The sequence below is a fragment of the Homo sapiens genome, chromosome 16 (assembly GCF_000001405.40).
Source record: "Homo sapiens chromosome 16, GRCh38.p14 Primary Assembly".
Classification (NCBI taxonomy): Eukaryota; Metazoa; Chordata; class Mammalia; order Primates; family Hominidae; genus Homo; species Homo sapiens.
The window spans coordinates 61,330,020-61,474,198 of NC_000016.10; the positions used below are offsets into that span (position 1 = coordinate 61,330,020).

Consider the following 144,179-nt stretch of genomic DNA (forward strand, 5'->3'; position numbering starts at 1 on the left):
ATTGATATATCTTCCTGAACAATTGACTGTTTTATCATTACATAGTGACCTACTTTGTCTTTTTTGACAGTGTTTTTCAAAGTTTATTTTGTCTCATATAAGTAAAGTCATCTCTGCTCTCTTTTGGTTACAACTTGCACAGAATGTGTTTTTCCATCCATTCACTTTCAGCCTGTAAGTGATCTTAAATCTAAAGTGAGTTTCCTTTACAAAGTTTAAAATCGAATCTTTCTTTTTCTTTCTTTTAATCCATTCAGAATTCAGCCACTCTAGTCTTTTGACTAGGGAGTCTAATCTATTTACATTTAAAATAATGATCACAAAGGATTAACATTTGTTACTTGTTTTCAATGTGTCTTGTAAGTTATTTAAAATAACTTAAGTTGATATATCATATCCAGTTTTCCTTTGATGTATGGTTAAGTTTTAGTTTAAGTGAAATTCATCACATAAATAATGGAGTTTATTTATTAAATGCACAGTTATTTTATTTCTTCTTATGAAACTCAAAATACTAGATGTTCAATAATTATGAAATATACCATTTATAATAAGAAGTCATATTTTGGGACTATAGCAAAGATATGTAACCCATTATGATCTCATAATTTACCTTGAGATTCCTAGTAGCAAAAGAGGAAAGAGAAATGCATTTGTATAAACAGGTCTTGTTATCAGTGGGAAGGAAACATATCATTAATTTAGGTTAAGCATTTTTTTTCTTGACTAAGTTTCTCCTATATGATTTCAATTAAAACCTTATTTTTATGGACCATTTGATAAAAATTCTTCCAAAAAGTAATATATTGTTGGTTTCTTACTGAATAAGTGCTGTAGTTTCAGTTGAGTTTAAATTTATATATAGATACAGAGGCAGATGTCTGTCTACCTACATACATAGATACACAATTAGAACAACTTTTAGCTTTTAAAATAAATATTGTATGCTACAAATAAATTACTTTGGAAAAATACAGATCATTTAGTTGACCCTATACACACTGGATTTCACTGCATATATTTGTTTTCAGGGTAAGTTTTAAAGGTTTAGAATTCTTAGAGCTCCTTTTATGTGCAATTCATGTCTTCAACCTTTATATATTCCTGCTTTTAAGAAATCAAGTCAACATAAACTGATCTTTTCTGAGCTGTTTTATTCTGGTATAAAGTTTAAATGAGAATAACTCAACATAAAGTTATGTGCAAAGAGCTGGTACCAGTCTTAAATTTTATATATATGCATATACACACATACATGCATACACACACACACACACACACACACACAGATACACACACACATATATCTCACACGCACACACATATGCATATATACACACAGTGATAACCAGGAGCTTTACAATTTTTGTTTAAATTCAGCTGAAATAAAGTATTTAGAAGGCCATTAATTATGCCAAAATAAAATGTAAGACAATAAATATCTATAAAGAGAAAAATAATCAAAATATTTTAAAAAAAGCTGGGAGAACTAATGAAAAATAGTGGTTTAAAATTGCTAGAAAAAAAATCAAAGGGGCAGTGTTTGAAAGCCTTGATTATTTTCCCCAAGAACAAGAGTTTTTCAAAAGCCACTGATCAAATAATGTCTGTGTTCACTATCATGAAACCATTTTCTATGATTTTTTGAAAAGAAGAAAAGATTTGAAAATTCTTACCAAATAAAATTGAAATCCATGATGAAATTTACGAAGATATTTTAGTAGAAATGTCCAACTGGAAAGATATTTGAAAGTAACAAGAATCAACTCTGTAAGAAAAAGTCATGGATAGTACTGCAATTTTTGCGGTTTATGATGAAATGGAAAGTGTTCTTGATGAATTAACATAGCTTAACAAATTTAACATCTATTAAACAGATATTTTAAAAGGATAATTTTGGCATGCCAGGTGCGGTGGCTCATACCTGTAATCCAGCACTTTGGGAGGCTGAAGCAGGTGGATTGCTTGACCCCAGGAGTTTAAGAACAGCCTGGGCAACATGGTGAAACTCCATCTTTCTAAAAAAAAAAAATACAAAAATTAGCCAGGCATGGTGGCTCATGCCTGTAGTCCCAGTCCCAGCTACTCGGGAGGTTGAGGTGGGAGGATCGCTTGAGCCCTGGAGATTGAGGTTACAGTGAGCCATGATCACACCACTGCACTCCAGCCTAGGCTGCCTCAAAAAAAAAAAAAAAAAAAAAGATAAATTTGCAAAAATTAACACTAGAAAATAAGAAAAGTAGTATTATTTCTGTAATAGACATATATGCATATTTGTATACCTTGTTTAGAAAATGTTAATGTTATTAAAGGGCATTAATGCATGACTCTTCTTTCCTGTGCTGTAATACTCATTTCTACATTTTATTCATTTTATGTATGTTTTATTTATGTGTTCTATCTGGCAATTATTTATTTCATAAATATGTGTGCAAATAACTTTGTCATATAAAAGAAGGTGTGATTAAAAGGGATCTCCTCCAGGTGTGAAATATTCTAAGAGTCCCACTACATTTTAAAACAATTGCATAGCTTTTCATACACACACACGTGCAGGCAGGATCCACATAACAGTATTACTGAGTTCCCTGATCCTTTTATGATCTTGAACTCTATAATGTCATTGCACAATATCAGTTCTTGTTTCCACTCTGGTGCTAGTTTGCATGACGCTTTCACATTGACTGAATATTTCATGTCATCTTGGGAAAAATCATATTTGTCTGAAAATGAATGAGAATATTTTCAGCCATGGACAAAGTGAAAGGATTCTATTGGTCTTAATCCACATGAAGGAAAGACAGAAAAGAATACAATTACATTTGGGTCAAGTAAAGAGGAACAAGAATAGTTACTCAGAAAAAAGGTACTGCAGAGTGCACGTGTGAAGATGTAAGGGAGCAAGGAAAAATTGATGAGGAACTGTAGGAATACAAGCAGCTTTTGCACTCTTTGACTTCTTTTAGTGAGCTATATGATTTATGAGAACAGAGATTATGCCTGTCTTTTCCCCCATATAATCTTCAGTGAATGTTCTATTGCTTGTCTGTATGTATTCAACATACAAACTTCTCTAGTGATCTACTCCTCCCCATATTCTAAACAAGTCTGGTCAGGTGTCCTGTTCACCCTGTTCCCGCAGCCTCAGCATCTGGGGAGTGCACACATGCACCAAAGCAAGTTGGCTAGAGTCTCACTCTGAGGATCAGACCACTGACACTCATTTTAGGATATTGCATTCCCCAAAAGTCTCTCCTACTTAATTTTCTAGCTCCTATCTTTTCTGGTACTGTTATTTTAATCTGTGAAATGTTCATAATGTTTCAGATCTTTTTTCCTTTTTTAAAATGAATGTCGCAGTGTTGATTTCTATTGCTTATAAATTGAAGACTGCGGTTATTATACACATCAACTAGCCCAGTGCCTGAAACATGGGATATACTCACTAACTATTTTGTGGATGAATCAATGAATGAATGTCTTAGTTAGAACTGCTATAACAAAAACATCATAGCTATGTGGCTTAAAGAAAGAAATGTATTTCTCAAAACTCTGAAGTCTGAGAAGTTTACAGTCAAGATGTACCTCAGTTTGGTTTCTGGTGAGGACCTTTAGAAAAAGAGAGAGAGAGACAGAGAGACAGACAGAGAGAGAGAGAAAGCTTGTCTTTTTTTTTTTTTTTTAAGTAAGGAGATTAATCCCATCATTGTGTCTCCATTCTCTTGACCTCAGCTAAATCTAATTATCCAAAGGTTCCCCCTCCTAATACCGCCTACTAACATCCCACTGAAAGTTACAGTTTCAACGTATGAATTTGAGGAAAACAAAAATGTACAGCCAATAGTGATGAATAAACAATGACCTTTATCTTCTCAGTTAGCATACTGTCCTGGGAAAGACCGTGACTGCTAACAAACTTAATTGTGAAAACTCAAACTACTCTGTATCATGTCCAAGGGGAAGAGAGTTTCTGGTACAAAAACCAGTATTAAATTTCTGTCTGCATGGACCTAACATGAACAAAATAACATGAAATAATCACTAGATGGATGCTTATAATTAGGATGTAAGAAAGATCTTACATAAATGAATTCAATCTAGCAGCAGTATACACAACTATCCATAATTATTTTCCATATCAAGCTCACTAAGAACACTGAGTTTATTTTATGCCAAGACATTTCCAGTTACTATTGTGAGCTGCGTAGAAGTCCTGGTTATGTGGAAATATGTTGCGAGCTCAGCACCACCTCCTTTTCCAATATGCTGTTTTGTAATTTTCAGGGAAGTTGCAGCATTTTGTACCTGGAACTATGACAGCAGCATTATAGTCCACATTGTATACCCCTTATGTTCTTTAAAGGGCTTGTTCTATCCAAATTACTCTCGACTTGATTATTAGCAATATTGCCGAGGTGAAATAAATATCACTTCCCTTATAAATGAATGCTCCTCCAATAAAAGCATGTTTTAATATGCTTAATAGTCAATGAAAATATCTGAAGAATTTTTATTTCATGGCCCTTTTGAGAAAATGTATTTAAAATTCGCATTTTATTGTTTCTTCAAGTAATGACCCCATTTTGACATCACAGCAATATATCTGTGAAGAATATACGTATTCACTGTTCAATGACTGTGTGACAAAAAGCATAAATACGAGCTTATCTTAGTGCAGCAATTAGCATAAATATGGTTCACTAGTATGCATTGGGGGAAAAATAAACATATAAAGAAGTAAATTTACATTGATTGACTCAGAGGTACCTCTTGTGTTAACAATTTAAAAGCGTTTCCTGTCTAATTCAAAGTCTCAGAATGTGGTTGGGGGAAATTCAATTAATGTAATATACATGGCATTTTAGTTTCATTTCAAAGTGTCAATACATATTATCAAACTGCCACTAAAAGAATCAGTATCATATTTTTATAATGTTCTTTGGTAGTAGATTCTGAAAAGTTTTAATATTACTGAATCTTTAGCCATTAAATTCCTGTTCCCAAATTATGGCTTGGAAAAAATGAAAAAAAAAAAAAAACAGATAAAAAATAAAAGCTAGTGCAAATTCATGCAGATTAGTGAAATTTTGTGCTTTGGTGCAAGTCAAGAAACCCAAGAGATTATAAGCAAATATTTACCTCTGTTGAATAAAATGTGAGCCAAAGATTAGGCTCTGCCAAAGATTAGAGACAAAGAAGCATTTTGCAGACAATTTGCATGCATTCATTCCATCTGCAAATTTGGTGGTTGGAAATGAAACAAGTGGACATTAACAAGACTTGATTGTATATTTTATCTGGAATGGGCAAAGCCCTGACAATGCGTCTTACCTCTGACTAAAGAGCATTATCTCCAAAAGTATTACAGCAGTTCTCTTCTTCCTCTCCCCTTTCTTCCTACCTTACTTCATTTTCTGTCTATTCTTCTTTCTTCTCTCTTGCAATTCTTCACCCCGCCCCATCCCCCCCACCATGAGAATTTGTGTTAGAGAATAGAGTAGGCTACTCTGGAATATGTTCACTATGAAGTCTCAGCAGATTAACTGAGTAGTTTTTTGTTTGTTTGTTTGTTTGGTGTTTTGATTTGCTTTCCTTGCTTTTTTTACATGATTGATGTCGTCTAAGGCTTTACTCAGTCCTTGGGATTTTACTTATACCAAAAGAGGTACCACCATCCTGAACTTTGCTAATTCTTACAGAAAGGCCAGAACAGAAGGGAGGGCAGAGTATCAGCTCTTAAATGCCAGGAAAGTTCAGAAACAACACACATCACCTCCACTTATATAATGTTGTCCACTGTTAACAATCTTACTAAGCATTTTGTGTGCCTTATGGTATGAAGTTTCTAACGTCAGTCCCATGTGGCTATTTTACGTTATATATTTTGTTACATTTTAATTAAATTCCAATTATATTGCATAGACACTGGAAAATGTGATGCATGATATCAGATTTTTAGATTTGTTGAGACTGTTTTATGTCCTTGTACGTGGTCAGAACTTATAACAATTTTAAGTCCTTAAAATCCACGTGCAATTTTGAATCATTGGCAAAGAGTTCCATTGAAGTCCTTGAAGATCAAGCTTGATGATTGTTTTATTTGATTTTTTTTTTTTTTACTGAGAAAGGTGAGTTATCATCTTTCACTTGAACTAAAAGTGCCCCATCTTCCACTCTGACTGAAAATGAATAATTGCCTTTCACTTTAATTCCAAATAATACTATTTAGCACATTGACCAAGACCACTATAAAATTAAACATTAACATGCACTAATCTTAAATTCCTTGATGATGGAAGTATTTTCTTAAATTTATAAGTGAGAAAAACTTAGTCTCTGTAAGGTAAATGTGTTGTATAATTTGAAGGTAGGTCTATTTGACTCTAAACCTCTGTACTAACAATAAATATAAAGTAATAAATCAGAAAATATATTTATTAAATTTCTCTGAAACTTCCAACTTAGAGTAAAATTAATACTGGTTTTTATTTAGCAACCCTTTAATATATGTCCCAATTTGAGTATGCATATTTCCCTTAGCCAATTTAACTTCAAGGTTTATTTCTTTTTAATTCAGTAATAAACATGATTAAATTTACCATACTATATGGATTGTCATAAAACATGCAATCTAGTCAAATTAGCATGACAAGGATGAAAAAGAGACTAGTAAATAAAATCAAAATATACCATAATATTTTATCATGTTCTAAATATTACATGATGCAAGCGTATTAGCACAAGGATTTAATATTTCAACATCACTGTCATATACTATATTTCTTTGTATTTCTTCATTGAATCTAGGACAGAAATAAAATCGCATAATCTGAAAGCATTTTAATTATGGAAAACTAAAGGTTACTAATAAATTCAAATGATTTCTGTATTTCTGGCAACTTGTTAACAGGGAAATAAATTTGCAAAGGGTTATGATTACATAATTTATGACAATTCAATATTATTTAGGAAATAGATCTTTCCTTATCTACACACAAACACACACATACATTACACACATGTACACACACACTTACATTTTTAATGTTTAAACTTCTGTAATGAAATGTTTTTTTCTTTAGATGATTTATATCTGGTACAGTTAGATTTCATCAAAATCATTTTGCTCCTAATTTCACATATCTTTAAAAATGCATGCTTTGAAACAGTAAAGTCTAAAAATTATGAAATTACTTTTGTTATAAATAAGTAATATGGAAGCCTAGCCAAAATGATCAATCAGGAGAAAGAAATAAAAGGCACCTAAATAAGAAAAGAAGAAGTAAAACTATCTATCTTCACTGATGATGTGATTCTATACATAGAAAACCCTACAGATTCTGCCAAAAGACTGCTAGAACTAATAAACAATTTTAGTAAGGTTTCAGGATACAAAATCAATGTACAAAAATCAGTCACATTTCTATACACCAATAATGTCCAGACTGAGAGTCTAATCAAGATCAAAATGCCATTTACAATAGACACAAACAGAATAAAATAACTAGGGATGCATTTCACCAAAGAGGTGAAAGATCTCTACAAGGAGAGGTACAAAGCACTACTGAAAAAAATCAAAGATAAATAAGTGGAAAAACATTCTGCACTTATGAATTGGAAGAATTAATATCATTGAAATGTCCATACTGCCCAAAGCAATTTACAGGTTCAACACTCTTTTCTATTAAACTACCAACACTATTCGTTGCAGCATTAGAAAGAAAAAACTATTCTAAAATTCACATGGAATCAAAAAAGAGCCCAAATAGCCAGAGCAATCCTAAACAGAAAAAACAAAGCTGGAGGTATCACACTACTCAACCTCAAACTATACTATAAGGCTTTAGCAACCAAAACAGCATGGTATTGATACAAAACCAGATACTAGACCAGTGGAACAGACTGGGAAACAAATAAAGCCATACACTTAAAACCATCTGATCTTCAACAAGGCTGACAAAAACAAACAATGGGAAAATGACTCCCCATTCAATAAACGGCACTGAGATAATTGGCTAACCATATGCAGAAGAATGAAACTGGATGCTTACCTTTCACTATATACAAAAATTAACCTTAAATGAATTAAATATGAATTATAAAACCTCAAATTATAAAAACCCTAAAATAAAACCTAGGAAATGCCATTCTGGACATTGATCTTGGCAAATAATTTATGTCTTAGTCCTCAGAAGCAATTGCAAAAACAAACAAAAAAAAATTGACAAGTGGGACATAAGAAAACAAAGGATCTTCTGCCCAGCAAATGAAACTATTAACACAGAACACAGACAGTATACATAATGGGAGGAAATATTTGCAAACTATGCATCCAACAAAGGTCTAATATCCAAAATCTATAAGGGACTTAAATCAGCAAGCAAAAAACAATTAATTCAATTTTTGAAAAAGGGAGAAAGCATGAACAGACACTTCTCAAAAGAAAACATGAATACAGATGAAAAATATATTAAAAATGCTCATCATCACTAATCATGAGAGAAATGCAAATAAAAACCACAATGAGATATCATGTCACAACAGGCAGAATGGCCATTACTAAAAACTCAAAAAACAACAGATGCTAGTGAGGTTGTGGAGGAAAGTCACAACTGTCAGTGGGAATGTAAATTAGTTCAGCCACTGTGGAAAGCCATGTGAAGATTTCTTAATCTTAAAACACGACTACCATTTGATTCAGCAATCCCACTATTGGGTATACACCCAAAAGAAAATAGATCATTCTACCAAAATGACACATGTACTCGTATATTTATTACAGCACTATTCACAAAAGCAAATACATGGAATCAACCAAGATGCCCATCAGAAGGGACGAGATGAAGAAACTATGTTACATACATACCATGGAATATGCACAGTCATAAAAATGGATGAAATCATGCCCTTTGCGGGAGCATGGATGCAGCTGGAGGCCATTATCCTAAGAAAACTAATGCAGAAACTGAAAATCTAATATCTCTCATTTTCACTTCTAAGCTAAAGCTAAACAATGAATACACATAAACACAAATATGGGAACAATAAACACTGGGGAATTCTTGAGGAGAAAATGAAGAAGAAGGGTGTGAGCTGGGAGACTATCTATTGGGTACTATGCTCACTAGCTTTGTAATGGGCTCACACATACACCAAGCATGAGTGACACCCAATTTACCCATATAGAAAACCTCTGTTTGTGACCCCTGAACCTAATATAAAAGTAGAAAAAAAATACACAAGGGGATAAAAAAGCAACTTTTAATTTGTTGATCCTTTGTATTTTTGTTTAGTTTTGCTCTGATCTTTATTATTTCTTTCTTAATTTGGGGTTTTGTTAATTTCTTTGCCTTTTTAATTTGTACTTATTGGCTGTATGCTCAAGGCTCAACTTTGTACTTATTGGCTGTATGCTCTAAGCCTGAGTGTCTGGGACCAGGTCCTCAAGTTTGTCATCTGGTCCCTTTGCCTTTTTTTCTTTTTCTTTTCTTTTTTTTTTTTTTTTCTTTTTGAGACAGAGTCTTGCTCTGTTGCCCAGGCTGGAGTGCAGTGGCATGACCTTGGCTCACTGCAACCTCCACCTCCTGGGTTCAAGCAATTCTCTTGCCTCAGCCTCCTGAGTAGCTGGGACTACAGACACGTGCCACCATGCCCAGCTAATTTTTTGTATTTTTATAGAGATGGGTTTTCACTGTGTTAGCCAGGATGGTCTCAATCTCCTGACCTTGTGATCTGCCTGCCTCGGCCTCCCAAAATGCTGGGATTATAGGTGTGAGCCACCGCTCCCAGCCAATTCTTTCTTTTTAAGTTCCTTAAGGTGCATCATTAGATTGTTTATTTGAAATATTTTTACTTTTTTGATGTAGCCACTTATTGTTATCAATTTTCCTTCTAGCACTATTTTTGCTGTATTCCCAAGGTTTTGGTTTGTTTTATCCCCAGTTTCATTTTTTTTTCAATTTTTAAAATATTTAATCTTAAATATTTCCTTGATGCAATGGTAATTGAGAACCATGTCATTTTATTTTCGTGTACTTGTATTGTTTCTGTGTTCCTCTTGTTAGTGATTTATAGTTTTATTTCATTTTGGTCTGAGAGATACTTGATATTATTTTAGCTAAAAAAATTGCTGAGACTTGTTTTGTGTCCTAACATATAGTCTCTCCTGGAGAATGTTTTGTGTATTGATCAGAAGAATGTATATTCTGTAACTATTGAATAAAATGTTCTGTAAATATTTTAGGTTCATTTGTTTTAAAGTGCAGTTTAAAATTTTTGTGTCTTAATGATAAATCTAATGCTAAGAGTGGGATGTTGAAGTCTGCAATATTATTGTATTGGAGTCTACTATCTCTCCCTTTACACCTAATTATATTTGCTTTATATATCTGCTTGCTCTGGTGTTGTGTGCATATATGTTTAGAATTGTTATATCCTCTTGTTGAATTGATCCATTTATCATTACATAACGGCCTTCTTCGCCTTTTTTAAACTGTTTTATATTTTAAAAGACATAAACTTTTGTATTTATAATCTTTATTTCCCCTAAGGGTTTGAGGGTGGCACAAGTTGGGTATAGTTGAATGGTTTTATTTCTGGGTGTTTTCAGAGGCCCAAGGCTCAACTTTATACTTATTGGCTGTATGCTCTAATCCTAGGTGTCTGGGACTGGGTGCTCAAGTTTGTCCTCTGGTCCCTTGAAGCTGAGCTCTGGTTGGAGGGGCTGAGTTGCTCCAGGACCACTGGCAATAGCATTCCATAGTGGATGATGGGGATGAGGGGGAGCTATGGGCATAAGTGCTCTGGTGGGAGTGGCAGGGGCATAATGGGCAAACATGTTTCAGAGGGAAGCTGTCAATAAAAGTGCTCCAGGGGAGCAATGGAGGCCTCAGGTGAAAGCACCATGGCAGTAGCTGCTGGCAAAAGTTCTCTGGCAGCATAACTGAGGCTTCACTGTGTGCAGGCATGACCAGGTTGGAACTCTGGGGGGCACTGGTGGACATCAGGGTGTGCAGATTAGACTCCAGTACCACAGGAACGACAGCCTTGCTCTCCCTGGATCTGACAGACTACACAGGTCAGAGCTACTAATTCCTTAGGAACCATTCAGGGCCATGAATGTGTCCCAACACTCAGCAAACTCAGCTTCCTCCCTTCAGTCCTGGCATCTGGGTTGTCTCTCTACCCTCTGTCAATGTGTTCTCTCAGATGACATTGTTCAGAGTATGCTGGTATACTCAATATTCCAGTCTGTCTCATTAAGAGTTCCTGGCTGCATCTAGTCAGCCACCTTGTCTCCTGGTGGTTTTTTGAAAAGAGAAACAAAATCAACTTATCACTAGACAAACTAATCAAGAATAAAAAGGAGAATGCCACAAAAAATAAAATGAGAAATTAAAAAGGAGATACCACAACAGATACCACAGAAATGCAAAAGATCATTAGAGACTATTATGAATAACTATACAGCAACAAATTGGAAAACCTAGAGAAAAATGAATAACTGGACACATGCAACCTACCAAAATTGAATCAGGAAGAAATATAAAATCTGAACGGACTAATAATGAATAATGATATTGTATCAGTAATAAAAAGTCTCCTATTCAAGAAAAGTTTGGGACTGAATGGTTTACTGCTAATCCTAGCCAACTTACAAAGAGAAACTATACTAATTGTCCTCAAAATATTACAAACAATTGAATAGGAGGAAATTCTCCACACCTCATTTTACAAACCAGCATTATTCTGATACCAAAACCAGACAAGGATACAACCAAAAAAGAAAACTACAGCCAATATCCTTGATGAACATAGATGCAAAATCTTCAACAAAATACTGGCAAATCAAATCCAACAGCACATAAAATGGTAATATACCATGATCAGTTGGGATGTACCCCAGGGATGCAAAGATGGTTCAACATATGTAAAGCAATAAATATAATACATAACATTAACAGAATGAATAACAGAAACTTTGTGATTATCTGAATAGACATAGAAAGGACATTTGATAAAATTTGACATCCCTTTATGAGAAAACTCTCAACAAACTAGGCACATATGGAATATACCTCAACATAATAAAGGCTATATGAAACAAACCCACAGCTGACATCATCATAAATGAAGAAGAGTTCAAAGCCTTTCCTCTAAGAACTGGAACAAGACAATAGTGCTCACTTAGACTTCTGTTCAACAAAATATTGGAAGTCGTACCCAAAGCCATCAGGAAGAGAAAGAGAAAAAACAAAGGAATCCAAATTGAAATAATGAAACTCAAATTGTCTCTCTTTGCAGGTGACATGAACTTATATAAAGATATCTCTAAATTCTTTATCAAGAAATTCTTAGATCTGATAAATAAATTCAGTGAAGTTGCAGAATACACATTCAAAAATAACACAACACATAAAAATAAGTAGCATGTATAAGTGCCAATAATGAATTTGCTGACAAAAAAAATCAAGAAGACAATTTCATTTTCAGTAGCTACCAAACAAACAAACAAAAATCAACCACACATATACATAAAACCACCTAGGAATATATTTAACCAAGGAGTTAAAAGATTTCTGCAAAGAAAATTACAAAACTCTGATGAAAGAAATTGAAGAGAACACAAAGAAGTGGAAAGACATCTCATGCTCATGAATTGGTAGAATTAATATTGTTAATATGACCATATAACCCAAAGCAATCTGTAGATTCAATGCAATGCCTATCAAAATGCCAATGTATTTTTTCACAGGCATAGAAAGAATAATTCTATAATTTGCGTGCAACAACAACAGAAAAGTCCCAATAGTCAAAGTAATATTTATCAAACAGAACAAGTACGGTGCTATCACACTCACTGACTTCAAGACATATAAAAAGACTATAATAGCCAAAACAGCATGATGTTTGTATAAAATCAGACACACAGGCCAATGGAACAAAATAGAGAACACAGAAATAAATCCATATATTTACAGCAAACTGATTTTTGATAAAGTCACTAAGAACATCCATTGAGGAAAGGACAGTCTCTCTAATAAATGGTGCTGGAAAAATTAGATATCCATCTGCAGAAGAATGAGGATATCCAAATTTCTCCCCATATAAAAATATCCACTCAAGATAGTGGATAGTGGATAGTGGTCTTAAACGTAAGACCCATACTGTAAAACTACTAAAAGAAAACATAGGAAAAACACATCAGGGCATTGGTCTAAGCAAATAATTTATGGCTAAGACCAAGAAAGGAAAGGCAACTAAACAAAAAATAGACACGTGGGATTATTTTAAACTAAAATGCTTCTGTATAGCAAAGGAAAGATTCAACAGAGTGAAGAAACAACCTCCTGAATGGAAGAAAATATTTACAAACTATTCACCTGACATGTAAGTAATATCTAAAATATATAAGGACCCCAAACATATAAAAGTAATATATAATCAGTGTGATGGATACACTAAATACCCTGACTTCATCATTACACATTCTATGGCAGTAACAAAATATTACATGTACCCCATAAATATGTACAAATATATTCATCAATAATAAAATAAAATGAAGAAATCACAAGGGAAATTATAAAATACCTTAATACATATGAAAATAAAACCATGACATATCAAAACATGTCAAAGGCAGTGCTCAGAGGGTAATGCATAGCTGTAAATGCCTAAATTTTAAAAAAAATGAAAGATCTCAAATTATTAACCCAACTTTACATCTTAAAGAGGTATAAAAACAAGAGTGATATGAAATGAAAACTAGCAGAAGGTAAGAAATAATGAAGATAAGAGCAGATAGCAATGAAATAGAGGATAGAAAAACAACAGAAAAATTCAATGAAACCAAAAGTTCTTTGAAAAGGTCAGTTACTTTGACAAACCTTTAGTTAGGCTAACAAAGTAAAAAAAAAAGGGAGAAGATTCAAATAACTAAAATCAGAAATTAAAATGGTGATAATACTAATGCCCTTAAAGCAATAAAATTCATTGTAAGAGAATATTATGAACAACTACAAACCAACAAGTTAGATAACCTAGATGAAATCACAGAAATTCCTGGAAACATGTAATTTGTTTAAACTGACCAAAGATGAAATAGAAAATCCCAGAATACCTATAACAAGTAAAGAGATAAATCAGTTATTAAAACCTCTTAAAACAGAAATATTTGGATCTAAATGGCTACACTGGTGTATTCTACAAACACTTAAAGAAAAATCAACACCATTATTCTCAAAGTCTTCCAAAAAACTGAAGAGGAAGGAAGGCCTTATAATTTATACTATCAGGCCAGTGTTACCTTGACACCAAAACCAGATAAAGACATTACAAAAAAGGAAAATTACAGTTTATTAGTCTCTATGGATATATCTAAAACACCTTCAATAAAATATTTACAAATCAAATTTAATTTTAAATTAAAAGATTTATATACCATGGCCAGCTGGGACTAATCCTCGGAATGCAAGGGTAGGTCAGCATAAGAAAATAATTAGATGTAATACATCACATTAGTAGATGAAGAAATAAAAACTATATGATCATCTTAATTGATTAAGAAAAGACATTTGACAAAATCCAATACCCTTTTCATGATAGAAACACATATAAATCTAGGAAAATAAGAGAAATTCCTCAATATGATAGAGAGCTTTTATAGAAAACCCACAGCTAATATGCTTAATGATGAAAGATTAAAAGTTTTTTCACAAAGATTAGGAACAAAATAAGGATGTTTATTTTCATTACTGTGATTCAAGACCTGTTTAAATACATTGATGATGTTTACAAGGAAATTGTGAATTCAATATGGAAATGATTTTGTATCTTGGACCTTAAGTATTGATGCTACTCTGATTTTAATGGATGTAGAATAAAATAAAGAGACAGATAAATGGCCTCGTGTTATCTTGTTCTACATCCATTCGCAAAATAACTGATTGCAATAAATGGCTTTGAGCATAAAGTTAAAACATGTCTGCAATCTGGCACAACCTTCCTGGCTTTCTTTATCTTTTTCCTCGTGGGGCCAACTAATTGAATAGCTTTTTCTCTCAGTTATGTAGTTAGGCTCATAGTTGTATTTGTAAAGCATGCTTTTAGTAGGGCAAAGGCACAGCTTTGTAAATGGTTATCTATGTATCATACATATTGAATTCTCAAAAATGTCAGAAATAAGTGAAGTGCCCACTATAAATATACCAACATAAATATATTTATACCCATGGCCTTATATACGGGTTTGTTAAATGAAAATAAAAGATTTTTTAGAACAAAACTTGGACGTGCAATAAGAATAAATTAAGCTGTCAATTTCCTGGATTGTGTATTAATTATGGCTTTATTCATCTATTTATTCATTCCTTCAATAACTCATCTCTCAGTCAATTATGTATGTTGCTTTTTTTTCACTGTCTACCAAAGACTGTGCTTAACTGTGAAAAACATAGATATAACCACTTGCCTTAGAATTTTCAGTCTAATTAGTCACTATGTTTAACCTCATTCGTCAATCTTTTTATTAAATTATAAAAGAATGTCTAAGATATTAACTGTCAAGGAACTATAATGTAACATATGTCCTTTCAATATCTAGGATGAAGTCAATACAAAGTACTTAAGAAAGCTCAGCTATGTTGTAAATATTATGTCAAACTTTTTATGTGTAATCATTTAATTCTCACAACAGACTTACAAGATTTTACTGATCCTTTTAAACTACACTTATTTGCCATTTGCTAATAAAATGAACCCATTGCTATTACAGAGAAAGGGAATTGAAAAAAAAATCTCCCCTCTACTTCAGAACCTGATCTTCCTAAGCCAAAACCAGGTCCAATTTCATATCTAAATGAATTCTGAAGCTATCACTTGAGCCACTATTGAGTCCTGCATTTTTCTCATAACCATATTCAACTATTGGCATAGCATGACCCCTTTTAACCCTTAAGTATCATTATCTTAAATATCTAGGCAATGTGATTTACTCACCAGTAGAATTTCAACTTCAGTAGTTGAGGACCTCGTCATACCCTTCATGGACAATGGCAGTATATTTCTAACTATACCAATGAATGACCTTTAAGAGGTGCAAGTAAGAACCTGTCTATATTCAATTAAAAATTCTTCACTAATTCCTTATTACCTTCACGATGGAATCTCACTCCATAGGATGCCATTTACTTGTTGTTACAATCTAGATCCTGCCCAGCTTGTCATATTCATGTCTTACCACTCTCCTGCCTGAACTTTATATTACTAAAATATGAATTCCCTATGGTGTACACTTTCACTCAAGCTTCTAATATCTTTGAACAGGACATTTTTATTCCTGAACTGTCTTATCCCTTTTTTCCCCCACGATCCTTTAAGATTCTATTCATGCTACTTCTCAAAAGAACCTTCTTTGAACAACTCTCTGTCCCCATTCCACACCAGTATGGGTTAAGTAAACTTTCCATCTTCTTCTAATCGAAGTCTATGATCATATTTACCACAGGATTTATTGCACAGTATAATTTTTGACTTGCTTGTTGGGGGATTAATTTATAACTGGCAGCCTGAGACAGTGGTGGAATCAGGATTTTCAAAATTTGACATCCAAACGGGTGATTTTTTTCTATTGTAGACTACCTTCGAAGATGCTAATTAAATATGCACATAATATAATTTATGGCGGCTGCAACAATGATCAGCGAATCATTTTGCCTTTTTAGCAGAAAGTTGATTCCCTGACCTAACAAAACAGAATGCAGTTAAACCATAGGACAATTTTCACATTATAGTAGTTAAGAGAAGTAGTCACCATCTTTATTAGCTTTAATGGGGAGCATTTTATTGAGTTAGGTCCAGAAAAGTTGATTTAGATTGGTGAGGGAATTCTATGGCCATATTAACACATTCCTCAGTATAATATAAAGCCTAAGGTTTTCTAGACAGATGTCTTCTGAAAACAATAAGAATTTCATTTAGTTTTGTTAGTTCTAAGTAGCAAAATACAGACTTGGCTGGTTCAAGCACTAAATAAATTCCTTAAATGATACTGATAGTTCTCAAAATTGTAGGAAAGGCTGTCTCCTAAAATCGCTCCTCTACTTCAGAACCAGATTTTCCTAAGCCAAAACCTGATCCAAATTCAGATCTGAATAAATTTTAAAACTATCACTTGAGTCATAATTGAATCCTTCACTTTCCTCATGTGTCCCAGACTTAAGATTATATAGTTAGTACCTCAGCCCACATCATATACCTTCCTGGTATGTGGTGGCACTTGATATGATAATGTGCCTTATCAACACTGCTGAAGATTGGGTGCCACCATAAACCGTTTTCTGCCATTCAGCTTTCCTAGATCCTGTCTCAAGTTCTGGCCAAATGGCACTGAACAGTTGAGTCTAGGTTTCAGACTTCTGTTCTAACTGCAATGAAACCAGAAGAAATGAGGATCTAGAGTTTTCAGCTTTAATTTTGGGAGGTGAACTCTGTCTCCACTGAGATTCATATTTAAAATTTTACAAACACAAAGTGAAATTTGAGTTGTTGAGTGGTCTAAAATAAAAAATATCTACTACATATTTTTTCTATGTAGTGAAGGGACAAAACAAATCAGTCAATCTATTATTCACTAAAATGTATTTATATACCAACCCTCGTGATATAAAATTTAGGCTCTTTATCACTTTATTCCTAAAGAACTCTACAATGTGGGCAGTATTATATTCACTATAACCATTTTATAGATGAAGATTCTGAGACTCGACTACATTAAGTTTGTCCAAAACCATAATACTTGTAAGTGATCGAGGCTGGTATTTATTTCACCAGAACTAGTGTTTGGTCCACTATATTACTTGTTCCCTGAAGCAGTAGATTTCTCAGAAATATAACCAGTATTTGAATTATTTCTTTCATGATTTGAAAGGCAAAAGACTAGTCATAATAAAACAAAATTTTGGGGACAGGGGAATAACATAGCTCTGATGATGTGTGCTGTCACCTGTGTTTTGAAGGCAACATTAGCCACATATACAAAATAATTTTCTCAAAGAAGATATAAGTAAGCTGTTGTTGAAGTAAAAAGAGAAAGAAATTTAGTGGTAACACTTGAACTTAACTCTATTTCTCTCTTGATTATATTATGAACTATAATACTATTTACATTTTAAAATTATTTTTAATTAATATATAATATTTTTACATACTTAGGGGTCCATGTGATATTTGATACATACATACAATGTGTAATAATCAAATCAGGGTGTTTAGAATATCCATCACCTCAAGAACTTATCATTTATTTGTGCTGGGATATTTCAAATGTTCTCTTTTGGCTATTTTTAAATGTACAATGTATTATTGTTAACTATAGTCACCTTACTGTGCTATTGATCACTATAACTTATTCCTTTTATCTAACTGTATGTTTGTACCCATTAACAAACATCTTTTCATCCCCCCACCACAATACCCTTCCCAACCTCTGGTATGTGTTTATATATTTACATGAAATGAGAATTACTCTATCCTTTTTGCAAGGAGTTTTGTGGCAAATACTTGAAAATGTCTTTCTCATTATTCCACTCTTTCCAAGTCAGCTCTCTTTCCTTGCTTTTTTCCTTATGAAGAAAAATACCTGCTTTCTAACAAAATCAGAGAAGAGTATAAAACAATTATATACTTTTTTCTCTCTCTAATAACATATAGCATTGTGTTTCTATTAAACATAACAAAAGGTAGATGAAATAGGTATTAGTTGCTCTTACCAAAAATCTTGGAGTCACTCTACGCTGATGTTTTCCTCTCACCTTGACCATCCAGTCTATTACAAATCTTGCCACATTTTCCTTCAGAGTATATCCAGATTTTGACCACTTGTCATTACTCCATCTGTCATCAATCTGGTTCAAACTCACCATCGCCTGCCTGAATTATTCTATGAGCTCCTTCCATGGCTTCTCCATTTCTTTCTCTGTACATGCTGAACACAGCAGTGAGAATAATGCCAATAAACCATAAAAAATATTGTGCCACTTATCTGCTAAAAACCCTTTAATGGCTTTTCATCTCACCTAGAATAAAAGACAAAATCTTTTCTCTGACAAAAGAAGTCTTATCGCTTCAGCTACCCTGATATCTATGACCTTTTCTGCTATGGAAGCTGCTCACATAGTTCCTTCCAGCTCTGCTGGTCATCTTGCTCCAGCGCAGCACCCTCTCAACTCAGGGCCTTGGTGCTTGCTTACTCCTCTTCTCCAGAGTCCTCTTCCCCAAAGATATTCTTGCCTGGCTCCTTCATTTATTTCAGTGCCTTACTCAAAAGTTACTGTATGAGTCAGGGTTCTCTAAAGGGACAGAACTAATAGGATATATGTATATATGAAAAGGAGTTTATTAGGAAAATTGACTCACACGATCACAAAGTGAAGTCCCGCAATAGACTGTCTGCAAGCTGAGAAGCGAGGAAGCCAGTCAGAGTCCCCAAACCTCAAAAGTAGTGCAGCCTTCAGTCTGTGGCCAAAGGCCCGAGAGCCCCTGGCAAACCACTGGTGTAAGTCCAAGAGTCCAAAAGCTGAAAAACTTGGAGTCTGATGTTCTAGGGCAGGAAGCATCCAGCATGGGAGAAAGATGAAGGCCCAAACACTCAACAAGTCTGCTCTTCCATCTTCTCTTATCTGCTTTATTCTAGTCGCACTAGCAGCTGATTAGTTGGTGCCCACCCAGTTTGAGGGTGGGTCTGTCTCTCCCAGTCCACTGACTCGAATGTTAATCTCCTTTGGCAGAACCCTCACAGATACACCCAAGAACAGTACTTCATATCCTTCAATCCAATCAAGTTGACACTCAATATTAACCATCACAGTTACCTTCTGAGAAAAAAAGAGTCCTTGCAATTTTTTTAAAATTAATTCTTAGTAGGGTTGCTAGATTTAGGAAATAAAAAAAGGATGCCAAATTAAATTTTAATCTCAGATAAACAATGAATAATATATTAGTATGTCATGATACTCTGTGGGAAATATTGCATCAGGCACACACTTTTAAAAGATGATTTATCTAAAACTTAAATTTAATTGTCATTGTGTATTTTATTTAGTTTCTACCCTCAAATTTAATATTGCCTTTCCCTATTTTGTGTGTTTTCCTCTTATTCCTTATCACTAATACACTATATATTTTTATATATTAATTATGGTTTGTCTTCTGTCTAAAATGGAAGCTCTTTAATAACAGAATTTTAACTGCTGTCTTAACAGTATCCTCAGTGTCTCTAGCAGTGCCTGTTCATGGTAGACATGACAAGTATTTTTAGAATGAATGAATGAATGTTCAAATGATTAAATTAACATAACAGAGTGCCTTTTCTCTGTGCAAGTCACTAAAGTGTTTAACATATATTATCAAATTTCATTCTTGCCACTGTCTTTTGAAATAGCAACTATCAAATTCCCATTTCTAAACTTAGGATCCTGAGTTTCAGAGAGGATAGTATTATTTTTTATTTCCCTTCAAATTTTAATGTTAAAGCTTAGATTTAAAACACATTATGTTTCATACTAGATTCCATATTTTGTTTTACAATTTAATATGAAAATTAAGCATTTCAAAATATGTATATAACTGACTTGAAATAATTTAGTCTTTTTTCTTTTGAGGTAGGTAATAAAAGACTTCATGGTATTTTCTTAAATACTTTGTGATATTTTGAGAACATCGTCTGATAATGATGTCTAATAAATCCCTCTGTATATTTAATCCTGCTAATTAAGAGTTTCACAACCTAATCAAATTTTTTAAAAAAAGATTACAACTTAACACATCTTTAGAATATATTTTGAACTAATTTCATAAACTTGCTAACATCCAGAAGTCATACCAATAAGAATTGTATGTCTAAATGAAATCACTATTTGATTTACAATTTAATAGGCAAATTATTTAAAAATCTCTTCTTTCTTATGTAGATTTCTAAATAAATTAATTTTTACCCCAAAGCCCCAAATTCCAAATTTTGAAGCTTAAGGTAGGGCCATATTTTTAAATATTATGAAATATCAAAAGCAGCAAGCAATGAATATAAATTATTCATTAAAATTAAAATTAAATTATTCATTTAAATCAATTTGAAAATATACTCCAAAGCTAGAGATAACTTTATGTGGTGGAAAGAGGAAAAGCTTTGGAGTACTCTAGGCCAAGTAAGGATTCTATTATTTACCTGAATTATTGTCTAAACCAACTAGAGTGTCTATCATTTATCTACATTAACTTGAATATTTAGGAATTTTATCATTTTCTTTCATTGTTGCCTTGGACAAATTCCTTCATTTCTTCTTTAGAGAAACACTAAGTCATTATTTCTAACAGATCACCAGTGATGGACCAGAATACCAGAACTGAAGCAGGGAGTTACATGTTATATGAATTTCATAAAATGGCAGAAAAAGACATGCAAGCTAAATTGCCAAAATCAAGTGAGAGGCTTTAAAATTGCATGTTTAATCAGGGCTGAAGTTCCCTAACGTTATTCTTATTCAGGATTTTTCCTATGTATTAGTGTCTATAGATGGAGCAGACTGGGCCAAAGCTTTAAAATCTTAGTGCTTTCCTAGCAGGCAGACTCAGAATTTAAAAAAAAAAAAAAAAAAAAAAAAAAAAGACAAACAAACAACTTAGTGCAGTATTATTACCTGTGTGAAATCAGGAAAAAAAGAGAGACAAGAAAGAGAGACAGATTGCAAGGAAGAGGAGGAAAGAGAGGGGTTAAATAATCTCCTCATGGCCGGGAGCGGTGGCTCACGCCTGTAATCCCAGCACTTTGGGAGGCCGAGGCGGGTGGATCATGAGGTCAGGAGATCGAGACCATCCTGGCTAACAAGGTGAAACCCCGTCTCTACTAAAAATACAAAAAATTAGCCGGGCGCAGTGGCGGGCGCCTGTAGTCCCAGCTACTCGGGAGGCTGAGGCAGGAGAATGGCGTGAACCCGGGAAGCGGAGCTTGCAGTGAGCCGAGATTGCGCCACTGCAGTCCGCAGTCCGGCCTGGGCGACAGAGCGAGACTCCGTCTCAAAAAAAAAAACAAAAAAAAACCCACAAACAATCCCATCAAAAAGTGGGCTAAGGACATGACTAGGCAATTCTTCAAAGAAGATATACAGATCACCAACAAACACATGAAAAAATGCTTGACATCACTAATGATCAGGGAAATGCCAATCAAAACCACAATGTGATACCACCACACTCCTGCAAGAATGGCCATAATCAAAAAATCAAAAAACAGTAGATGTTGGCATGGATGTGGTGAACAGGGACACTGCTGGGGGAATGTAAACCAGTACAGTCCCTGTGGAAAACATGTGGAGATTCCTTAAAGAATGGAAAGTAGAACTACCATTTAATCCAGCAATCCCAGCACTGGGTATCTACCCAGAGGAAAGGAAGTCATTTGAAAAAGATACTTGCACACACATGTTTATAGCAGCACAATTCACAACTGCAAAATCGTGGAACCAACTCAATTCCCAATCGATCAATGAGTGGACAAACTAACTGTTTTATATATATATGTGTGTGTGTGTGTATATATATATATATGTGTATATATATGTGTATATATGTATATATATGTATATATATGTATGTATATATACACATACACACACATATATAACACATATATAACTGTTATATATATATACACACATATACATAGAACTGTGATATATATGTGAATATATATATATGATGGAATACTATGCATCCATAAAAATGAATGGATTAACAGCATTTACAGTGACCTTGATGAGATTGGAGACTATTATTCTAAGTGAAGTAACTCAGGAATGGAAAACCAAACATCATATGTTCTCACTGATATGTGGGAGCTAAGCTATGAGGACGCAAAGGCATAAGAATGATACAATGGCTTTAGGGACTTATGGGGGAAAGTGGGAGGGGCGTGAGGGATAAAAGACTACAAATAGGGTGCAGTGTATACTGCTCAGGTGATGGGCGCACCAAAATCTCACAAATCATCACAAAATAACTTACTCATGTAATCAAATACCACCTGACCCCAGTAACTTATGGGGCAAAAATAAAGTGACATAGTAATAGCAAAAATAAATAAATAAACCACAGGCAAACAAATGCCTTCAGTGTCTCAAGCATCTTCCAAAAGTCCAAGGAATAATATACAAGGCAATCCTAACATGGAGAAACCCTGTCTCTACTAAAAATACAAAAATTAGTCAGGTGGCAGAAGAACCACTTGAACCCAGGAGGTGGAGGTTGCAGTGAGCCGAGATCACGCCACCGCACTCCAGTCTGGGCAACAGAGTGAGACCCTGTCTCAAAAAAAAAAAAAAAAAAAAAAAAAAAAAAAAAAAAAAAAAAAAAAAACAACAACACTTAGATGTCTTCATTCCCATTCTCCTATCTGAACAAACTAAAATCTGATGACTTTTATTGGGCCCATGAGACAACAAGTCACAGGACAAACTGCCATCCTGAAATCTGGAGGGACAGGATATGCAGAGAGATTCAGCCACTGTGATCTGCTTAGCTGGAGCAGAAGTTACAGGAGCCATCTCATGTTAGGAATATTTAAATGATAATTTTAACACATTGCTGGAGAATGAATGTGGGCGAGGGCAATAGTGAGAACCCCTAAGGGGGTCGTAGTTTTAGAAGAGCCCTTATAATTTTGCTGAGTTTATCTCCAGAAATCACTCTAAGTTCTCACAGTGAAGAACCAGGATATATTCATTTGGGCCTCTGGCTGCATGATGGGAAAAGTAATCTCTGTGAAATATACTCAGCCTTCTTCATAACAGAGGCTTACACTTCAGGCGAAAGACTTTGCCAGAACTATGTCTCAGGTGGGAAAAGGGATTTCAGCCTGATGTCCTGATGCCTCTGGCCTTCCTGCCTCACTTAACACAGAAATATAATCAGGGCTGGTATCAGGGCTTTAAGAAATTATGTTGCAAACATTGCAGCCAGAAAAGTGAGTAGGGAAAAAGGCAAACAGACGAAATCTGTACTTCTTGTTTCCAGTCTGGCACGTAAGAAGCTTAGAAGTTGCCACTCTGTCCTATTGACATACAAATCTGAACAAACTAAAACAATCAATAATTATTCTTAGAATCATAAAAATAAAGAGGTCACAGGAGCATGATGCTGCCTATAAAATTGGAGAGACAAAGAAGGAAATAAATAGAATTACAACTCAACCAAAGACAAAATCCATCAACAGACACTTCCACAGGGACCTGTGTCAGGATAGGGAAACCCAAATTGTAACTGACAAATTGCTGGGGGCTCAGTGTGAAGTCTGAGAGAAAAAAACTCCAGGGAGACCCAGGCATGAGGGGGCCCCACACTTTTATGACGTTTACCTCCTGGAGCTCTACCAGGTTCTCACAGAGGATATCAGAGAAAAAACTCCCTGTGATTCTGGCAGGGGAGATGAAAAAAAAAAAAAGTTTTGAAATATGCCAGTGTTCCATTCTTCTTAACAAGGTCTACCCTCAGTAGAAACTCTTTAACCCGAGCCTAACCTGCTGCAGTTTTATCAGAGCCTATCTGACCTGGAGAAAGTTGGAAGTACCCAACTAGAGCCCCTTCAAGCCAACCTGTCCCACCTAAGCAGGTAGAAGGAGGTCTGAGACGCACTCATGAAGTTCACCATCTAGGGGTACGGCTCACTAAGAAACAGACCTAATCATAGAACTATAGAAGCGTCCTTCCCCTGACAACTTATCATCATACTATTTAAGACCTATAGAGAGGAATTTTTTCTACTCAGTATATCATATCCAGCTGTCAAAAAGATATTACGAGGATTACTAAAAGATCAAAGATGATTGGAAGAGATAGAGCAAGAAACAGAACCAGATTTATATCTGGCAAAAATATTGGAATTATCAGACTGGGAATTTAAAACAACTATAATTAATATGCTAAAGTCTCTAATGAAAACTACAAATAGAGGATAACTTCCTCAATTTGATAAAAAAATATCTACAAAACACCTACAGATAACATCAGATTTAATGGTGAGAAATTGGAAGCTTTTTCACTAAGATCAGGAACAAGCAAAGCTATTTTCTTTTACCGTTGTTTTTCCACATTATAGTGGAAATCTTATGTAATGCACTAAGAAAAAGGAAGAAAAATTGTATACAGATCTGGAATAAAGTAATAAGCTGTTGTCGTTGTTTTTGTTCACAGGTGACATGATTGTAGAAAATCTAAAAGAATTGTCAAAAAATTCTGAAACTAAAAACTGAATATTTAAGGATGTACAATACAAGGTTCATATTAAAAATCAATGGCTTTCCTTTATAACAACAATAAATAAGAGGAATTTGAAATTAAATGCACAATACCATTTACATTATCACCCAATAAAATGATATACTTAGGTATAAATCTATCAAAATATGTATGAGATCTGTCTGTGGGAAGAATACTACAAAATTATTTTGAAAGAAATTGAAGAACTAAATAAATGGAGAAATAATACATGTTCATGGATAGGAAGACTCAATATTGTCAAGATGTCAATTTTCCCCCAATTTATGGATTCAGTGCAATCCCAATCATAGTCCAAGCTAGTTATTTTGTGCATATTCACTAGCTGATTTTAAATGTTACAGGGAGAGGTAAAAGGCTTAGAATAGCAAACAGAATATTAGAGAACAATATATGGCTAGCACTACCCAAATTTAAGACTTATTTTAAAGCTACAATAATCAAGACAACATGATCTTGACAAAATAATAGACAAGTTGATTAATAAAACAAAATAGATATTCCATAAATAGACCAATATAAATATATTCAACTGATGTTTGACAAAGGAGCAAAAGAAATACAATGGAGAAAAGGTAGTATTTTTAACAATTGGCCCTGTAACAACTGGACACATGCAAAAAATAGAGCTCAACCCAGATCTTACACTCTTCAGAAAAGCTATGTGCAAATGAATCACAAATCAAAATGTAAAACACTGCTGGGCTCAGTGGCTCACACCTGTAATCCCAGCACTTTGGGAGGCTAAGGCGGGCAGATCATCTGAGGTCAGGAGTTCGAGACCAGCCTGATCATCATGGTGAAACCCTGTCTCTACTAAAAATACAAAAAAATTAGCTAGACATGGTGGCACACACCTGTAATCTCAGCTACTTGGGAGTCTGAGGCAGGAGAGTGGCTTGAACCCTTGAGGCAGAGGTTGCAGTGAGCTGAGATCACACCATTGCACTCCAGCGTGGGTGACAGAGCGAGACTCCATTTCAAAACAAACAAATAAACAACAACAACAAAAAACCAGAAAAACAAAAAACTAACTATTAAGCTCCAATAAGGTAGCATAGAAGAAAACCTACATGACTTTGGATATGGTGACGAATTTTTAGATGCAACATGAAAAGCACAATCCAAGATAGAAAGAAATTATAAGTGGGGTTACATTAAAAATAAAATTTCTGTGTGCTCTGTGAAAGACATTGTCAGGAGAATAAAAAGACAAGCCACACACTGAGAAAAAGTATTTGCAAAAGACATATTTGATAAAGGATTATTATCCCAAAATATACGAAAAACTCTTAACACTCAATAATTTAAATGAAGCTTTTTTTTTTAAAGGGCAAACAACATAAACAGTAATTTGACAAGTGAGACCTAATTAAGCCAAAGGGCATCTGCACAGGAAAAGAAACTATCAATAGATTAAATAGACAACTACTGAATGGGAGAAAATATTTGCAAACTTGCATCTGATAATGAACTAATAGCTAGAATCTGTAAGAAACTTAACAAGCCAAAAGCAAATAACCCCATAAAAAATAGGCACAGAATATGAACGGATGCTTCTCAAAAGAAGACATACAAAGTGGCCAACAAACATGAAAGAAATGCTCTACATCACTAATCATCAGAGAAATGCAAATCAAAACAACAATGTGATACCATATCTCACCAGTCAGAGTGGCTTTTATTAAAAACTCAAAAAATGACAGATGCTAGTGAGGCTGTGGAGAAAAGGGAATACTTATACAATATTGGTAAGAATGAAAATGAGTTCAACCACTGTGTAAAGCAGTTTGGAGATTTCCCAAAGAACTTAAAATGGAAATACCATTCAACCCAGAAATCTCATTACTGGGAATATGTCCAAAGAAAAATAAATAATTCTATCAGAAAGACACATGGAGTTGTATGTTCATCACAGTGCTATTCACAATAGCAAAGACATGAAATCAGCCTAGGTGCCCATCAACAGTGATTGGGATAAAGAAAATGTGGTACACATACACCTTGGAATAATACATATCCATGAAAAAGAACAAAATCATATCCTTTGCAGCAACTTGGATGCAGCTAGAGGGCTTATCCTAAATGAATTAATACAGAAACAGAAAATCCAATACCACATGTTCTCACTTATAATTAGGAGCTAAACATTAAGTACTCAAGGATATAAAGATGGCAACAATAAAAACTGGGGACTACTAGAGGGTAGAGCGTGGGAGGCTGGTGATGGTTGAAAAACGAACTATTGGGTACTATGCTCAGTATCTGGGTGATGGGATCAATCATACCCCAAACCTCAGCGTCATGCCATATACTCAGGTAGCAAACCTGCACATATAACCCCTGAATCTAAATAAAAGTTGAAATTAGAGAAACAATCCCCCTCCCACAAAATGAGCAAAAGACCTTAACAGACACCTCACCAAAGAAATACACAGAGGTTAAATATATAAAAGGATGCTCCCATATAATATGTCATCAGGGAAATGAAATTTAAAGCAACAATGACATGCCAGTCCATACCTATTAAAATGGCCAAAGTCAAGAGAATTGAAAACACCAAAGGCTAGTGAAGCAGTGGAACAATAGGAACTCTCATTCACTGATGGTAGTAGTAGAAAATGGGATAGCCACTTTGGAAGACAATTGGGCAATTTTTATCAAGCAAAACATATTCTTACCTTATAATCCAATAATCATGCTTCTTGGTATGTATCCAAATGAAGTGAATATTTACGCCCACACAAAACCTGCACTCAGATGTTTATAGCAGTTTTATTCACAATAGTCAAAACTTGAAAGCAAGTTTGAGTTTTGTACCATAGTTTGTAACACAGTCTCTTTATCCATTCATCTAATGAAGAATATCTACTTCATTAGATGAATGGATAAAGAGACTATGGTACCTCCAGACACTGGAATTTTATAAAAAGATATGAAATATCAAGCCATATAACAACATGGAGGAAACTTAAATGTATATTACTAAGCAAAAGAAGGCAATGTTAAAAAGCTACATTATGTATGACATTCTTGAAAAAGCAAAACTATCAAGACAGTAAAAATGTCAGAGTTCTCAGGGATAAAGGAGGGATGAATTGTCAGAGCATAGAGGTTTTTCAGGTTAGTGAAATTAGCATGTAGGATACTATAGTGGTCATTATAAATTTGTTTAAACCTATAGACTGTACAACACCAAAAGTGATCGCTAATGTAAACTGTAGGATTTGGGTCACAATGACATTTGATTGTAGGTTCATCAATTTCAAGAAATGTACCACTGTGCTGGAGGATGTTGATAATGGGAGAAGCTGTGCATGTGTGGGGAAAGGAGGTATTTGAGAAATCTTTCTACCTTGTGATCAGTTTTTTCATGCAACTAAAACTACTAAAAAACAAAAACAAAAGTCTGCTTCTGAAGATTATACTTTGAGTCATAGGAATACAGGACTGAAATTTAACTAGAAGGTTATAGAATGCTACTGGTCCCACACGTTACCATCATACCAACAAGCCTGGCTCCTGTATAAGGACAAGAGATTACTACCACTGATAGAATGACAAAACACAAAATCTTTCTCAACTGAAGTATTTATGGAAGGCCACAGTGAAGAGATAGTAAAAAGGCCATTAGAGACATGTGAAGCATCTGCCACCTATAGTTACAGAAGAAAGTGCTACGTATGACCAGATTAACAAATTCTTGCATTTAATGCCTATTTACTTTAGTTTTCATTTTCTGATATAATGTGTTCGTTTTTCAACAGCAACAATAGAAATTGCAAGACAGGGCAAAAGGCAAAAAAAAAAAAAAATCTTATAAGTTTCTGCCACTTATAGCTACAACACACGTCTCAGAACCAGACTCTGATATAAAACAATATTAGAATTATCAGCTAAGTAATTTAAAATAAACTATAAATAATATGTGTTTAATTGCAAAAGCAGACAACATGTAAGCATAGATGGATCATATAAACTGAATGATGAAAATATATTTAAAATGAAGTACAAGAAAAAAATGAAAACAATAAAAACAGAACATTCAATAACTCTGGAAACACGGAAGAAGAAGAAAAAGAGAATGCAGGAGAAAAAAACCTTACAAGTAATAGTGGCCAAGGGTTTTAAAAAATTATTGTCAGACACCATATTAGAGATCCAGAAAAATCAGAAAACACTGAGCAGAATAAATCTTACACACACACACACACACACACAGACACATACACTTCACACCTAGACCTATCATATTCAAACTGCAGAAAAAACAGACGAGAAAAATCTTGCAGAGCAACTGGAACTCTCCTCCATTGTCAGTGTGAATAGAAAAATGGCACAGCCATGTTGGAGGGCAGTTTGGCAGTATTATTTTTACAAAGCTAAACATATATTACCTTACAATCCACCAATTGCTCTCTTAAGTATATACTCACCTTAGCTGAAAACTTACACCCACATAAAAACTTGCATATAATGTTAATAGTAGTTTATTCATAATCACCAAACTGGAAGCAATCAAGATATCTTTTAGTACTGGATGGATAAATAACCTTTAGCACATGGATATAATGGAAGACTATTCAGTAATTTTTTAAAGGTAAGATATTAAGCTAAGAAAAAATATGGAGGACCTTCAAATACATACTTCTATATGAAATAAGCCAGTTTAGAAATACTATATACTGTATCATTCCACTTATATCAGAGGTCCTCAAACCCCTGCCCTGGGTCATGTACTGGTACTGGTACTGCTGATCCCTGTTAGGAACTGGACTGCACAGCAAGTTTGGTCCAGTGGCAAGCATGGTGGGGAAGCGGGCATTACTGCCTGACTTCCGCCTCCTGTGGAATCGCGGTGGCACTGGATTCTCATAGGAGCGCGGACCCTATTGTGAACTGCACACGCGAAGGATCCAGTTTGCACGCTCCTTATGAGAATCTCACTAATGCCTGATGACCTGAGGTGGAGCAGTTTCATCCCGAAACCATCCTTCTGTTCCTCCCCTCTGCCCGTGGAAAAATTGTCTTCCACAAAACTGGTTCCTAGTGCCAAAAACACTGGGGACTGCTGATTTATATGACCCTCCACAAACGGCAATAGTATAGAAACAGCAAACAGATTAGTGGTTCCCAGGGGTTCAAACTGAGGGAGAGGGGTGGTTGAATAGGTGAAACAAGGGGCATTTTTTTAATACAGTGAAACTATTCTGTATGATACTGTAATGGTGAATATTCACTATGTCTTTGTCAAAACTCATAGAACTTTACAGAATAAAGAGAAAATCTTTAAATAATGCAAATTTTAAGAAGCCATTTAAGACACAGGCAATCCCAGGATGAAATGCAGATGGTTATAACTGTCTAAGTATATTACAATGTATGAAACAATCTCACTCAAGTTACTGTGAGTAAAGGTGCTGACCTAAATAAGTTTGAAAGTTGGTGAAATTGTCATATTCATGGCAAAAGGGACTGTCCATCAGCATTCTACTCTAGCTGATAAAGGTTTTTCCCATGTAGGTAGAGTTAATAATTCTGAAATTCAATAAGTATAGGGGAATTAAACAATGAGGTAAATAGATGTTGTATGGTGCTAGCCAGCTTTCTCACTGTTGGAGTGGAAGGTCACAGGAAAGCAAGGGAGAAGGTTAGAATGACCTATGAGGTAAAGGAGTGGAGTATGAGGCCCTAGGGATGCATGGTTATCTTAATATAGATAATGATGGTAATATATAGTAAGCCTGGGCAACAGAGTGAGACTCTGTCTCAAAAAAGAAAAAAAAGAAATACATTTAAACGTGTGTGTGTACCTGGGTTAGTATAGACACAAATTTTCTTGCTCTCTCTGCTGAGAGGGACTAAAGGGAATCCCCAGGCCTGAGGCATGGTCTCTTTATCAATACCAGTGAATTATAAGGCTTTCCACATTTCCAGTAGGAACAGGCACTATTCCTGACTCTGTGTGTATACCACATCCTGTTTCTTCCAGTACTTTGGAATACATTTCTTAGACTTGAGTAAAATCCTCACACACATATTCTGATTAGTGTTCTGATGAACTCTTGAGTGGGAATCTCTGCTGCTTTCCAGGGTTCTCTGTCTTTTCAGATCTCTCCTCTTCAGTACTCTAATTATCTTGGTCACCCCGAGACTCCCAGCTCCATCTCCTGACCTCAGGGAATCTGCTGGGTTTCACCGGGTTTTCATCTTACTGTGTCACAGCCTAGACACCCTCTGGTCATTAAGCTAGGATGACCTTAAGGCATAACTCATTTGTTTTATGTCTCTTAGAGATCGCTGTTCTTTGGCACTTGCTTCCCAGGGTCTTGAAAGCCACTGTTTCATGCATTTTGTTAGCTTAGTTGTTATCAAATGTAATCTTTGAGAAAAAAAAGCACAATATTTTAAATTTACTTTTATTACTAAGAATCATCCAACCTTCAAAATGATTTTAATTCACACAGATTATTTTCCCTAAATAATAAGCATAATACCTTATATTAGTGAGTTAATTTGTTCATAAGATACCATGTATAGGATAGACGATAGAGCAAAGACTTAAAATGAAAAGAAAAGCATCCCTTCTTACAGTTGTTTGTCCTTTAACATTTCACCTAGTGCTGTTAGCAATAATCTGTGAAATACAAGACATTTGGCAGGGAGAGTAACTCCTTCATTAGGGTCCAAACTATGAAAGAATCTTGTCATATCAAAGAATTAACAGAAGTAAAATTTCCACTGCCCTGTGTTTTGAAACTTTCTGTCCTGAAATGGCTCAGAACTGAATTTCAGGCATCCTTTATAGGCACATACAATTTAATAGTTCAGGAGCAGGAGACGCACTGATATCTTTACCAAATGGCATTTAGTGTAATATTTAATAATACATAGCTGGCTTCACCTGAAAAAGTATTTTCAAAACCAGGAAATAACTGTGCTGCAGGCTTAGTATTATTAATATGATTTTATTCCATCCTCAAAATCTTCATAAGACTTTGGTTTGGGAGCTCCATTGAGTATCAGGTTCCCCAAAGGGAGGTTTGAAGTGAGTCTACCAAGTCTATCTTCTATCTACAGTGAGAAGGACAGTAACCTTTTGCAAAAGGAGTTCTGGAATGCCTTTGTGAGACAGATTGGTGATAACACTTCTCTCCTTGTGCTTTTCTCCCTGCTTTGGGATTTTATAAAATAACTTGCTTATGGTCCCAGAAGGGTTGGCAATTGAGGCAAGAGCTGAACTCAGCCCCCATCCCAGTTTCCAGGCTTTGTCTTTGACAGTTTCTAACAGCTCATAAATGGTCTTGATGCTGAAACTTTCCTTAGAGGCTTTTTTGAAAAGGAGCAATTGAGGATGTTTGATGAATTCTTATTACCGCAGCTTCCTTTTTCTCCAATGTGTTGTACAGTCATGCAGTCAACAGTAAAATGTATAAGTGCACATAAATGATCCCTCTATTGTGAAAATCACAGCAGAAGACAAGCAATTATGTGGGGGAGTACATTAGGTAATACTGTTTTGCTTAGTTTCGGAGCCTCGGCTTTATTCCGTGTGTTGAACTCAATTTCCATATTACTCAGAAGACATTGATCATTACTAGCCTAAGTAAATATTCATTTTGATTGTCTCAGCAGGCATTCTCTGTGGTCATGTTTTAAATCCTCATACAAGCAAAAGGAAACATTTGATAGATATTTTGGCTGGTGTCTGCCATTACAAAACATACCCAAGCAGGTGTAGAATAATGATAGCATATGAAAAAAGGCCATGTAAACAATATATTGTATTGCCAAAGTAATGCACTCGGTTTATCTCATTTGACCATCCAAAGAATATGTAAAAATAAAATTGCATTCTTAAACCCACGTTAGGGGTGAGTAAAATAGAGCACACAGTATGTGAGGTATGTTGGCATTCCCATGGCTAATAAGAAGTTCTGCTGCAAATTGAATTCAGAAAACTGATGTGCTTAATACAGTGATGATTCAAATAAGAATTAGGTATTATTAATTTGTTCCATCTCTTTCCCTTTGTCTCTGTCTTCGATGTTCTCTCTCTCTCTCCTTTACTGTCATGCAACAGATAAAGAGAAAGCTACAGAGAATATAAGAACATAGAAAGCTCTTTAACAAGACCCCTTAAAACCTGCTCCAACCTAATTCTCAGCCTCAGTACCACTCTGATACACCTACTTGGTAAAACCCCACTTTCCAAGCTCTCAAATTTCCCAAACTGGTTGCATCATGACACTGTGTCCTGGTACATATCACTTCCTTTTGCATATTTCTGAATTCTACCCTTTGCCTTGAAAATACCTCATCTTCAATTATAGACACCTACAAAGGCTTCTGCTGAGTGGCCCCACAGGACTTTGGTCATTATTAACCTTTGTAATTGTTGTACTGTGATATACTGGATTTTCTAGTAAACTCAGGTCCTACAAGACAACTACAAAATATTTTAATCATTTTTTTCCTCAGCATCTAATCTATTTATTAAGCATTGGTTTAATTCAAGAGGTCCAGCCCCATCCGGGAACTCCTCCACAGGCAAATTTAAAATCCTTCTTGAACTCAGGGTTATTATAGAATTTCCAAAATATTGAGACATTTATAATGAAAATAGCCTATAAATCAATTGCTTCACACACACACAAACACACACAGTTAGGTAACTCTTAATATGCTTATGTAACAACTAATATGTCCATTTTCCAGATAGGGGAATCACCTTCAGAAAATAATCTAAGTTACTCTATTTGCATAGCTAATGCTAAGCAAAAAATGAAGCCTAGGCAGGCTGATTCAGGGTGCTACGCATATTCACATATATATTTTTTTAATCGATAAACACAATAATCTTCCATGCACTGATTTAGTTTCTGTACCACTTTTTAAAGCAGAACTGCACCAGCCACTGTATTCTGCTTTGTTATTCTCAACAATATGATACTTTAAGATCAGAGAAGGCACATACTGAGACCAGAGAAGTAGGCCAGGCCCAGTGGCTCACGCCTGTAATCCCAGCAGATTGGGAGGCTGAGGCAGGCAGATCACTTGAGCTCAGGAGTTCAAGACCAGCCTGGCTAACAGGGTGAAACTTTGTCTTTACTAAAAATTACAAAAATTAGCCAGGTGTAGTGGTGCATGACTGTAATCTCAGCTACTCAGGAGGCTGAGGCATGAGAATCACTCGAGCCTGGCAGGCGGAGGTTCTGATGAGCTGAGATCAAGCCACTGCACTCCAGCCTGGGCGACTAATTGAGACTCTGTTTCAAAAACAAAAAAACAAAAACAAAAACAAAACAAAACAAAAACAGAGAAGTAAAGTAACTTACTCAAGGTCATGCTCCTAGAAACAAGTGTTGGAACAACAATTTGAGTTTCAGCCACTCTGAGTGCAAATCCTGAGGTTTTGCACATACCTTATCCTCAGTGGGAGGCATATTATTATCCAAAGAATCATGATAAATGGAAATATGAATACAATACAACACTACTTCTTATAGCGCTCAGGCTGGTATATCTGCATACAATCACATTTCTTAGAAATATGATGAATCTTTTTGTGTGCATGATTACAGTGATAATAATTTTCCTTCATAAGAGAGGTTGGTTGTCTTTAATTTGCTCACATTCAAGCAATAGCAAATGGTTACCTCTGTACTTTCAAAGTATTTCTTTTTTTTCCTCTTTCCTGTTTCCAGATGGTTTCCTGATTCCTATCAGAATTAGTGTCTGTTGATTACACACTTTTCTCTTGGTGATTCTGCTCTGTGAGTCATTATTCCTAGTGGCCATCCAAACAATTCCACCAAGTGTCACATTTTGCCTAAATTGATACTAAAGCCGTTTAGCATAAGCTAATTAAAGCTTGGCTGTCCTTCCTGAACACGCCACATGACTGATGGCTATGAGCTCTATCGTCATTACAGAGCACATTACTTTTGTAGGTGTGCCTTATAAAGCATTCCACAGCTATCTGTTATATTTTCAGGAGTATGTAGTCTAGTATATGTATTATGTTTAAGAAGAATAGTGATTTTAAATAATGCTAGAATAACAGGATTTGGAACTCCTATCTACAGTTCTTTCCAAATTTTGGCCTCCTTCCCTTTCTCTTCTGATTTCCCTATCTTCTTGTTCTCACAGGTGGAGTGTGGAAAACATGAAACATTTCCTGAAAATGAAATAATAGTATCTGTCAAATGAAATCAAATTCACTAACTCTGCAAGACTAAATGCAATTTTTGAGGTAAATTTTAAATTTTTAAGTGCTTATTTTTAAGAAAGGTTGTGTTCATTCTATTAATCTTTGTTCCAGACATCACAGATTACTCAAATAAGCTGTTACTTGCTAGTGATTTTGGTTTTGAATATTTTCTGGAGAACGGGTTATAGAGTTTAAATTATAAGAGTCTTCTTCAGACAATAATAGTTTTTAATGCTCCTCCTTCTCTGCAAGAATATGATTGGTTGAGTGGGTTGCAGAAAAACTTGGTTTTTAGTTTTGTATAAGAGGAACTCTTAGAATTAGTGAATTGAGTCTTCTCACTGCAGTTGAACAAATTGCTGCCTTAGAAGCAAATGTAATACAAAGAGGGAGGGAGTGGGGAAAGTGGGCTATGGTATCAAAATTGGCTTCAGTTTACTCATGTATAAAATGGGCAGAATGTTATTACCAACTCCTAGGAACAGTGTGAGGAGTCTATACAATAATGCATATACAGGGTTTAGTGCAATTTCTGGAACTTAGTAAGTGTCCACTGAATTAAAGGGATGATGTTGAAGATGAGAGAAGAGGTGAGCACAGTTTCATAATATACCCCCTCTAGTTCTTGTCTTGTCCTACTACGCCACCTAGTAGGACCAAGAACAAGATAGGCTAGTCCTCACTAATGGTCTGCCTTTGTTTTGTGCACAGTTGAAAATGCCTAAGCAAATCTTTTCTAGGTTTCTGCACAACATTGTGAATAAAAACACCTACTTACCTCTTATTCCAAAACCCTCCTTTGTCTCTGTCCTGAAACTCCATTGCTTGCAGAATAGACGAGGTGGTTGAAAATCTGTCTGTCAAATCTGTGAGAGAAAACTGGATTTATTTGCAGTAGTTGAGGATGGGGAAACAAGCAAAATATTTAGTTCCATGGGCCAGGCAAAGTTCTAGCATTGCTCTGCAATGACATTTAAAACCCTTAGCAGTCACCATATGATGTGCTTGATTGGTCTTCTATCTACCTACTCACTTCTTTATTCTCCCTTTACTACTCTGTAGCATAAGTGTTGCTATGCACAGTTAACTGGTCTCCAAGATTCCCTTCCCACACGGTGGCCCTTTGTTTTCCAGTGAAGCCTCCTACCTTGTCGATTGTATATCTGTTTACATTCACACCGTTCTTAGCATTCTGCGGAGAGCCAAGCACTGCTCTTGCTACCAGGGAACAGGTGTGGGTAGAATCTGTTTTGAAAAAATGCACAGTGAAGATGGAACCAACAATTGCAGCTAATGGTGTTCTTTACATGTACTCCTGCTAAATGTAGAAGAATGAGAAACAAGATTAAAAAGCCATATGTAGTTTGCAGATGAATATAAACATTACACGTTTGCATATCATTTACTGATGTCACCATGTCATCTGGTCTATTTTGCCTTAAACCTATGCCTTAAATCTGTCCGCTGTTCTATATTTCCTCTGCTTTACAGTGGACTCTCCCTCATTCATGGCCCATGAATGCAAGCAACAGAAAACAATACTAGTCTCATTAAGAAATAGAAAATTTAGACAAATGGTGTCCTTTGCTCCAAAGTCGATGAGAATCTGAAAGACTCTTTGTGCACAGTTGAAAATGTCTAAGCAAATCTTTTCTAGGTTTCTGCACAACGTTGTGAATAAAAATACCTACTTACCTCTTATTCCAGAATGGGAAATTTAGACTGGGAAAATTACAAGGCAGAACAATGGCCTTTCAAGGGCATGAAGTCTTCCAAGAATAGTGTTCTAGAACTGCAGGCACCACCACTGCCAGGGTGGTTCTGCGTTAGGTGAGAGTGGATCTTAACACTTCTTTGACTTTATGTGTCTCAGTCCTTTGAGACTCAAAGTCCTAGTGGAGCATACTAATGGCTGAACTTAAGTTAAGGGTTGAGCTCCGATTGTGATAAGACAAAAAAGAGAAAGATTCTACTCCCTGTTCAGACTGCAGATCAGGAAGCATGCACTATATCTCTGGAATGTACACAGAATGGAGTTCCTCCAAATTAAGAGAGGAATATTAATTGCATACTGGACAGTTTAAAAAAGTAAAATATTTCTACTTCCACTGACTGTTTTGTTATTTTTTTTCGTCTTTCTCCCCAATGAATTCTGCATGCTGGGTTCAGAGTAAGCATTATAAAATGAATATAAAGACTGGAAGCTCTTTTTCATTCTCTTTGAATTGTGCTTTATAGGGGTATAAACTCTTTAGGATGGTTTGCAAAACCTTTTTTCCATATGACCCTGAAAATGACTCCTACCTAATTTTTTTTTTTTAAGACAGGTTTTTCACTCCAGTTGTCCTGGCTGGAGTGCAGTGGCACAACCGTGGCTCACTGCAGCCTCGACTTTGTGGGCTAAAGTGGTCCTCCCACCTGAGCCTCTGGAGTAGCTGTGGCTACAGACACGCCCCACCCTGTCTGGCTAATTTTTTAACACTTTTAGTAGAGGTGGGGTTTTGCCATGTTGCCCAGGCTGGTCTCGAACTCCTGGGCTCAAGGAATCTTCCTGCCTTGGCCACCCAAAGTGCTGGGAAAACAAGCATAAGCCACTGTACCTGGCCTCCTACCTAATCTTCTCCCAATGCCAGACTCTGAAGGACATCCTTCAAGGTTTAATTAAAATGTTCACTCTTCCTTAAACATGCTATTCCTTTCACAATCTATGTGGTTTGCTCAGGTCGCTGTTTCTCTGGTTAATTAAATTTAAAACTCCTACTTATTTAAGACCCACTCAGAGATTTCTTCTTACATCAGTGCATTTCTTGGCTAACATAAAGATGTAAGTTGGCATTTCCACCTCAGGATTCTCAAAAAAAAATTATGAACAGGTAGCTGTAATGACCCTTAGACAAGTAAACAGAAAAAATGCTACGTTGAGTCTTAACCAGATTTTAGCAACTTGAAGACAATCTTTTTTTTTTTTTTTTTTTTTTTTGAGACAGAGTCTCGCCCTGTTGCCCAGGCTGGAGTGCAGTGGCACGATCTTGGCTCACTGCAACCTCCGTCCCCCGGGTTCAAGCAATTCTCCTGCCTCAGCCTCCTGAGTAGCTGGGATTACAGGCACACACCTCCACGCCTGGCTAATTTTTTGTATTTTAGTAGATACAGGGTTTCACCGTATTGCCAAAGCTGGTCTTGAACTCCTGAGCTCAGGCAACCCACCTGTCTCAGCCTCCCAGAGTGCTGGGATTACAGGTTTGAGCCACCGTGCCTGGCTCCATTTTTTTACTTCCATTAAGAATACAGAATAGTTGGGATAGGCAAGATAATGAGGGTATTAAAGTGTTATAGGAGATGGTTACACAACTGAGTGATGAAACATTTTTAAATTCTGACAGGAAAATAAGTACATACATTGGGAAATATTAGAGGCAGAAGAATAATTTAGAAAGTAGTTCAGATAATAGATTATTGGTAGCAGCAATGAAGGTGAAAAAGAGGAAGAAAAAGAGATATTAGGTTGAGAAAACTGAGAGAATTGGGGTTTAAATTCAGCATCCAGAATGTTTACATTGAAATTCATTTAAGTCAACTTTTAAAAATTTAGCTTGTGTGAGACCTTTTAACTGCAAATCCCTACCTCTATCCCAAATTGATTGTTCAGGCAAGTTGTTTATGTCAGGAAATGACACAACGTGGTGGAAACACCAACATCTGTTTCTGACAACTTGCAACTAACCCTCAGCCACACAGCGAAGAGATTTTGAGACCTCTGGATGATCCACATCATGGGGCATTGACACGGAAATATCAATTTCTGAATCTTATCTCACAATAATTCTACACTGGGGGCTTTGAGCATGAAGATTCATCCTGGAGATAATTGCAGTGAACGAGAGTTATACCTTGGAAGATAAGATCCTATCATCAGTATGGTGACTGACAGTAAATTATAGTGGTGTTGATGACACATCTATAATTACATTACAAATATTTATCTCCCAGAAATCCTTCCTGAATCGCTTCTCATATATGACTTCTCCTCCCCTCCTTTCCTCTGCTGAGATCAATTGCGATTGACATCAAATTTCTAGTCTAAAAAAAAGCTAATTTGATTAAAACTTGGATAATAAATGATCACTTGCGCTGAAGGCAGTTCTTCCTGGTTTTTAAAGGCTCCTCTGTAAATAAAGTAGAAAATACGGGTAGAAATGTCGTCTTACTGAAATCCGCATAAACAGAAAAGGAATTGCTGAGAAAGTTCTCCAGCTGCAACATTAAACTTAACCAACTATTTGTTGTGCAGTTTTACAATTTAACATGCATTTGAGCTCTGGTGACATGTGCTGGGCACATGGGTTAGTTACTGAGGTCATAATCACATCCAAATTAATTTTCGAATTTTGTCAGTTCTATAAAATAATCTTTCAATTTCTATGAAATAATCTCTTAACTCTATCCCTTTGTATCTAATTGTATTAGGCTAGCTGCTTTTTAACATTGTTCACCTGGATTATTGCAACAACTCTTTGGCCTTTATGACTCCAATTGATATGTTTTGCTATTATAGTAGATCCAATCATAGGCATTTTGACAAAGATATCTATGTTTAGAAGGTAAGATGGATTTTTATTGCCTACTAATTATCTGAAATCCAAACTCCCTACTCCGGCCTCTATCTAGTGTGTAATGAGAATTCACTGTTTGTCAGTTCTGTGGTTTATAATAGAAATTAGGACTGTCAAATAAGGTATCCATTTTTAATCCCAACTTGTAGGAAAAGCAATTTCAGGTTTACCCTTATTACTTCAAATTGCATCCCACAACAATGTTATGACCCAGGTACAATTATTATGCTATGGATACAGGTGAGAAAACTGAGCACAAAAAAGTTATACCAAATCACATTCTCACAAACCAGCACAGTTGCTATTCAAATGCGTGCTGTAGTATTTTTAAATCTAGTTTCCATTTGCTTGAAAAATCCGTGCTTAGTGCAGAGAAATTCCTGATTAGGAAGAAGGCAGCAGTCTTTTTTATTTTTTTAAAAACATTTGGGATTCAAACTTATTGTTTGCCTGTTTATTTGAAAATGATCTGAATAAATATGAAACTCAAATACATATCTTTCACACTGTGGCATTTGTGGTCTTGAGTATACTCAAAGTGACAGGAAGGAAGTTGCTAATAATAAGTAATATGGGTTGTATTTGCAGCTGGGCACATTACGATACACCAAAATATTTCCTCACCATTTTTCTAGGTTATTGTCATTTCTTTCAAGAAATCAATGCTACCGAAGATGGATGACAGCAGTGACCTGACAGGTGTGATTGTGTTGTGAGTGAGAGATCTTTCTGTAGATGAGTTTTTAAAAACTGCAATTTCCTCTCTAAGAACAAAGGTCATGCAATTCTCTGAATTGCCAGGCAAGAGCCAGGGTGCCTTAGGTGATGGTGCCACTCCTACTCTCTTGGAAAAATTAAGACGTTGATGGAAACAGGTGTAATTAAATGTTTAGTGATGACTTTGCCAGAAGAAATTCCTTTAAATTAGACACTAATGTGATTCCTTCAGTAACGGTATTTGGAGTTATCTGCAGGTGGGGGAAGATAGACCACAAAAGGAATTTGATTTTTCTTGTCATTAATTTTTAATTTGCCTTAAAGCCATCTTTAGGATTTCTTTATAGTTCTCACAGTTTTCCTTTGTGTAAGAGAAAGCATTCCTCCTTATCAATGCAACAATAAAAATGACTATTTATTTCCCATGTATCGATCTCAGCATGCTTTGTGTAGACTCTCAGGCTTACTGTGAGTCGGCAAGGGGAGAGAAATCTGTGTTTTGTGCCTGCTGACCTAAAAATGAAGAATATTCAAAGCCTGGCAATAAAAATTCAACTGAAGGACAGTGGGTTTTCCTTGGATTGTTCACTTAAGATATGACATGAGGAATATATGGATCAGACTCAGAAAAAAGCTATACAGCCACATCTATATGGCTTGCCAAAGTTACTTACTATTTTTGGTTGTCTCTTTTGCATTCCTTACATACTCATTACTTCTGGCTTTCATTCTCTCTCACAATGACTATGATAATAGCTTCCAAACTGGACGCTTGGTTTTGCCATATACCGATAATTTCTGCACATGTCCACTGGAGTGGTGCTTCTAAAAGCACAAATTGAACATGTTAGTCCTCTACTGAAATTCTATTAGAATTTCTATGTTGGTTACAGGCTACATTTTACATTCTTAAGAATGCCAATCCAAGTCTGCTCCTGGTTCACCCTTCTAATTTTGTATCATGCATTATGATACTTCTCTAGTTACATTGTGAAGAATCCTAAATCAAGCCACTTTAAGAAAATAGAAATTCTAATGAGAAGTATATAGAGTTTGTTACTGAGTTGAAGTTTCAGTAACTAAATCCTACAAAAGACAAGAGTACTATGGGGTACAGAGATGAAAATCCTGCCTGGTCTTTCCCTGGCATTTGTCTCTGCCTCCCACTGTCTGTTGTTCTTCCTCCCTCACTGAACACCAGCTTCTCCCATGTGGTGTGTTGAGAAGCAGTTCTGCCAATACATGCAGAACCTCATGGTCTTTAGCTTCTGTCACTAGAAATAGATACTCTTTTTTAGAGTTTTATTAAAGCAAAAAAAAAAAGAAAAACTAGAAAGTACTCTAATTAATTCACCTGGCTCTCTCATCTATTAAATCCTGTATTAATTGGCTGTAGAGTGGACAAGAGCAAGGTGTTATAAAAATTTTTGAATCCCAGCTGCAACTTTTGGTTAAAATGAGAGACAATTTATTCAAAAATAAGAGAGGGTAAGGAGCAGGGAAGAGAAAGAACGGCTTAAACTTAAAATAGATAAGTTCTGTTTATCTATCAGGACCCTCCCTAGGAGTCATCCCTTATCAAGACTTGTTTCTACTCCAGCCCTTCAGGAGAGCTTGGATATATCCTCTTCCATATCCTGAAAATTCTCTATTTTGATATTGCTTGGTAACTTACTTGGTAACTTCTGTTTTCTAACAAAGGAATGAATTTTTGAAATAGAGAGAGGATAAGAAACTGGGTTACAAGATTTCTTTTTAAAATTATTCTTAAATTTATACCTATATATCAATATCTATATCTATGAGCATGTATTGGGGCAGGTCTAGGAGAAGGATGATACCAAATTTATAGCACTGCTTTTGGGGAAGTTTAACTTTTGTTTCTTTTTGTAGTGGGTTTAAGTATGACAGTTTAGCTACTACATTTTTAGTTTTACTCTACTTTTTTCTACTTGGTGCTATAATTTAAACATTCTACGTTATTAAAAATACTTTGTGAATATTTATAATGGGCACATAGTGCCCCATCATACAATATACTTAAAAAATCCCTTGTTGTTGAAATTTATTTATAGTTAATTATATTTTTAAGAATACTGGACAAACATTTTTAGGTCAAGCAATTACGTTATTTAAGCTTCTTCTCTGAACATATATTTTTAGATCTAGAATTACAGGGTTAAGGTATTATGTATTTTAAGACAATTTATGTTGACAAATTATTTTCTAATGTATAATTGAGCATAATGTATAAAAGTATTTGTTTTCCTGTAGATGTACTATAATTCTGTATTATTGTTTTAAGCAATGATCTGATGATAGAATAATGAATATATCGTTATTTAAATTTAAATTTATTTATTTTTCATAAGGTTACATAGTTATCCAGACATATGAGAAGCACTAATTTCTTATTGTCTAAATTTTACATGTCAATTACCATTTCAAAAGGGCTTTCAGTGGATTGCTATACAAATCATTTATAGAAATATTAAGAATATTAATTATATCCAGAATTATAGTTTTGTGATTTATTTGTAGCTTTAGTGGTCATCTGGTTATATTTTTGTAGTTGTTGTATAAATATTTCACTACTTCCAAAATTTGAAAGGTGTTTTTTTGTACACAAATAATTTAATTTAAAGGCAAAATTGCAAAATATATTCTTTCTGGAATAATAACACTATACCAAGTGATATGGTTTGGCTGTGTCCCCACCCAAGTCTCATCTTGAATTCCCATGTGTTGTGGGAGGGACCCAGTAAGAGGTAATGGAATCATGCGGACAGGTCTTTCCTGTGCTGTTCTCTTGATAGCGAGTAAGTCTCATGAGATCTGATGATTTTCAAAAGGGGAGATTCCCTGAACAAGCTCTCTTTGCCTGCTGCCATCCATGTAGACGTGACTTGCTCCTCCTTGCTTTCCTGCCATGATTGTGAGGCTTCCCAGCCACGTGGAACTGTAGGTCCATTAAACCTCTTTCTTTTGTGAATTGCCCAGTCTCTGGTATGTCTTCATCAGCACTGTGAAAATGGACTAATACACCAAGGAATTATTTTATATATTTGGACAGTGAGACAGTATAATTCTATGTTTGGATTTGGACTTTGCCCACAGATTTCTCTTTTAAGAACTGGAGAGATTATAAGGGCTAATGAAATGTCTCAATGATGAAAAGAGCACAGGTATGGAAGAAAGAGGAACTGGAATATTTTTTCTTGCTCCATCCTTGAGTAGTCACTGCTTTCCTCAGGGTCAAAATTCCTTCACAGTTAAAACAAACAAGCCATGATGATCACCATCAGGATCCTTCCAGCTGAAACATTACATGGTTCTATGGTGATAACATTGCTCAGCAAATTGCCTGTCACAGTAAAGACACAAGGAGACATGGGACAAGTATGCCAACCACTTGAAGTGGTCACTATCCTGCAATCAACATCCAAGTGCTTGTTTTCTTAAGAAATTTTTGGCATCACCTGTATTCATTTCCCAGGTCTGTAGTAATAAAATACCACAAACACCATAGCTTTTAAAAACAGAAATTCAGTCTCTCAGAGTTCCAGAGGTGACAAGTCTGAAATCAAGGTGTCAGTAGGGTCATGCTCCCTGAGACTCTGAGTCAAATTCTTTCTTGCCTCTTTCTATCTTCTGGTGGTGGCTATTGATCTTTAGCATTCCTTGGCTTGCAGCTGCATCATTTCAATCTCAGCCTTTGTTGTCACATAGTATTCTCCCTGTGTCTTTGTTTTCACACTGCTTTTTCATCTTTTATTAAGAGTGCCAGGCTGGGTGCGGTGGCCCACACCTGTAATCCCAGCAGTTTGGGAGGCCAGGGCGGGCGGATCACTTGAGGTCAGGAGTTCAAGACCAGCCCAGCCAACATGTTGAAACACCATCTCTACCAAAAATACAAAAATTAGCTGGGCATCGTGGCACGTGTGTGTAATCCCAGCTACTCGGGAGGCTCAGGAAAGGGAATCATTTGAACCCAGGAGGCAGAAATTGCAATGAGCTGAGATCACTCCACTGCACTCCAGCCTGGGCAATAGAGTGAGACCCTGCCATAAAAATAATAAGAAGAAGAAAAACAAGAATGCCAGTCATATTAGATTTGGGCTCACTCTAGTGACCTCATCTTAACTTGATTGAATCTCCAATGATCCTATTTCTAAAAAGTCACATTCACAAATACCATTGGTTAGGACTTCAACATATCTTTCTAGGGACACAGTTCAATTAGTAACATCTCCCCCCTGCCCATATGTGCGTATTTTTAGTGAGTTATAGATGCTCCATTTTCTCAATTCCAGAGGGAAGGATAGGGACTGAGTGTGAAAAGCTATGGACAATTGCTGCTTGTCATTGCAAATCATCTAATTCACATGTGACACTGTGATAAGTCTTGGCACTTGCACCACACACGGAAAAACTCATAGGTGAGGGAGGGGTGGGGGTGAAGATAGAACTGAGGAAGATATGTCCAGAAGAAAATTGAGACATTAGGGATTGACTTCAAATTCTATGCCAAATTTATTGTACTGAGCAAAATAGACTTAACTCCTCTCTGAAAATACGTGAGATTTAATAGGTTAATCAAAAAGTGGAAAAGGATTTGACTTAAAGTTATATGACTTAAAAAATGTATATAGCTTAAAGTTTAGATCCTAATGGCAAGACTCTTCCTATGTTATTTAATAACGGAGACTTCATTGCCTTTTCCATACAATGAAATAATAATCTCCTTCTTTAAAAGATTATTAAAAAATAAATATATAAAATATGTTTTTTAAAAATAAGTAATTTTAATTTTTACTTATGCTACTTTCCAAAAGTGACTTCTTTAATCTTTTCCCAGTGGATTGGTGACTCCCTGAGGGTAGGAACATTTTTATCTTTCTGTCTTCTACATACATACCAGTACATGAAATATAGTCAGCTCTAGGCCAGTACAAATCAAATAACTAAAAAAATAAACAATTCAACAAATTGTCCCCAGAATATCTAGGTGATCAGGAAGAGACTTAGAACTACAGTTAGGGAGATTCCAACATGCTTGTTCTTTTCATTATGTGTGTCCCCAAAATGGACAGAATGTAAAGACATTGACAAGAAGAAAGGAAATGACTTAATAGGGGATGTTGATGCCAGAAAATTTTTAAAAAAAAGTAGTATATGAACTACAAAGAGGCAAAGCAGGGCCTTGGGGAAACTCATAAATTGCATGCATGTTTGTAGAAGAGGGCACAGGTGTAATGGAAGCAGTTTCTTTCCATTGTAAAGCTTAATTAGACACGATGTCATCTGTTCCCACTCACATTTGACCCACTGGAGTATTTATGATGCCACTTGTGCTCCTTTCTTCATTCCTGTGCAGGTGAACTGAATCTGAAGAGGCATCACAGGGTTATTAAAAAGGAAAAGTTGGAGAGTTTTTCAGTGTTCATTCTCCATACCCAAGCTTGAATTTTGAGAAAATTTTGAGAAATTGGCAGTTATTAAGCTGCAAAAGAGGCTGCTCTGGGAGGGGACTAAAGGTCAGCTGCCTATTGGGTCTAGCATAGGTTTTCCAGGGTGGGGAAAATCAGTACACTTAAAAACAACTGGAAGTTAAATGCTTTTCTGTTACCCAGTCTAATGACTCCAGCTGACTTTGCTTGAATGATCATTCTTCCCTTTCCCCTGCTTTATCTACTTATTTTTGTGTGTGTGCCAGTATCTGATATCAGCTTTCTAGGATGTTCATAAGAGAGAGTTCTGTTGCTGGAATTGGGTTGGTATCCCAGGGCCTTTCTATTTTCCCTGTCTGTTCAAGACGCAGGACAAAGCCATTCAATGAGGGAAGGGAGATAGGGATGACTCTGGGAGCCAAGAAGGGCAACTGATATTTATAAAATTGAATTACAGTTGTTACCTCAATAAATCCTCATATCAACTCCACAAAGTAGATGTTATGATCTTCCCTTTAGAAGTCAGGAAAATGAGACTCAGAAATGTTGAGAAACATGTTCTCTTCTACAAAATGTGATGTGGCAGAGCCTAGTATTGACCCAGGTCTTTGGACTCTTTGTGCTGTATCTCCTGCCCATGGGTCAGTGGAAGCCTTGTGTGCTAAAACCAAAATGATTACTTAATACATCCTATGGGAATATAACTGTGATAGTGGGTAGTCTAAGAATATAAGCATGCAAGCCATTAGAGCTTTGAGTGTCTATTTTGTATATCGTCTGACCTATTTCTAGCAGAGTACCTGACACAGAATAGATACCTCATACAATTTTGTTAAATGAATTCATGAAGGCCCCAAACCAACCTTAATACCTATTTTCCAAACAGACAGTGATGGCATCACTAAATGACAATGCTAATAAGGATTTGTCTTTTGAAAGAAGAAATCAGTGTGAAACAGGAATTCAAAGGCAGTGGTCCCTCCTGAATGAGTCTATAGGAAATGCTTCATAGAAGAGGCAAAAAGTGAACTGGCTTTGAAAAACAAACATGCTATAAGTAGAGATAAAAGATTTTGATGGAAAAGGCTTTCTAGGCTTTTGGCAGAGAGAAACCCATGGGCTCATATTTCTTGAGTATCTCTTGTATGACTGGAGTGGCAGAGATGTGTATTAAAGGCTAGTGCCTTTCCAAGACACCTGGATTTGTTTCCTAGGTGAGCTGTAACCAGGTACTACTAAGGTTACTTAAAACAGTAGAAATGTATTATCTCATAGTTCTGGAGGCTAGAAGTCCAAAATCAAGATGTTGGTAAGGCCATGCTCTCTCTGAAGGCTCTAGGGAAAATCTTTGCCTGCCTCTTCCCAGCCTCTGTTGGCTTCCAGAAATCCTTGTCATTCCTTGGATTGTAGATGCCTCACTATAATCTCTGCCTCCACTTCACGTGGCTTTTCCCGCTGTGTGCCAATGTCCAAATTTCCATCTTCTTATGAGGATTTATAAGGAGATTTATAAGGATTTCCATCTTCTTATAAGTCACTGGATTAGGGCTCAACCTACTCTAGTGTGACCTCATCTTGACTTGATTACATCTACAAAGACCCTACCAAGTAAGGTCAAATTCACAACTTCCAGGTGAACAGGAATTGGTGAGAATGGATAGGGGGGCTATCCAACCCAGTACAAACACTAGGGTCACTAAAACAGTAATAAAGCAAGGATTGAATGAAGTCAGTGCGACCTACATTTCATGTGACCTGTATATTTTGGGATACTTGTGTCCCAACTAATTGGAATTTAAGGTCTGTCAAAACATTGCATTATTTCAGCACAACCCCCACTGCTGTCTGCCAGTCACTTCAGCAAACATCCTTCTGGTTCTCTTTCCCAGTGTTTCCTCCTGCTGCTCTGGTACTCACAGGAGGCTTTAATGGACACTAAATCCTCCCTGCCCTATAGTCACTAAATCAGGCTCTTAATAGCATCCTATTAATTGTATAAAATAAGGATTTGAAGCAAACCAGAAAGGTTTTTTTTTTTTGCATTTTAATTAAATTCACATTGGTTTGAAAAATCAGATTTATTGAGACCTTAACAACCACACAACACACATAACTGGGTTGTTAAGTCTCAATAAATATTTTTGAGAAATCAATTGACTTTTGATTAACAACAATATCTGTTTTAATAAATCTCAGTGAAATAAGATGTTGAGTATAGATAGACAGACATTTTAATTAAGCTGGGCTTCTTTACTCTTACCCCTAAATGCCTTGACCCAGAATTGCTTATCTCAGACTTTTTTATTTGGGAAAAGAAAAAATATATCTTTTCATCTGTTTTACCAAAATGGGTGAATAAAGACAATGTCGTTTCTGAAACTGCATGGAGACTGAATAGAAGCTTCTTATGACTTTAGCTTCTCAGAATCTGCACCTTCTCAAAGAAGCCTTCCATGACCACCCTGTATAAGATGTTTTATCTTTCCAAACCATGTGTGTTTTCTTCACATACTTTACGTAATTTTAAATCATGTCATTTAATTATGCACTTACTTGTTGGCTACCAGACATTGCTTCCAATTGTAAATTCCCTAACAACAGCAAGCATAACTGATGTGTCCATCTTTGTATTCCTAAAACAAAGAAAAGTGCTTTTTGTGCATCTGCCCCTCTCTGTCTTCCTCTGTTTCACCTCCTGTATTTCCCTATTCAGCATTCAATGATTAAATCATTATCAGCTACGGGTCTGTGTGCTGTACCAAAATATGAGTTACTTGACACATTTGGGAGCATCTCATATTCTGCTCTAGTTCCAGCCTCCAACACTAGGCCTTGTGCTCAAGTCCAAATAAACATCAATAAATGTTTGTTGAATGAAATAACATGTCTGATATGAAATATTGGAGTCAAGTCTGTAGTCACAGAGCTTCCCTAGGCTTCTGTCATTCAACCAGGAGGGGGGTCCCTCTACACCCTTGAAACTCTTCATCTATATCTGAATCCACCTTAAGAATACACAGCTATATTTCCTAAAAGCTTGATCTATACCCTTTTGTCTGATATTGATAAACTGTTGACACCTTGCTTCACTGGACATGTAAAAATAAATTGCACCCAGCACACCATAAATTACCGCCTCAGAGTCATTTGTACAATGTCAACACTCTGCAATAGGTTGCGGCAATATCCACTGGAGAGGAAAAAACAAGTTGAAAAGGGCTGAAGCCACTATATCTACAAATCTCTTCCAGGAGACACCAGGCAGACAAGAAGAGGAGGTTTGTTCTCACACAAGTTAATAAAACTAAAATGTCTTGGCTTCTAGGGAGTCACTATGAATTGTTATTTCAAAAGAATAGGGCTGCCAGATCTATACTCAGGTGACAATCTGAGTATATATCTCGAGCAGTATGTTTGGCAAAAATGTTACAGTATTCCATTACTTATCGTATAATAACTCTAGAAATTAAATATAGTTAGCTCCGTTTCACATTGAGAAAACTAAGATTCAGTGAGAGGCTACAATCTGCCTAAAGTCACACAGAAAGTAATGCATTCAAGTAAGTTTTGAACTTAAGCCTTGTAACTCTAAATAAAATACATTTTGCTTTAAACTCTTCTGATGAATGTGATGATATAGATTGAATGTGCAAGCAGATCCTAGCCTAAAAAGAACAGTTCCATATTTACACAGCTAGGTGGAGGTCAGTCAAGGAAGGCCAAAGGTCTAGGCCAAATATTTGACATCTACTAGATGGTAGATCAACAAATAGCCCCAGGCGCGGAGGCTCACGCCTGTAATCCCAGCACTTTGGGAGGCCAAGGCGGGTGGATCATGAGGTCAAGAGATCGAGATCATCTTGGCCAACATGGTGAAACCCCGTCTCTACTAAAAATACAAAAGTTAGCTGGGCATGGTGGTGCATGCCTGTAGTTCTAGCTACTCGGGAGGCTGAAGCAGAAGAATTGATTGAACCTGGAAGGGAGGCAGAGGTTGCAGTGAGCCAAGATCGCACCACTGCACTCCAGCCTGGCAACAGAGCAAGACTCCATCTCAAAAAAAAAAAAAGAGAGAGAGCAGAATTCATACACATCACAGAGATAAGCTAAGTCATATCTTGTCTCCATTAAGCAACCAAGATCTTAAGTGATTGGGTGAATTGCCCATGGAGAGCCTGGAACTCCAGCCTGGTACACATCGTAAAAATATCTCTTAAGTAATAGCCATTTATACCAACAGGAATTGTCCATTTAGCTAAAATCCCAGTCCCCAGCCTCAGTCCTTTGGGTTGATAACCAGACTTGTCAGTTGGTTACACCTTTTTCTTTCACATTTCTTCCCCTCATTCCCTTATCACCATCATCTCTTGATGGGCAACCCCGAAAAGATTGTGGAAACGTCTCCCCTTGAATTTGCTAGCACAATCTACTGATTGCCTGATATACGTGTCTGTTCAAAATGTGGCACAAATGTTTGGTTAAAGATAATGACCCAGTCTGAAAATGACTGTGATAAAAATGTCATGTAATTTTCCAGGGTGACTTTGAAGTAAGGCTTACCATATAAATGTGGAGGATTGAGAGAGCCAGCTATTATTTTCTTCCTTGATGAGCAATAAATTGTTGCCTCCTCAGCCCCAAAGTAGTGGGCAGTCTCCATATTGCTAATTTCTTTCCTCCTCTCCTATAGCTAGCTGGGCTGAAGCAATACCCAAGACCCTCCCAGGGCAGTAATTCCCAGGAGCACAGTTTTTTTTTTTTGTTTTTGTTTTTTTTAACAACTCACTGCCTCAAATAGCTGAAAGGACACGGAGATTGAAGTCAAGCAGAACTGTATTGGTATTAGCTCGATGTGGATTTTTAAGAACAACTTGAGCCCCTGTTTTCTCTCCTGTAAAACAAGAATTTTTTTTTTTTTTGGAAGGACCAAATTAAGCAAAATGTGTAAAATATCTAGCACATAAGAGTGCTTCTCAATTGTGAGTTTATATCAGGCCATATTTGTTAAAAATACAGATCCTTGGGCATTTCCCAGTGAGATTCTGGTTAAATCAGTCTGCATCGGAGGAGCCTAGAAATCTGCATTTCTAACAAGAACTTTACCTACTTCTAACACATACCAAGCAGAACCATGCTTTGAGAAACATGGGTACTGAAGGATATAACAACAACATAATTACCCTTCATTGTGTGCTACGTGCAGGACCCTGTGCCTAATCTATTCTGCACTTGGCATAAAACATGACATCATACCCAGGAGATGCTAGTGTTTTATGTTCCTTAAACTTCTTTTCTCTACTGATTGTTTGCTAACTGGGTGTAGCCCTAGGAGAAACAGTAGATGTGAAACAGACTCTGTTGTAGGAAGCAGAGCTGAGGGGTCTGAAGCCAACTTCACATTGGAGATGGATCTTTTTTCCTGGGTAGGGACTTCCAGTAGTAGTTTTCTTTCCAAGCTGTACCTGATCTTTAGAAGTTACTCTGTCCACTTGAACTGTTGAGTCCTCTCTTCCCTACGAGCCTGTCATGGGTTTGCTCGATGTTTGGTGTAGCAGCTTCAACCACAGGGTACCTACTGTTCTGGAAAAAAGGCACCATTTTCTCCATGCCAGTTAGAGCCCATTTATTTGAGAATGAAACAAAAGAGATTCGACGTGACTTTATCTGTTTTGGGTAGTGTCTTATACATGTCTCTGATTTTCCTTCACCTTTCTGTAGCATTGCAGCATTTGAGACAGTCTTTTATTTTCTTTTCTCTATAGCTCAATTTTTTCTATCTTTTATAAAGATGAGAAATTTGAACTCCAGGACCTCACTAATTGATTAATTTGACATAGTAATGTTTGTGAAAATATTATGCAAATTTTAAAGAGCCAGAAAAATGTCCCTTAATATCAGTATCTATTATGAACATTACTATTATTTTCTCCTTCCTCTCTTTGTATGAATAGGCAACAGCTGAGTCAAAACTATTCACAAGTCACCTGCTTTATATGAAGCAATTTGCCTTGCTTTTCTTAGATCTAATATTCAGTAGGAAATATATATGGTTGACTGAAGACAGTAACAATGTTCCCTCTGAAGGTCAAAACTTCCGACTAGTGACTCAGTCTAATTAGGTTAAGCTTAAGGTGATAATGTGTGGATTGTCAGCAGCTAGAACATTTATTCTTATTTTTTTCTAAACCAGTGTCCTTTGAAACAGCCAATTAACTACATGAGATGCTACAGAGAAGAGCATCCAGATAACTGGAGATTGAATTGAAAGGCTTTACTTCCCCTGACAGAGCAGAAAGAGAGGTTGAGTACCTGACTTCCCTTTCAAAGTCAGTGATCCATGCAGCACTTTTGATTGGAAAGATGTGAACCTTTTCAATCCTTGGTGTACATATAAATGGAAATGCTAAGGAAATTAGTCAGAGTCTGGCCAAGAAGAACTGAAGTATAGAAGAAGCCTAACTGCTTTCCAATGCAATCAGCTGTCACTGGAGAGTATTATAATTTCCAGTTTTCTTATTTAAAAACCTGTTCAAAGCAATCAGTAAGGGATAGCGATGTCTAAAATGAATGCCGAGTCAGAAAAAAGCTGAAAACTAAAATCATTCCTATATTATTTTATTTGAAATATGTCCAGGCAGTCTTTTACTTGGGGAGCTTTTTTAGAGGCCTGGAAAATTCAGTCACAAACTTCTATTTAAAGTCAAAACAACTGGGTACTCACAGTTCTTAGTTCTATAATCTTTAGCTAAACCTTCACAGAAGACAAAAGTACTAATACTTTATTAGGAATAAATAACTCCTCACAGTTCTTAGTTCTATAATCTTTAGCTAAACCTTCACAGAAGACAAAAGTACTAATACTTTATTAGGAATAAATAACTCCTCACAGTTCTTAGTTCTATGATCTTTAGCTAAACCTTCACAGAAGACAAAAGTACTAATACTTTATTAGGAATAAATAACTCCTCTGAAATTTACAGCATGTGTAAGGATTTGAACGAAGGAAATGAATTAGGGTAACATCATCGGATGTGGGAGAATTAGATACGGTCCCCAGATTGGAGCAATCTCTTCCCGGATTCTAAGAAATTTGTTTTGTTCCTGACTTTGATTCTTTTATCCTTAAAATGAAGGCGTGAACTAAAAGTTTCTTAGGTCTTTTATTACAATAGGCAGAATGTTCATGTTTCCCCCAAATTCTTATGTTGAAATCTAATCCCCAAAGTGATAGTGTTTGGAGATGGAGCTTTTAGGAGATGATGACATCATTAGGGCTCTGCGGTCATGAATGATAACAGAGTTCTTGTAAAGGAGATCCTACATAACTTGCTTGACTTTTGCCACATGAGGACCAGGAAGCAGGCCCATGCCAGACATGAGATCTGTCAGAGCCTTGATCTTAGACTTCCCAGCCTCCAGAACTGTGAGACATCAATTTCTATGGTTTGTAAGCAACCTCCTCTATGGTATTCTCTTATAACAGCTCCAGGGACTAAGACACTTGCACATACATGATTGTATAATTCAAAAAGTTGCTAAATGAATGAATGTTGAGTATTTTATATGTGTCAGGCATTGTGGTGAGCCCAATCAAAGGCATTGTCTATACCCTCATGAAATTTAAGGTCTCTGTGAGAAACTTGCAATATAATCATAAATGGGACAAACTACTGAGAAGGAAAGGATCTGGTTCTATGAGAGTATATAAAAACGCAACCTGGCCTAGGCTATAGGACACTAAGGAAATGGCACATGAAATCATCTGAGAAGACTCAGGAGAGACCTGGACGGAGTGGCGGCAGCAGTGCATTGCAGGCAGAGAGACAGCACATACAAAAGGCTCAGTGGCCAGAAGGAGCACAGAAGGCTGAGCACTGGAAAGAAGACCAGAGTGGATAAATCACGAAGGAAATCCTAAGTTCATAAATGTAAGACAGTAGTGGCAGGGGACATAAGCAAGATTTTTTCTTTTTTCTTTTTTTTTTTTTTGTGATGGAGTCTCACTCTGTCACCCAGGCTGGAGTGCAGTGGCATGATCTCGGCTCACTGCAACCTCCACCTCCCAGGTTCGAGTGATTCTCCTGCCTCAGCCTCCTTGAGTAGCTGGGATTGCAGGCACTCGCCACCACACCCGGCTAATTTTTATATTTTTAGTACAGGCGGGGTTTCATGATGTTGACCAGGCTGGTCTCAAACTCCTGACCTCGTGATCCGCTGGCCTCGGCCTCCCAAAGTGCTGGGATTACAGGTGAGAGCCACCGCACCCGGCCCATAAGCAAGATCTTACAATATATTTGTTAAAGCATTGCGAAGGCATTGACAGATTTCAAGCGTGATGGTGATGTCAAGATCACATTTGCATTTTGTGCAAATCTCTGGAGTTATTGTTTGGAGAACATATTAGAAAAGGGCAAGAGTGGGTACAAAGAGGCCAGTGAGGAGCTTATCATGGCCATCCTTACAAGAGGTAAAGATGGTGTGAGAAGGAGAATGAAATAGATATAGAGAAAATTTTATGGAGTGGAGGTAAATACACCAGGTAAAATCACGAGAGGAAGAAGGAATGTAGGATATCAGATGGTCTGCTATTTAAATTTCCCAGAATTTTTAGAAGACACTATGAAGAAGACAATGTTAAAAACTTAATACCTACTCAAAATTAAATTGATTAATGAAGAAATTATCATTTATTAAGCCTCCAGCCTTTTGATATGTACTTTAAATATGTCTTCTATTTTAGTCTCTATAAGCAGATAATCTTGTGTATACATACAACAAATGAGAAAAAGGAGGCTATTTTCTCGGAGGAAAATACTTTGACATTTGTGCCACAACCATGGTTAGACACCAGAATTTAGTTATTTGGGTGAGCTTGTATGTGTCTTATTTTCCTTGAAACCCAGTTTCTTTATTGGGCAATGAGTTAAACAAATTAATATTATAAGCTTTCCTATTTCTGAAGTTCTGTTCTTAAGCATTTGCCAATTTTCCTTAAAAATCCTGTAGTTGGCCTCTGAATGTTGACCTAGTATAATTATGTATGAGAGCAATTACCTATGTGCTTACAACCATCTCTCGTGCATTTTGTACTGTCTCTGATTGATAGGCTCCAATCTCCCCAATCACTGAATACTAGAGAGGGGCCCTGAGAGTCTTTAGATTCAGAAAAACCAAAGCTATCAAAGCATGTGGGCCTCGTCTTTCTTTACCATAGATCTCATTTTCTGGGACACGCCTGGATCTGCATTTCAATCGGAAGCACACACACATCCATTAATCAGCCATCACAGGAGAGTGAGCGCTGAGCTCAGACCATCACTCTCTCTCTCGTTAGCACGCATTACATTATACCCGTTGGATTTATTTTTATCATTATTCTTTTTGTAAAGAAACGTCAAAACCTAATTTCTCTATTAATATTGATGTGTTCAAGTTCTTGAAGCCAATTAGTTTAGACAGTTAAAGTATTTAACCAATGCTTAGAAAATCTCAAGGATGTTAACACTAGGCTCTATGAGAGTGATTACACAATGCATCGTGTAAGGCGACCTTTTCATTTAACAGTTTAGTTTAAGGAGAGAGATGTGTCATCAGTTGTTATCGCTACACTTTGAGGAATTCAATTCAGGAACTACTAGTAGAGTTTGTATTGGGTGAATAGACACAAATAATCAAAAAGTAGTTTTCCTTTAAAAGTAAGGGTCAGAAATTAGGTCTGATTTTGTCCTGTGCAGTATCAGCTCCAACCCAGCTGCTCTGAATGTGCTCAATCACCAAGTCCCTCTGTTTTTGCACATTAAATATATCTTGGATCCAGACTGCCTTTCCATCTCTTGTGCCACTGACTTTATTCAACCTGGAAGTACGATGGCAATAACTTCATTACTGCTTTTCCTTTGGTCTTGACCAATCCCAAGCATTCTCTACTTAATATCAAAGCATTCCTAATATGCATTCTTCCTTTGTCCACAGTCCTTTATTGGCTCTCTTTTACTAATGGGATAAAATCTGAGTCTGGCCTGTGGTGCACAGTGGTCTCTGGGAGTGTGACTTTTGTTCCATTTCCATCCTGTCACTGCCTGCCTTGCATTCACTGTTGAACAGGACACCACTATTCATAAATTCTAACACAAGATAAGGCTCCCTTTGTCAAGAAATCTTTGTATATATTGCCCTATCTGCAAGACAAAATCAAGGAGAACATGTGTAATCTAATCATTTAGAAAGAATGCTAAATTATGAAGGTGTTTTCCAGGACCAGAGGGGAGCTTGGATTCCTAAGTGGCAGATCTTTAGGCAACAGGAAGAGACTTTTTGGTGTTATAGAATAATAATAGAAGTGACGGGGAGTACAGCCAGAAACATAAATAGGGGGAAGATGAACGGTTTTAAAAGCCATATCAAGGACTGGTGATATCGTGATATGATCATTGAAATGATTTACATGAATAAACAATCCGTGTCTATGCACCAACTCTAAGATAAGTCATCTCATTATCAGAAACTTTCTTGGTGTGCCTGGTATCAGAGCTAGGGATGTCAGTTGCATCAGGCTCTCATAACTGTACCCTAAATCTGTACCATAAAGACAGATATGCAAGCTTAGACACAGTTTACCACCCTGAGACTCTAAACTTCATCTGTTGACTCATTCTTTCCTTAGATATAGTGATATAATTTATGCAGTAACAGCATTTGTCAATACAATTCAACTAAAGTTCTCTTGAAAAATCTTTAACATTTTCCATTTCATGAAGCAATTTTCCGTAGATTTTTTTTTTCCTAAAAATGTCCCCTAATAAATGTGATGTGATACTATGTGGAAGAAAGTCCCTTTGCATGCACAATCTTTCCAGATACAAATATGTGACCTATACCTTGCCACCCAATAGGGATAGATTCCATCCAATAATTGGGGGAGAGTTGAGATATAAACATTCTTATAATTTAAAAAATGTGGAATATAAAATAACTGTTGAAGAAAATAATAGAAATAGAAGCCATCATGCAGCTTCTGATAGATCACCATGTGAGTGGCAGTGACAATAATTGCTATAGGATTTGAAGAAGGGTCAGAGAAGGCTTTTAAAAGCAGATGAAATTGAAACTCAGTCTGAAAATATAGGCAAGATTTGAATGGACGGGGAGTGGGTGGCATTCTTGGTACCTGGGTCTGTGTGCTGCGATTACCTTCTTAAGCAGATGATAAATTGTCTCTAATGTACAATGAGATTCTCTCAAGACAAATGGGACTTCCCTAGCTGTCGAGGGGGTTCCATAGACTGAGCAAATGATGAGAAGATTAGAAGAGACAGCAATGAAAATCCTGTTTTCTTGCTAAACTCAAGAAAGGCACTAGACTGGAAAGCTTCAAGGGAAAGAGGTTATCAATGTGGGGGTGAGCTGTATATGAGGCTTCCTGACATGCTCTTTTCACTTCCCACATTCTTTAGGTATTCAAAAAACACTATTTAGTGACTGCTGTATGCCAAGCATGGGCATTATTCTTTGAGGGTTTGTTTGTTTCTTTGTTTGTTTGTTTAGATAGAGTCTCCATAGATCACTAGGACCTCAAACTCCCATGCTCAAGGAACTCTCCTGCCTTAGCCTCCCGAGTAGTTGGGACTACAGAAATGTGCTACCATATTCAGCTAATTTTTAAGCTTTTTGTAAAGATGGTGTCTTGCTTTGTTGCCCAGACTACTCTTGAACTCCTGCCTTCAAATGATTCTTCTGCCTCAGCCTCCCAGAGTGTTGAGATTACAGGCATGAGCCACTGCACCAGACGATGAGCCCTATTCTTTAGCTGCTTCTGAATATCCCCTGCTATTCTTAATGCTGGTCTTGAACAAGTTTCCTTTCATTACTTTCACAATACAGGTTTTACCCTGCATATAGCCCAGTGAGAATGAATAAAAGCAGAGTCTTTATAAGTAGATATTGACTTGAATCCCAGCTTCTTCTCTGATTATCTATCCTCTGTCAACTTCTTTTCACCTCTCTGAATTTTAGTTTCCTCATCTGTAAAATAGACATAAGAAAACTAATCTCATCCATTCTACCAGCAACCTTGATAAGTAAGTAATGGTTCTCAACCACCAGTGTGCATTAAAACCACCTGAGAAGTTTGTCATAAGACTTAAGTCTATGCCCTGTGTCCAGAGATTGTGGCTTAATTGAACTGAGAGGGTACTTTTTTTTTTTTTTTACATCTTCTTCAGACAGTTGTAATTTGCTGCCAGAGGTAGGAACCATTGAGATAAAGTATATAAAGTGGCAGGTGCAGTCCTTGAGCTGAGGATCTTAGTAAGTGCTAACTGGTGCTTCTCACTTGCATTTTTTCCAGTTTTGATATTGTGACTGGGGAAAAAAGAAGACATTTGCAAGATATTTATCTGTAAAGGAGTTGTATCGGTAACATATAGATAACCATTACAACTCAGTAAGAAAACCCAATTAAAAATGGCTAAAACAACTAAAAATGGCTAAAACAAATATATGAAATAGAGAATATATGGGTGGAAAATAAGCACGTGGAGCAATGCACAAAATAGTCATTTGAGAAATAGAAATTAAAACTCCTGTGCAATACTCAAAGTGGCTAAAGTTGAAAAAGACTGACCATAGCAACTGTTGAAGACAATATGGAACCATTGAAATGTTTATAAATTGCTGGTTAGAATATGAAATGGTACAACTTCTTTGGAGAGCATTTTGGAAGCTTCCCATGGAGTTAAATATTTATACAACCCAAAGATTTCAATTCTAGGTATTTACCCCAAATAAACAAAGTATGCAGATATTCAAAGAGATTTATTTGTAACAAACAAAAACTTGAAGCAATGCATATTTTCTTTAACAGATGCATGTTAAACAAATTGTGGAATATCTCTACAATAAAATACTACTCAGCTAAAAAAAAATTAACTATTAACACAGAAAAATATGAATGAATCTCAAAATAGTAATGTTGAGTGAAATAAGACAGAAAGTAGTGTCTACAATGTAATTCCGCTTATATAAAATTGTATAAAATTCAAGTTAATAAAAAGTGACAGCATGCTAATGGTTTCCTGTATACAGGAAAATTTAAGGAAGGAGGGAATGAAATTTTAGTGATGCATAAGGAAATCTGGTGAGATAACAAATACCTTCATTATCAATTATGGTAATGGTCTCACAGATGTATTTATATGTCAACCTGATCAAATTGTATACTCTAAATATGTGAAAATTATGGCATGTCTATTATGCTTTAATAAACCTCTATTTCAAAAAGCACAATAAACATGCCTACGGATGGAGGGCTGGAATAGAAAAATAGGTAAAAGACTACTCACCAAAATAACTTTCCACCTGTTCCATTTACAATGTTTTTAAAACATTTTGGGGCATATATATATATATGTATATTCACACACACATACACACACATATATATATCTATACATCCACACACATACATATATATACACACATATATACACACATATATATTATATATGTACATATATTCATACACATATAAAATATTGTCTTAATAAATATTTCATACCTGGAATGATCTACATTTTATTGTAATATGTATTAGTTATCTATTATTGCCTAGAAAATTCCCTAAAACTTAGGTGCTGAAAATAGCAATATTAATTATCTCAGCTCGAAGACTGAGGTTGGAATCCTCCAACATAGAAGTCATGAAGCGTCGTGTGCAAATTCCAGCTCTACTGAAGCTATAATTTTGGAGAGTTCACATGGAGATGTTTCTTAGAGATAGCGGGAAGTGTCCAAGGGGCCATAGCTGCTCCAGTTTCAGTCGTCTGAGTCTTTTTGCACTAGCAGCACAAATATGAGTGAGTAAGCCTTCTGATAATTCTATCTCCAGCCTTCAAGCTACCCCAGACAATATCTAGTGCAGCAGAGACGAACTATCTCTGTTAATTCCTGTCTCAATTATAGATTCTTAGGCAAAATAGATGTCATTTTATGCCACCATATATTGTGGTGATTTGTTACATAATATTGGATAATCGAAAGATTTTTTTGTACCTGGAGCTAAGATGCTGCCATAATAAAATCTGAAATGTGTGGTTTCGGCACTGAGTGGTAAATGGAAGCTAGAGGAATCTTAAGGACAGTTTGTGCAAATGTAAAAGTCTTGAAAAAGACTATTAATGAAAGACTGAAGGTCCCCTTAGAAGGCCTAGGAGTGGGGCGAGGAGCAATTACTTAATCAAAAACTTAATAGTTGGTGAAAGGGAAGTGTCCATTGACTCTTCACCAGATAACATTAATAGGGCTTAATTAAGAATACAGATTTTATTCCAAGTTCAGCATGTAATCATGAAGTAGTTCAAACAACAAAGTGACATGATGTAACTTGTATGCTAGAAAAGATGACTCTAGCTTCTTGTAGAGAACAGATTTCAGTGATTCAAATTAAAATGGACCAGTTAGGGGACTTGTGGTAGTCCCATTGGGCAGTAATGGAGCCTGGGACTAAAGTGGCATTCATGGAGATAGAAAGAGTGGATAGGCTCAGGATGTTCTCTACAGATAAAGAACAGGAGCCAGAACTTGATGATAAAATGAAATGAATGTGTAGCAAAAATAAGTTTCTACCTTTATTTGAGGGTTCTTAAGAAGGTCACATAAAATGAGTCTGTAAGTGTTTTATAAATATAAAGCTTTTAAATTTTTTTCATGACATTTCATGTCTATTGATATATGAAGAACTCTAGGCAGGTTTGCTTGACTTGTTTCCAACCCCGTCCTCTACAGCACAATGCATCTTGTTCAATAGTCTTAATGCATACATGAATACCATATAATGCTTTGCCCGCTTTATGGATGAACACTGACTATATCTAAATGGTATCTATATTTCCTTTGAATACTGCAAACTGGTATTTGATCATTTCATTTTGCTACAGAAGATGAAACATTATGATTTTCAGTAATCCATAAAGACAGACATTTGTTTCCTTTGTGAAACTGTAGCCTTCAATGATTATTCCTCACATTAATCATAGTAAAAGCAATGCTTAAGGTAATCTCTTTCTTCTTGCGGATAATAAATGTCTGCTGTTGACAGAAAAAGTGTGGAAAGGTGAAAGGCAGGGTGAGCTCTCTGTGTTCATGAGATAAACAACTGTCATCATCTCCTAAGAGCGCTATGATCATGAAAAGCCAAAGTTGCCTCTTTACATAACATTGACAATAAAACTAATTTTTCCCTAACTGATGTTTCAAAAGATTTCACTGGGGATATCTAAGCTACAATTTCTATCCAGAAGTCTAACTTTATTAAGTGTTTATAAATTCATGGTTTATATTGTTAAACACTGAAGAAATTAGCATCTGAAATTGCATTCACAGCCACTCTCCTCTTAAAATTGTTGGTGACTTATTGGTCTACAGAAGCATAAGATAACCTAGTGATTTCCTCATCAGAAATGACCAAGATCATAACTGAATGTGAGATCTTGAATGTGAATCTAATCCAGGATGTAAAAAGGTATGAACTACAAATGAACAAGAAAAATTACAAAAAGAAAAGTAACAAATAAGAGTACCTACTTTCAAGCAAAGTTCCTGGGGATACATTTTCATGGGTATATAGCCATGAATTTCACTTGACAATGCTTGCAGGCAATGAAGACAAGGGAATGACATCTATTTAATACCCGTTTTGACATTGCACTTTATGAATGGTTTCCGTAGATTGCCTCATTTAAGTCTGGTGAAATCCAAGCAAGTAAGGTGTCACTACAAAGCCTTTTGCCAGATTTTTATAAATGAGGCTCAGATAGGGAAAATGTGACTCATGTAGGTCATGAAAATTTCTCAAGTATTTATAAATGCTGCCATCGCTAAAGGTAGCTATGTCTGACTCCAGGCTTATGCTTTCTTTCTTCCGCCAAACTAGAGTATGCAGGATGATTTCAAATTATTTTAAATGATGTCTTAAAGTGGTTTGAGGTTTTAAAAATAATGTTTTCTTCAAGTACCATGCATGGGCCACAACATTTCTAAACTCTATGGCGTTTTTATATCTAATCTCATTTTTTAGAATATGTTGCCTGTCTAGAAAACTCTCACACACTTAAGACTCAGTTCTTATGATCCAGGACAAACGTGTTCCCTTTGCGGATGACTTCCCTGATCATGACAAGAAGAGATTATTGCTGTTCCACCCACACACCCACCACATGCACTTAACACACTGCATTCAATTAACTAACTGTATGGCAACCTGTTTTCATCCCCAGGCATCCTGGGAGACACTTCACAGAAATAATCATGTACTACTCAACTTTGAATCTTCAGTTCCAATTCAGGTGTCTGGCCCGTAGTTGTCATTAAATTAACATTTTCTTAATTAATAAACAAGCACATACTGAAAGTAAAATATTATCGTGTTTATTATAAATCTCACACAAATATATTTATATATCTAGATCCCTAGTTGGGAACAAAAGACAATTCAATCATAATCAAAGAGAAAATGTTAATTTTCAAATAATTAATGTGCATAAGAAGAAGTTCATGTGCATTATCTGTTTCATCACAGTGCTGTCATTAGTACGTTGACTTAGCTCATTTTATAGCCAAGGAATACAGACATTTTAGTTCTTTTTAAATGTGTCTGGAAGTCAAAATATTAATTTCAATATTTTACCCTGCTGAAATACATGAATTTATTTTGATAAATATATGAGTGAATGATGGATGAATAGATGAATAAATAAAAAATGAATGAATTAAACTCACATATACGGTGAAACAAATAGCTTAGTTTTAGTGACCACAGATATTAGACTTACACAAGGTATATTACTCTTTTCTTTAAAAAAACAGAATAATATACAAGGGTCAAGTACTATGACTTGATTAAGCACTACTTAATATATGCTTAACTGTAGCCAGGAGGAAGGCCATGTTTCTTTTATAATGCGTGAAATATTAGAACTAAAACCTTCCTAAATTTTAAATTCTTTCAGGAGATATGAATAGTTAAACACTTGTATAATTTTGGAGGTAAAATGAGTTTCAAGGGAGACCTAGAGGAATTTAATAATAAGGGCTAATTTTTAATTCACCAGAATTCCACACTGTCTAATAAATGATATCTCTATATTACAGATGTCTTACTTGATGCTTTAACGCACAATCTATGATTCTTAAAGTAGCCAGATTAAATTAAGTGACTTGCTCATGTCTACACAACTTGTAAAAGACAGAAGTCTGTGTAGATATAACAATAAAGCAAGAAAGATAGATACAGAAAGGGGCAAATCAGAGAGAAAGAAAATGAGAGAATTATGTGTGTGTTCAACGTCACAAAATACTTTACAGTGTACAAGGATTATGCATGGAATGAATCCTAAAGGATGAGAAGGGCTTCAAAGGGCAAACAAGAGAATTCAAGGCAGAAAAATTACCCTGCGAGAAATCATGAAACCTTGAGAACAAGGAACAGCTGAGAAACTTCTGGAGTTCTGTTACCTTGTCCCTAGATGGGGCTGATAAATGATGTGGAATGAGGCTGGAGAAGTAGGCTAGAGTTTAGGCTCCAGAAAGCCTTTGATGCCATGTTAAACTTCTCATGTTTTACTCTGTTATCAAAGAGGAGTCACTGAAAGGTTTTGAGCTGATCTTATTGGCATTTAATTTAAGAAAGCCTACTCTGGTTGCCTGGTGGCCTAGATGGAGGAGTGGTAGTGAATTTGGCTATGAGCAGATCAGTTAGAAGGATATTTTAGAAGGCCAGGTGAAAACATTGAAAGGAGAAAATAATGGAGATCTGGACTAGGGAAGTGCCTGTGGGATAAAGAGGGAACAAATGGAAAATAGTTTTAGGTGGTAAATTAAATATGAAATAATAATCTCTTTTATGTGGTTGGGTAAAGGAAGGAGAAATTTAGGAGGTACTCTGAGTTTTCGCATGAGGATAATGGAACCCTCATTATCAGTGCATGGATCGGTATAAAAAGTGCCAAAGTCAAAAGTTAAAATATCTCTGCCTTCAGACAAAGTTTCTAAGTGCACATTCATTTTTTTAAATTTTAAAACACGTAAGATATTTCAAGCAGTTTTGTCAGTGTGCTTAGGCATCCCTTCAGAAGAGGAAGGAGAAATTGGAGCTCTTTCTAATTCTTGTCAAGTCTTTTATTCTGAAACTTAAATGCTATAGTTCTTTGAATTTTGTTTTCAAACACAAATTTTTATGTTTCACTCTTATGAATTGATAGTCTGAATTGTGCATATGAGAGATGGTTTCGATCTTATTCTGGTGATTGTGCCATTAATTTATAACTCACTGGATACTACTTATTTTCTCTAACTTAGTCCATCCTACCTTTTAAAACATCCTCCTCTTTCTATCAACTCAATAGTGTATTCAAGTCTAGACATGAAATAAATATTTTGCAATTTAAATTTGAGTATTGAACAGACAGCACTTTGATTATGTTTGAAGAATTTTCAATGAGAAAAAGGAGAAGAGATGAGAAAAAAAGTTACGGCTTCTATAATCTCATGAAGCAATTACCAAAAGTTTATGCCGTGAGATTTATCAGTAACTTTTTTTATGTAACTTCATGTTTTTTATTATTTATCAACCAATAATCATTGACTAGGAAAGGATACATTTGGACACAATGATATCCTTTCCTCCTTTTTAAAATTCTTTATGGTAGGTACACCTGGTTGCTTGATCAGAGTTTTCAGTGAGGTTATTGCTTTGGGTTTAGGTTGGTTGGCTTGTGTCTCTATAATGAACAATTTGTTTGCAGGAAGACACTCTTTGTTATTAAGTTATATGGAACGTGATGGATAGATGTGCGAGATAGGTTGAAACACATTTTACACTACACTTTATGAAACAGCGTGGGACATTAATTGAAAATCTAACTCATTTCACTTTATTTATTTCAAAATATACCAACATTCTTTACAACTTTGACATTTCAGTAATCACTTAGAAAAAAAAATCTTGGGCAAATCATATGGGAAGATAGTTATCTTCCGTCCTTAACAAATTTGACTGCTTTGGAAATCAACTCATAAATATTTAGCTAATATACACCCAGAGCAATGGATTGTGCAAAATTAAATGCCTCATTGAAACAATTAATTTCAAATGCTATGATTTATTGAGCATACTTTACTGGAAATTTAATAGAAATATGGACTCAAAGTAATTTGAGCAGAGGATGTTTGCACTGTCTTTGATTTCTGGCCAACATATGTTCTTTCTTACCCTGCAGGTGAACCTCATGAAAGAGCAAACTTCCAGGAAAGCTCTCTAATTGAATTTGTGGGTCAGAGTTTGATGAGAGGAGGCGATGACCACAGATTGTATAAAAACTAAATAAATAAATAAACAAAATGAAATAATCTTTTTATATTTCATATACCTCCTGCAGTTAAGCCCTCAGGGAAGAAAACGCCACTTCACTAAAAGCTGTTGTCATCATCTGTCCATTTCAAAAGAATACAGCTCATGCTTCTCAGAGCATCAGTAACCAAATATATCCTCCAGGCATCTGAAACATTCAGTCCTGCAATTTCCCGTAAGGGAACTTGTACTTGGGCTTTAAGCAAGAGTTTCACACAGCAGTAGAAGGCAGCAGGAATAGCCAGAAAGGCTGGGATGGGGAGTTGGAGAGGTGATAATGGAGTGGAGGTGGTGAAGAAGAGGAAGGTGATGAAAAAAATACCTACTCAGAGTCTTGAGTTAATTCAATCTATCTGCATTTGTAGCAGAAAGGACACTGAGGTAGGACTCTGAAGACCTGGGTTCTAGATCCCATCTGTTAACGTCCTCAAGAAAATCACTCTGTTGTTTGTTAGACTAATTTTCTTATCTGTAAAGTGAAATCAGACAAATAGGCAAGACAAATGCTAAGATTTCTTCCAATTTAGGCATTCATTAACTTTTAAACTTTATCTTACAGGTTTCTTTCTTCAATTCTGCAAAAGTCAGGTATCTTCCAAAAACAATTAAGCTTGAACACAGCTGAATTTTAATTTCCAAATACTTATTAATGATCAGTGAAGAACCATGTGGGTTTTGCTTTAGGTACATGTCTCTTTTGTGTTCATAATTCAAAATGTTTCCTAATTAAACCAAGCTTCTTGATTTTTATTATAATTTCTAAGATGTGTTATAATAATAAATCATTTCCCAAAATATTTTAAATCACACTTTCAAAACTACACTTTGGCTTCTAGGTAGGTATGAATTTTGTTGTCATTGTGTATTTTTACTCTCTCTACAATATTCTGTATCTAGGGAGAAACCCATTCTTGTCTTTTTTTTAGCCCAATAACCTAAGCATAATACATAATACAATTTATCTTATTTGACATTGAACGACTACCTCTTTCCAGGCATAGGATAGATGGTCTGGCCATGCTGATTTCAGAATGTACTCCTGGATCTGAACAGAAGATTGTTCCCAGTGACCTCTGAACTTCCCAAAAGTTAGTGAACATAAACTAAATCTGGGTTTCTTCATGTCTTAATGCTTCCTTCATGACTTAATGATGCTATATGCTCGTCCTTTTTTAGCCCAATAACTTAATGACTCCTTCATGTCTTAATGGTTCCTTCATGGCTTAATACTACATTTCGGCTGAGCATGGTGGCTCACGTCTGTAATCCCAGCACTTTGGGAGGCCGAGAACGGCGGATCACGAGGTCAGGAGATGAAGACCATCCTGGCTAACACGGTGAAACCCCGTCTCTACTAAAAATACAAGAAACTAGCCGGGCGTGGTCGCGGGCGCCTGTAGTCCCAGCTACTCGAAAGGCTGAGGCAGGGGAATGGCCTGAACCCGGGAAGCGGAGCTTGCAGTGAGCCAAGATCGCACCACTGCACTCCAGTTTTGGGGACAGAGGGAGACTCCCATCTCAATAGAAAAAAAAAAAAAGATACTACATTTCAATCTACTCAAAAAGAAACTTATATTTTTAATGCCAGCCTTTCAGCATATGGACAAATAGTGCACTCTAATCATAATGTAAAATAGGAAATACACAAATAATTACATGGATGGTACTGAAACATTGGAATTTTTTTTCCTTTTTTTTTAGCAACTGGCTTACTAGTTGTGTGTGTGTGTGTGCACATGTGTTTTCAGTTTTGTGTGACACTTAACATAGGGGCTTTCACCAGTACCCATACCTTGAGTTTCTCAGTTTTCTTTAATTAGGAAAGCATAAAAGACCTCATAATATAAGCATGAGGCATCGTACCATTGACATCAGCAATGTCACAGCGTTTTTCTGGTAGTTGGTTGTTGAAGACACTTCACTGAGCTGAATTCTAATATGGTGAAAAGACAATGGTAAAGCTTTGTTTTCTTGATTTCTTTTAGTGTTTGTTTAATTTTCCACAAAGTATTCTTGAGGTAATGGTCTTTGTACAGATGGATTTTATTTGAGAAGTGGTTCCAAGGAACAACAGGGGAGGAAAAGAATGAGATAACAAAGGAGAAAAATCTAATCCAAAGATGTTTTATTAAGTTGGTCCGCACTATGGGAAAATAGGGCTCAATTCTGAGGTTGAAACTCTTTGGATCTGAGCAGAATATGCTTCCAACTCTCTGCTCAAGAGACTGACTAATAATTTTACCCACTAGCTGCTACTCCCTATAATTCAAAGGCTGTCCAATGGTTGTTTAAATCTTTTGCACTTTCAGGCTGCTACATGCAGCTGGCTGTAGCCAAGACTGGAATTAAAAGGCTCACTGAGAGGATGTGGGCCAGGAATAAGGCGTGTTCAATACACAGGCCACATTAAATGGCATAAGGTAAGCGCTCAGTAAATGTTCATTATTTTTTGTGCCAGAAACTATGGTATGATTTGCAGTGATGTTCTCAGGACTGAATATTATTATTTTCATTTAATAGATAATGATTCCATGGCAAAAAGAAGAAAAGAGGAGAAGGGCAAGGAGAGGGAGAAAAAGTTAGATAATTTGTCCAAAGTCACAAAACTACTAAGTAGCTGAGTCAAGATTAACCCTCAGATCATCTGATTCCAGAAATCACCTGCTTTTTTGTTTAAGAGAAGTGGTATATCACAATGAAAAAAATCACTATCAGTCAGAAGTTGTGTGTGTGTGTGTGTGTGTGTGTGCGCTTCATCGTGGATAAAATGTAAGTTGTTAAGCTAGAAAGTGGGCTCAAGTGATGACTCTAGAACTTATCTGTGTGTCTTCGATCAAATCAGTCAAACTCTTTAACTATTAATTTATTTGTATGTCATACTCTTTTCTGAAACATATTTCTGGACTCCAATTATTTAATTTAATTTATATTATATTCTGTGGAATTTTTTTTTTTTTTTGAGACGGAGTCTTGCTCTGTCACCCAGGCTGGAGTGTAGTGGTGTGATCTTGGCTCACTGCAACCTCTGCCTCCTGGGTTCATGCGATTCTGCTGCCTCAGCTTCTCGAGTAGCTGGGATTACAGCTGTGCACCACCATGGCCGGCTAATTTTTGTGTTTTTAGTAGAGACAGCATTTCACCATGTTGGCTAGGTTGGTCTTGAACTCCTGACCTCAGGTGATCCACCTGCCTTGGCCTCTCAAAGTGCTGGGATTACAGGTGTGAAGCATCATACCCGGCTGTAGAATGTTTTAAATTAGATCAGAGTATCTCAGACTCAGAACCACTGACATTATGGGCCAGATAATTGTGGCTGGGGAAGGTTGTCCTGTGCATTGTAGGATACTTTAGCAATATTCTTGGTTTCTATCTACTAAATGCCAGTACAACTTCCCTCTCAGTTGTAACAACCAAAACTGTTTCCAGACATCGTCATATGTCTCTTGGGGGGGCGGTGCAAATACCAGCCTCCCATTCCCATTTAGAACTGCTAACCATTGAGCTGGGTGATACTGAAGACACAGTTATGACTTACATATGTTTTATTAATGTTATTCCCAAGAAGGCTAATACAATTTTTTGGAATATAGTCTACAATCAAAGTTTTGTATAAAAGTTTATCTCATAAAATATTAAAAATCAGATGGCTCATTTTGGATCTCAGGAACTGTTACTGCAGATTATTTTGAGCTGAAGGAGACAGGGGGGCCTCAGAAACAAGAAGATTTCTCTGACTTCCTCCTGCCTTTCTGTCTCCTGCTGCTCTTTCTCCTCCAAATCTAGCCATAGAAACCAGAATTCCTCCTACCAAGGTAGGTCATAAAAACTAGAATTCCTCTCCCAATGCAAGCCATAAATCATAGAAAGGTCACTCTCTGACCTTTTCCCTTCACCTTTGAAGAACTTCAGGTGTTTTTACCTATGCCTGGAGGAAAGGAATGCACAAAGAAGCCAAGAAGAATCTGAAAAAAAGCAGTCCTTGCTAAGTTCTCCCTAGTTTATTACCATGGGATCATATCCTTTTTGTCCAATCATGTTTCTCCACAATTATTCACTTCTTTCTTCATAATTAGCATAAAAACACATTTTTCTCTGGGTCTTCAGGTCTTTGTCTCTGAAAGCTCCTGCATCATATAAAACATTGTTAAATTATTTTCTATGCTTTTCTCTTGCTAATCTGTCTTTTGTTACAGGGATGTCAGATGAGACCTCACTATGAGTGATGAAAAGATATTACTTTTTGCCATACATTTTTGAGAGTTTCTGAACACCAACTATTGATCTGCCAAGCTCAATCATCAATTTCCTTTGATGCATTCAGATTTTGTCCATTTTATCATTTAGCTTTCCAACCTTGAGCAAGATCTTGAGTTTGTCATTTCACTTTGATTATTAAACAAGTAGCACAAATAATAACATTGCTCTCCATACACTAACAATAAATGCCTATCAAATAAAATACCTGTTTAACACACTGCTAAATTTATAATGGCCATTATTATGCATAATCACTATGCTTCTTAAGAGAATCAAGTATGAGTTTCAAAACCATGTCTTCTGCATAAGGATTTTAGATATTTTTTGCCTTCTCTGCAATTTTGATAGTTTGCTTGCAGTTTGCTTTTATCCCGTGACAAACTCAAGAGAAATCAATTTAATTTGAAATAACAAGTAGTCATTAGTTATTTTCTGTTGCGAGGATTAAATGAGCTTGCATCAAGCACTGTGTTAAATAAAGCTTTGCATACACTAAGTAATTCTGGACAAAATGACAGTGATTGTTTGCCTGCTCCTTTACTCCTTCCCCTTCCATCATAGGCCAGACACTTGATAAGCATTTTTGGAGATTCATAGTTAGATTTGTACCCGAAGAAGTTGATAGTATAGGAAAGTAATACTTCTCAAATTCTAATCTGCATATGAATCAACTAGGATACTGATAAAATGCAGATTCTGCTTTTGTAGGTCTAAGTTGGGGTCTGAGACTGAATTTCTATCAAGTTCAAGGCGATGCCAATCTTTCTGATACAAGGACAACTCGTTGAGTTGCGAGGTAACGGGACGGTCATCATGTTATGAGAAAGATGTCAATCCTTTCTAGCTGAAGGGATTTAAGAATGGCTTGGTTGGTAATCTATTCTCCCTGAGGCCATAGACGAAACTCAGTGTCTGGTACAGAGTAAGATCTCAAAAATAGATGAGTGAAGAAAGCATTTTAATGTGTGTCAGTCGATGTGTTTGTTTGAAAGTGTTCAGATGGAATTCAAAGGTATTTCAGATGGTCAGCATAAGTCGCAGAGGCAATAGAGGTCAAAACAGTGGTTCTCAAAGTGCGGTCCTCTGGACTAGCAGCATCAGCATCTTTGGGAAATTTGTTAGAAATACAAAGTCTGAGGTCCCACCCACGTGTACTGAAGGAGAAGATCTGGGGGTAGGGCCCAGCAATCTGTGTTTTAGCAAACCCACCAGGTGATTCTGATGCACATTAAAGATTGAGAACCACTGACTGAAAACACAGATGCGAATTCAGATTACTTGGAGTATGGGATATATGAAGAAGAAGAAAAGAAGGTCTAAATGGATTACAACATCGAGGATGTGACTGTTATCTCCAACATTCCATTGATTATAATCACAGGACTGACAAGGCCAAAAAACATATTCCTCCCACTCCACCCCATTCTCAATATCCTAAGCAATTAACATATCCCACACGGATACATCTTGCCTCATCAAAGAAGTACAGGAATAAAGATTGACTAGGAGGGACAGGGAATTTAGAGAAAGCAGAAGCTGCAGCGGAGAGGAGGTAAGGATAGGCTCATAGGAAATACTGTGAGCCAGCTACGATTTAGAGGTGGGGAATGGCCGAATGAACCAAAAAATGGGTGTTGGAGAGAGAGAATACAAATATAAGCCCGAATCCAGGAGGCTAAATAAGACATCGGAGAAAGGCTAAAATGAGAAGAGACTGAAGCTCTGCAATAATTGAAAGAAACAGAGCATCCACGAGAAGAGGACTCTTGCTGATCTTAAAGAGACTTTAAGTTATGGAGGCACAAGTTAAACACTGTAATTCCACACACCAATGCCAGAATTGCCTCTCCCAATGACAAATTTGTCAGCCGAGCACACAAAGAGTCCTTGTGTAATGGACAATAAAGCACCTGTTGCCTACTTTTTAAAGTATAAATGGGGTTTTCTTGTTGTTTTTGTTAAATTCTGAATAATTTCTTTAATAAAAGCTAAGACAACAGAGTCTTACTACTTAAACTATTTAAATTTGTGGAAACGAAATGTTTCTCAAACTCAGCAGATGGCCAAAATAGACACTTTCCAAAAAGCTTGGGAGGGAAGAGGGAGGAAAGGCCCAGCAATGGTGAAAGGGAAAGAGCCCCATTTTAAATAAAAGAAATACAGTTGTAGCTCCAGTTCTGCCACTATGTCTGTGACTTTTGGTGAGTTGCTTCCCCACTGTCTATTTCTGTTTCCTTATTCATTGCAGTCCAAGACCTTACTTTTCCTACCAAGTCTTAGTGTTAAACATATTAATCCTTGAGAAAGTTATTTTAAGATTACAAAGGGCTAGATACAGTATTGAGAAAACTTATCTAAAACAAATCTTACCTCTTTTCTCTCTCCTGGCTCTTCGCTCCTCTGATTCTCTGAATTTTTGCAAAAATTCATAAATTAGCCACATTTATATACATGCTTGTAAAAAATTATCATTTGTTTTGCAGTTATTCTTTTTGAAATATCTAACCGTAATTTTCTCCAAAATTTTCGGAATATGAGAATCATCAATATTGTCAAATGAAAAATAAATGTTTTGTCAACCTGGGAAAAATATATGATTTATTAATGAAACTGCAGGCTCTCAATTATTCGTATTTTTATTTCTTTACTTATCCTATGCATTTATTATTTATTGATAAATAAATAAAAGGACATGCATTTTATCTTTGTTACACACTATTCGCTTTGGAAGAAGTCATTGAGCCTTTGTTTCTGTATCTACAATATTAGCAAAGTGTTCATCATAATAAAAACTAATATATATGAATATTGACATGTGCACCTACTTAAATTAATTAAAATATAATACTTTCTAAACTCATCAGATGATTGAGTCTGGCACTTTCAAAATAGCTTGTGTAAACAGATCATCCAGGTGCTTCACCTGAATTGTTTTACTTGTTCCTCACAGTGCCCCTAAGTGCTCCTTTGCTTTCACTTCTGATGAAGAATTAAAGCTTCTTTTCAGGAGTAAGATTCCAGAGTCTTTACTCTTGGCCACTACCCTGTGGTCTGTATGGAATTAACCTTATCATCATTCTTGGATGTGGAGGTGGACATTGTTTCGTTTCTAAAACATGACGCATGTTTTCTCCAGCACCTGGCATGCATATTTCATAGCAATCCATAGGTACTTAATAAATTATTATTAAATAAATGTATTACACTTTCATATGGCAATTTCTGAGTTTAAGGGGAGTGACCAGTTAGGCAACAGGGAAACAGAACACATTAAAAAACAAACAAACAAAAAAACAAACAAAAAAAAATCCACACAGATAGACTTGGCATTGCACATAGAGTTGGCATTAGGTAATTCAAGGTCAACACAAATGTCTTTTCTTCATTCAATCAACATACATCTGAGTTTTGAGACATGGGTTAGTATTAGCCTGGATAGGGAGGGGACGTCTAAGCAGACACACGGAAGCATTGGTGGATAAGTTATAACATAAGAGTTATGTTTTGAAAGTGATGGGAACAAAAATGAAGAATGAGATTGCAGTTTTAAGCAAGATGTAACATTCATTGGTAAAGCATTTGGAAAATATTCTGGGGATAAGGCATTCCAGGGGAAGAGTGACAAGTTCATGATTCCATACGTGGAAGATCATTCTAGTGGCTGTATGGGAAATGGACAGAAGAAGACTAGACTTGATATGTGATATACAAGAAAAAGGCTATTAAAACGGCTCAGGGGAGAGATGATGGGGCTTGGAATGAAGGCAGAGACATCAGTGGGAATAGAGAAAAAGTGTGAGAGTGAATATATATATATATATATATAACATATATACAGTATTTTTTTTAAAAAGACTTATCTCACAGCCAGAGGTAAGAAGAAAAAAAGTGGTTGACCAAATGGCCAGCTATGCCCCCCAAGATTCTGAAGAAGCACTGCTTAGTACCAGACTCCTTGGCTTGTCTCCAAATTAAATTTTGTAGTCTTTCTTATTGCCTTATTAATTGTCCCTATTCTTTTCTTAGCAGCATAAGGCAACATGAATTTCAGGCACTAAAATTCAAAATCAAGATGCGTAGAAGAAATATCACTAACTGGAGCTTCAACAAGTATTAAACTCCTACTAAACATACTTAATTTAGAATTAATAAGGTGATGGTATGGAAATTAAATCCCCTATGATTGTCAGGGAAGAGCACCTATTGAGGTATAAATATATGAAAGATAAATCTACTTGCAATGTAATTAATTCAAATCTGCAGAACCAATAAGTGTGTGACGATGTTCTTATTATTACATTACACTTGTGAGAAATGCTCAGGAATTTAATTAGCATTTACCCATACAACTAAGGAAAATGAGATATTAAGCATGCTATCTAATTAACTGGCTATAGATGGCTTGTTAAATAAATATTAAATGTATAAACACTTGAGACTAGCTTGGAAGTGTTGCCCTAACTAGATATCCATTTACTTATGAGTTTTTCCCCCAAAATAATGGTAATTTTAAGAACTAAAAATACACAGAGGCTTCCAGTGGAGGTTACAGCCTTTATGTGACTGTTTTCCTTTTCAGCTCAATTAGGCCTTTGTCCTCGCCTTCTTTTCCAAATTTAAGCTATAGTTTAAACTATGAGATCACATGCATTATGCAAGCAGGTTTTTACAACACTCTGGTCAGTTTTCTTAGAGTGTCAATATCTCCATTTTACAGATATGGCTGCTGAAATGTGGACATGCTAATTTGTTCCATGTCACACAGCAAGACAATGTTGAATGCTTTATTATTGCAGCATTTCTAAATACCGACTATCCCTACAAAGCAGTCATGATGATATTGATGTAAATCAAACATCATTCCTCTATTCAAAACTCCTCAATGACCTTCCATATCATTAAGAGCAAGTGCTTTAATTTTTAAGGCTCTTCATGAGGTGGCCACTGCTAACATTCTCTGCAACTTCAGATCCATCACACGTTTGAGCTCATGTCCTACCAACTCTCCCTTTTATTTTATCTACTACTGGTGCTCGTGTGGTCACTGTTCCTGGACCATCGTAGGCAAGTTCCAGCATCAGGACTTTCATTGATGCTGTTTTTTCTTATTCCCTCAGTTACTTCCTATCTCTACTCAAATATTACCTTATCAACGAGAGGGAGTCCAAAAAAGAAGGGTCTCATTTCTACCATTCCCATCCCTCTAACTTCCTTTATTTTTCTCTGATCATAGCACATACTACAAATTTGGCATGTTTATTTGTCACTTGTGTGCCACCCCTCACTGGACTATAAAGTCCACAAGACCAGGAATTCATGTTTGTGCATTATTATATCCCTAGCACAAAAAGTAATGATGCCCGGACATGGCTTATTTAATGAAAAAAAAAGAACGATCTGTGAACGATAGCATCTATATGCCACACTAGAAGGTTCCAATTGGTCACAATAATCCCAATTTCTACATTTTTCAAAGTTCATGTTGAGCAGTATAATGTAATACATGGTTAGAAATGGGTCTGGCTCTTTGCTTATTTTTTTTTCTTGAATCTCGACATAGTCCCTCCTGCTCATTAATGATAATTTATGTATTCCTTGAATCGAGTTTATTGTGCATTCTATTACTCAACTACTTTTTGATATTTTCATTACATACTCTCTCCAATTCAAAAGGCTTCAAATTCAACCAATTACTTCAAAATCATCTGAGATTGTTTAAAAAGGAATTCTACAAGTCAAGGATTTATTTTTTGTGCATTGCTACATTTTCAACTCTGGAAGTTTATATCATCTTTTTAGGATAGATCTCGGAATCTTTCTTGTTAAGATGGAGAATTGGAATGTGTGATCACTAAGATCATTTCCAGGGAATGGACAGATACTTCGCAAACCAATATTTAACTTCATGGATGTTTCTAGAGTATTGTCTAATATTTTAAAACATCTAATATCTTATTAATATGTCTCCCATTCTGTAAAGTAGAGGTGATTAATCCTCTAGGGAAAAAAATGACAAGGTCTATAAAAATGTAAGGTTTAGTTTAGTTTGTTTTGTTTTATCTCAGTGTTTTGATTATCATCTTTGGATGATATGGGTGGATAGCAGCAGGATGGTCTTGAAGGCTTAAAAAAATACATCCAAGATGTTACGGAGATTAAGTCAAGTGTTAGAAAATGAATTTTTGTAGTAATTAGATGAAAAGAGAACATAAATGGGGAAACAGTTGTTTCCAAACATCTGAAAGATTGTCTTAGTTAAGAAACTTAAGTTTGTCTGTTTTTGCTTTTCTCTTTATCCCAAGACAGTAGAGCAAGTACCAATGAGAACTCAGATGGCACTATGGAGAGTCTACCTTGGCATAAGTACAATAAACATGTTGTCTGTATATAACAGTTTAAACAGAAAAATGAATTAATTCTACTTAGAACTTAGGCAATAGAGACAAGAACAAAAAGGCCCACCATTTTCTGAAGATGTAGAAAAACACATGGATGGAAATATACCAATAATTTGTAATTATATTGCAGAGTTAACAATGGGAAACAAAAGCAAGACATAAATATGAAGTTGTTTCTAAATAATTATAACATGTAGAATCACAGGCAGATGAAGTGAGAGATTAATCAAGCCTTAGTGAGTTTCACATATCTGGAGGGTATTTAAATGGAAGTTGGATGATATTTACTTGTGATGCTATGAACATTATTTGAACCAAAAACAATTTATTTCCTATAAAGTTTCATCTAGCCCTGGTTTTCAATGAAATTACAATTACAATTTATTTCACTTGAGAAATAATGAATGCCTAAAATTTACTCTCAAATAGTGTAGCAAATAAATATGAACATGAGTATAAATAAAAATATGCATATGATTCCTCTTTAATAATCTCGGATGATATTTGAGGTAATTTGGTTAAATTTAAACTCTGTTGAATTGGAGAGAGTATGTAATGAAAATCTCTAAAAGTAGATGGGTGATAGAATGCACAGTAAACTTCATTCAAGGAATACATAAATTATCATTAATATGTATGAGGGACTATATCAAGATCCAAGAAAAAAATTAAGCAAAGAACCAGACCCATTTCTAACCATGTATTATATTATATTGTTCAACATAAACTTCGAAAAATGTACAAATTGCGGTTATTGTGGTAAATCAGAACCTTCTAGCGTGGCAAAAATGCCATTGTTGACAGAGCATTATTTTATGTTTTTCATTAAATAAGCCATGTGCCAGCCACTGTTACTTTATTTGCTGGGGATATAGTAATGAACAAATGTGGACAGAAAGACAAAATAGGGATACAATGACAATATAGTAAAATTTTAATTGGCATGACTAGGTGAAGGGTGTAAAGATAGTCATTGTACTATTCCTTTAACTTTTCTTTAGTAACAATTTCCTTATAATTTTTTCAAAATAAATAACAAGTTAAAACCACATGTTTAGGAATGGCCTTCCTAACTAGCAACATAGAAGAAAATATGTGGATATTGAGCATCTCTTAATTCTCAATGTATTTTTATTAAAATGTAAACAAACTTTAGATTGATAATTAATTTCCCTTTTTCTCAAGGATCCCCAGAAATTGTTTCATTTCTATTTTTTCCTCAAAAACAGGACTTTTGTATCAGTTCCACATGTATATTTTCCATATTTTTTCCAACATCTGTAATTAAGAATCCTTAAGACAATTGTTTCCTTTTTAGTTCATATTTAAATTGTGAACAATGTAAATACTGGTTGAAAGAATAAAAAATTTGATTGACTCAGAGCTTCACTCTTGAAAATAAGACTATAACAAAGACAGAATAAATAACATCATGTTCATACAGCATATTGGGGATAAAGTTACTTGGAACTTGGTATTATTCCAAAGTGACACAATGAGGTCTTTGAGTAGCTAAACTACATAAGACAGTAAAGGAAGTTTAAATTTAAATTTCTCTACCTTTGGTTGTATGATTGTGGTCTTCATTCTTTGTCAACTTGGCTAACTAGAACTGTCAACTCAGAATCACCTTCCCTATGTGGTTTCAGATTAAGACTGGGAAAAACAGAAACTTATAAAAAATAATTTTCTCATTTTTTAAAACTTTTTTTTAGATTAATTTTAGAATTGTAGAAAAGCTACAAAGATACTATAGAGGGTCACCATATGCCTCTCAGCTGGCTTTTCCTAGTGTTATCATCTTATAAAGGCATGGTACATATGTCAAATCTAAGAATGAATATTTGGTACAATATTATTAACTGTTTGGTAGAGTATCATTAAGTAACCTATGGAGAGGGGGTCTGTTTGTTTTCCTGTTCCAATTTCCCATCCAAGATACCATATTACATATCACATTTAGTGGGCATATCTCCTTAGACTCCTCTGATCTGTAACAGTTTCTCAATTTTTCTTGTTTTTTATGAACTTAATAGTTTTGTGGAGTAGTAGTCAGGTGTTTTGTAGAATATCCCCCAAACTGAGTTGATGTTTTCTTATTATTTGACTTGGGTTATAGTTTTTTTGCGGGGAAAAACATAGAGGCAAGGTGCCCTTTTATTATATCATAGCAAGGGGTATATGCTATCCATATGACTTATTATTGATATTTTGAAACTATGTCACTTGTTTAAAATGGCGTTTGAAAGCTTTTTACACTAAAAAATTTTTTTTTCTCTTTTCATACTCTATTCTTTGTGTGAGAGTCACTGATCCCAACCCACACTCAAGAGGAAGTAAACTAAGCTCTGCTTAACAGAACAGGAAGAATCTACATATATTATTTGGAATTTTTCTGTAAAAAAGACTTTTTCTTTCTCACTAATTTATTTATTTGTTCAATCATTTATTTGTATCAGCATGGACTCATGAATATTTACTTTATTTTTTGGGTTAAAATTCAATATTTTGTCCCAGAATTCAAACTCTTTTGTTTGGTTTCTCTCTCCTTTTGACAAGGTCCCATCTTTCTTTTGCTGTTGTTTTTTTGTTAATTCATCACCTCTTTGCTTTCTAGTAGTCCAAGATGTTGTAGGTTTGTCTTGCTTGTATCTTTCCAGTTCTCATTCTAGATTCAGTCATTTTTCTAAGAATCTCTGGTTCCTTTTATTTTAGAAAGGTACATACCATTTTGAATGCTAAAATGAAACAGAGGCCGTTATTTTCTGAAATTCGTTATAGTCAGATGCAATGATGGACAGATCTAGAGGTGGCCAAAAAGCTCCAGATTATTCTTGCTCTCCTTTCTTCTGACTTTTTCCTGACTGATGATCCTGTTGCAGAACAGGCTTCAGGACAACCACTGTGTGCTTGTCTGTAGACTCACAGTAGTAGTTATGCAGAACCAAAAAATTCCCATAGATCTACCAACAAGCTTTCCTTTTGCTGTCCCACCTCAGAAACTGAACATAGCCAATGACTATCTCTCTGATCCTCTAATTCCCTTTTTGAACTTTCACTTCTCCAGTTCTTTTCCCAGTTGTAAAATATTTTATTTTTGTGATAATAAAACATATTCCATAATACTCATAGTGACTCTGCTCCTAGAAATAGTTCAGACTAGAGAAGTGAAAATTTATTTTAAGTTGTTTCTCTAATCTGACTAAATATAAAGGTATTGATTAACCTGAAGCCAATAGAATATTGGAAACTGGTGTTACATAGAATGTGTGGAAAAACAGGTACTTAAATTGCCATCTGTAGTCACCTGCATTTGAATGCCAATAGCATATTTTAGTGGAAATAAATAGTATAATAGGGTTGGTTGATTTTCTCTATGTGTGCTTATGAAACTTGAAAGAAGAAAATGATGAGCTCAGGGTTTTAAATTGCCAGGTCAATATCTAAATAAGGAAAAAATTTTTTCTGTGTTTGCCCTAAATGCATTTCTTATCTTCTATAGCAAATGGTTTATAATTCCAGGAAATTAAACCCAAATTGTAATCTTTGAGGACCAAATTTACAAGATAAATTAAAATTACAATATTATGGAGTCTCATGTTAAGGTTATGGCATTGATTGTTACAGTCTGATACCTTCAACACTGGGATGGGGAATGATGTAAAATTTTAAAGAAACTTTTCTTTAAAATTTTGGGGACTTTGCCCCCAAAGTTTTGGTTAGTGTTCCCCTGTCTAAGAAATTTAGTACACCATTTTCTAAAGAAATAAGGTAGTTTTCCTGCAGGGTACCCTGGCTCCTCCTCAAAATCAGTGCTTACCACCTCTCCTCGCTTCCAAACATATAAATAGGCTCAACTTCTATCAGGCCCTAAGGGTTTGTACACAAAGTATGACTCATGGGACAGCAGCATGCCTATCAAAATAATTGCATAATTTTGCCTATATATATATGAAAAAACTTGGGGTTTCCTCAGTTCTGAAATGCATAGTTGAAATGGAACTGGCTAATTCTCCACATTGATGTCTCTGAAATGCAAGACATTATAGTAGGAAAGGGCAAGTTGAAGTCTCTAGAACTATCTTTTCTCCATCTTAAAGCAAAAGCAAACATGAATTTCTGGAAGGATTGCAGAGATTAGAGCCCCACACACACAAAAAGAAAAAAAAAGAAAGAAAACTTGAAGACTCCTGCCATGTCTATTCATCATGCCTATTTGGCCTGTGTAGAACACAGATGGATCTCACAAACTAACAGTAGATGACCCTAAAACTTATCAGGTGGTTATTCTCACTGTAGCTGCTTTTAAAACTGTGGCTTTTTTGCTGTAGTCAATGTTGTTCTCCATCTCAAAGTTTTAACCATACTAGTCTTCATCTTCATGATACCAAACTGTCATTTCAGTCTGTTTTACCAACTGTTTACCTTTCCTAGAAAATGTCTCCAGATATTATGTAGTTTTCTGCCTTAAAATCACTGTCCAGTTCCACTTCTTTGTAATATGCAACAGATGATACCAACCTGTTTTCCTCTGTTGGAATGCTAGGTTTTCTGACTCATTGTTTGACACTCTTTCTTACTCTTCTTACTATTTCTGGGCCTCAGCTTACCAACAAAATGGGTGTTTGGCACTGATTCTGGTAGGAAGCATCAAGATAAAAAAAATTCAAGATATTAAAACATGTTTAGTTCTGCCTCAGAACCAGATATCATACTATATTATATCACCAAAACCTCAGACCAACTTTACGTGGTATTACTAGTCCCTATTTACAGGTACGAATACTGTGATACCAAGACTTTGGATGACTTGGTCAGAAGTGACAACTAGATACAAAGGATGCCCATTTGTTTGATGCCAGAGTTGGCCTCTTAAGCCCCACTTTCTCCTTTTTAATGTTGTGGGTTATTCAGCCTTTAAACTCACAAAATGCTTCTCATAAACATATTTCCCCTTGTACTATTAGGTTTTATTACAAAAATTGGGTTGAATACAGATAGGTTTAAAATCGCTTCATTGAATCACATTGAATAGAATAAAAAAGAAAGAAGAAAGGGAATTCCACTTTTCTTCACTGCTGAGATCATCATTTGGCAAAAAGAAATAAACGTATTTGTCAGAATTTCTTGAAAAAATAGACCAGATACTTGACCCATATTTCCTTGGCCACCACATCTGAGAAAAAAACCTGGATCATAATAAAGTCAGAATTTTTTCTCCCCTCCAAGTCCTAACATTGTGTATCCAATTTGCTCTGGGAAGCTGAGTGGCTTTGAGGACTACCTTCTTTTCTGCCAACAAAATATTACAATTTCACCAGCTTCTTCTTCATCTGAAAATAGGCTTGAAAGAAAACGTAGGTGTTTATCAGGCAAATAATTCCAAATTATAAGAAAAAAAGCTAATAAAATGGTAGAAAATCTCTTCATGCTACATTTATAACAGCACCATGTAGAGCACATTCCACCACCTCCCCATTTTTACTACCCCCTTACCACTGCACATGAGCACGCACACACACACACACACACACACACACACACACACACACACATACACATACACTCCTGTGGTATGGAACTGAGGTCTTTCGTTCAGGGTAATAACATAAAAGATGGAGCCACTGAAGTTTGAAAGGGAAGGTTATTTCATTACTATTAATTATTTGGCTACTTAATTTTATCCATTTTGGACTTGCGGGTGGCAGTGGTATTGATTTCGTCAATGTGCCTACGGCTGTCTATTTTGCACGAAAATTATTGATAGTCTTCATTTCAACTTGTATTTTGGTGTGATTCTCTTTGCCCAGCATGGGTGAAGCACACACCATTTAAGTCTTATCTGTGGTGCTAAATGCGTGACACTCGTGATCTCATTTAATTATGGCAATTAATCCCCACAATGGGCATGCTGGTGCAAAATGGTCATACTCTTATTTCTATTTTGATGATGAGTATAGATGGGGCCCAAATATACTGAACACTCTGCTCAAGATTCAGTATTTAGTAACTATTGGAAAGGGGATTGAAACTTGGGCTTCTTTGTGCTTGTAATTACTGCCCTCCATTCATGTAACTTTTCTTGATTGTTTTCTCTAATTATTCTCTTTTTATAGCTGCTTTATTTCCTTACACTCATCTGTCTTAACTATGTATTATCATATGAGTCCCTTCACCTAAGAATTCAGTCAGACTATTTGTTTACTAATACACAACCAGTATGAGATGACGTATCTAAAATATAGATTACTGTGAGCAGTAAATCCTTGTATTTATTTTCAAGAATGACATAAAGGAGATATACAGAGCTAAAATGTTTTGCGATGACATAGGAGTGATTGATCTTCACTTGCTATGGGGCAATTGGGGAAAGCTTTTCAAAGCAGTTGGCATTGGAAATGAGCCTTGAAGAATAGATAATGATAATAGCAACAACAATTTGTAATGCTCAGGAAGGTGGAAAAGGCGGGTAGATGAAATAGAGGGAGGTTGTGTTTAAAAGGGTATTCCAGTGTCCTTCTAAACCAATAAACACACACAAATATTCTCGCAATGCTGAATTTCCTAATATGTTTGTCACTTAACTTCAGGTCTTTGCAAGTTAGTTTTTAAAAAGTTAAATGCTGAAAATCAGAAAGCTGTCAGGAGTGAGGAAGAGAAACAGTGACATCTCTCCTGACCCGGCCTAAACTAGAACACACAGATGGGAAAGAAGACATGCCGATTGTTGGCTTGAATACTGTGCAATGAACCGGAGAGGATGATCTGGTGCGACAGCCTGGAATGTGTCAGAGGGGATTAGGGACAGAGGTCAAAGGTGGCCGCAGAGTGCCTCACCAGCTGACAGTTCTGGAATGAAGGTCTCCAGCAGACAGCCCCATGAGATGCCCAAGAGGCAGTGGGCTCTTCAGGCTAGCCAGTGACTGCCACAGCAGATGGGGAGGCCCTGGCAGCAGATTCCCAAATGTGCTTAGTGTGTTTGCCTAAAGGCATGAGCACATTGGTATCACAGGCTTTTTTTTTTAGGGGGATATATCAGCTAATCTAAATCAGCTAGACCTATTTACGCTTCCAAACTGTGAAGCAAGACTCCTCCCAGGTAAACCTAGTGTCTTTTGGTTGCATTTTTTAAAGTTGTTGATAGTTTCAAATGCTGATCATCTCACCTTATGCAACCTAAGCTGCATATGGGGGGGAAAAAAAAACTTTGTGGAGGAGGAGATGAAATTTTTGGCACATTCTGGGGGTGGCAAATGGTGAGTACTTAGATTTGAATGCCATCACAGCAACCTGTCTATATTTGGCTACTCTTCAACAATTTATCTTCATCAACTTTGTGCTTGCACTGAGGTGGAAACACTTCTTTCTCTCCAGCATCTGTAGACACTGTGATTCTCTCCTCCTCACTCAATTCTCCAGAATTTAGGAAAATATTCCTTTCCATGTTAATGATTATGCTTGGTGTGTTTCTTTTTAATTTTATGGAGGGATGAGTGGTTTCCAGCAGAAGAAAAATAGAGTAAAGCAACCACCACAACAAAACAGAAGTAGAGAGACATATGCCTTCTCACACAGGCTGCCTTAACCCTGAACAGACTGCGTGGTGCTTCAACCTCACATAGATTCTAAATTACTGGTGCCTGCACAGACAAAATGTCAGGGTCTACCCTAGCTTTGCAATTCAGTTTAGTTATAGGTGCAGCCATTTCTGAAGATTTTTTTGTGTGTTTTCTTAGAATGTATATTTTTTGTTCATTTTGCTGCTTTTTAACAAGGAAAGAAGAAAAGCAAAGACTCAATGTAGCAATTCACTATTAGATGCCAATTAATTGCTAAGCATTTTGTAAGTGTTATCTAACTTGTTTGACTGCAGTCTTTGGCATTAAAACACAGATTAGTTATGTAGAATGTTTCATGTGATTTATTAATTAATAATGAAATATAGAATATGAGTTGACAAAGGGCTGCTCTTTATATATACATAACAAAATTATTGCAAAGTTTTGTAAATGTAGGAAATTTATACAAATGCATTCACAATATGCATGCCTTTCTCATATACACATGACTTCATAAAGTTACATGGGACATATGTGTATCCTTAGATTTCTTCATCCATCTGGGCTTCACATTCATTATGTATAAAAGAATTAGGGATTCTGTAACTCAATCCAAGATCCCTTCATGAACTAATGACCTAAAATTAAAAGTCCAAACTCTCAAGGCATGAAATTTTGGTTTATTGTGATGTGCAGCTAGAGTCTTAAAAACAGCACAATAATTACAACAATAGCTTTTGTGAGAAGTGAAAAAAGAGGCAGGGAATGGAAATGGGCAACAACCTGTATGAGCACTTACCTTTGATCAAAGTACCAGGTGCTTGCATCATCATATTTTTTTCTAATCCTCACAACATCTCATTTTAAACATATTTCTTACACACAAGGATATGGAAACAAAGGGGGTTTAGGTTAATGACCACACACAGAGTTTATAGGTAACTGGGATTCAAATTCTCATAAACAACTGTCCTGGGTTTATTAACCCTTGCTATTTTCCGAGTGATTGGAAAAGTCCTTGAGATATGACGATAATGAGAATTAGCCTCTGCTGTCACGAACTGCAGTTCTTAGCAGAGCTGAAAAGCAATCACGTTAACAGTATCAGTTTAAACCTTTATTATTCGACCTCAGCAGGGAAAATTCAAAGGAAATTCCTTTGAATTGAACGTATATAGTAATTATTTTTAGGAAGAGTGTATATGAGTAGGTAATGGGTTTGAGGGGAAAAAAAAAATTGGAAAGAAGGAATTCCAAAGAACAGAAAATACAGCTTTATGCCTGGGCTGTGGAATAAATATTTCCATGAATTCTCTAGCCCTGTGGAGATGGCTACAGAGTTCTTTTTCTCACTTTGCTTGGCATCTCTTCTTTCTCATTCTGCCAAACTCTAGCATAGTAATTAAGCCCACAGAGCCCTTCAGTGTGTTACATACGCACCCCTTCACATAGAGCTAGACAGCGTTACATACCAGGGAGCCAGTGGTTCATAACTCGAGGAAACATCTCCATTGTTGCACCTTGTGCTGGGCACAGACAAGAGTCTCCATTTACTTTTACATTTCCTGGCACAATATAAGCCCTGGAGTATAATGGATTATGTTACATATATCAAATTATGAAATGCACAATTCTTTTTAAATTTCTCTAAAGGGTGCCCTCTTATTTTTTATGCATTCTAGGGCTGTGCTAGATATAAATTTATCATTTGAAATTCAAATGGTTATAGTTACAAAGCTGCTGACTCGTAAAAACAGGAAATCTAGCATATATCAGAATCTGAAAGCAATGCATGATTTGCTGAACTTTTATGATAATTTCAATAAATTACTGAATTAGCTCTGTAGTTTTACAAATATGCTTAAAAATGTTCAAATGTTTACAGCAAAGAATAACACTTTTTTTGGTCTTTTGCCCTACTTGGAAAATAAATTTCAGCTGACAAGCAAGTTTGAGACCTGCAGCCACTCATCAAAGAACAATAAAATTTGATTATTTACATTTTTGCAAGGTCCACTGGAAAACTAACTTAAACAGTTATTACCAATCTGGCTCTTACAGCTTTTCCATATTCAAAATGTCTATTGACCAGCATTTTTTTTCATGAGAAATCTTTAGAATTTAATCTAAAATTTATGCAAAATGGTTCAGATTGATATAATTTTACAGGATTTCACTCTGACCATTAGAAATTGGAATTGGAAAGAGACCCAGGATTCCAATGAGGACTGAAACAGAAATGCATGTCAAAGACTATTTAGTATTTTGCTGACATCTGCACCATCTATTGATTCTATTTATGTAAATATGAACCAATTGTATCACCATACGATATTCTGTTGAGTTTGTCCCCCCTCATCTAGATGTGTAAGCAATTTGCTAGGTTTCGTTATCATTTTTAAGTGTAGATGACTCAGAGTCTCAGATTAAATAACTCCCTCCTTCACAATTTTTTTTATTGTCCAGGTTTTAATAGAAACAATGAGCTAATTCTGTATATCAGGATTGGGAACCACACATTTTTACTTTGTCTATAGGTTTGAATTTACTGGTTAACTGTTAGTATCTACATCATTGAACAGATATCTCTTCCTGCATCTCTTATTGATGCATTTGTTTTTTCACTGTTATGAATATCACAAGACAAACCCCTACAAACTACCTCCTTTGGGCAAGAAACTTTTTTTTTTTTTAAGACAGAGTCTCACTCTGTTGCCCAGTCTGGAGTGCAGTGATGCAATCTCGGCTCACTGCAATCTCTGCCTCCCGAGTTCAAGCAATTCTCCTGTGCCAGCCTCCTGAGTAGCTGGGATTACAGGTGCCTGCCACCATGCCTGGGTAATTTTTGTATTTTTAGTAGGAATGGGGTTTCACCATATTGATCAGGCTGGTCTCAAACTCCTGATCTCAGGTGATCCACCTGTCTCGGCCTCCCAAAGTGCTGGGATTACAGGCGTGAGCCACCATGCCCATGCAAGAAATTATTTTAAGAGGGAGAAGTACTTTGAGACCCTCCTCTACCACTTAGACCCATTCGTATTTGTCATCCATAAAGGGTGAGTATCCTTCTAATCCAATTTTTACCCATTTAGGTGCATCTAATAATAATATGTAAGTGAACAACGTAGAAATATTTATCTAAATTAAGTGGAAAATTATATCAGCTGGACAAATAATGCCATAGTTAAGGGCAAGGATTATTTAAGGTATTATTTGACAAAATGGGATATTAAATTTATTTAAATAAGTTCAGAAGTTGTCGACATGGCCCCTGACACAAATGGCTGAAACTGATAGGCTTTTACATTTGTTTTCTAACTTAATCCTGACAACAATTTGTGAGGTAGGCAAAAAATTATTATTTATCTACATTATTCAGTTGAAAACATTTGGGTCCGGGAACTTTCCCAAACTCACATTTAGCAAATAAAAACAGAGGATGCCCATTTAAATTTGAATTTAAGATAAACAATTAATAATAATTTAGTGTATGTGTGTTCCATACCATATTGATATTTTGTTATAACTGAAACAAACAAAAATATCCAATATTTAACTGGAATTCCTCTATTTCACATGGTGGCCCTATACATAGTTAAATTAGAGTTCTAAAATTCATAATCATATATTTTTATTTCAATCCCAGCATACTTTCTGTCATGCCATATTGGCTTAAAATTGTGATCTTAAGTCCTACCCACTCCCAGCCTCAAGGTTATATCAATGTCTGTGATTTAGATAATTAGCAAAGCAGAACCCATTGGTATGGTTGTCTAACCAATATTGTCTTTATCCAGTGCAGAATTAAAGATTCAGCGTGACATCTTTTCAAAATGGTCTCTCTAAGACATGATCAGATTACATTTTTCATCTCTAGTTATCCTGCCTGTGTATTGAAAAGTGGCCTCTTTTCAAAATGGTCTCTCCAAGACATGACCAGATTACATTTTTTTATCTGTAATTATCCTGCTTGTGTATGCTCTATGTACATTGTCATTAACTAATATATTTGATTGGCTTAGTATACAATGTGAGTAAAAGAGTTGGAATCTAGGGGAAAAACCCACAATTACCTTGAACCCATCATTATTTCTTGTATTTGTTTATTATTTTTAATTAATTTTATTTACTTATTTATTATAATACAGTTTATTGACATTTTAGGAGATTCCAGTTACACCTAAAATAAAATATTACATCCTGAGCTACATGACAAAAGCTTCTTTTGTAATGTCATGTCATATTAATCGTATTTTACCACCATGTTTTATTTGAAGAAAAAAAAGTTCATTTTCAGTAAAACATTCAAAAGTACTGTTCGTAGAACATGACTTCGATTACATAATAAAGGCTTCTTCATTTTTAATAAAAGTTCCTCATCTTTTCCTATATCACTGGCTTTAATGTAAAGATTGAAACCATTGTATCCTTAAAACATAAGCCGTATTGTTCAGTGATTATTATTATGGCTGTGGAGTCAGAATACTTGCCGTTTGTGTCCCTCTGATTTCTCATTGTGTGCCTTTGGCAAGCTATTTAGCTTCTCTAAGTGTTAGATGTTTCATATATAAAACAGCCATAGAGACAACACTTAGTACAGATCGTCTCTTACAGTCTTTGCAACAACCCTAAGGGCAAAGTATCTGGTACGTAGCGAGCAGTTACGACTGTGATTATTACTACCTGTGCCTTTATAGAGTAAGGTTCTGTTTCTGTACTTCCTGGAACTTCTTTGTTAAATTCACTCATAAACATTTCATTTATTTACTTATATCATTTCTTTCTTCTTTCGTCCCTTCCTTCCTTACTTTTTTCCTTCCTTCCTTCTCTCTCTCTCCTTCCTTCCTTTTTCTCTTTCTTTCTTTCTCTCTTTCTCTCTTTCTTTTCTTTCTTTCCTTTCTCTTTGTTCTCTTTCTTTCTTTCTCCCTCTCTTTCTTTCTTTCCTTTCTCTTTGTTCTCTCTTCTCTCTTTCTTTCCTTTCTCTTTGTTCTCTCTTCTCTCTTTCTTTCATTCTTTCTTACTTTCTTTCCTTTCTCTTTGTTCTCTTTCTTTCTTTCTCCCTCTCTTTCTTTCTTTCCTTTCTCTTTGTTCTCTCTTCTTTCTTTCTCTTTCTTTCCTTTCTCTTTGTTCTCTCTTCTCTCTTTCATTCTTTCTTTCTTACTTTCTTTCCTTTCTCTTTGTTCTCTCTTTCCTTTCTTTGTTCTCTCATTCTTTTTTTCTCTCTCTTTCTTTCTCTTTCATCTATCCATCCTTTAACTTTATTAGAATATTTTCTTTCTGGTTTCATTCCTTTTTTATTAAATTCTCCATTCTGACTTTACCTTTTCTGATTATAAATACTTCTAATAATAGCTGGTGAATATAGTGAACAGGATTCTATGTTTGGAATCAGGAAAAAAAAACAGACAAATATTTTGCAGGCTCAAGATTTACTGCTGATTACCTATTATTATGGGACACTTTTCTAAGTTCTCATCCTATTTTGCAAACTGAGAAACTATACATGTTATCTTGAAGAGTTGATGTGAGGACTGAAGATAAAGTATTCTGGACATAGTGAGTGCTCAATAAATGCTATGATTTAGTACTCAATGAGAAGAGGATTCACTTTAAAAGGCAGCCTTAGAATCACAGCACTTCCACTAATTTTTCTCAACCCTCTCCACCAATAGCAGTCACGCACCGTCATACTTGGTTAGGTACATATTAAATAAGCTAATGCATCATAAGTACCCAATACATAAAAGGAACTCAAAAATGCCTGTTCCACTCCTATGCCTTCATTTCAATCCCAGATATTTTCTAAATCTGTATCTAGCCTGATTTGCATGGGATTACTTCTCCCTCAGAGGGTTTATATGTCTAAAAATCAGGAGAAATGGCTCACATTTAGAGTGTATCAGCAGTGGGTTGTGTTTTTAGTAAGCAGAGGCAAACCACAGAATCTGCGTACAATAGAAGACTAAGGTGTGGTGACAACAATCACTCCTGCCGTGGCATTCAGAGAAGAAAGCACTTGTCAAGATCAACATGCTAATCAGAGCTTGCTGGGAAAGTTAGTTGTTCCCAGCTGCAGCCAAAGCAGCAGGTTGCTTGAAACAGCTGCATCATACTCTTAACTGGATTGTCTGTGCAAGAGTGATCAGAAAATGTCAGAAATAAAACCAAGGAAGTAGGTGTTACATAAACATGCAAATTACCACAATTAGTCCTAGAGAGCCTTAAATTCCCAGAAAACATTGAGGTATAATGGAAGGAATTAGGAAGGGGCCAGACTGAACAGAGTTCAAATCTTAGTAACAGTTTTGCCTCTGTGAGTCTCAGTAAATTCTTCTGTAAATCTAAATCTTAATATCTATAAAAAACATTTATAAGGATAAAGTAAGCTAATGTATGTGTATTAAAAATTTATTGGCCGGGTTCAGTGGCTTACGCCTGTAATCCCAGCACTTTGGGAGGTCAAGGCGGGCAGATCACAATGTCAGGAGATTGAGACCATCCTGCCTGAAATGATGAAACCCCATCTGTACTAAACATACAAAAATTAGCTGGGCATGGTGGTGTGCACCTGTAATCTCAGTTATTAGGAATGTTGAGGCAGGAGAATCACTTGAACCAGGGAGTTGGAGGTTGCAGTGAGCCAAGGTCATGCCACTGCACTCCAGCCTGGTGACAGAGCAAGACTCTGTCTCAAAAAAAAAAAAAAAAAAAAGAAATTATTGCTGTACAATAAGTTGTTCCAGTATTAGCAGCTTAAAACTATAAACATTTATTATCTTACATAGTTTTTGAGGTTCAGAAGTCTAGGGGTGGCTTAGCTAGTTTCTTCTAGCTTAGACTCTCTCATGAGGTTTTACAGTTAAGCAGTTACCGAAAGCTAGAGACTGGGGCTAGATGATCTGCGCCCAAGCCCAGCCACATGACTGTTGGCAAGAAACTATTTCCTTGCTGACTCTTAGAAGGAGGCCCCAGTTTCCCATTATGTTTTTCCATAAAGCTACTGACAACAGGGCAGCTGGAGTCAGCCACAGTGAACCATGCAAGAGAAAAAGGAGGACCCAGAGACTGAGAAAGAGTGGAGGCATAGAGTAAACTAGACAGAAGCAAAAGTCTTTATATAATCCAGTCTCAAAAATCACTTCTGCCATATTTTTTTTCAGCTTTTATTTTAAGTTCTGGGGTACACGTGCAGGACGTGCAGGTTTGTTACATAGGTAAATGTGTTCCATGGTGGTTTGCTGCACAGATCAACCCATCACCAAGCTATTAAGCCCAGCATCCATTAGCTATTCTTCCTGATGCTCTCCCTCTCCTTCTCCCCAACAACAAGCCCCAGTGTGTTTTGTTCTCTGGCATGTGTCCATGTGTTCTCATTGTTCAGCTTACACTTATTAATGAGAACATTCTATTCATCGCAAGTGTCACTAAGTACAGGCCCCACTTGAGGGCAGGAGAAATATAAGACCATGAGTGTCGTAGAGATGGAAATTATTGGTCTACTTTAGAGACTGTCAACCATGATACAAGTTGCCTTAATATATAAGATATTTCAATAAATGTCAATTGAAATCTAAAAGCAGTTTGCAAAAGTTTCTTACAGCTTTAACATAGAAAATAGCTACAATTATTTTAACTTTTTTGAGTTTATGTAAGTTTTCTATGGAAAGTTTTAGTTTTATAGTAGGTGACTATTGAATATTACTTTTGTTCATCTTTTTGCCCTTAAATCTCAGTGTTCCTTGATCCTGAAATATTTTTGCAACACGTTTCTTTGAATATTCAGTAATTCATCTAACGGCCTTAATGAATCCACTCATTCTCTACATCCAAAAAAAAAAATAAACATTATTTTTATCTTAAATGATGATAAGAACACAAAATCAGTGTTATTCTAATGCACAAATTTAAGGATGAAAAGAATGAGGATGGTCACAACAATAATGATTTTGACATTTAATGCTTGTTTCTATTTACACATAAATCCTGAGTGTCCCAGGATGCTGAGGCTGAAGGGCTGGATAACATCTAATATACTTGCTTCCTTATAACCATGGTGTTCTTTTTTTCAAGAAACGGCAGCACCATTTTTTCTTTACTTTTTTTTTTAATAGATATGGGGTATCACCATTTTTTTTTTTACATTTTTTTTTAAATAGAGATGGGGTATCACCATGTTGCTCAGACTGGTCTTGAACTACTGGACTCAGGCAATCCTCCTGCCTCAGCCTCCCAAAGTGCTGGGATTATAGGCATGAGCCACCATGCCTGGCCTGGCACCACTATTTTTTAAAAAATTATTTTTTAATTATTTTTAAAATTTTTGCAGGTATATGACATGTTACAGGCATGATACTGGCATGCAATGTGAAATGAGCTCATCACAGAGAATGAAGTATCTATCCCCTGAAGCATTTATCCTTTGAGTTCAAACAATCCAATTACATTCTTAAAATTATTTTAAAATATACAATTAAGTTACTATTGACTATAGTCACCCTACGGTAGGTCTTATTCATTCTTTCTATTTTTTTTTTTTTTACCCAAGGCAACACCATTTTTATGTGTCACTCAAACCAGTGTGTGGAGCTACCTAGGACTACTCTTCCATTTTTTTTTCCTGGCATCCAATCAATTAGCAAATCCTGTTAACTTTATGTTGCATATGTTACTTAAACCCATTACTTTCTCTTTTCTTCTTCTGTGCTACTTCAGCAAGAAAGAAATCATAATAGTATAAACTATATGGAAAATTCTCTAATGATTCCCTTTTCCTCTAACTCAATCTTTAGCCTCCATAAAGCTGCCAATTAGACCATTCTGAGACACTAGATAAAATCTTTTGTATGATATGAAAAACATTCCAAATCTCATCCTAGACTATCTCTCTAGCTTCATGTTTTATGATTCTAAATTGAACACACACACACACACACACAAATACACACACCCTCACACTCTTGCCTATTTATGCAACAGCAAAAGGAAACTGGTTTTAATCTTCTAAATTCACCTTGCTACCTTATGCCCTAATTTGTTTGCATATGTTGTTTACCTTGGCTAGAATGTCATTTATTCTTTTTCTCTTTGGTAAACTTGTATTCTTGTTCAAAACCCCATTTTGATATTACTATTAAGCATTTTAAAAGCGCCTTCCCAAGCCTGAAAGAGTAAGCAACTCTTTTCTCATTGCTAATTACATACCTTATAAATGTTATATTACTGTTCTTCTAAGCCCATTCCATGGTAATATATCAGCTCGAAGCCACCTTTCATACCAAAAAAATGAGCATCTAGGGGTCAATAGTGTATTTAGTCGGACTTGCATATTTGAATGTAATAGATGGCTACACATATTATAAGTGTTAGGTTGAACCACAGGAAATTTTTGTCTTTGAAAGTAATAAAAATGGTCAAATATTTACAATTTTATATAGTTTTACACAGCATTTGATGAACTTTCCTTTCATAGTACACTGGAGTGTAATCCAGAGACAAGAAGAAACATAATTTGAGGAAGAGTTAGGAGGTGTCTATTACATTTTATGTGTTATCTTGTGAAAGATAAAATTAACTTAAGTGAAATTAGAAAGTGAATTATTAAGGTAAATAAGCATAGGGTACCTAGAGATGTATTTTGGCAAATAAAATAAATTGTTTAAAAATATTTTTGAAATGATATATATTTAAAGTATATTAGATATATTATATATAATAAATATTTAAAATAAATATAAAAACAAATATAATATGTATATGATATATATAACAAATACCTCAAATAAAATTAACAAAATACCTAAAAATATGGTATGTGTATATTTATGTGTGTGTGTGTATGTGTGTCTGTATGAGTGCATGGGTCTGTGTGTCTTGCATTCAGTAAGAGGTTGAGTGGCCACATGCCACTCAACTCTTCCATATAAGAGAATATACTACATTTTTATAATAAAGGGTAATGATCACTATAAAGTATAATTTTCATTCTCTAAAAAAGTTTGAAACACCTGAAGATGACGAAATTTTTTTTAGAGGACTTACTTAGTTTCAAACATCATCTGGGGAGAGAAATGAAAAAAGACAATTAAACTCACCTCAGTGGATGCCTGCTACAAGTTCCAAGAATTTTCATGATAATCTTAAAAGACGCTTCTTTACGGTGTTCATTTTATGAACTTTAAATGTCAGTTTTTCTTATGATATCCATATTGAAAGCCACAAATGATTCATGTATGCGCCAATGTACGCTGATGACTTGTCTACAGAGAACTAGTCAATACTGATATTATCTATATCCATATATATAGATATAGCTATACCAATCTACAACTATATGTATAACTAAATGTACATATTAATATAATTTCAGTCTTAGCTTTATCTTTGTCATTCATGCATCAGCAGGCATACAGTCTGGTAAACCAAACTACTGGAAAGTAGCCCAGTCCTGTCATATGGATGGGAAAGTGTATTTTGCAGGGAGGGTGGCCTTAAGAACTATTTCCTCTTATGCCATCAAGCCATTTGGCTGCCCATCCATCCATAAACTACTTTGCAAACACTATCCCTCCCTGTCTCCCTTCCTGAGGAGACTCTCATGCTGCTCAAAATCTTCCCAAAGACCTCCATTCCCCCTCCCCTGCAGGAATGCTCAGATTTGGCCAGGTACTCAAATCAATTTGCCTTTGCTTAAACCTCCAGGGGAGATGTCAAACAGTGAGTCACTTACCTGATGTCTGAGATTTTCCAAAATGTGTGACACAGATTCAATATTTCTGAAAATGAAGCATGTTTTGGTCATAGTTGGTAGTAAATTTAAGCTGTTCATTTCTTGTCAAGAGGTACCCTTGTGTTCCTTCAAGCTCGAGAATCATTTTGAAGCTGATGGATCATGCTCTGTCTATTCAATAAACTTTAAGTTTCTAATATGTTTATTGAATGATATTAGAAGCTGTGGGCAATGCAAATATAAGTAAGATGTGCCCCATGACCTTAAGAAGCCCATAAGCTCTTATGGGTAAAATAGGTTATTTACTGGTACAATAAGGCTTACTAACACATTAACCTACTGCATAGTAGACAGTCAATAACCATTGAGTAAGTTAACGAAATACAACAACAGAATTGTCATCATACTGCTGTGGAAATAGAGGAAGGGTGACTAATTTTAATGTTGTGGGACAGAAAATGCCCCTCTGTTGCAGTTCTCAAAATGTTGAAATCCTACTTACCTTCAAGGCTCATGGTAACCATAAATATGAGAATGAAAAATCCAAACAGGAGGCTTTGCGTGAGCAAAACAGTGAAGTGGAAAAGGCTATGATATATTTGGGAAATGATGAGCAGATTGTGGGATTAAGGGTATGTGTGTGGGGAGACATCAGGCTGTTTGGCCAAATATAGAATCACAAGAGTGCAGCACCAAGAAGAGAGATTCTAGAAATTAAAAGAAATGAAATAAAGTCCAGTTTCTACACTCTATTCAGGATGGTATAAATGTCATCCCAAGAAAATGTGTCATCATGGTCATTTTTTTCACCTTCCTTCAGTGACCTGCTTTAGGAATTAGGTAGTTATTTTCTTTAAAATTCTGACACCTCATTGAAAAAATAGAATTCTCTTCTGCATTTGAATTCTATCCCATGTAGATTTCTTTCTTTTTACTTTCTCTTTCTTTTTCTTTCTTGCTTGCTTGCTTGCTTGCTTGCTTGCTTTCTTCTCGCTTTCTTTCTCTCTTTCTCTTTCTTTTTTTCTTTTCTTTCTCCCTTTCTTTCTTTCCTTTCTCTCTTTCTTTTCTTTCTCTCTTTCTCTTTCTTTCTCTTTCTTTCTTTCTTTCTTTCCTTCTTTCTTTCTTTCTTTCTTTCTTTCTTTCTTTCTTTCTTTCTTTCTTTCTTTCTTTCTTTCTTTCTTTCTTTCTTTCTTTCTTTCTTTCTTTCTTTCTTTCTTTCTTTCTTTCTTTCTTTCTTTCTTTCTTTCTTTCTTTCTTTCTTTCTTTCTTTCTTTCTTTCTTTCTTTCTTTCTTTCTTTCTTTCTTTCTTTCTTTCTTTCTTTCTTTCTTTCTTTCTTTCTTTCTTTCTTTCTTTCTTTCTTTCTTTCTTTCTTTCTTTCTTTCTTTCTTTCTTTCTTTCTTTCTTTCTTTCTTTCTTTCTTTCTTTCTTTCTTTCTTCTTTGTTTTTTAGGCAGAATCTCGCTCTGTCCCCCAGGCTGGAGTGCAGTGGCACAATCTTGGCTCACTGCAACCTCCGCCTCTGGAGTTCAAGCGATTCTCCTGCCTCAGCCTCCTGAGTAGCTGGGATTACATGCATGTGCCACCATGCCCAGCTAATTTTTTGTATTTTTAGTAGAGTCAGGATTTCACCATGTTGGTCAGGCTAGTCTCGAACTCCTGACCTCAAGTTATCCGCCTACCTTGGCCTCTCAAAGTGTTGGGATTACAGGCAAGACCCATTGCACCCGGCCTCATGTAGATTTGTTTCAATTTTACAATGGCTATGTTTAATAAGAATAATACCGAAAAAAAAAAACCTCTGGACTAGTACTCATGAGACATGGATCTGGTTGAAGATTCACCACCTTATATTTTTGGGGCAGTCACTTCTGCTTTCTGACAGTCTTAAATAGAAATTGGTTTACTGGTACACAAAGGCTCTTCTGGATATAATGTTCCATTCATCTATGATCATTTGACGCATTTATATATTTCTATAAGGAGACACTCAACCACCAGTTCCTTAATTCCTTTTCCTGATTGTGTTTCTCACCATCCTTGATGGCTGCCCATCTCTGGGCCTTATATCTGTCACAAAGTTTGAGGCATTATCATGGTGATCTTATATAGTCAATACTCTTCTAGGAAAGAAAGTATCAGAGCTGAAATCTGTGTTCAACTAGCCATACCAATCCATCTTTAGCTTTCCGAAATATACTCAATTCCAACATCTTTCTAGTTATATTTGGATGGACCATTGGATTTATCATTTCCCTTTAAGATTGTACGCTTCTTGAGGAAGGATGGCTTGTTTAGCCAAATTAAGCAGTGTCCAGATCAACCCCTTCCATGCACAAAATCAACATTTAGCAATTTGGATGAGTGGGCCTTTGTGTTATGTAGATGAAAATTAGATATATAGACTATTAATCCTCAATATATTTATGTTTTATCCTTAGTAAGACTTTCTGGGGTCTCCTTGCTGTCTCATTTATGTAAATAGTCAAGCATAGGGTATTTTTGCTATTGTAAATATTTAGATGTGTCTTGGGGTTTATGTATTTAGCTTAGTTACCTCATAGTTGTGCATATAAACTAATGCACATGAAGTGTTCAGTAGCTCAGAGTCGAAGTAACATACTTAACATAAGCAGAGTACTTCTGCAAAATCAGGTAGAATTAAAAATTTACAAGGAGAGATTCTTAGATAATTTAGTCCAATTTCTCACTTCATGTTGTTATCCCTATAGAATTATTTACTTGACATTTTGATTTGAACCTCAACATTCAACTTTCTCTTGTGAATAGGCTTCAATATTAATGTAGCTGGCCTTGGACTGTTGAACCCAGATCTTACCTGAGGCAGGTATTTGACAGCAGGAACCATGTAGATATAATTTTGTATGGAACATATGAGGCAGAAGCCAGGTGTGGGTAATTCACTGCAAGGAGATGAAGGAGATGTTAATAAGGTTACTTCTAATGTTCATGTCATTTCTGATTCTTTAACAATTGCCACATTTTATGTTTCACAAAGTTTCCAAAAGCAATACTGGCTAGAGGGTTTAGAAAACTCATTATGCACTGCCATTTATTAAAATTATAAATGGCGCTAAATGTTGCTTAAGCACTTTCTTCATCTGGAAAATAAAGGTATTATTAGTACATTCTTCAGAGGGAAAGCGTGAAGATTAAATAAGCTAATCAATCTAAAATTTACAGTGGCTCTGGGAAGTACAATAACGTGCTCAATTTTACCTGTTGTATTATGCCATTTCAAATTATTTACTGAACATTCATCTGTGTCAAACAATTTGCTAGGCACTGAGGGTTCAGCATAGAACAAAAGATACAAGACCCCTGCATTTACAGAGATCATATTACAATGGATAAAGGCAAACAATAAACAAAAAAAGTGAGAAATCAAAATTAATGGTAATGGTAAAGTCTATAAAAAGAAATTGAAATGATAGAATATAAGCAAGTGGTCATTTAAGGTCTTCCAGGAGAAATTAAACTTAATTTGAAATTTGATTGAACAGAAGTAAGTCCTGTGATGTTAAATGGGAAGAAGATTTCCAGTGATGAAAATATATAGACCAAAACTTCCAAAGAAAGACCATCCTTGCAGCATTCAAAGACCAGAATGAAGCCACGGTGACTTGAAAGTAGTAAATGGGAAAAGGGAGTGAGGGCGAGATGTGGAATGATAGAATATGATGTTATGACTCATATATATAAAGTTTGGAGACCATAGTAATGAACCTGGATTTTACTCGAATATAAAGAGAAACTATAGAGAAAGATATCACGGTCGGATTTAAATGTCTTCCTCCCTTCCTTCCTTCCTTCCTTCCTTCCCTCCTTCCCTGCTTCCCTCCCTCTTTTTCTTCCTTCCTTTCTTTCTTTTCTTTCTTTTCTTTCCTTTCTTTCTTTCTTTCTTTCTTTCTTTCTTTCTTTCTTTCTTTCTTTCTTTCTTTCTTTCTTCTTTCTTTCTTTCTTTCTTTCTTTCTTTCTCTCTCTCTCTTTCTTTCTTTCTCTCTCTCTCTCTCTTCCTTTCTTCCTTTTCTTCTTTCTTTTTTTCTTGTCTCACTTTGCCACCCAGGCTGGAGTACAGTAGAATGATCATGGCTCACTGCAGCTTCCAACTCTTGGCCTCAAGTGATCCTCCCACCTTGCCTTTAAGTTTCAAAATGACAACGGCTTCTGAGTTAGGTAGAAACTATAGAAAGGCAAATGTAGAAGAAGAGAGATGACTGATCTAGCAAATGTGGGTAATGAAGATGGGTTGAACTAGGTAGAATGTTAGCCATGGAAATGAAAATGATGACGGCAGAACAGCGTTGTTCAATGGAACTTTGTGATAATGGAAATGTTCTGTATCTGAGCACTGGAAATATAATGAGCGTGACTGTGAAACTCACTCTTATAAATTTTATTTAATTTTAATTAATTTAAATTTAAATATCCACACATGACTACTGATTTTCCGATTGAACCATGCAGCTCTAGAAAGTGACAGGTTGGAGTCAAACTGACACACCTTCAGAAGTCCATGTTCTTAGCTACAGCCCTGTAGCGCATTACTTAAAAGGTGCAAAAGAATAATTTTTGAGCTGCTCCTTTTATAACTCTTCCTAGGCTTCCTCTTCCACTTCAGATACAGAGGGGGTGATCAGCAACACCGAGAGAGTGCAAATCATGCCACCCAGCACTTTCTCACTGTGGGTGCTTCTGCGGAGCCCAGGCTGCCTTGCAATTCCCCTCTTGTTAATAGCATGTGGTATAAAGTGAGAAGGAGAAATACATTTGCTTTCTAGGAACACTTAGCGATCCTGATAATGTGTTTAGTACCAAAGACCTGCTTTAAATTGTGAAGAGGTTGTATTTAAAACTGTCTCTTTCCAGTTGATTGTTAATTTATGGCATCATTATAAGTGACAACAAATAGCTTCTCTGGGATGGCAGAAATGCAATTAGATTGTCACAGACTGTCAGCAGTTGTATTTGGGTGTGATTTTTAATGCATTCTTTATGTAAGACTCTACTGCTAATAGTAATAATAGAAACACAACTTGTTCTTTTAAGGAAGGGGAATAATGAGCATATTCTATTATATTCAGAGTGGGAGTTGCAGCAAAGAAGGTGCTGTAAACATTGGAGTTCTCAAGATTCTCCTTGCTTAGTGCCTGCATTTACTAAGCACTCAATAAATATTTTAAGTGAAAAAATAAATAACAAAATAAGTGCCCTTAAAAAATAAAACTCCAGAATGAGTATATTCAAAGTGTGCTCATTACCTCAAGTAATGTCACTAGATGATGCATACTTATTTCAGTATTTCTCTCAAAAGATGTTTGAGACAGTTTCTGAAAAATTTCAGTCTCTTCTAGGTGATAGTTAAGGGCAGACACAGTTGATGGCCCGAGGTAAGTTCTTAGGGGCTCTGGAAATTTACATTAATGTTGAATGACTATTGAACATCCATGGTGTGCAAACCTCACCCCTTTATAGGTGAACAAATTGCACATGTTAGGGATCTGTGCAGCTGTCTTTTGAGTCTATGACCTTTAAAATAAACACCCTCTCTAATGAAGAGTAGTTAACTTCATAATCTTTGGAAAGAGCAAAAAACCAGCTGCATGTGGGTGAATAACGTGACTGTTGATCAATTCAGGGGATGCTTTTTTTTGCTGAAAAATGCAGTATGATAATATACATATAAAACAAGCCCATAAACTAGAATGAAAAGAGACTTTCCAATGTTCCCTGAAACTAGTCAGTGCCATTGCATTAAGCGAACAGTGTTTTGAGGGAACCAGTATAAAAGCAAAAAACAAAAACAAACTAACAAAAGACCCATCTTTAACTTTGTTTTCTAAAGACCAATCACAATGAGAAAACTGAAATATCCAGGGGTCTCTTGGCAGAAATCAACAATATCTGGGAGTTCTTCTTTTAAAGAGAGGCATACTGAAGAAAGCACAAATCTAACCAGCTGTTCTCATCCTAGCAGTGTTCAGGAAACATAAAGCTCACCAGGCCAGGAGAATAGCTTTTGGCAATACTACTTGGTGACCAGCAGTAGCCCTCTTATTTATTTATTTTACAGATTCTTTGGTGTTCCTTCAAATAATCTTAGACATAAGATGAAAAGGAGGATGACAAATACTTAAGTTAGTTTCGCTGCATTTCAATCCAACATTTTTCTCCAGGAAAAGGAAAAATTATGATGCAAACATCACTGTCTGAGCTTGGCCCATGTTCACATAATTTATTCCCTGAATACCTGCTGAGTAACTGTGATGTCTCAGGTCCTGAGCCAGATTTTGGCATGTCATCAGTATATGATAGACATGTGGTCCCTGCCTGCAAGTAGATTTTAGTAGATACATTGTTTGGAAGGAGAGATACTATCTCATTTTAAGTACAGTGCTCAGGAAAGTACCAGACTCATACTGCACTAAAAGCTTTTACTGCTCATAAATAGTTCAGCCTTTATTTTCAGTCACTTAGAACTCATATACTAAATTCTACCCACACTGCCAGCAGCAGTCAGATAACACTGAGTACCAAAAAAAGTTGTTCTCTAATGAACGAGACTCATGTCCAACTCTTGTATTTCTGCTGCACACTTTCTTTCCTGAGCTCTAAATGTAGCTATCCAGTAGGAAGTGAAACATAAAGAAGTATTTGATTTTTGTTCTTCAAGTATCTTCTTCCCTCAGTCCTTACTTAATAAATGCTATCACCACTTACTGAATTACTCAAGTCATAATACCTGATAATTACTCTTATTTCTTCCTTTCTTCACCTCCCCACATCCTATTCCTAAACCATATTTTGAAATAATCTGTTCTTCTCCTCTTTCTTTCTTTCTTTCTATCTTTCTTTCTTTCTTTCTTTCATGAGACGGAGTCTCACTCTGTTGCCCAGGCTGGAATGCAATGGTGTGATCTCATCTCAGTGCAACCTCCGCCTCCCAGGTTCAAGAGATACTCCTGCTTCAGCCTCCTGAGTAGCTGGGATTACAGGTGCGTGACACCGCATCCAGCTAATTTTTGTATTTTTAGTAGAGATGGGGTTTCACCATGTTGGCCAGGTTGGTTTTGAACTCCTGACCTCAGGTAATCCGCCTGCCTCAGCCTCCCAAAGTGCTGGGATTACAGGCATGAGCTACTGTGCCCGGCCTTCTTCTCCACTTTCATTGCTACTATTCCAGTCCACACTACCACTGTCACCAATCTGAACCCCTATAACAGTCACGTTATTGATCTTTCCTACCCTTGCCTTTCCATAAACCATTCAACACATAGCAGATAGAAGGATATTAATAAAATCAATTTTTCTGAAAATAATGTTTAATCACCTCCTCTTGAATTTTTATTTAAAATTCAAACTCTAAGCCGTGACTAAAATGACTATCATCTGATCATCAAATACACAAACTGCTTTCTCAACTCAGTTAATTCATGGGTGGCCTGATGGTAACACTCTTCCCAGGAGCTTCTCATTTGATTGCCTGGTTTCTTTACAACATTCAGATCTTCTCAGGACAGCTTTAATTGACAACTCGATCAAAAATGTAAAGTCTCTCTTACTACTCTATTGCATCACCTGGTTTATTTCTTTCTTTGCAATTCTCACTCTTGAAAATTATTTTCTTTATTTGCATACTTCTTGGAACATAAATTCTATAGAGAAAAGAACATAATATATTTTGATTTTGTTGTTTTCCCATAATGTAGAAGATAGGCAGGCACATAATAGATGCACAGTAAATATTTATTGAAAGAATAAATGAAGAGACCTTTAACCATGAAGACCATGTTAGAGCCACTCTTTGATCTACCGTTGAGATATGGCATTATTATTTAGGGACCTTTTCGTTTCTCTTCCCAGTGGAATTCCACAAGGAGGCAGTCCTTACTTCAGAAATAGACCTATTACTGCTGTTGAGCACTCAGAGGCTCAACACACATTCTAAATATAGTCCTTGTATTCAGTGATTTCACAATAGCTCTCCAGAGAATGTTTAAAGACTCACTGAAACGAGTCACCTCACAAATTAATTTGCTAGTTTTCAATCTTTATTAATGCAAATTGATTGGATACTGTAAACATATACAGATGAGTGTTCGGGTTCCCACTGTTTTTTCTGCACACTGAGACAGTATGAAAAAAATAAAAAGGCTTTGCAAATAGACACAACTTCAATAAAGAACATGGTTGAGCCATCATTTTCAAGCTGGAAACCTTCTCTTGAGACTGGCCCATGTAGCTGTCTAAAAGGAATTTCACTTCCATTTTAAAAGTGTAAAATTTCTTGCATACATTTTTATTTCCCAGAAAGACATAAAGTGACATGGTATTTTGGCAACCTAAGAATATTTTTGAATAATCAGACCCGAGTGCTGATCAGTTTGAGAAGACATGTGATACAGCCAAGTTGTTTAGTGTCAGCTACTGTAAAGTGTAAAACTCATCCAGGGAATATGGAATCACTTTCTCACTCTCTTTGGGTGAAATATATGCATTGCTTCCTAGTTCACAACACCCAATGGAAAGCAAACTGAGGACAACAGCAGAAGGGTAGATGCTTTTTCTTGGTATTAAAACGGCAGAACATATTTTTTACAAAGATAAATCTCACCTTTGCACAACATTATGCATGTCTAGAAGAGTTTTCTATTGCACCTTCTCATTGAATCCTCATATCAAATAGCACCTTGCACTGTATCAGGAGAAAGTATCATTATTTCCCTTTTAGCTAAATTCAAGTGGAGAGAGAGATAGTGGCAAATGTCTCATAAATTTGAGGAAACAATAAAAGGTAAAAAGAGGCTACAAGTGGGACATTTTTAATTTAGTTTTAATCCTTAATCAAGATGCTAATAGACACTTAGTAAAGAAGTAAAGATTCAGGTTATGTACATTTAAAAAATGAGGAATTCAAGAATATGATCATCCTACTTCATAGAGAAGGAAATAAGCTCAGAGAAATGTAAACAGTCTTGTAACAAGCATAAATGTGTCATTAGACATACTAAGTTTCACAAACTTTCCTGTCAGTGAGACAGAAGCAACCATAATTTATAAATTAGAAGATTGATAAAGAAAATTTAAGAATTAGATAAGTGTGTGTCAAGCTATTGAAGTTAATAAGTACAAAATAACATATTATATAGTTTACTATTTTTAGAATTGTTTTCAAATATTTTCTTTCTCCCCCATTTAAAAAAGAAGCATCACCTTTCCTCCTCCTTCATTTCCAATCTTTAATTTTTCAAGTCCTAACAAAATAATCATAGACAACCACTGATATTTAGTGATATTTGTTTCTGACAGGCTAGTTTTTATTGAAGATCTAAACATATCTTTTTTAATTCCATGGTGATTCTAGATTGTCTTTGAACTTAACGTTTTGGGATTTTATTTTGGCCTTCCAGAGAGCTGTATGGTTTTACTAATACAAAATATTTGCTAAATCAGGCAGCAATCTACATTATTAATAACTATGAAATATTATAAATATCTAAAGAGTAATATTATAAGCAACCAAAAAACTACATCAGATTTTTATATATTAAAGATAAATTACTTTTATCAAATATTATGAAACTGAGCTTAAGAGTATTGCTTTCATTTGGTATAGATGACAATTAAAATTAGATACTAAGAAAGAACGATTGCTTAGAAGAAAACTGTGAAAACATCAGAAAATGTTTGATTTCTCAAACTTCAAATTTTACTTTTGAAATAGAAGCAGATTTTTTCCATTGAATTGGTTTTTCCACACAAGAAAATTTATATGTACACTGTCTAATATGGTAGCCACTAGCGACATGTGGCTATTGAGCACTTGAATTGTGGCTAGCTCAAATTGAGATGTGTTATAAAGGTAAAATACACAACAGTATTCAAAGACTTAGTACAAAAAAGTTTCATTAATATTTTTTGATATTAACTACATGCGGAAATAACAGAATTTTTAGTGCATTAAGTTAAAATATTATTAAAATTAATTTAATCTGCTACTTTTTTATACAGAGGCACTAAGAAATTTAGAAATTTGTGTCACTTATATGAGCAATGCTTGTTTAAACATGTAGAAATGTTCTTGAAAACTATAAAGCTGTAACTACTTGTATTTATTATGTACTGAAACCTTCCTCACTTGACAAATGTTGAAAGTTAGTCTTTGCTTTTATAGAAACTTATTCTGCAATGTCTGCAAATTACCGTTTGTATGCCATTTATTTCAATAATTGTGGAGAAAAATGCTGGTAATAAGGAGCCCTTTTTGTTTCATAGAATTCTAGTGAATATAAAGATAATGAGGGAAAATCTTCTAAATTTAATAAATAATTATGTTGAATGAAAATAATGCAGAGGTAGGTAAGGGATAGGGACATTAAACTTGAAGATATTTTGAGGCACACCAACATATTTTTATTTCATAATTCTGTAAGATATTTCATATAGGGAAAGGCTCACAAGATAAAATTACATAAAAAAGGAAATTATAAAACCACATATATGGTCTGTGAGAGAAAAGAGAAGGGAAATTTACTTTATTCTTTAGAAAAATAGTTATTTTGATGTAATTAGTATTGACAGATTCATGGATTATGAGTGATTTCTATTTTCCCTTTTTTGTATTTTTAAATAAAGGTATATTTATTTTTTGATATCATCCATAATGAAAATATATTAACTTTGTCCTAAAGTACCTTAATAATTTTCTGCAAAGCTTTTAATACTAGTCAGCAGCCAACAAGATAACTTGACATGAATTCATTCCAAAAACCCAGAGTCATCAAGGAAAAATGTTTCCCAGTGAACATGGCCAAGGGAAAACACTATTAAAATTTTCTTCGTAATTACACACAGAATCCAGTCAGTACAGTGAAGACAACTTGTAGAAGCCCGAGGCTATGTCCACACAATCTGGTTTCCAGGTAATTTTTCAACTGTTTTCCCATTTTCAAATATATACATTTTACATGTAGATCCTGACTATTCACTCTTATGGGGAAAATGAAACTAAAATTTGTGAACTGGATTGCATTGCTTTAGGATAGTTCCCCCACGTAGGGCAAGCACAACCTTTCTAACATAAAATGAAAAAAGCTGTCCAGTTAAATTTCAGCAAAGACAGACCACAGAAGGGTTACGAACGTCTCTTTGTAGTGCTTTTGGCAAAAAATATTTCAGATTAAAAAAAAAAATCAAAAGCAGAATAAAAAGAAATGTGGTGCTTTCTTTGGGAGATATAGAAAGGTATTTTTATCTAAATGGATAAAATATATTGTCAAATAGAAAATACATATTTCTCTGAGCGTTTATGCAAGAAAATTGAAAGAGTAAATGAGAAGTCAAAGTCATCGCAAATAAGAAGGAGACCATTCACTTGAAAAATGTTAATGGAGGTAAAATGTATGGAATATATCAAAAATTCGTCTGCAAATTGACAAGCAGAGCTGACAAAATATAGGCAGATGCCCATTAAGGTGCCAAACATTGAAAATGCTAGAAAAAGTACCTATCAGGGAACCAAGATTATTTTCAATGGAGCTAAAATGAAAGTTTCTGAGTGGCATTTACCATGCAAAATATCTCTTAAATATTGTCACAGTAGGAAATTGTTCTATCAAAATAGAAGGTTTTTGTTTTTTAATATTGCCTTTAGAGCCCTCTAATGGCCTTGGGAATTTATGAGGTTAGATCTCTCTAGTCAGGGCTTAGAATTATTTTAGAGCACTCTTGCTAACTAGTTAACCTACTTCTATTTTTAGTCATTCTTTAATGCAACAAATGTTTACAAAGCAACCACTCCGTCAGTTATTATGATGACTCTAAAAATATAGGTGATAAACAAAACACAATTTTATCTTTTCTTACAGAGCTAGCAAGGAAAAAAATATATAATAATGTAATAATTACTTATTTCATAATTACTGACATGTTGATGTGAAGAAGTGCATGAAGCATTTGGTAAAATTTTGAGATTCAGGGAAAACTTCCTGAAGAAAGAGGCCTATGAATTGAGATTGGAGGTATAAATAGCAGTTAACTAAGCAAAGAAAACAACTGGGGTGATGGGTTGCTCTAGGCAGAGGAAATGTGAAGATGCTAAATCAGGAAGAAGTGAATGTGTTGTAGAGATATAAAGAAATGCAATATGAAAGCAAGAAGACAGAAAGAGAAGGGAGCTGCATGATGGTGAAGAGGGAGGTGGAGTTCAACCACAGTTGAGGAGTACATGTTTTATGCTGTGTGCACTGAAATCAGAATGATTAAACATGTTTGCAAAAGATAAAATTATGGAGGTTATCATATAATAATAACAATGATTGAGCACTAAGTAATTTTGCATATCTTATCTCATTTAATGAGTTGACGCCCATTAAGCTGGAGAAAATAAGTTGTGGCTTATTTTACTTACTCTTACAAAGTCCCAAATAATGTTCTGTATTTCCTAAGCATATTTCTTTTTTTTTTTAAAGCATATTTCATTCTTTCTTCTTGGATATTGTTTTTCTTTCTTTCTTTTGTCTGTTTTGAGACAGAGTTTCGTTCTTGTTGCCCAGGCTGGAGTGCAATGACACTCATTTTATTCTACAATTTATATATTCTTCAAAATTGTTTTGAGTTTATATAATGAGTTTCCTATTTAAACTCACAGGTAGTTGGGGTTTTTCTTTCGGAATGTGAATCTATTTTAAAACCTTCTTAAAACATGGTTGTGTACAGATGAATATGATGCATGAAGCCACTTGACATGGGCAGAAGGATAGCCTCTGATAATAATCTGGCCACAGAACCTTTCTAGTCTTGGTTTTCATTGAACCTGCTGAGTCTAGTTCCAGGAGCATCTTGAGAAGAAATCCTATCTATTCTGCCAAAATGTGTCTCAGTGTTTGGAAACCTGCAAGCACGCATGGCTACCACCCTCATTTTTATGTTGGACCCATTTGAGGAGTAAAATTCATTGCTCCTCAAGGAATCTGCAAGAGCACTAACTCACTGTGGTTCCTCAGGCTCCTGGCACAACCCAGATTCTCATGAGTGATCACCTTAAATTATGTTGTGAAGGGACTTGTGATTAAATGAATGAGCACCGGAGTTTGACTACAGTAAATCAGCAAATAATCACAGGCATGGAAAAATATATGAGTGCAATTTCACAATGTCTCATATATCTGCATTCGCCTTGGCAGGCTTTGATACTCCCTGCATTGAACTAGAAGTCATCTTTTATACCTAAGTCATGGGGACAGGAATATTCAACTTTGTTTACTCTTGTAACCACTTATACCATAGTTCCCACAACTTCTCGCTTCAGATGCTTCTGATGTACCTTGAGAGCCCTTCATATATCACTTTTATAAGGTTTTGTTCTATGAAAGATTGCCTAAATTTTTAATATTAAGGTCGTATTTTGCAGATACTATTTTTTAAACATGAAAAATTTTTGATATGGATATACTTCTTTTAGAAAAAATCATTTATTCATTTGACAAGCTAATTATCTTTTGTACAATTTTAGGACTAAATTCTATGTGAAGAATTCCATTAAAAAAGAGTAGTTTGTATAGATGATGCCATTTCTATTCCTTAACTATATTTCATTAGTCCATTTTATTTTACCAGGATAAAAAGTTTTAAGACATGTGCTAACCTCAAAGCTATGGACTAGTTCACTGAAAATAATCAGTTGCCTTACTTATAAGTGCTCATTTAATAAACCCATGAGTATCTTCATGTTTTGTTAACCTCACTTGAATAAACAGAACTCAAAACTGACTCTACATTAAGGCTCTGCAGCTCCTTAAATTTATTTGAGAATATTGGCACAAATGTTTATGACTTCTGTGTCGAAAAATGGGCAAGGAAGAGTCCTCACCTCACTGGTATTCCCTCCTAAAGTCAATGTTGTTGAGACAAGTTAATGAGAAAATCACAGACCATTGTCTTAGTCATGGTAGGATATTTGCAAGATTGCTGCTGTCCTCCAAGAATTCCCTAGAATTGCGTGTATTTTTCGTAATGAGAGATGGTCTTTGAAGATTTTTAAAAGATATCTTTGCAGTTTATGGAGATATATATATATATATATATATATAAAATTTCCAGGAATAATATATATCTTTTCTTTCTCTTCTGCAACACTGCTGCTACAAATGTAGATCCTCAAACATTTGATTTTGTACGAAGACACGTGGTCACCACTACCACATTTAGAAGGCAATTTGGCAATTGGAGATCCTCTGGGTTTTGTTTTATTTTGTTTCTGTTCTCATTATTGCTTCTTCATTTCAAATGCAGTATTTAATGATTGTCATATATAATTTCAAATTTAGTTTTAAATTTGGAAAAGTGAAATTTTATTCTATAATTTATATATCCTTCAAAATTGTTTTGAGTATATGTAATGTGCAAGGAACTTTGCTAGCACTCAAGATGCTACAAGTATATGAGACAGATCTTTGTATCACACAGATCTGTGAAACATCTAAGCCCTACTTCCTAAGGAGAAGAAAGATTAGTAACTGAAATGTTTACAAAGTAATATGTGCTTTAAGACATATACAAATCTGAAGATGTAGAAATTATTTTCTTCAATGGATGCTCAGAAATGTCCTCATGCAGGTAGCCATTTGAACTTGCTCATAAAGAAAGGTAGGGTTTGTGTCTGTGAGTGGGAAATTGATGTAGCTCAAGTGAAGGGCAAAGACATGTAAAAAGAGATGGAGGATGGAAAGAATGGAATAATCAAAGAATTTGTTTTATATGAATCAAGTGCCTAGGGTTATGAGATCCTTCAAGGGCAGCAAAGGGGAAGGGAGATTTTCTTTAAAAATTGAATTTCTGAATAATGAAATGCTAGTTTTGACTGCAAAGCTCTGACCACTCTCTCTTCGACTTTCAATCTGACCACTCACTCTTCTACTTTAAATCATTGGTGGTCTCCATAGACACACAAGTTGTCTGAAAACAGATTGGAATAAAGAGACAATGAAAGCCATAGAAATAGAAGTGATAGAAGGGCTAATTAGGGGCTATTCTAAGTTAAAAACTAGAGATCATGGGAGGTTAAAATAGAAAGTTCGAAATAGAAATAGGGGACCCATAATAACCTGTAGATTATTGTAGCAACAATGATACGGGTTTACATGACTTGTTTGTAAATCGGGCCCTTTCTCCATGTTGTAACACATATCCAATGATGATGCTGAAGATCAGAACATAGGTCACAGGAGCAAAATACATTCTGTTTAATACAAATTATAAAGTTGGAAAGAACAATAATATTAAGAAGTCAAAGAGATTAACCTAGTTTTGACATTAGACTTAAAAACGTCTGTAGGATTTCATTTATGTGTAACCTTTAAACAGATAATCAGAAACTAGAACACATGGTGGAAAAATAATAAAGACATAGATTGAGGAGTCACTTGGGCAGTTTAGTTAAGTAAAGCTATTAGAATGGATAGGATGCATGATAACCTACTCTATAGAGTAGAGTAGAAAAGCCAGACTATAACTAGGATTCTAGTTTTGGCTTCAACAAGAACTACCAAGAACTCATTATGTATTACTCCTAATTTTACAAGAGGAACATGGATAAACTAAAAATCAACAAATTTTCTTGCACCCTTCAGAGATCTGAGGTTGCAAGGCAAATTGCCAACCCTAAATCTGGAGATAGAGGTGGATCCAGAGAAACAGTTGAAATCTGCTTACTTTGGGCAGAGCTCCCTGAAGCCGTAAACTGGTAGGTAAAATTTAATGGTCATTTTCATGAATTTTTGTAGGGTGAGTGTGGATTAACCTGTGGGTGAGAACCTCCTGAGGCCACAGTCTTGAGTTCCACCCTTCTGTAGATTTTACCTCCAGGGCCCTCATCAGCTTCTCACAGTGAAAAACCTGAGAAAGGTCCCCCTCATGGTTTCAACAATGAGAGGTGGAGGAGTGGAGGGTGGGAAGAGGAAGAGAAATTATGAATATGCCCAGATCTTTCTTTATATTAAAGGACTATTGCACAGGAGGTCAGGAGGTACTTTTGTCACAACCTTATCCAAGATAGACGAAATTCAATTTTTCTATTTCATCACCCACTACCTTTTCTATCTTGCCAAAGAGATAAACGAAAAACATAGTCAATAGGGGTAAGAACATCAACAGAGTAAATGGGAAACACTACAGCCAGGGAGTGAATGGGAGAAAAGAAATTGTATCATTGTTGAGATACTTGCTAAGGTCACAGCTGAAAGACAGTTCCACTAAAAGATGGAGATTTAATTTGACAATTACATAATGTTTCCCATCTTTGTCACCTTACAACCACAACAACAGAGACCCAGTACATTAAGAGTGGATTGCAGATGAAAGAGCTGCAAGAAATTGATTTTTGTCTGAGTAGGGGTATTTAGGAAAGTGCAGAGCAAATAGGAAACAAAAAACATCATTAGAGGAATGTGAAGGCTTTGGAGCCTACAGTTATAGCAAATGTCATACTTGTCTCAACTTTTAGCTAGATGAAGATAAAAATACTAGAAGCCTGTGTTCCTCAGTTCCTATTACTGCATATAATATGTCAGTTTTCAACAAAAAAATATTCAAAGACATGCCAAGGGCAAGAGAAAACAGTCTGAAGAGACAAAGCCATCAACAGAACCATACCCAGATATAATATGGTTGTTGTAGATATCAGAGATGAGATTTTAAATATCTATGTTTAAAATGTTAAGGGCCCAAATGAATACAATGAACTTTTAATACTCAACAATAAGAAAACAAACACCTAAGTTAAAAGTTGGGAAACATCTGAAGAAGCACCTCACCAAAGAAAATATAAAGATGGCAAATAAGCATATGAAAAGACTTTCAGCATCATAGTTCATTAGAGAAATGCAAATTTTTTAAAATGACGTTATGGCACACCTACTAGAATGGCTGTCTTTATTCAAATGGTAGTACCAATGCTTTTGAGGATATGAACAATAGGAACTCTCACTCATTGATGGTAAGAATGCAAAGTGGCATGGCAACTGTGGGCATAGTTTGACAGTTTCCTGCAAAATTAAGCATGGTTTTCTGTACAGTCCAGTAATCACACTCATAGATCTTTGTCCATGTTATTCGAAAAGTTATGTCCACATAAAACCTTCTTACAAATATTTATAGGATATTTTCCTCTAATCACCAAAAACTGTAAGCAGTAAGATATTTGTCAATAGGTGAATAAATAAACAACTTTTGGTGCATTTTTATAATAAGATAACACTCAATGATGAAAAGGAATGAGTTATCAAAACTTACAAAAATGTGGATGAATTTTAATTGCATATTGCTATTTTGAAAGAAGCCAGTTTGGACAGGCTATTCACTGTAAAATTCAATTTATATGACATTCAAGAAAAAGTGGCACTTTAGAGACAGTAAACGTAGTACCGTTTGCCAGGGGTTTGGGCAGGGTTTTGAATTTGTGAAGCACAAGGGATTAGTAGTGTGGTGAAACTATTTTATATGATACTGTAATAATAAAACATGATACAATGCTTTATCAAAAGGTACAGAACTTTACATCACACAGGGTGATCATCGATGTCTACACAGTTTAAAAAATCATTTAGGCCGGGCGCGGTGGCTCACGCCTGTAATCCCAGCACTTTGGGAGGCCGACGCGGGCGGATCACGAGGTCAGGAGATCGAGACCATCCTGGCTAACACAGTGAAACCCCGTCTCTACTAAAAATACAAAAAAATTAGCTAGGCGTGGTGGCGGGCGCCTGTAGTCCCAGCCACTTGGGAGGCTGAGGCAGGAGAATGGCGTGAACCCAGGAGGCGGAGCTTGCTGTGAGCTGAGATCGCACCACTGCACTCCAGCCTGGGAGGCAGAGCAAGACTCTGACAAAAAAAAAAAAAAAAACATTTAGGTGGGCAGAGGATTGTAAGGTAAAATGCAGAATGTGACAAAAATGTCTAGTTGAATGAAATATGTATGTGAAACCTCACTAAAGTGAGTGGTTGGAAAAGGTGCTGGCCTAAGTGATTTTTAAGTGAGTGGGATCTGTAAGACTAAAGCCAAAGGAACTGAAGAACTGTGCATAAACACTGTACTTGAGTTGATATAGCTGTTTCCATTGGAGTAGGGGTTAACAATTCTGAAATCACTGTACATAAATGCTATAATTGAACAATTAAGTAAATTGATGTCTGATGGTGGGAGCCAAGTTTTTTTACTGTTGGACTACGATGTTGAAAATATGCAAGAAATGGAGGCTGGCATGGTCCATGTTATAATGAGTTACAGTTAGAGACATCATGCTTAGCTTATAGATACAGATGGTTACATGGAGAACTATTTATACATAAGTGTATCGATCAGATCAGTACTAACACATATATTTCCCTCCTCTGTCAGCTGAGAGGGACTACAAATAATAACGCCCCAGTAGCATGAGTACACCTAGCACAAAGAACTTGTTTTCTGATACCATTATTGCATAAAGAAACTAAATCTTTTTGAAAAGATGTCTTACTTTAGGTCTGGGGCCAGAAATATGCAAATGAGACTGGAGGTTCTTGTAGTGCCAGAAGGAAAGAAGTACTCCAAAACGCCAATGATGGGGTTTTGTCAAAGGAACACGGGAGCCAACTGAAAGAGCTGTCAACAGCGAAACCTGGAACAATTTGAGAAAAAAAAATATATATATATATATATAAATATATAAATTGCTATTGGATTGTGACCCAAAAATATACAAGATAATTTAAAGTATTAAATATCTATAACAAATGTATAAAAGTATAAAATGTATATATGTAAACATATGTGTATATATATAGGTAAAAAAAATCTTTAGAACACACTAATACAAATAAGAGATTGAATAAAAATATAGAGGAGAAGAGAAAAATCTCCTGTGAAAAATAATTTCAAACAACGTATGTAGATGTGCCACCACTGGAGAGGTGGAGCACAATTTCTACTCCTTCAGTTTGGACTGTGCATAGTACATTTATTCTGAAGAGTATAATATAAAAAAGTGGGGGAAGAGATTAACTTTACAGGGGAGAAATGTGATAAACACTACCTCAATCAGGTGATCAAGGTTAACAGTAATATTAATAGTGATAAGTGGTAGAATGTATCCTTGACATGATGTGAAGAGAATGTACGTTACTATTTTGGTTTTCCTCCCTAAAACCCATAACCACTGTGTCATCATGAGAAAAACGTCTGACAAATTTCAGTTAAGGGGCTTTCTATTATTAAAAATATCTGATCAGTACTCCTTAAAACTGTCAAAGTTTTCAAAAACAAGAGAAATCTATGAAACTGTCACATCCAAGAGAAGCCTAAGAAGACTTGATAACTAAATTTAATGTCATATTCTGGGTAAGATCCTGGAACAAAAAAAGGAAATTGGGTAAAAATTTATAGATCTGAAAAAAGTATTTGATAATAATGCCCCAATGTTGACTCATTAATTGTGACAAATATGGTATATTATTGCAAATATTACTTACAGTTGGAACTGGGAACTGTAAGCACATGGGAACTCATCATAATCTTTCTGTAAATCTAAAAGTATTACAAAATAAAATAATTTTATAAAGACAGGGAGAGAGATTAAGAGAGTTCATGAAAGTAGATGTGTTCCAGGAAGTCTCGTGCCACTAAGCAGAGATAAGACACCATTTCAAGAAGAAAGAGGTAAACCACTGCATGGAATATTGAAGGAAAATTAACATACTATGAGAGGAATGATTGATAAATTTAACACCAAGTAGTAAAGCTGCTACTATCATGAAACTCTTCTTTAGGGCAGCTGAGTAGGTTGGCTTTCCAGGTGAGAAAACCACCAAGTGAAAGGTGTTCAAGTAAATTAATAAAAAGTTTCTATTGCTTCAGTTCTATATATTGCTTTTAACCATTTTCAACATACTGAATTATTAATCACTTGGAACCCAGGTGAGGTTCATTTGTGTGAATTTGTATGGGTGGCTAACAGCACAGACAGTTTCACCACCTGGGGAAAGTAGAAGGACAGCATAGCCTGCACTTTCCAGTTGGCAAAATCTGGAGGAACAGAGGAAAAGAACTGCTGGCAGTGGGCATGGGAAAACTCTGCCAGTTCTTTGGTTGCACAGTTGAAAACTCCATGTGCTTCCTGTCACACAGCAATATTTTCACACCTCTTGTGCCATTAATTAAGTTTTCTTTATCCTCCTGAATTCAGAGAAGAGACCCCCATCATTGAACGTTGAGATCCATTTATCATGGGGGCAAGCATGGGATATATTCAATATTGGATGGTTTTTCCATTATCATTTCTGCACAGTAGAGCTGAGTTAGGTGTGAAACATCACATATATTTGCTAAAGCAGTTGATCTTGTCAGAGAGCTAAACCTTTTGGGAATAATCATTCAGACCATCTGTCTAAGACTGGGTCATAAATTGCATACTTTTATTTCCATAGAATTTTATTCTGTAGCATTAGTACGAGTTGAATAGTTATTAACAGACTGTGACTTGAATAAATGAATTCTACTATATGTCAACAGCACTGTGGAATTTCAAAATTATAGCCTGAATAGGTATATATATATATATATATAAAATAGTTTATGTCAAATATGGACATTGTATGTAGTCATCATTTAAGTTGGTTACCTAGTCAAAGAAATTACCAATAACAAGTAGAATTTACTTTTGGTTAGTTCTTTGTTGTTTCTCTCTTTTCTAAATGGGCAATTTATGTCTTGTGTTGTTTTTATTTTTTTTACTTTGAAATAATTATTGATTCACAGAAAGATTTGAGAAAATATACAGAGAGGTCTTAGGTACCCTTTGCCTAGGGGACACATCTTGCAATGCTGTAGTACAATATCTAAACCAGGAATTTTATACTCATAATCCAAAGAACTTATTCAGATTTCAACAGTTTTACATGCACTTGCATGTTTGGGTGTGTATTTCTACAGAATTTGATTGCGTGTGTTGATTCCTGCAACTACCAGCACAATCCAGACGCGCAACTCTTCCATCACACTTACCAGCCTTCTGCTACCCTTTTTTAGGCACACCCACTCCCCTCCCGCATTCACAACCCCTGGAAATCATTCATTGCTTCTCCATCGCTATAACTTTGTTATTTCAAGATGAAAATATATATGCTTTCATCAAAACCTGTAGAACGTAACATCACAAAGCGAGATCATTGATATATACAAATTAAAAAAATATTTACAAGGTTAGAGAACTGCAGAATAAAATGAAAAATTTAACAAAAATATCTAATTGAACTAAAAGTATATGAGAAACCTCACTAAAGGAAGCAGTTAAAAAAGATGCTGGCCTAAGTAATTTTGTAAATGAGTGGAATATATATATATATATTCTCCATTATGTAACCTATTTAGATTGGCTTCTTTCACTCAGCATAAATCCTTTGACATTATTTTTTAATTAAACATATAGTAACAAATCTCAACTCATTATCAAAATCCCTTAAGTCACTTTAAAATTAGATTTCTGAGCCCAGACAGCAAGGATTTTGGAGATGAAGAATGTGATTTCAGCATCTATTGGCTGAGGATCTCTATGTGTATGAGAAGACTAGACTCTTAAGGTGGGAAGCTTGAAATTTCCTCTGAAGATAATTTATCTTAGTCTCTACTTCCTAAATATTTGTGTTAGGGAGCAAGGTGTCAGGCCTGGGCTTTTAAAGGCTGAGGCAGCTGGTGATGAGGGCCAGTGGCATACTGTTGCTGGGTCAAAACAGGATGGTAATGGCCAGAATACCACAATAAGATGATAAGAGTTGAACAGAATGACATGCTCTTGCATTTGACCTGGCTCTACCCTGTCTCACCAGTTCCTTTTCCTTGTCTCTTCCTAGCTTCACATGAGTAGCTAGAGATAGGCCAGAGGTCAGCATGCTTCAAGCTGGCCTGTGCTACATGGAAAGAGTAGATGACAAATTTATTCACTGATTCCAAGCCCACACTAGAGGTCTGGTCCACTTGACATAAATCAATTTTTATTATTCCAAAAGTCAAAAGGAATATGGGGAAAGGGGGAAAGCATTATATAAAAAAGACTAGCATATATAATATATACTAAGTTATCCTCTAGGTATCTACAAGGAGAATGAGGCATACAATTTTTTTTTAAATTCAGGTGAAGCCCCTATTCTCTAAGAAGAAGCAGACAAAAGAAGCAAAGTCTATTTGTGTCTAAAATATTTGCCACTTACCAAGGGATACTCTGTAAGTATAATCTTGAGAGGGAGAAACCATATTACTTTTGTATAACTAGTGCATTCTAGAACCTAGCATAGTGCTTGGTCCATAGTATATGTTAATATCGATCATATAAATAACATTATGAGGTAGTAATTATCTCCCTTTTATGGTAGAGGAACAAAAGAAAATTGATTAGTATTCATTTATCTGAATGCCTTTCTTAGTCACCATCTAGACTTATCTGAAATCCATGAAGTATAATCAGAATACAGCTGTTTCTCTATATTCACTGGGTTCTATTTCTAGGGTTACCCGCAGATAACAATATGTGTATTTGTATGCTTAAGTCCCTTATATAAAATGGCATAGTATTTGCACATAACCTATGCACATTCTATTGTATGCTTTGAACCAGCATTCCCCTACCTTTTTGGCACCAATGACCAGTTTCACGGACCAGGTGGCAGTAGATGATTTCTGGATGATTCAAGAGCATTACATTTATTGTGTGCTTTATTTCTATTATTATTACTACATTTTAATATATAATGAAATAATTATATAGCTCACCATAATGTAGAATCAGTGGGAAACCTGAGCTTGTTTTCCTGCAACTAGTTGATCCCATCTGGGGGGGATGGGAGACAGTGACAGATCATCAGACATTAAATTCTCGTAAGGGATATGCAACCTAGATCCCTCACATGTGCAGTTCATAATAGGATTGTGCTCCTATGAGAATCTAATGCTGCCGTTGATCTGACAGGAGGTGGAGCAGAGGTGGTAATGTGAGTGATGGGGAGTGGCTGTAAATACAGATGAAGCTTCACTGATTCACCAGCCCCCTTACCTCCTGCTGTGCAGCTTGGTTCCTAACAGGTGGGTACTGGTCCTTGGGCCAGGGATTGGGGACCCCTGCTTTAAACTATTTCTAGATTACTTATAAAACCTAAATACAATGTGAATGCTGTATAAATAATTGTTATACTGTATTATTATGCACATTATTTTTATTGTTGTATTGCCATTTTTTATTTTTTATTTCGTATATTTTTGATCCAAGGTTGGTTGAATTCATGGATGCTGATTGTATTTAGAACTCCTCTTGAGTTACAGTTATTATTACAAGTGACACCAAATATAAGACATGCATGTCCTGGAATAGCAATGGAACAAGGCTTTGGGAACACTGCTCTAAGCAGGCCTTTCTATGAGAATGTGAGCCACTTAATGAAGGAGGAAATACTTCATCTTCTTGTTACTCTCACTGACTAACGTGTGGACTGGTACACAGTGAGTTGTAAATAAAATGTGCTGTCCTGATTTGAATTGTTCTAATCACAGCTGGTCGTTAGAACCTGGTGGGAATGGATTTTTTTTTTTTTTTTTTTTTTTTTTTTTTTTTTTGAGACGGAATCTAGCTCTGTCGCCCAGGCTGGAGTGCAGTGGCGCGATCTGGGCTCACTGCAAGCTCCGCCTCCCGGATTCACGCCATTCTACTGCCTCAGCCTCTGGAATAGCTGGGACTGCAGGCGCCCACCACCACGCCTGACTAATTTTTTTTTTTTTTTGTATTTTTAGTAGAGACAGGGTTTCACTGTGTAACATCGAACCAAATTAAAGAGTTTGTTTGTAGGAAAGACATTTTTGATGTTGTTGCATCATTTCCTTTTTCCTTTTTTTTTCTTAAGTTTAATGGTCAAAAGAGATGATTTCATTAGTTTCCTTTCCTCCTTCATATTTTCACTGTGTCCTCGAGGATGAATTTATAGATTTTTCCAGAGGACCACTTTTCCAAAAAATGTTTATAAATCACTACATCTCATATTAGAAATTTAAAACGAAAATCTATTTCTGTGGATAGCAATTAATTAATCCCTCTTACCCGTCCACAAGATCACAAATTTAATAAGTGGTGACAATGCAAACATGAATTCTTGAGGCATTAGTGACATAAGCCAGTCATTAGAATTCTATTTCATATTTTTTTCTAGATAAGAGAGATAAAATATCTCATACTGGGGAGGAGTGTTAGGCGTCTTTTTTGTTGTTATCCACTGATTTGGATCTGTACTAATTCTGAGTAAGGGTCAAGCATTCATTAACAATTTGAAATGTACCTTTTAAATTATTTTATGAGTTTATAGATTGGTGTAAGTCATATTTATGTCATGTTAAAAGGAGGGTGCTTGTTGATATAAAGAGAAAAATTAATATACAAAAAAGTAATTTTAGCATCCTGCTATAGTGTAGAGACCTCCACTGAATAAATCCCCCACAGATATAGTATCTTAAGTTATATCTTAGAAACTGCGTGGTAAACATGATCACAATTGCTATTGCTTTTTAGGAGAATATGAGCACGTAATTTTATGAGACTACTTTCGTGCATCATTAATTTTAATGGAGCTCTGCATAGAGAAATATTTTTTAGGTATTACATAATGCATAGCAAGACCTATGATTCCTAAATAATACAGATAATATTATTTTCCATATAGGAATTAATAAAGAATTCTACATTATGATTTTAGTTGTTTCTGGCATCAAATCCCCCTCACTACCACCACCAACAGCTTTCCTATCAAGCCCAAAGTACAAAATTCATATACCGTTTTGTTTCTTTTTTCTCAAAGAAAACACATCTCAGAGCTAGGGCATAATAAAAATGATTCATTATTAGGAGATTACAAGTGAGTTCTGTGTGATTAGTTATTTCATTGTTGAGGGAAAATTCATTCAGTTAACATTAAAAGAGATAATTGATTTAATTCCTTAGAAAAGGTAAGGAAACTTTAAAACATCAATTTAGGACATATAACTTAAGGAGAGTGAGTTTGTGAAAGTGCCGTGAGAAAGCAGACCACTGGATTGATCATACAAGCTTCTCAAAATAAAAAATTCAGAAGTTAACCTATGCATCTATAATATATGAACAGCATTACATAGTGAGGTCGGTCATGGCAATGGGTCAGTTTTTGTAGGTTTGAGTCAGATGTTAATATGTTATCACTGCAGACTGGGGACTTATATTTAATTTGATGCCTCATGTTCAGAAAAGAGTGCTGTGTATTGGCATTTGACCATATCTGTCAAGTTTCTAGACAGGAAAATTGAAACATATTAGCTTTATTCATGTATAGTTAAGTAACTAGCAAGAACCTCCCTTCTATTGCTTTTTCTCCAAATTTGAAGACAAAAGGCACCTGAGTCTTATGGAATAATCTCATTTTTCCTATTTTTTTCATAAGAAATTATTCTTGTTTTCCTAACTCACTTGGATAGTAATACCAAGGAATTAGTCCTTATTCTACTTCCAATCCATTCATTTGCTTCCAAGTAGCTTCTCAGATGAGGAGGGGTAAAATAGATCAAGAAGGAATAGACAGGAGATCACATTTGTCTGGTACAACTTATCTTAACTGTTCCTCCTTTTGTAAATTATCTCCTCTTCCTTCTGAATAAATATGGTTTCCTTGTTGTAGTCCTCAGTAAACAAAGTCACTTTCTAATTTGTCTTAAAGTTACATCCAAGCAGGGAAAATAAGTTCTAGAGTTTTTAAATACGTTCTCAGTCTCCATTCTAGACCTTCACCATAGTCTTAACAATAAGATAATTCATATTAAAGCAAGCACATATGTTTCCATACATATAGCCTTTATTTTGTGATGTTGATTGAAAAATCACTTCTTTATTTTAAATACTCTCAGGTGCCAAAACTAGAAAATTGGAAGGTTATGACATTTACAAGTGATTTTATTTTTATTTATTTATTTATTTTGAGATGGAGTCTTGCTCTGTTGCCCAGGCTGGAGTGCAGTGGTGTGATCTCGGTGCACCACAACCTCTGCCTCCTAGGTTCAAGCTATTCTCCTGCCTTAGCCTCCTGAGTAACTGGGACTACAAGTGCATGCCACCATGACTGGCGAATTTTTGTATTTTTAGTAGAGACAAAGTTTCACTATGTTGGACAAGCTGGTCTCAAACTCCTGACCTTGTGATCCACCCACCTTGGCCTTCCAAAGTGCTGGGATTACAGGGGTGAGACACTGCACCCAGCCACGAGTGATTATTTAGACATGTTAAGGTAATTCTATCCTACCTGTCTTCTCTTTTTTATTAAAATATTTTCAGTGTCTCATTATCAACATTAGCTTAAGTAAAAGGGTTTAATAAATATTAGCCCCAAATTACGTCCTGCCCTTGTCATCATTTTATGAATTTATTTTGCTTAATCCTCAAATCTCTATAAGATAAATATTATTATTAACTTTTCTAACTGAAGGTTTGTTTGCAAATATGGTCACAAACCCTCTCATTGTATCCTCTGAGCAGCCACATTTTGGTATTGTGACTTCCTATGCAGATTCTGGGCTTGATCCTGTTATTTGCTCTGGCCAAAAAAACTACTTTAAATTTCATATGGATCCAAAAAAAGAGCCTGTATAGCCAAGACAATCCTAAGTAAAAGGAACAAAACTGGGGACATCACGCTACCTGACTTCAAACTACACTGCTAGGCTACAGCAGCCAAAACAGCATGGTACTGGTACCAAAACAGATATATAGACCAGTGGAACAGAACAGAGGCCTCAGAAATAGCACCACACATCTACAACAATCTGATCTTTGACAAACCTGACAAAAACAAGCAATGGGGAAAGGATTCCCTATTTAATAAACGATGTTGGGAAAACTGGCTAGCCATATGCCAAAAACTGAAACTGGATCCCTTCCTTATACCTTATACAAAATTAACTCAAGATGGATTAAAGACTTAAACTTAAACCTAAAACCATAAAAACCCTAGAAGAAAACCTAGGTAATACCATTCAGGACATAGGCATGGGCAAAGACTTCATGACTAAAACATCAAAAACAATGGCAACAAAAGCCAAAATTGACAAATGTGATCTAATTAAACTAAAGAGCTTCTGCACAGCAAAAGAAACTACTATCATAGTGAACAGGCAACCTACAGAATGGGAGAAAATTTTTGCAATCTATCCATCTGATAAAGGGCTAATATCCAGAACCTACAAAGAACTTAACAAATTTACAGGAAAAAAACAACCCCATCAAAAAGTGGGCGAAGGATATGAACAGACACTTTTCAAAAGAAGACATTTTTGCAGCCAACAAACATATGAAAAAAAGTTCATAATCACTGGTCATTAGAGAAATGCAAATCAAAACCACAATGAGATACCATCTCACAGCATTTAGAATGGCAATCATTAAAATGTCAGGAAACAACTGATGCTGGAGAGGATGTGGAGAAATAGGAACGTTTTTACACTGTTGGTGGGAGTGTAAATTAGTTCAACCATTGTGGAAGACAGTGTGGTGATTCCTCAAGGTTCTAGAACCAGAAATACCATTTGACCCAGCCATCCCATTACTGGGTATATACCCAAAGGATTATAAATCATTCTACTATGAAGACAATGAAGACACATGCACATGTGTGTTTATGGCAGCACTATTCACAATAGCAAAGACTTGGAATCAACCCAAATGCCCATCAATAACAGACTGGATAAAGAAAATATGGCACATATAAACCATGCAATACTATGCAGCCATAAAAAAGGATGAGTTCATGTCCTTTGCAGCGACATGGATGACGCTGGAAACCGTCACTCTCAGCAAACTAACACGGGGACAGAAAACCAAACACCACATGTTCTCACTCATAAGTGGGAGTTGAACAATGAGAACACACGGACACAGGGAGGGAACATCACACGCCGGGGCCTGTCAGAGGGCAGGGGGCTAGAGGCGGAATAGCATTAGGTGAAATACCTAATGTAGGTGATGGATTGATGGCCGTCGCAAAACACTATAGCACGTGTATACCTATGTAACAAACCTGCACGTTCTGCACATGTATCCCAGAACTCAAAGTATAATAAAAAAAAATCTGAGCCACCTCAGAATGATGTTACTGGACTCTAACAGAGGTCATAGATCCAAGGTTAATTTTTGCCTATTTTTATATTATGGATATAAAACTGTGTTTTTGGAATTATTTTTTGATACAGAATATCTATCACAATGACATGATAGATCTTGAAGATATGGAAAATGAATAATGACATGCATAAATGTTTCTGTACTGTTAGACTCCTACATTGCTTCTAAATTATCAACTGTTAGCAAAAGTTGAGGTAGATATCACAAAACTGACATCTAGTCTAGTAATCTGCTACCTATTAATTAAGTTTTAACATTAGCAACAGCCATATAAGGTAGTTATGACTTAGATATTATAGGCGAGGAGATTGAGGCTCAGGAAGGGAAGTAATTTTTTTCATTAATGAAATTTATAAACAATAAAATCAAAATTCAAGCTCTTCTGACTCAAAAGCACATGTTATTAAGCATCACTTCAGACATTTGTTGTAGGTGTTCTAAGTTATATTAATCTTCACACTATTCACTTGAAAAACGGAGTGGCATAAATGCCCTTTTAAATCACTTTGCTTCAAGACCATCTGATCTCAGCCTACGTTGTTGTTAAAGGCGTTCAGGCTTGCAGATCTCAAAAGAGAGATTTTTTAGTAATTTTCAAATTCCCCTGGTGAGTAGGAAGAGCCCTGAGGCTCTCTGTGCCATATAACTTGTGCCCTCAGTCAAGTCATTAACTGGCTCTGAGCCTCCAAATTTCCATCTGAAACAATGGAAATACTTACCTTAACAAACATTTGGAAGGAAATTGCTTTATGCATCAAGCCATCATTGCGATTTATCCTCCAGGGTTCACACTATTAACATTTCACATCTAAATTATTTTGATTATTCATGCAGTTTTTTAAAAACATTTTAAGGGCCACCTAATTTAACTTCAGGTTTTATATGAAATAGATAAAATTAAGTGCCCTGGAAAGGTGAAGAGTGTGGAATTGGGAGCCCCGCCTCTGGGTCTCAATCTTGACTCCCATGCGAGCTAAGGCATTGCTATAAAAACCTTAAAGATCTGGGAACAGAACGTGAACCATGCCACTGATTAAGCGAATCTATTTCTTCCGTTATTCTGAGCCCATGCATTCAACCAATGGCTAGTACAGTGCCTGGCACATAAGATAATCTAAATTCAACAAGTTATTCAGTTTTACTATATGTGCTGCTGAAGCAAGCACACCACATGTTATTTAAACAGTATTAACACAAAAAGATAAGTGATATACTCCTATAGTGTTTCAGATAATCCTTCACTGTATTCACTAAATGACTGCTGTCTGCCTTAAGCATATTAATCCAACTCTGTCAAACACAGCACATGTCAAGCTCACAAATCATCTTTGTTCCTGGGTTTAACAAGCTGACTTACCTGATAATATCCAGTGATATCCTTATAGGAGCTAATTAGAGAAATGCTGTAGAAAATGATTTAACAAAATTAGTATAAAGTGACTTTCACTTAGTGTACCCATGTTGGTTTATATTGATCTCCACTATTAATTGCATAGTCTTACTGTTTAAAAATGCTCTCTAATTATTAAGGACCTTAGCTTGATTTGCTTCTGATTATACCTCCTCCAGCCTACTTTCCTGATCTAGATTAACTTTTTTTGTTATTAAATTTCTGACTTGCAAAACAAATTACACATGAATATAATAGGTCTAAAGACCAGCAATAGTGCCCATTACAGAACAGATAATTATAACTCTGATGCTCAAAAGACCTATTTAGAAAGTAGGAAGAAACCACTATCACATAACATTGCTTAAACACTGGGAAAAGCACAGTGAGATTTGTCTTTTTTTCTGGATTTTTTAAATCAGTGTGACTCTGGCATAAGTATAATGAGACCTATAGGTGGAAGAAAGTAAAAACATAAGGAAGAGGTATAAAGACCAATTTTTTTTCCAGGTAGGCTCACACAGTTGCAAGTTATAAAGTTAGAAAAACAACTTTGGTTTAACTGACATATATTGATTTTTAAAAATACAAAAAAAGAAAAACAGAAGGTAGCCAAGATGGCTGACTACAGGCAACTGGTACCTCCTCCAAAAGAGAGAACAGAAGTAGTGAATAAATAATTACCATTCGAACTGATCACCTAAGAGAGAATGCTGTAATTTAACAGAGAAGTGATAGGAAACACCTAAGACAAGGAAGGAAGCCAGGCTGACTGCTCAAGGAGCTGAAATTGGCTGGGAACCTTGAGAGACTCCCTAACGTGGGGTAAGGATAAGTGAATGACCCTCAGCAGTTTACATTCCCACTGTAAACTCTTGAAATCCTAGCCACTGGCGAATGTGTTGGCCAACATGGGCCCTGAGATGAGCATAGGCAGCTGCCTGGGGACCACATGATGGCACTGCTGCAGAGAGGAAACACAATGGGTCCCCCTACCCCATCATAAGCAGCTATAGTAAGATGTCATTTTGAGATCCCAGTTGGCCACCCGATTATATCTTGCCCTGGAGCCTAACAACCCTTGCATATCCACATCCCTGGAGCTCAGTGACCTTATTCACCCCCAACTAGGTGCCTTTGCTGGCTGCTGCCACCAGGGTCAAAGCATGAGACATTGGCAGTTACCCACCCCACTGCCCCCAGTAACAGGACTGCCACACATATATAAGAGCCCTGAGGAAATGCTCCCCCACTTGCAATCACCACCTGGGACTAAAGCACATGCTCTTCAACTGCCTGTATATGGTTTCTGTCACTGAAAATATTCCTGTCCTCCCCGCAGCAGTGCCGTGGGGCAACCATTTCTGCTTCCACTGGAGCATTCTTGGGGATTTACCTTCCTCTGCCTACCACAGCCAACACCTGCATGCAACAACAGGAGGTCCAGCTCCATACATGCTTCAGTGCCTAGGTATGCGATCCCAGGGTTAGGGGATTGCCTTGAACTATTCACCACAATTGGCACTTGAGCACTTATTCAGGAGCCTAAATACCAACTCATCCAACCTGCAGCTCCCAAGACGCTGGTACTCACCTGTATGTACTACCTGCAGATCTGGGGATGAGCCTGTTCAGTCCATTGCAAACACCATCAACACCAGTGTAGACTGCTTGGGAGCCAGGTGATTGTTCAATCACTGTTACTGTGATCACCCACTCCACACCAGCTGCCAAGTCATCTGAGGAGTCAGCAACTCACCAAACCTACTGCTGCCACTGCTGGCACAAGCAAGATGCCTGGAGGCCCAAGAATTGGCCCACCTGGACCCACTAACACTGATGCCAGCATATACTGCATGGGACACAAAGACAGGCATGCTCAGCCCACTTCTGCTACCACTGGAGCCTAAGGACTGTCTCAACTGAAATCCCTGTCCCCAGCAAAATTTTACTGCAGCCTCCACTAAAAACTCCACCCTAAGCTGCAGAGGAAACCACAGACATCACTGATGCTGTTTACAGCAGAAGAAATCAGACAGAGACTACACTACTGCACACACCTAGAATCAAAGCCAAAGTGCCCTATCCAACCAACAACAGAGCTACATCTTCAGAAAAAAAGTCTTTCTCTATCCTTCATTTTTGAAGGACAGATTTGTCAGGTGTTAGTATTCTTGGTTGATAGTTTCTTTTTATTCCTATACTTTGAATATGTCATCCCTCTCTCTTCTGTCGTGCAAGGTTTCTGCTGAGAAGTAAGCTGAGAGTTTTGTAGGGGCTCTGTTGTACATGACAAGTTGTTTCTTTTCTCTTTTTGTCTTTGTATTTGACAATTTGATTATAATGTTTCTCAGTGTAGATTTATTTGTCTTCATCCCATTTAGGGTCTCTCATGCTTCATGAATCTGGATGTCCATTTTCCTTCCAGATTTCAGAAGTTTTCAGTCATCATTTAAAAATGTTTTCTACATCTTTGTCTATCCTTTCCTTTTGAAACATCCATAATGCATATTTCTTTTAATATGGTGGTATCTCATAATCACTTAGGTTTCTTTTACTTTTTAAATTTTTTTTTATTTTTGCATCTCTAACTGGATAATTTTAAATGGCCTTTCTTTGACTTCACTAATTGTTTCTTCTTGATCATGTGTACTTTTGAAATCCTCTAGCAAATTTTAGAGTTCAGTTATTGCATTCTTTAGCTCCAGAATTTCTGTTTGGCTCTTAAAACATATATATTATATATGATACACAAATATATCATATATAACATTATATAATATATAATATACATAATATAATATATAAAATACACTTACTATACGTATATTTTATATAATATACATACTATACATATGTATTATATATGTGTATTTGTGTGCATGTTTATATATGTATATATATGTACTTTTTTTTTTTTGGTACAGAGGCCTCACTGTGTTTCCCTGGCTGGTCGCAAAATTCTGGCCTTAACAAATCCTCTGGCCTTGACTTCCCAAAAATGCTGGGATTACAGGCATGAGAAACAATTCCCAGCCTGGCTCTTTATCTGTAGTTTCTATATCTTTGCTGATATTCTCATTTTGTTCATGAATAGTGTTCCTAATTTGGTTTAGTTGTCTAATTGAGTTCTCTTGTGATTCATCAGGTTTAAGTCTTTTTGTCAGTTGAATTATAGATTTCCCTTTCTTTAGGGTCAGATATTGGAAATTCACTTTGTTCTTTTGATTTAGTCATGTCTCCCTGATTCTTTGTGTTTCTGCAGCTTCATGTCGGTATCTGTGCATTTTTTTCTTAAAAAAATTTTCTGTCAATCTTTACTAACTGACTTTGCCCAGAAAAGACCTTCACCAATCAATCTAGAAATTTTCAGAGCCTCTCATCTCTTTTCTATGGTGTGTCTTGCCTGAACTTGTCTGTGTAGATTCCTAGTTAGAAATATTTATTGATTTTTTTCTTTCTTTTTTTTTTTTCCAGAAGCCCATAATCTCTTGCTCCCTATTGGTCTATTGCACTGCAGAGCACCTTTCCCCCGCCACCCCTTCCAGGAAAAAGCCTTGAGTTGTGCACCTTCTCCCGATCTCATCAAGTCATGCAGGCCTGAACAAGCCACCTGTCTCTCTTCTTTGTTGTTAGCTATCCCCAGGAATTGGAACTTGGCAGCTCCATCAGTGCTCCACGTGAGTCAAGACAGAATCTGGTGCACCAAAAAGCTGCAGATGTTGCACACATGCTCTAAACTCTTTTTCCCCTGGGAGAGAATTCATGGGTCAAGGTGATCTTGCTCAGCTCTCAGTTTTGCCAGCTTGGGGAATGAGCTGAAGCAGGTAAAGTGAAATTATTATTCTTATTCATATCAATGCTGCTGTTTTCAGTTTTATACCCATATGGGATGTTGAAACTTTTTAACTGGATTATGGATATTTCATAAAGGCAAGTTGGTACACATATAATTATTTAAAAAAAGTTTCTGTGAGAGAATGAGGACTAGATCATCTCGCTGATGTCCCCCTCAATTTACTAGTGTTTTAAAGAGGGTTTCTGCCTCCATGGAAATGTCATTCTAATACAAAGTAGCAGACTATAAACAAATTATTAGTTTTACAGTTTAATAACCATGCTATTTATGCAAGTTACTTATTATATTTGAGTCTTAATTTCCTTAACAATAAAATAAAAATATATGCATTTATAATGTTTGTTGATAGGTCTGCGTACATCAAGTGTCTGGAACAATTAATTGAATAGCCAGTATTTCCTTTTCTTGATCTCATTTTAAATGCTATGTTCAAAGACTCAGATATCACTTTGTCCTTTGCCTGATTAGATATAGATACAGATGATACAGATTAGATATAGATCTAGATATAGATATGTATTGGTCCAAAAGTATAGTGTAAGATTCATGGCACAATCATTTTACATCTACAAAAATGAAATGAGAAGGATTAATCATTTAATTAATCTTCATCTAAAGGGACAATGTTTAGCTTGCATAATGGGTTACTGATTCAGTGACCCTCTCAGCATATAGGATCTCTCTCCTACTGTCCAAAGCATCTTATAGGCAAATAAACCACTTTAGATTCCAAGCTGAACATTTCCCAATCTATGTGTCGTTTGCCATTTGTGTACTCTAAATCTCGGTCACTCTATTTTTCAGTAGCCTATTGGAAATCCTTCATATTACTCATCAATCTTTCAGTTCTTTTAGTAAATGATCACTGAATCAAGATATAGTTCCTCAATCAAGAGAAACGGTAAGAAAAGCACTGTTCTCCTCCCTGTGCCCATGTGTTCTCATTGTTCAACTCCCACCTATGAGGGAGAACATGCAGTGTTTGGTTTTCTGTTCCTGTTTTAGTTTGCTGAGAATGATGGCTTCCAACTTCATTCATGTCCTTGGGGCAAGGGACAGGAGAGCATTAGGACAAACACCTAATGTATGTGTGGCTTAAAACCTAGATGACGGGTTGATAGGTGCTGCAAACTACCATGGCATATGTATACCTATGTAACCAACCTGTACGTTCTTCTGCACCTGTCCCAGAACTTAAAATTTAAAAAAAGAAAAGCACTGTTCTTTCTAAATAAATTTCTAATAGGAGTCATTCAAAGATGAAATTTTGGAGTCAGAGTAACACACTCAAATTTGTGTATTTTAAGTTAAAAAGGCTCAGAATGCCAAAACTTAGAACATGACAATAGTTTTAACATTAAACACAAGCATAATATGCAACATCCCTTTATATATATCAATCTAAAGTGTTACCGTTTGCATTATGATATCAATGTGGCTCATTGTGGATTTATTAAGTCTTTTAGTGGCAGATGGTGATATTACAGTTCATATACGATCCAAACATTTGTAAAGGCAGGGAATACTTCTTCTGACAAGTTCAGCTTTCAAACCCATAGCAGAGATCCTGTTATGCTATAATATGTGCTCAATAAATATCTGTTAGATTAATGAATCAGTAAATTACTGGTTCACAGCACTTCATTAATTAGCTAAATTTGATTGAAGTACTATGACAAAATTAACTCATTTAATCATCAAAATTGTCCCATATGTTCTTATGCACACTACATAAATGAGACCAGTTTAATTGGAGAGGGCTAACCTTAACAAAATTGCGTATGCCCCAAAAGCATACACGTTGCATCAACCTTCAATTAAAACAGATGATATTCATTATACAATATTCTTGGAATGTTCCAAAGCTTACTATGTGTTCATTCATTCATACATACATATTAATCTTTTGAATAAAAACAGCACGCCATGTTCCATTTTATAATTACTGGAACACACTGGTGGGTACAAATAGACATGATCTTTGTTTTCACTTAAGCTCACAATCTATTGGCAGACGCATACTTTAATCAAATAGTCACACATATAAATATAAAGTTATAACTCTAATTACTACATATGTGGCATGCATAGTTCTCTGAGATTTACAATAAGGAATTCTGGCATTATGTGAATGGTCAAGAATGGTTTGGTTTCCCTGTGAGAAGATAAACAAACTAATTTATTGAGAACAGAAGGCCAGTGCTTTCCAGGCAAAGGCAATATGAGTCCAAATACTTTCCCTGGAAGACGTGTGCTTGTGAATAGGCCCTGAAGGAATCTGCAACTAGAAAGCAGAGAGAGCATCAGTGTAGAGAGGTATGCAGAGGTTCGAATAGGCTGAGTTTTATAAGGGAAGTAAGTATTTTCAACATTATCTTTGGTGAAATGGCAAGTCATTAAAAGATTTTAAGCAAAGGAGTTACATGATCAGATTCCTGCTTTAAAAAGAAAACAATGGCTGATAGTCTCCTCCCCGTCAGATATAAACCTACTTAGATGTGGAAAGTAATTAATGGTTAGAACCACTCTTTTTAATGTAATTGTTTTTGCTCTCTTTTTTACCCATCAGAGAAGGAATTGAGAATTATCTTCATTGATGCTTTAATCACTGGAGAACTGTTTCACTTGATCAATCCTTAGAGTTCATTCAATGTTATTTACTTTACAATAACAGGAAATCTCCCAAGTGTCATTCTTGTAGTCTGGGTATAAATTTCATAATTATTAACAAAAATGTTCAAATCCAGGGTCCATCTACCAAAACTGAAAGGTTGCTTTAAAAATGTTTAACAACTATAAAGTTATCAATGGAATTATTATTTAAATTACCTAATAGTAAAATTTAGGAATTAATTTCAAAAATGATGAAAGGAATGAGACTAGCAACATTTAGAAGATAGTATAAAGAGAGCAATTGTGTGAAATAGCCATTGTCCCTGGACACACTTAATAATTACAAACACTTAAATGCATTATTGGTTCCAAAATGGCCCCATGCGGAGTACAGAAAAGAAAGGACATTCATTCTCCAGATAGTAGCCTGAATTGTTTTCCAGAAATAAGCTATGTGTATTAATTTATACAATACATTAAAGTTGAATCATGCATATAAAGCTATTATTTTAAAACATGAAAGCACTATTGTGTTTTTAAAACAAGTATAGGTGATTTCTTGGTCTTTGAGCTGATCCAACTGAATCTACTCATTGAATTGGCTAAATAATGTCCAGCAATTTAAATCAGCTTCCTATATACCAGTAAAGAGAAATACTTTTTATATTGAGCACGTAAAGTGCAGTGTAAAGTCATTGTGTGTTGGTGTCAACCATGCTAGTTTCACATTTCAACTCTGCACTCTTAGGCAGAAGATGACAGAAGTTAAAGTGCTTTGCCTCACTTAAAAATGGGTATTTAGTTAAAACTATGCCATAGACTTACTTTGAAAATTAAATGGAAAAACTACTTTAAAGTTCATATGGAACCAAAAAAGAGCCCGCATCACCAAGTCAAACCTAAGCCAAAAGAACAAAGCTGGAGGCATCACACTACCTGACTTCAAACTATACTACAAGGCTACAGTAACCAAAACAGCATGGTACTGGTACCAAAACAGAGATATTGATCAATGGAACAGAACAGAGCCCTCAGAAATAACGCCACATATCTACAACTATCTGATCTTTGACAAACCTGAGAAAAACAAGCAATGGGGAAAGGATTCCCTATTTAATAAATGGTGCTGGGAAAACTGGCTAGCCATATGTAGAAAGCTGAAACTGGATCCCTTCCTTACACCTTATACAAAAATCAATTCAAGATGGATTAAAGACTTAAACATTAGACCTAAAACCATAAAAACCCTAGAAGAAAACCTAGGTATTACCATTCAGGACATAGGCATGGGCAAGGACTTCATGTCTAAAACACCAAAAGCAATGGCAACAAAAGCCAAAATTGACAAATGGGATCTAATTAAACTAAAGAGCTTCTGCACAGCAAAAGAAACTACCATCAGAGTGAACAGGCAACCCACAAAATGGGAGAAAATTTTCGCAACCTACTCATCTGACAAAGGGCTAATATCCAGAATCTACAATGAACTCAAACAAATTTATAAGACAAAAACAAACAACCCCATCAAAAAGTGGGCAAAGGACATGAACAGACACTTCCCAAAAGAAGACATTTATGCAGCCAAAAAACACATGAAAAAATGCTCACCATCACTGACCATCAGAGAAATGCAAATCAAAACCACAATGAGATATCATCTCACACCAGTTAGAATGGCAATCATTAAAAAGTCAGGAAAGAACAGGTGCTGGAGAGGATGTGGAGAAATAGGAACACTTTTACACTGTTGGTGGGACTTTAAACTAGTTCAACCATTGTGGAAGTCAGTGTGGCGATTCCTCAGAGATCTAGAACTAGAAATACCATTTGACCCAGCCATCCCATTACTGGGTATATACCCAAAGGACTATAAATCATGCTGCTATAAAGACACATGCACACGTATGTTTATTGCGGCATTATTCACAATAGCAAAGACTTGGAACCAACCCAAATGTCCAACAATGATAGACTGGAGTAAGAAAATGTGGCACATATAAACCATGGAATACTATGCAGCTATAAAAAATGATGAGTTCATGTCCTTTGTAGGGACATGATGAAATTGGAAATCATCATTCTCAGTAAACTATCGCAAGAACAAAAAACCAAACACTGCATATTCTCACTCATAGGTGGGAATTGAACAATGAGAACACATGGACACAGGAAGGTGAACATCACACTCTGGGGACTGTGATGGGGTGGGGGGAGGGGGGAGGGATAGCACTGGGAGATATGCCTAATGTTAGATGAGGAGTTGGTGGGTGCACCGCACCACCATGGCACATGTATACATATGTAACTAACCTGCACATTGTGCACATGTACCCTAAAACTTAAAGTATAATAATAATAATAATAATAATAAATAAAAAGAAAATTAAATGGAACAGTTTACACAAAGAACCTAGACCATAAAAATCATTAATATTAATTATTAATATATTGAGCACATCCCAATACTCATGCAAGGTATTTTAGAACTGTTAACCATATACAGTTTGATAAGATATTTTTCATCCCTTAACCCATGTTTTAACATAATTCATATTGTAAAAGTTTGTCTTGGTGAACTGATCTATTTCCTTTATTTTATGACAAAAGCCTTGTGTACCACCTTGTGTTCCTTTTGGCTTTGCCAGCCAGTGGGTTCAAGGTAATAGCTTCTAAATCCAAGCCACCATTCTTAACTGTTTTTTTTTTCTATTTTGTGAATTCTCCCTCCATCTTTGCTAATGACTAAGTTACGTAGATTATTCTCATTTTGGTTGTGTTTTTTTTATCTATTTCCAGAAAGAATTTTATGTGGACTAAGACCATGTGTATAAATACAGAAACAAATATAAATGCAAACAGACATGAGAATAGAGTGCCTAATCCTCATCTCTATCTCTAAATGCCTCCAAGGATGATCTACGTCAGCAGCCACAAAATTCACATAAATGGGCATATGACATCCTGACAGCTGTTGTCACTTCAGCTGGTCATCTCTTCTCCCAGGCTACTTTAACTTACAGATTGATTGACCATTTCTCCCTCTCTGGCTTTACCCATCATTTCTCACTCTCCTGTCCCCAAATCTGGTAACTTTGTAATCTGGTTTACCTCTTTGCATCTGACACTATGTGTTTCCACTTCTTTGGGTTGGGCCTTCTGTAATTTACTCGAGTTTACCTTACATAAGATTGAAGTGTACCTTACATAAGGTTGGGTTGCCCGGGGCAACCCATCAATTCTGAAGCCAAGTCCTGAAGGAACCCCCATCAAATTAAGAAGCTGGCTATGCATGCTGCAAAGAGTAATACATCTTTTCATGCTTTTATCTGACTTTTAGTCAGAACAGACACACATCTTCATTGATCTTTAATAAAATGAGACCTTCAAAAAAAATGAAAAATTATTTTCCATTTCTACCAACCAGCAGTGTATTATTTTGTATTGTAAGCTCCATAATTTAGAATACTCAAATAATAGGAATCTATTTCAATAACAAATTCATCCAGTTATTAGGAAAGACAAAAGGGATGCACTTTTTAAATAAAGATGTGACAGGATTAGAAACCAATAGAAATCATCAGAAATTTGAAGAAAAAAATGTATTTTCTTCTCTCAGTTAGCAATTAGACAGCTGTATTTTGCATAAGCTAAAATTGATACCAGGAATACTGTGCTCAAGTTGCTTGAGCTAGAAATAGAATTGAATACAAGTTAGGGTGAAAAGATTCTCCCTGAATGCCCATAAGACCCTCTCACCCATATCTGGCCCATGTTTCTATATTCATGGCTAAGTGAATTTTTTCCCTTTATTGTAAACTGCTTGTCTGGCTTTGTTTTCTTTCTTTCTTTCTTTCTTTCTTTCTTTCTTTCTTTCTTTCTTTCTTTCTTTCTTTTCTTTCTCTCTTTCTCTTTTTCTTTCTTTCTTTCCTTTCCTTTCTTTCTCTTTCCCTTCCTTCTTCCTTATCTTTTTCTTTCTTTCTTCCTTTTTTCCTCTTCTTTTTTGCTCTTTCTTTCTTCTTTTCTTCTTTCTTTTCTTCTTTGCTTTTACCTTTTCCTTAAATAAGACAAATTTTTAATTGACCAAAAAAAACCAATGTTAGTATTTAAAGCAGGAAAAATGAACAAGGAGATATATAAAGAGGTAGAGAAAGAGAACTACATGACTTGAATTCATGGATATTTCCTTAGACCTTTCCAGCTCTCTAACCATCTATCTAGTTTTTTACTTAAATCTATAAACAATATATCTATGCTTTCTAAATAAAATATGTAGGGACCAAGTTAATCTAAATAATAGCCTTTAAATTACATTCTTCGCATTCTTTTAATACACTGAAGTAGTTTAGCTCATGTTTTACTAATCTCCCTGAAAAAAAGTGATCATATCTCTTTGGAATCAATTAGTAAATAAAGGTATTTTTGTGGCAATTGGCGATACTATCTAGAACTAACATTTCATATTATGCCCTGATAAAAAGAAGGTATCAAGATCAGCATTATTTAATTTATATGGTAAATTTTTAGACAAATAAAGAATGATAAGGAGTACTTACGTTGTTTGGCTTTCATTTCATGAGCTATTTTGGAAAAAAATGAATGCATGAGTAGAGAAATAATAGCACTTTCTGCCTTCTGAATTAGCTCATATTTTGGAGGAAGATAAGACTGTGATGAGCAGTTGGGGGTCTGTATCATGCATTAATGCAAAACCACTCTGAAATCTTGCAGAAAAATACACACAGTATGTTGTATGATGAAACTTCCATTAGCATTTTATTGTTCCAATGATACAGCAATTACTCATGCATTCTCAAAGTCTTTTTAGTCACTCCATTTTGAGCAATGTCTTAATAATATATGTAATAGCATTTTACCTGTGGTAGTAATATTATTGATCTTACACCATCAACGTTAGCAGCGTTTTTAAGACCCATTACCTGATTGTACAGTAGCCCTGCCTGGGAAAAACACATCACTTTTTCTGTTAAAGTTTGGCAGACAATAACACAAAAAAAGCAATTTTACCTGCTACAGTGTCTGTCTGCTTACTTGATAATGTCAATCAATAAGTGAATTCACTTTTCTACAGTCTCTGGTAAACAAGATGTCTGCTCCATTTCAGATGCAAACAAAAAGAAAAGAGCCAAGATATGGGCTGGAGGGGTTGTCAAATAAAAATGTTTTGCATAATGTTTAAGGGGCATTTGGGGTAAGATTGGGGCGTAGGGTGTGCAGTGAAGATACTAAAAATAATATCCTCTAAAGAAAACATTGACTGAATTACCCATGGCAACAGCAGTATGGTAGCCTGGAAAAAAACTTAACAGAGATAAGAGGTTTATTTCTTTCTTAATAGAGTTATGATAGGAAGCCATTTGAATTGAAATACATTTTAAAATATTCAGAGAGAAAATAAACCACCTTACCTGGATAACCAGATTTCTATCACTTCATCACCTATGTACTATGTATCTTATATCTGCCTAGTGAATATGGGGCATTAGAAAGACAGTATTTTCAAGAAACATCGGGATAATTTAGGGCAATTTTGTAAAAAGTGCAAAGAATTCTAAGGCACTTTAATATAGCTATAGAGCCAAAGAGAAACATGAGTAGTAATCCTCACCAAACATGCACATTGGATCTGAGTATGAGTAGACAGAGTTAGGCTCATGACATGTGTCTGCTCGGATCCCAATCTAGAGTTTATATGGATGCATGGGGAAGTTGGGTTTTGATGAAACTATTTTAATACTGCATTTTTAAAAAAAGCAATACGTGTTTACAAATCTTTCGCACCAATAGTTTGGGATGTCATAGAGTCAACATCTCCATCTTTTTCCTTGAAGACAGACACTTTCCTTTGATTTCTTCCTTGCACAGTTGTGTTCCACAAATTTGGTTTTTCTTTTTCTAAATTATTTAAGATATCTGAGGGTCCCCAAAAAGTAAACAAAAGACATGTTAAAAAAAATACAAAGGCAGGTTCGTAGGGTCACAAAATTATTTAACCAAATTTATTACAATGATAATTATATATGTTAACCACTTTTAGAGAATAATATGTGACAGGCACTAGGCTAAGATTGGAAGCTTTAAAGGTCCTGTCAAGAAAACAGATGGAACACTCAAAAGGGTTTATCTAAAAATAAAGCAAGAACTGTTTACAAAAACTGAAGGAATTTAAACATTTGGAGGAACGAACAAGGGATGGTAAGACATGAAGGGGCTGCCATGGTGAGAAGTCGTTTTTTTGTTTTGTTTTTTGTTTTGAGACGGAGTCTCGCTTTGTCGCCCAGGCTGGAGTGCAGTGGCGCGATCTCGGCTCATGGCAAGCTCCGTCTGCCGGGTTCACGCCATTCTCCTGCCTCAGCCTCCAGAGCAGCTGGGACTACAGGCGCCCGCCACCGTGCCCGGCTAATTTTTTTTTGTATTTTTTAGTGGAGACGGAGTTTCACCGTGTTAGCCAGGGTGGTCTTGATCTCCTGACCTTGTGATCCGCCCGCCTCGGCCTCCCAAAGTGCTGGATTACAGGCGTGAGCCACCGCGCCCGTCTATAATGGTGAGAAGTCTTTAACCCCCGAGACTGGAGAACAAAGGTTGCAGGTATTGGAGGCCAATGCGAGCTAGAGTGATGAATAGAAGCTGTCCTTCAGGAGTCTTAGCCTCAGATGAACTCAAACACTGCCAGTGAAAAATAACCTGACCTCCCTTTCCTCCTTCTCTACCATCTCCTGTAGGTGCTTTCCATTACTGGACTCAACAAGAAGTAAAGGGCACAGGAGGCACATACCACGCAATTGTACAGGTCAGTCTGCTGGGACATGGAGTAGTGAAAGGAAGGGCAGAGAATTGACTGTATGTATTTAGGGGAAATGGAGAATAACCTGTATGATGCTTCACACCAGTTAAATCCTACCACACTCATAAGATTGCCCTGTGTTACAGTTGAAAAACATCTTGACTCAGAGTAGAAGAGTGACAGCCAAAATCAGCGAACTAGTAATTGGTAGTGATGGGCTCAATCACAGCTCTGTTCGATCTCATCACCACACATACACCCCCACAGCCCCATACAATATTTTTATTTAAAAGATTAAAATGGATTGGAGAAACTTCAATTGGACAGAAAGTATTCATTGGGTTTGAGAAAGTTTTGGAGTAAAGAACTTTACGGTTCATAAACATTTTGAACAGTCTTGCAATTGATTTTCACAGCAACACAATTGTCAAGTTAGGAAAGGAGTTTTATTTCCATTTCTAGAGAAGAAACTTCAACTCAAAAAGGCCCGGGGGTTGGTTTCCAGTCATACGATCAATGCTAGAAGTTGCACTCAAATCCAGGCTGCCTAAGCTTCAGTCCAGTGCTTCTACCCTAACCACAACCACACACCATACTACATTGTTCAACATGGCTTGTGCATCAAAAGAGGTAGCATTTTATACTCATTACGTTAATCTTATGTAGTTACTGCTGAGCAATAAATAAATAAATAAATAAAATAGCACGCCTATCCCACTGGAGTTGTTTCAAACAGTTGTAAATTCTATTTTTATAATGTTTATGTGTTTTGATTTGTGGATAATTTCTTGGCCTACAAAGAAAATATTAATACATTATTAACTGAACCCATAGTACAACTGGTGATGACCTTTTGAAAACCTGAGATAAGCTGATGAGAGCAGCTCCATGCAAAATAATAAAGGTCATTCAGATTTAATCATTTAATTTTCATAATGCAGATGTCAAATAAAACCTGCTTAATAAAGTGTGTATTTTGAAAAAGAGAAGATGACACCATGAATTATATCAGTTGAACTGCCACAATGCATTTTGGTAAATATTCTCTATATTATACAAAATCTGAGGATTATTTCCCCCAACAAACAGGAGCTCAAATGAAGAAAATGGCAGTCAGGGCCTATGCTTCCATGTGTAAAAAGCTTCTGACCTAGCTGCACCCTAAGAATGCAAACAGCCCCACTATGTTAAGTGAAATATTGCTGCGTAATAAACCATATTTAGTGATTTTAAATAATGATGCTTTATTGTTTCTTACAATTCTATAGGTTGGCTGGATTTAGCTGGGCAGTCCTTCACTAACTGACACTCTATTTGGGATGACTCATGTGGCTTCACTCAATGGTGAGCTCTGCTGGGCTGTGACATTAGAGATGGCTTTACTTACTTGTCTAGGACATGGTTGCTGGTAGCCAGCTGGGGAGCCATGACTTTTTGTTTATGTGACTTCTGTTTCCACATGGCTTCTCATCATTCAGTAGAGAAACCTTAGTTTCTTTACATGGTGCCTGGGTTCCAAGACAGCAAAAACTCAGTTCTTATGACCTAATCCCAGACCTGGCACAATGTTACTTTGGTCACATTCTATTGACCAAACAATTTCTGAGGCCAGACATAAACTCATCTCTTGAAGGGAGGAGAGCCATGCCCAGGTATGGATGGGGGGATTGTGGTTGGCCATCTTTGGAGACAATCTTCCATTCCTATCCTGGCCTAAATTTCAAATCTAAGCAAAGGGTAGAGTTTAAATACAACTCATAGGTTGAGAAATAGAAATACTTTTGGCAAAAGAACAAGATATCATGTAGTCCAGGGCAGAACGTTTTTGTGATTAAAGTAATATGACTTATTAGAGAGATTCAAAGATGAGACCTGGAAGATACGCCTGACTTGAAATTATCCGGCTTATTATACCTCGATATCTATGAGTCAGAAAATGTATTGAATATGTTCAGCCTAATCCTTTTTTTGCTACTATTAGGACTTATGACTATGCTTGTCATCACAAGATAGTTCAAGTATTTGTACTTCACAAGGGGAAGAGTAAGTTTTTTAACATTTATTGATCAAACGTTTTGTGTCACACAATTTAGCTTATTTAATATTCATGATAACCTAATGAAGTATCAGTATACTCCATTTGTTCATTCAATTATTTTTTATAATACAGCTTATTATATTCTAAGCATTATTTGGGGCATAAAAATATGGCAGATAGCAAAATAGACAAAGATTCAATCCTCCCAAAGCCCACATACAAGTGAAGAGTAAGAATTATTTTAATGTTTGTTCATTGTCTGTTAATTGACAATCAATATTGTAAAGAAAATGTACACATTGAACAAATCCTACAGGATTTCACATTATTTGAGATGATTACATTGTACATTATTCCTGATGAACATAAAAGATATTTGATGAGGTGATATTTGATTATAGTTTGATTTTTCAAAATTAATGAAGCCAAAAGCTTTTATCTCACCATTACGCCCCTCTGTCTGATGCCTACCCTTTTCCTGAAATATAATAAAAATACTGGCATTTTAAGATGAATTTCTCCAGAGTTATTTGTATATCTGTACAAGCTAATAAAATTTGTCACTTCACCTTTTTACAGAATAAATAAAGGTTATAATATAAAACGATACACTCTTTTTTACCCTTTGATTATACAGAGACATGCTTTACTCTTTTCAAGAAATACATAGTGTGCCATGACACAAATGTTTCATAAGCTATTTAACTGGTTGGTAAAATGAAATTTTAGCTGAAATCTTAAGAAAGTGACAAAATACGATATGTGAATATATGAGCAAGAAATAATTCTTTTAAAAGTATAAACAGCAAGCACATGTTTTCTGAGTCAGAATCACACTGGATGCTAAGAAGACTACTGAGAAGAGCCATAAGATTAATACAGAGCATTAATGCAGTGTCATAAGAAATGCGGTTATCCAGGAAACTGGGGACAGAACCGGTTGATCTCGTAGTTAATTTTGGATTTTATTGTGACAAAATAAACACCCATTAGAGAGTTTTGAATATATAACTAACATGCTAGGGTTTACAATTTAAAAGTATTACTCTGGGAGTGGGGGGCAAGATGGCAGAATAGAAGGCTCCACCAATTGTCCCCCTTGCAAGGACACCAATTTAACAACTATCTACACAGAAAAAAATACCTTCATAAGAACCAGAAATCAGGCGAGCTGTCATAGTTACTGGTTTAAACTTCATCTCATTGAAAGAAACATGGAAGAGCTAGAAAAAAACAGTATTGGATCGCCAAAGCCATCCCTTCCCCATCCTCTGGCAGTGGTGGTGCTATGCAGAGAGTGTTTCTGGGTGCTGGGAAGGGGGGATCACAGCAATTGTGAGGCATTGAACTCACAGCTGCCCCATTAGAGCAGAAAGGAAAACCAGACGAAACTCAGCTCATACACATGCACGGAGGTAGCATTTAAACTAGCCGTAGCCAGAAAGTTAATCACCAATCCCAGCAGTTGGAACCTAAGTTGGGATTAAGTGCTTTATGCTCTAAATAAACTTAAAAGACATTCTAGGCCCTAAGGACTGTAACTTAGAGGCAAGTCCAACTGGTCCCAGAGACAGACTGAGTGGAACATGTGACCTACTCTGACATCAGCTAAGGCAGCTAAGGAAGGGCTGACATCACCCCTTCTCTAATTCGGGCTGCACAGCTCAGGACTCCAGAAGAGACCTCTTCTTTCCACTTGAAGAGAGGGGAGGGAAGAGTGGGGAAGACTTTTTCTTCTGTCTTGGATACCAGCTTAGCCACAGCAGCACAGGGCAGAGAGACTCCCCTCCAACCTCCCTATTCTAGGCCCTTGCTACCAGACATTTCTTGACACACTCTGGGCCAAGGGAAACCAGCTGCTTTGAAGGAAAGGACCCAGTCTTGAAAGAACCCATTCATAATCTGCTAACTAAAGAGCCCTTGGGCCCGGAATAACCAGCAGCAGTATCAAGGTACTATACCAAGGGCCTTGCATGAGCCTCTGAGAATTGCTGGCTTCAGGTTAGACTCCGCACAATACCAGCTGGGTGGCTACAGGGCAAAACTTCTTCTGCTTGAGAGAAGCAGAGGAAAAAGTAAAGGAGACTTTGTCTTGAACCTTAGGTACCAGCACAGCCACAGGTGGGTAGAGTACCAAAAAGGCTCTTGGGGTCCCCAATTCCAGAACTTGCTTCTTGGACAGCATCTCTAGACCTGCCCTGGACCAGAAGGCAACCCATTGCCCTGAAAAGTGAGTCCCAGGCCAGGCAACATTCACCCCAAGCTGACTGAAAAGATCTTAGGCCCTAAGGGAATATCAGCTATAGTCTGGCAGTACACCCTGTGGCCTGTGGTGGCAGTGGCCATGGGGTGAGGCACTCTGCCTTTGGAAAGGTGAAGAAAGAGTGGGAAAGACTGTGTCTTCTTGTATGAGTGCCAGCTTAACCACAGTACAATAGAATGCCAGGTAGCAGGTAGACTTCTAAGGTTTTTTACCCTGGTCTGTGACTCCCAGACAATACCTCTGGACTGACCCAGGGCCTGGAGGAACTCATTGCCCTGAAAGGCAGGACACAGACTTGGCTGGCTTTGCCACCTGATGATATTTTTCTTTTTTAGATGGAGTCTCGCTCTGTCGCCCAGGCTGGAGTGCAGTGGCGCAATCTCGGCTCACTGCAAGCTCTGCCTCTCGGGTTCATGCCATTCTCCTGCCTCAGCCTCCTGAGTAGCTGGGACTACAAGCACCTGCCACCATGCCTGGCTAATTTTTTTGTATTTTTTAGTAGAGATGGGGTTTCACCTTGTTAGCCAGGATGGTCTCGATCTCCTGAGCTCATGATCCGCCCACCTCAGCCTCCCAAAGTGCTAGGATTACAGACGTGAGCCACCGCGCCCAGCCTGAAATAATATTAAGCATCTGCTCTGACCACAGTGAAATACAACTAGAAATTAATAACAAGAGGAATTTTAATAGCTATACAAATACATGGAAATTAAACAATATGCTCTTCAATGACCAGTGAGTAAATAAAAAAATTAAAGAGAAAATTGAAAAATGTCTTGAAACAAATAATAATGGAAAAACAACATACTATACTACGGGATACAGCAAAAGCAGTACTCAGAAGGAAGTTCATAGCTGTAAGTGTCTACATCAAAAACAGAAAAAAACTTCGAATAAATAATCTAATGATGCATCTTAAATAACTATGAAAATTAATAAAGATCAGAGCAGAAATAAATGAAACAGGAATGAAGAAAACAATACAAAAGATCAATGAAACAAAAAGTTGGTTTTTTGAAAAGTTCAACGCAGTTGGCAAACCTTCAGCCAGACAAAGAAAAAGAGAGAAGATACAAATAAATAAAACTGTAAATGAAAAAGTAGACATTACAAGTGATACTCCAGCAATTCAAAGGATCATTACAGGATACTGTAAACACCTTTATGCCAATATATTGGAAAACCTGAAAGAAGTGGACAAATTTGTAGACACATAAAACCTACTAAGATTGAACCAGGAAGAAGTTCAAAACACATGAACAGACAATAACAAATGATGAGATCAAGGCCATAACAAAAAGTCTCGCAGTAAAGAAAAGGCCAGGACCCAATGGCTTCACTGCTGAATTCTACCAAACATTTAAAGAAAGTTAATACCAATCCCACTCAAACTACTCTGAAGAATAGAGGAGGGGGGAAACTTCCGTACTCATTCTGTGAAGTCAGTATTGCCTTGACAACAAAATCATACAGACACATCAAAAAAAGAAAACGAAAGACCATTATCTCTAATGAATATTGATGCAAAAATCTTCAACAAAATACTAGCAAACTGAATTCAGCAATATATTAGAAAGATCTTTTGTCATGACCAAGTAAGATTTATCAACCCTGGGATGCAAGGATCCTTCAAAATATGCAAATCAATCACTGTGATACATAATGTCAACAGAATAAAGGATAAAAACTGTGTGATTGTTTCAATTGATGCTGAAAAAAACACAATAAAATGTAATATCCCTTCATGATAAAAACCCTTAGTAAACTGTGTATAGAATGAACATATATCAACATAATAAAAGCCATATACAACAGAACCACAGCTAGTATTATATTAAATGGGGGAAAAAACAAAAGCCTTTCCTCTAAGATCTGGAACACAACAAGGATTTTTTTTTAGAAGGATTCTCTGTCACCCAGGCTGTAGTGCAGTGGCACCAACTCGGCTTACTGCAACCTTTGCCTCCTGGGCTCAAGCAATCTTCCCTCCTCAGCCTCCCAAGTAGCTGGGACCACAGATGCTCACCTGGCTAATTTTTTATATTTTTGGTAGAGATGGGGTGGTTGTCAGTAGTTATAAGGTTGAAATAATAGGTTATAAAATAGTATTCACAATCCTCATGATAGTATTTGCAAGCCTTGTGTTACCCAGGCTGGTCTTGAACTCCTGAGCTCAAGTGATACGCCTGCCTTAGCCTCCCAAAGTGCTGGGATTATAGGCATGAGTCACTTTGCCTGGCCAGGATGCCCACTTTCACCAGTGCTTTTCAACATAGTACTGGAAGTCCTAGCTAAGTAAATCAGATAAGAGAAAGAAATAAAAGGCATCCATA

General features: G+C 36.0%; 1 long non-coding RNA gene across 1 annotated transcript, besides 1 other annotated feature; it reads left to right on the top strand.

Annotated features, from left to right (window-relative positions):
• Positions 1-35,484: 35,484 nt before the first annotated feature.
• On the top strand, positions 35,485-117,697 carry LOC105371302 (uncharacterized). Its single transcript, XR_933656.1, has 3 exons — positions 35,485-35,581; positions 116,840-116,928; positions 117,671-117,697. It is a non-coding gene; the product is annotated as an uncharacterized LOC105371302 (long non-coding RNA).
• Positions 44,075-44,300: a silencer, noted in NCBI's record as "fragment chr16:61407998-61408223 (GRCh37/hg19 assembly coordinates)". NCBI's record gives its function as "represses an EF-1alpha promoter that drives an FKBP-Casp9 reporter gene in an ReSE screen in K562 erythroleukemia cells {active_cell/tissue: K562}" and the evidence as "EXISTENCE:reporter gene assay evidence [ECO:0000049][PMID:32094911]".
• Positions 117,698-144,179: the final 26,482 nt, after the last annotated feature.